General features: G+C 40.0%; 5 protein-coding genes and 1 long non-coding RNA gene across 6 annotated transcripts; all 6 read left to right on the forward strand.

The window, feature by feature from the left end:
* Window positions 1-23,861: 23,861 nt before the first annotated feature.
* On the forward strand, window positions 23,862-40,097 carry LOC311048626 (putative chitinase 10; the record flags this gene model as incomplete). The annotated part of the gene is made up of 23 exons (XM_084061890.1): window positions 23,862-23,886; window positions 24,791-24,820; window positions 24,932-25,133; window positions 25,267-25,323; window positions 26,033-26,183; window positions 27,025-27,149; window positions 27,258-27,384; window positions 28,027-28,212; window positions 28,519-28,638; window positions 28,740-28,878; window positions 29,577-29,772; window positions 32,794-32,823; window positions 32,960-33,127; window positions 34,149-34,205; window positions 34,320-34,470; window positions 35,226-35,350; window positions 35,483-35,609; window positions 36,091-36,273; window positions 36,546-36,665; window positions 36,775-36,916; window positions 37,531-37,728; window positions 39,349-39,400; window positions 40,007-40,097. The coding sequence occupies 23 exons, from the start codon at window positions 23,862-23,864 to the stop codon at window positions 40,095-40,097; spliced, it is 2,802 nt and encodes a 933-aa protein (XP_083918016.1).
* A 7,503-nt stretch (window positions 40,098-47,600) lies between these two features.
* On the forward strand, window positions 47,601-53,116 carry LOC311048627 (acidic mammalian chitinase-like; the record flags this gene model as incomplete). The annotated part of the gene is made up of 11 exons (XM_084061891.1): window positions 47,601-47,622; window positions 48,349-48,378; window positions 48,495-48,696; window positions 48,837-48,893; window positions 49,120-49,270; window positions 50,192-50,316; window positions 50,936-51,062; window positions 51,656-51,838; window positions 51,957-52,076; window positions 52,183-52,324; window positions 52,862-53,116. 11 exons carry the CDS (start codon window positions 47,601-47,603, stop codon window positions 53,074-53,076), a joined length of 1,374 nt encoding a protein of 457 aa, XP_083918017.1. The 3' UTR covers window positions 53,077-53,116.
* Window positions 53,117-61,618: 8,502 nt separating this feature from the next.
* Window positions 61,619-71,457, forward strand: LOC311048628 (uncharacterized protein). The gene is made up of 5 exons (XM_084061892.1): window positions 61,619-61,898; window positions 62,629-64,027; window positions 65,053-65,065; window positions 68,866-69,157; window positions 69,691-71,457. Exons 1-5 carry the CDS (start codon window positions 61,649-61,651, stop codon window positions 71,115-71,117), a joined length of 3,381 nt encoding a protein of 1,126 aa, XP_083918018.1. The 5' UTR covers window positions 61,619-61,648; the 3' UTR covers window positions 71,118-71,457.
* A 2,799-nt stretch (window positions 71,458-74,256) lies between these two features.
* LOC311048629 (tripartite motif-containing protein 16-like) lies at window positions 74,257-75,659 on the forward strand (the record flags this gene model as incomplete). The annotated part of the gene is made up of 3 exons (XM_084061893.1): window positions 74,257-74,301; window positions 74,397-75,262; window positions 75,431-75,659. 3 exons carry the CDS (start codon window positions 74,257-74,259, stop codon window positions 75,657-75,659), a joined length of 1,140 nt encoding a protein of 379 aa, XP_083918019.1.
* A 6,618-nt stretch (window positions 75,660-82,277) lies between these two features.
* On the forward strand, window positions 82,278-84,756 carry LOC311048183. The gene is made up of 4 exons (XR_014601068.1): window positions 82,278-82,419; window positions 83,158-83,255; window positions 83,861-83,996; window positions 84,704-84,756. It is a non-coding gene; the product is annotated as an uncharacterized lncRNA (long non-coding RNA).
* A 51,741-nt stretch (window positions 84,757-136,497) lies between these two features.
* Window positions 136,498-141,309, forward strand: LOC311048169 (acidic mammalian chitinase-like; the record flags this gene model as incomplete). The annotated part of the gene is made up of 9 exons (XM_084061253.1): window positions 136,498-136,573; window positions 136,931-136,987; window positions 137,547-137,712; window positions 138,442-138,560; window positions 138,938-139,061; window positions 139,193-139,378; window positions 140,170-140,289; window positions 140,402-140,543; window positions 141,062-141,309. The coding sequence occupies exons 3-9, from the start codon at window positions 137,557-137,559 to the stop codon at window positions 141,307-141,309; spliced, it is 1,095 nt and encodes a 364-aa protein (XP_083917379.1). The 5' UTR covers window positions 136,498-136,573; window positions 136,931-136,987; window positions 137,547-137,556.
* Between the last annotated feature and the right edge of the window lie 2,795 nt (window positions 141,310-144,104).

The raw sequence follows: 144,104 nt of genomic DNA on the forward strand, positions 1-144,104 counted from the left end.
CAGTTGATTTAGTCGACTAAAATATCTGTTGGCGGTGCCTTGACGGCATCGTAATGGCTGATTTTACACTTGGTTGCACTCTGAAAATAGCCGATCTACAAGCTCACAACGCGTCGCAGCGCGACGCGTTGTGAGCTTGTAGATCTGCTACGTGCAGACCTTACTACTGTAATTCAACTTCTGGAGGAACCCTGTATTCTGCCTGAGCCACCTAGAGAGTTTGAGTATATTTTTTTTACAATAGCAGGTTGCTTTAAGTAGCTGTACTGTAATGATTTATCTGTACCTTCACACCATAAGAGATAAAGTTAAAATACTTAAGAGATAACCAAGGTGCAAGTTCAGAGGTTCTGTGAAATGGGGAGACGTTAAACACCCTTAAATAAAGTGACAGGAGATTTACAATTTGTAAGATCAAATCATTTATTATCCTTAAACTAAGTTTACAATTATTTCTGAGCCTATGAAACTATTAGAATGAATTATCAAACAAACAGTAAAGATACAATACCAATCAAATAACAGCGCGCTGGATACAAAAATCTCTCCCTAATCACAGAGTAATGATGCTCCAGACAGGGCGATATTTCTGCACTGAAGCATCCTTTCCCTAGCCCAGCGTTACATCATAAAAACATTATCAATTAGATCTTGATGTTGGCTTCAGAGGATGAGGCTTCCTGCAGTTAGGTCACGCTGACTCCACACCTTCCCCGTCACAGGCCTCTCGATTCCTTCACCTCCCTGCGATGGTCCTACACTCCCTTTCTTTTGATTGCGATAAGCGTCTATGAACCCATTATAATTTAGCCAAAGTATATGGCATTTTTAATTTTCTATTTCCTGGCTGGGAACTAACACTCTGACTTCTGCTGTGTAATTTTATGTCATTTTGATATCCATATTAAAGCTTTTAGTATATTACCATAAGATTATTACAACAAGAATATACAATTGTTATGACCTAATATTACTTTTGAGGCATCCCTAGTGCCTGTCTTTTCAGTGAAACATTCCTTTCAAAAGGGAGTGAATGAGAGAGAGAGAGAGAGAGGGCCTCTCACCTATCATGCTTTGATAAAGACAGTTTCTTTGAATACTAAGGTTACATTGACACAGTTATACTAAAACTTAACACTTTTAGTCATACTAATGATTACAATATACGGTATATATACAGTACACAGTATAATAGTCTATATACCACTGTGTGGCTTAAGTGATTAGAATAGCTGAACTTAAAGCAGTTATATGTTTAAACAGCAGGATATAAACAACCTTTTTTACTATTCTAACAACACATTCATTATACTTCTAGACTTCAAATCTAATTTTCCTAACAGTCCCCCTTTTACACCTTTTTTTGAAGGTGTAATCTAAAAAGGGAAATTAGAAGGACCTGGTACACCTAGATTTACAGCGTTATGTCACAAGTTGCAAATGGGTCGTCATGTGTGTCTGGGCTAGGATAAATGTCATGCACGTCATTCTGGGTCTGTAAGTACTGTCCGTCATGTGGTATGAGGCTTCTCAAGTCTCTAGGCAACCCTCTAAGGTTGGCTGGATCAAAGTCAGTGTCATAGGTCGATACCTTAGTCAGAGAAAGTTGTCGGGCAGTGGAGTCATGTGAGGGGATGCTAGCAAGTGAGCGGTTTACACAAAGCAGGAGGACAGCCACTGGGATAAGAATTGGGAAGTAGCACACTGGCTACCCAAACCATCCAGGAAGAGCCCCTTGAGGAGAACCAACCCCAGGGGTCGTAGCCTTCTGGTGGTGGGGTCAATGAGTCAAGAATGGCCTTGGAATGAGCTAATAGAGAGGTTACATTAGTAGAAACATCTGGAATTAAAAAGTGGTTAAGCAACACCGTACACATTCCCCCCTGCTTTTACAGTAAGCAGGTCAAAGGTCTGTTGGTACTGCAATGAAAAAAATTGTAATTAAAGCACACATACTCCCATGCCACTGCGAACAGCCAGAACCCCAAAAGACCCAAACTGCCCCAGTGTCCCCCTTAGCTGACTGGCTGGGGAAGAAAAAGATAGACAGACAGACAGACAGACAGACAGACAGACAGACAGACAGTCCGATCGACAGACAAAACCTCCTGTAGGCCGACCTGGTAAATAAATCAAGCATTTCATAAAGCAAATACATCAAACAAAAAGCAATTATCCTCAGCATTCGGGTTATTTACTTTGAAAAATGGCAATTATAATTTGGCAGTAAGCAGTCATACCATCATTATTATTTACTTCTCACAAACTTTTGCTTCCCTTGTGTGAAATGTATGTTTTCGTATGTGTACTGCCACTTAAGCAATTGTGTGTTGTGTGTGTCCATGCGTGCATGCACTCTGACCTCTCTCCTACTCTGTCATACCCTCTTCTAATCACTTTTCTCTGCCTTCTATGCTGGTCCTGCTTAACCCTGTAATCTTCCTCCCCCTGCCTTAACACCCCTATAACTGGTCTGTTCCATTCTGCCTCATCTAAAAATTTTGCTGGCTCTGACCACCGTGTGTTTGCTCCCTTCTGGGTTGTATGCAATCACGGGCAAAGTGCCCCATACCATTGCAGTTAAAACATCTGACTTGGGACATGTCACGGGGACCCCTATAACCTCTTCTATAGTCCCCCTGTTGATAAGTGTTATTCTGCTGTTGTACCCAATTTCGTTGCATTTCCAACATTTGTTGCATTTGCTCAAATGAAAACATGGTTGTGGACTGTGTGCCCTGAGGTTGTACCGGCTGTCCGGAGGTGGGTGTGGGTGCCACCGGCATCACATGCTGTGTAGGCACTACGTTAAGAGCAGGCACATTCTTTTTGGCATTCTTTTTGGTTGTACTACACTTAAGTCCTTCAAACCTCCCCCACGGGGCGCAGTCCTAGGCTAGACCCCTTTCCACTTGAGATCTACACCCAGGAAACCCTGGATGGAGAGTTCAAGCCTCCTGCTTCCCGGCGTCTTCTTTTCAAAGCCCACCGATCACAGGAGCATCACTCGCTTAGTAACTGTTGCACTATGTAATGATAATGCCGAGGCCGCCAGGTGTGAACATAGAAAGCAAATTAATATTGTTTTTAGTTCATAACCAAATGGACCCGGGACTCATCATAAAAGACCCCCCCCTCCTTCCAGAGGGAACACAAACTCCAACAAGCTCACTAATAGAGAACTGCATCTTCAGATAAGACCCTTATTGCCCATTGGAATGTCTTCAGAAGACACACACACAGGCTCTTTGGTTTCCTCTCTACCTCTCTCTCTGTCCGGCATCTTTTAAGAGATAAGGATGGAATTTTTACGACATGCAACGAATGTCTTGCCAAGCACACACAGTATCACACACACAGACTCACTGAGCACAAGACAATGAGCAACAAGAACTTTGAATAAATTGGCTTATGTATTATGTTCTGTGACTTCAAAATATATATTTATTGTCCTGTATTATGACCACAAGACTAATATGAACTTTGGTGATGTAAAATGTAAATGCTTCCATGCTAATTACACTTTGATGCTTACCTGCTTTCTATTTGACATAATGCCGTCATGTTTAATATCTAGAGAATTCTAATTTCATTGTGATTCCCAATATCCAGTCAAATGTGTTAATATGAAGTTCCTAAGATAGTTAGCAGAGAAGTTTTAGTTTTCATATTGTAAGGAAGGAGGTTGCCACCCAGCTGCCTCCAACACCCCCCCAATGGGCCAAGAAGGAGACCCCTCCTTTTGCCTATAAGAAGAACTGCTCAGCCAGTTCTCTCTCTCTCTTCCACTGCACGCTTGATGTCCTGAGGGTCGACAGAGTCCCCTCTCCCACTCTCTAAATAATCCGGGGTGACGAGCCGACACCGTCCCCCGCTGCTCTCTCTTGACCGCTTCTCGACAACCAGGGTTGACCAAGTCCCCTCTTCCTGCTCTACATGCTGGGTGGCTCCCAGTTCAACGCTCTCAAAGGACCCAGGGGCAGACGATAGCCACGTCCCCCCCCCACGACGATCTCTCCGGGGTGAACATTCCCCCGTGCCTCTCTCTCTCCTACAAGGGTGGATCGGAGTCCTCCTTCCCCCCAACGAGAAGAGCCAACAGCCTACGTCCAGCTCTCCAGCCAGCAAAAGCCAGATGCCCTGCTGATCCGGAACAACCGCCCTGCTCCCTCTACTCTACACGTGGGCCCTCGGCCACACATCCTGTCTCTTCAAATCCGAGTTTGAATGGAGACTGAGGACTGCTGAACCGCTACCAGATGCCCACGACCAACTGTTCCCTCTCTACACGTGGGCCAAAAGCCACACATACTGTCTCCTCAATCCAAGTTGAGTGGAGACTGAGAAGAACTGCGTGACGCAGTGAGGTAGCCGGATGCTAGCCAAACCTGCTAGCCAACGCCTCATGGTCTCTTCCCCAGAGACAATGGAATCATCTCCTCTCCTATCCCAATGGACCAGGCGAGCATAATGCATTCACATGTGGTGTGGCAACCTGAGTGTAGTGTAAGGGTAGATTAGCTATTTTTAGTCATTGATCTTTCTCTTTTCTTTTATGACTTTAATCCCTCTTTCTCCTTTAGTAGATCAAAATGTGGCCATTTCCTGATTTGACCTGATTGAACTGTAGATCTGTGATTTTGTATTTTGTTGAGATTTTAACCAGTTTCATCATCTTTTGAGTTATTGATCTATTGTTCTTTTCCCCATTTCATTGGTTGTTTTAATATCTACATAGGATTTATCTTAATAAACACTTTATTTTGGTATAAACGGAAGTCCTTTCCAATTGATTTCAACGCAGTATATTCCCAATCATCTTCTAACCAGAACCCATGCATCATTACTGTGTCCAAGATTCTTGCGTAGCCCTTTTCATGGTTGTGTTGAGGTGCGAATTAATCCCTTAATTTGCGCAATTCCTTAATTTTTGGTGAAAATCAATATTTTGATTTTTCAGAAAATATTTTTAATATTTTCATAATTATCGTTAATATTTCCCATAGTTATTACGCCATGTCCGCTACATAAAGTGGTGCCCCGAGTGAGGCACAGTCCCTGATGTCTGGTTAGAGAATAATTGGAAATATTGGAAATATTGGAAAAATTGCCAGAGAAAATCTTGTTTAAAATAGGTCTCCCTCCCAAACATCTAATTTCCTGTGGTGGTAAGAGAACAAAGGCACTTTAACCGTGCCCCTTCTCTCCAACCCCCCACAGATATTTAGAGAACTCATGCTGGCGTCATCTGGTGGCCAACTCGTAGAATACACAAAGCTTGTGAGTTAGGGTTCGTTGTCAAAGTTTTACCCACTTTTTGCTACTAGTGATGAGAGCCTAGTGATAGCAACAGTGTGACACCTCACTTCATGATAATATAATGTATTGTCATATCATATAGTATAATACTATATTTTTTTTTGACTCTAGCTACGCTGAGTCATCAAGCCTGTTGGAATAGCGATCTGACAAGAGCTAAATTTAAGTCCATGGAGTCTCCCTCTGTGTGTATACACTAGTGGCGTGAACAAATCCGTTACTAGAATAGTAATAGTCAAATATCTTACATTTGATACATTGATTAATATATCTGCATTGAATTTAGTTTGATATGGTAATTACTGGATGACCCTCTCCATTGTCGAGGAAGTTTGAAATACAGCATTCTTCACTTCCTGTAGAGTAAAAACAAAAAAATAAGGTCATCACTAATCCTTAGTGTAACCAATAACTACCAATAATTAAACTGCAACAAGTTGGTAGGTAAAAGTGGAACTGTGGCACATTTATTTTTTGTAACTGGATACAAGCAGACTTGCGCTCCAGTTGTTATTTAGTGACACATAGCAGTAAGCTAAACTAAATTAATAGTTTAAAGCACCTCTCCACCTAGGGTGTAGAGCAAGTTCTGTGGTGTGTGTGGGACAACTAGAAGAAGACATTTTTAGTGCCATAAACGGCCTCCATTTGTCTCTAGCCTCCAACACACACGCACACACACACACATAACTCGCACCCACCCCTTTTGAACACCCCTTAAACGGGCACAGAGGGAGGGGGGGCGAGGAAGCCTGGACCTTATCTTGCATGTCATAAACCACAGGCAGTGACAGAAAGGCCAGTGAACCACTTTTGTCTAGTTCATACTAGTGACTGTCTTGTAGTAACTAATAGTCCATACTGTGGCAGTGTAAGACACTTTTATAGTAAAGGGCCAATGTTATTTAAAGATTAATACACTTTGAGTTTTGGTATAGTTTCTCGTTCTAACTCTATTCTAAGACTAACCTGCAGTATATGTTGTAGCAGCATGAGTGATCCTATCCTTGTCTTTTACTTCCCATAAGTGAGACTTCCCTGTCGAGTCTAACTGATTTAGTCATAGAAAGAGCGAGTAACGCAACAAGATGTCTGAGCCCTCCACTCCCCTCAGCTACTCCGATATAGTCGGTCAGTTAATAACATTGTTAACAGTGATATTGGGGTTAGTTTTAATATACGTAGATCCTTTAAAAGGGCTCCGTCACGTGTTACACTCAGTTGTATACACAATAAAACACGCCATGGAGTTTTTAACAGACAGCTTTGACCCTAAACTGCAAGACACTGTTCAATTTGACTTTGATAGAGATATGAGTCAAACTGTAGCATGTCACCTGGTTGCACCTTTTAAAACAGCTAAAGGTCAAACCAACATAGAACAGACTGGGTGTGCTCTACCAACTTACAAAACGCTGAGAGTCGATTTAGGCCAGCAAAATACTCAGTTAGAAGTGGCACAACACCAAATAAAACAGCAATCTGCCATGTTAGATGCAGCCGTAAAGGCCTCTCAACAGCAGACAGCTATACTGAATGCGGCAACAGGTCACATCACCATGCTACAGAACCTTAACATAGGACTGGAGCAAGCGAAAACGCAACAAAATGGTGAGATAACCTTAGCCAAGCAGCAAATTGGTCAACTGCAAGACACTGTCATTCAACTAAAATTGCTCATTGCAGAAAACTTCACGCAAAACAGTGTCAAGTTACAAATAGCACAAGACAGTGTCACTCAATTGCGGGATAGAACTGAACTCCTAGAGAAAGGTAACTGGATCAGTGAGAATGACTTTGTTAAAAGGTTCCATGACCTCCAAGGCCAATCACAGGCACTCTCTGGTCAGCCTCACCATGATCGTTACCCTGTCACACAGCAGCAACCTCTGGTAGATAGACCACCCACTCAAGCTGAACACTATGTCCAAGGACATGCCTCAGTTGGCTTGCCCGCCATGTTACCGTCTTTTCAATCTGTTCAGAACATACCTCCGGCGGCCGGGCAACCTGCCCTCGAGCCACATGCCTGGGGTTATGCCGCATTGAATGCACCAGTACCCCTACCTCAAACCACGGGGGGGTGCCAGCCGGCGCATCCGCTGAGTAATATCGACTTAGCCAAAGTTGCGAAATTCATCCGACCTTTCGACCCAAAGCCTGGTGAATCTATAGACACCCACATTTACTTGGAGGAGATAGAATATCACTTAACAGAATGTGGTGTAAGAGACACAGATACTAAGGTTAAATTGATTTATCGAACCGCAAACCGCGAGGTAACTGGTTTTATCAGGCGACAGACAGACGAGGTCCGAGCAAATTGGTCCGTTCTGTGTCAAGCTATAATTGATGAATTTGCTGATCACCGAGCCTTAGGAGGTTTGTTGTCCGCCGTGTCCGTCTGTCAACACGAAGGTGAAGCAGTTAATCGATTTTATAACCGTCTGAGGATTGCATTTTTTGGTAACAAAAATGTTCCGAATATGGAGGAAGATGAACATTTCAAGAATTTGTTCTTGAATAATTTACACCCTTCCATTAAAAAGCACATCCCTATTGGAACCAATTCTAAAAAGCCTGCCGCTGAGTTACGCAAACTAGCACGGGAAGCTTTTGATAGAGAATACAATGAACCTCACAGTGCATCTTGTAAAATTGTTGACACCCAAATCGATCGATGGCAGCCCAGGAGACAGGACGACTACGGTCTATACAGGGGGGACGACCACCAAACTCCCTCCTGGAGATGTGCTCGGTCCTCCTCAAACGACCGCGGTCGCCCTCCCTCACGGGATAACTCTGGCACAAAACATGAGAACCCTGAGTGTGTGAAACAGCTCCCCGCTGAGATCCCCAAAGAATCACGACGGCAAAGAAAGGCACGCGAACACGCGGCCACACAAAATTCAAGCCGAGTCCGTGACAATTGGAGGAGGCCTAATCGTGTTTAGCTCACCTTGATGAAAACAAAACACTGTGACTACTTCCAGTGTATGTTTCAAATGACGCCACTTCACAAACTGTTGTTTTCAAAATGTAAAACCTTTTTAGAACGACACAATAAGTTTGGACTGTTGTAAAAGGCTCTCGGCTAATGGAAGGGTTTTTGTTTTTAATTGCCTGCTCTCCAAGAAAATTTTGCAGACTGATACACGCTTATTCTGTGGTTTCATAATTGATTGAAATTAGTTGTAATCCCTATACACCCAAGGTCGTAACACGCACCATTGACGCCAAAACAGTGTTCCCCACCTTCCCTCACAGCGTGAAGGTGGCATTGCTTTTCCAGCCACTTTCTGGCTATCTGTCCCAAAACGCAGCTGTAAGATGTACATTTTGTCTATATTGTTTGCCCCTGGCTGCAGTGCTTTGTCAATGCTGCTAAGCTGACCAGGGTGTTAGTTAAAACACATGCTTCTACCTGTTCCTGACTGACAGGGCGAAGGCCACAGTGTGTTTAATCTGAGTGTCTCCCGAACGGAGGGATTGAAACCGAATCTAACAGACAATCTAGTTTTAAATGGTACCTCTGCTGCTACTATAATTTTGATACTGGACTGTGATGAAGTGGGAACAGTTTTGAACATTACCTATCATTATTATTATAATCCATTGAATGAAAACATTCAATCAGGTAATGCCATGGACTTTCCGCATGTTGTATAATCCAACCAAATTTATCATTGACCAAAGTTAATACAAATTTATGTGTACAAAAATCAATTTTAAGCAGGATGGAAGTATATCCTCCTGTTTATTTGTTGTAACCCTAAATAAACAACATCCTTATTATATACTACATATTATACTTTACCAAATATTTATGGTTGGGCTTCCAATTTGAGAATACAATTATGTCAGTCCTAAACAAATTGTCAAAGAATGATCCGTCCAGGATTAATATACTTGCATTCGATTTGTTAGACTTTACATAATGTGATTACAACATTATAGTCAACTATGGTATCTTGGCTTGAGCCAGAATGAATCCTCTATTGTTAGTCAAGTTGAACAATTTATGGAATCCAATTCATACCTTCCCATATGCATCTGTTAATGCAACTGTTCAGTATCAATATTATTCAGATTAGGCGCTGTACGATGATACTGGCGACCTATGCTAAGGCTAACAGGTTTAATCAAAGCGTTACTATGTCCAATTAAGATTGAACCCACGCATTAGTGCTATTTTTATTATTATTATTATTATTATTTTATTTTTTTTTGTCTCCCTCTTTGTAGCTCCTGTCAATAAAGCTCTTCTCCTTATGGGTCAAAAGCTTAATGAATGGTTGAAGCTCAGAATAGATTAAGCACATTTGACATTTTGCACGTGGCGTCTTAATCCCGTGCCATTTGCTATTCGTAACTTACAATGTGGGCCCTCAGGGGACCCACCACGTCTACGCAGACACCCTGACCACTGGTACTCTGTTTCCCGCCCATGTCTACCTAGTGGCTCGCTATGCTAAGCCACTGCACAGACCCCAACCCTTAGGTGATACAAAACTTGGCAATTTCAGGTGTGACATTATAATGCGGCGCTGATCAATCACTACGTCAGGCCTCCGTGACTCATCAACTCCTCATCAAGGGGGTCAGTCATAAACAATGATATCACCCTAAGATTGCCAACTGTTGATCAAGTCTGTTAGACACAATTCAGGGACAGCAGTGCTGAATGCTGTCACAAGGTGATCATTTCTGCCTATCTAATGATATCTTGAGAGACCCCCAGGGTGACCCCAAGACCATGTGTAAATTCTTTTCTAACTAAACCTATTTGACAATGGACCAAGGCTCAACAGCCATGACAGCATGGGGCCCAAATTGACTTTAGGTAACTAATTAGAGGTCGCCATGTTTGTAGTTCTTTACTGTAGTATGGTTGCAGTTAACACACTGAAACAAAAACTCTGATCTCTCCCTAAACAAGTGACAATGTGCTATATAAGTCACAGCTACTTAGTGCCCGTGCCCAGCTAGGCCATTGGTTAAGACAAACCTGACAAAGGTTGCTGAAACCATAACTTGAGACACCAGTGTCTAAATTAAACCATCGCCACATCACTATTAGTGCTACTCCGGCAGAAATAGCTGAAGGCATGTGTTGATTATATATATCTGTTGTTTTCAAAATTTAAAACTTTTTGTCAAAATTTTTACTTTTTGCGCAGAGGTGTCTCAAACTTTTTGTCAAATTTTAAACTTTTTGTGCATTTGTGTCTCCTTGTGCAAACCCAAAGGTGACCTGCCCTGTGTTTAAAAGGAAACATTTGCGTTAACAGGTTGCAATGTTTATAGACATGCAGCAAAACTGCATTGGCGTACAAACTAATGTATAATGCACCCCATCAAACTAGTAAAATAGTAAAGAGTCAACAGTCAAATGTGTTCATAAAGGGTAGATCAGGTTACTCAAAATAACATGGGCCTCTATCCAAGGCGCTTAACAAGTTCATTTTGTGTCTCACCTAACTAACCTCCTCAGTCATTCTATGATAATGAACGCTGTCTGGTTTGTGTGCTTGAATAGTTTACTAACCCTAGGTGGATTAAAAGCATGCTATTAACAAGGTACACTGTAACTCCACCCACGTTTAGTGAGATTTCCTCTCTTTGCCCTACCAAAAGTGTATTACACTGATAGTGATGTATGATGGTTGCTACAAGAACCCAGTTAACAGGAACTGGACTAACTAAGACTTGTAGTGTTGTTCAGTCAATTCAGCTATATAGAAATTGTTGGCTCTGCACACAGGATATGACTAAGGGGAGGAGCAAGACCCTTGTTACATAGGTTCTCAAATCTACAGCAACTTCTTAACCTTAGTTAAAAACCATACAAACTTTAACCTGTACCTCTTACAAAGAATTGGTTGTCTTAAACAGGAAGTAAGTACTTATTATCCAGGCTAGGACTAATCCATTTCCTTATCATCCAAGTAAATCAGGATTTACCCTAGTGGACAACCAACCAAACTCTTTCAGAGAATTAGCACTCATGTTGGACTTCCGATCTGCTCTTGTGTAACCAAGCCAAAAAGGTCACCCCGTGTATATATATATATTCCAGCAAGCCGTGGTAGAAAAGAAAAACGGATGGAATATTTTGTATTATGAAGCGACACCTTTCATGTCAGCAAATTGAGCTCACTGCTCAAATTGAATTCTGGTACACAAAAGCAGAGATTAGTAAGAGGGCTCATGCAACTACGAGCTCTCACATCTAAAAGTCACAAAAAGTGCTACCACATTACTCCTCAAAATTATACCCCAATATATATTAGGAGTTTGCCCTTGTTGTTCTCTGATTTATAATGTTTTCTTGGTGTGTTTGTGATTATCCTAAAAACCTCTCAGAAAATAGGACACAACAATGCCTAATAGGCAATTTTCTTTCAAGCAGTCGGATCCAGGGTCACTAGATCAGCTTAATGAAAGAGTTGCCATTGACATGTGAATGCAAATGCTATGCTTTCTATATTATTGTCCTCTCACATTTTCTTTTGTGTTATCAAAGGTCGTGACGTCAACGTTCCGTTTCGTCTGACATTGATAACAAGGGGAGGTCTGTAATGATAATGCCGAGGCCGCCAGGTGTGAACATAGAAAGCAAATTAATATTGTTTTTAGTTCATAACCAAATGGACCCGGGACTCATCATAAAAGACCCCCCCCTCCTTCCAGAGGGAACACAAACTCCAACAAGCTCACTAATAGAGAACTGCATCTTCAGATAAGACCCTTATTGCCCATTGGAATGTCTTCAGAAGACACACACACAGGCTCTTTGGTTTCCTCTCTACCTCTCTCTCTGTCCGGCATCTTTTAAGAGATAAGGATGGAATTTTTACGACATGCAACGAATGTCTTGCCAAGCACACACAGTATCACACACACAGACTCACTGAGCACAAGACAATGAGCAACAAGAACTTTGAATAAATTGGCTTATGTATTATGTTCTGTGACTTCAAAATATATATTTATTGTCCTGTATTATGACCACAAGACTAATATGAACTTTGGTGATGTAAAATGTAAATGCTTCCATGCTAATTACACTTTGATGCTTACCTGCTTTCTATTTGACATAATGCCGTCATGTTTAATATCTAGAGAATTCTAATTTCATTGTGATTCCCAATATCCAGTCAAATGTGTTAATATGAAGTTCCTAAGATAGTTAGCAGAGAAGTTTTAGTTTTCATATTGTAAGGAAGGAGGTTGCCACCCAGCTGCCTCCAACACCCCCCCAATGGGCCAAGAAGGAGACCCCTCCTTTTGCCTATAAGAAGAACTGCTCAGCCAGTTCTCTCTCTCTCTTCCACTGCACGCTTGATGTCCTGAGGGTCGACAGAGTCCCCTCTCCCACTCTCTAAATAATCCGGGGTGACGAGCCGACACCGTCCCCCGCTGCTCTCTCTTGACCGCTTCTCGACAACCAGGGTTGACCAAGTCCCCTCTTCCTGCTCTACATGCTGGGTGGCTCCCAGTTCAACGCTCTCAAAGGACCCAGGGGCAGACGATAGCCACGTCCCCCCCCCACGACGATCTCTCCGGGGTGAACATTCCCCCGTGCCTCTCTCTCTCCTACAAGGGTGGATCGGAGTCCTCCTTCCCCCCAACGAGAAGAGCCAACAGCCTACGTCCAGCTCTCCAGCCAGCAAAAGCCAGATGCCCTGCTGATCCGGAACAACCGCCCTGCTCCCTCTACTCTACACGTGGGCCCTCGGCCACACATCCTGTCTCTTCAAATCCGAGTTTGAATGGAGACTGAGGACTGCTGAACCGCTACCAGATGCCCACGACCAACTGTTCCCTCTCTACACGTGGGCCAAAAGCCACACATACTGTCTCCTCAATCCAAGTTGAGTGGAGACTGAGAAGAACTGCGTGACGCAGTGAGGTAGCCGGATGCTAGCCAAACCTGCTAGCCAACGCCTCATGGTCTCTTCCCCAGAGACAATGGAATCATCTCCTCTCCTATCCCAATGGACCAGGCGAGCATAATGCATTCACATGTGGTGTGGCAACCTGAGTGTAGTGTAAGGGTAGATTAGCTATTTTTAGTCATTGATCTTTCTCTTTTCTTTTATGACTTTAATCCCTCTTTCTCCTTTAGTAGATCAAAATGTGGCCATTTCCTGATTTGACCTGATTGAACTGTAGATCTGTGATTTTGTATTTTGTTGAGATTTTAACCAGTTTCATCATCTTTTGAGTTATTGATCTATTGTTCTTTTCCCCATTTCATTGGTTGTTTTAATATCTACATAGGATTTATCTTAATAAACACTTTATTTTGGTATAAACGGAAGTCCTTTCCAATTGATTTCAACGCAGTATATTCCCAATCATCTTCTAACCAGAACCCATGCATCATTACTGTGTCCAAGATTCTTGCGTAGCCCTTTTCATGGTTGTGTTGAGGTGCGAATTAATCCCTTAATTTGCGCAATTCCTTAATTTTTGGTGAAAATCAATATTTTGATTTTTCAGAAAATATTTTTAATATTTTCATAATTATCGTTAATATTTCCCATAGTTATTACGCCATGTCCGCTACAACTACGGCGGTCGCTTTGAGCTTGTGATGGCCTGACTGTACATTGAGCCGAACGCAGCGACCACAGCACGCCATGGCTTTAATGCTATTGCGATCCGACCGGCAGGTGACCCAGTCGATAGCGATCCCTTACCCGTAGGCGTGGTTGGCGCCCCAGGCAGGAAACCGACGGTCTTGTCCTGGCCCCGCTTGGCTACGGGAACCAGAATTTTAACCGTTTTCACCCGCCTTGCCTTTTCACAGAGACCGTCCCTCAAGACCGCACCCTCTGCTAGGTGTGGACTGTCATCCACGTACCACGCAGTTGCCCGACACACAACCATGTGCGACAACCACGCAGGCTAGACGGAAACACAGCTAGGATGTTAATTCATCCTTGACAGAACACGGGGGCCTTCAGTATCTCCCCCGCACTATATAGAGTATTTAACGTGCTCTGGGAGCCTTGCGACCCCGCTGCTGCCTGTTGCAGACAAGGGTTCGGGGAGCCTACCCCCTAACCTCATCTGCTGTTCTACTTGTTGTATTTGTAATCTGAGAAGCCTTTTCTTCAGCTCAGCAATTTCCGCCATGTCACCTTTTTCTTTTAGGAATCTAACACAGCAGGGGACTATGGTACTGCTATTACTTCTGTACAAACAGCGTTTGACCACTCCCTAGTGAATGGCACAGTATTTCTTATACAACTGGTCTTCCGCAGTAATCTGTAACAAAACGGCTGGATGTGGCACTTAATATGATTCTCACTGAAAATGCCAATGTTTATGAACCCCCACGTTACAATCTATATAAGATAAAACATGAGACTATTCAGTTAAACACATTATAGCAGTGATTTATTACTGGGGAGTTTTCTGCCTGTGTGTGTGTGTGGGCGGCACCAGTACTCAAATTCTGTACTCTCTTCTCCCTTTTGTGAACCTCCAAATGGCAGTGCGAGGATTAAAATGATATACTCCTGGGGCTATCTGTGAGTCTTCATGCGTGTGCGCATATGTCAGTAGTGAACAAAAAGTACTCAAGTAAAAGTATAAGTATCACAATGAAGAAGTATACTCCAACCCACCGTCTAGAGCATAAACTTTTGAAGTACCAACAACTGTTCTCAAAATACCACAAGCAGAAATACTGAACTTATGGAAGCCACAGATCAAAGCAGCTCACCCAACACACAGCAGTATGTCGTTAATCTTCAATGACAAGCCAACCAGCCGCACAGAGAAAGCAGCGGCCGTGCACGTTTTAGTGTTTATTCTACCAATCACTATAAGTAGCCAAAATACATAAAAAACACACAGTTCCTAGCGCCCAGAACCGTACTATCTAGGAAAATTATTTAGGGGTTTCAACAAAATCGTCTTCACACTTTTAAAGAATTTTTTGTTTTACAACACACTTTTTTCCTTTTCTCTTTTCTTCCAACTTTCTAAAATGGCACACACTTCCTAGCGCAATGAACTGTAGTATGTTATAAAATGATTGAACAGTGAACTAGAAAGAGATAGACAGAAGAGATGCGACAATTGAGGGATTGTCGCGAGTACACACCACCCAAATGCTTTTTCCCCAATACAAACTCACATAGCGCGGCGCGCTTGCGAGGAACCCACCCACACAATAAATGTCAAGACTATATCTGTTATATTTCGGCAGTTTATCTCGGCAGCTATACTGTAAACTGTTTTATGTCGGCAGTTATAACACTGTAATATGTCGGCAGGTATAATCTGTTTATGTCGGCAGTTATAATACTGTAATATCTCGGCAGGTATACTCTGTATGTGTCGGCAGTTATAACACTGTAATATATCGGCAGGTATACTCTGTATGTGTCGGCAGTTATAACACTGTAATATATCGGCAGGTATACTCTGTATGTGTCTGCAGTTATGTCGGTTTAACCTCACTTTGTGTGACAACAAGATACTGGATCACTGTAAATGCTGCACTCGTGCGTTAAAAAATAACTGAGTTTATCTGGTAATCTCTCTTCCCATAAATAACAGTCTTCCATCAAACTCCCTAAATGCGATTTTGCACAGTTAAAACACACAGCTTAATGACAATTCATTCACACCGCTAAATTTGGTTATACATCAATGTCCTACAATAGCTGAATTTATCTCAAATGCTTTGGGATTACGACAATTGCTTATCTCAGCCAAACAAACTCAGGTTAGAGTGATCAATCACTGAATTCGACGAAGCAGGTTTCAGCAAACCTTATAACTTAAACCTCCGGAGGCAAGTTTGTCCGACCAGAAAGCAACGTCGCGACCGACAGCTGAAATGATGTTCAGGCGGTCAACCTGCCAAGGATCACTGCAAGAAAAGAGGCATTAATGGGCATTTTTGGGCATTTACAGTTGCTCAGTAAACCTGCAGTTTGCTGGTGTTTTTGTACGTAATTGGAAATTTACAGTTGAAAATGTTTACTGTGAAATACGTCTATATACTTTGGAAATCAGTGATTTACCGTTCCTCTGCCAGACAAAGACCCAGCAGGAGACTGGCCATTTCCTTTGACATCCAAATTCACTCTTTGTTTAAAGAGGGGGTCTCTCTCTCCCTCTCCCCATTACCAAAGCAAAAATGGAACAAAACAAAACTATACTTTTCAATGTTTTTGTTAAGGGCTTAAAAAAGGGCTTCATTTGTTAATCTTTTTTTTATATATAATCTAAGTGAATAAGAATATTTCCCATATCTGTTCACCGAATAGGTGACTGACTTGGTGTGTGTGTGTGTGTGTGTGTGTGTGTGTGTGTGTGTGTGTGTGTGTGTGTGTGTGTGTGTGTGTGTGTGTGTGTGTCTGTGTGTGAAATGGCAGATCTACAAGCTATTACCCATAAAACAGTATAGCATTATGTCATGGAACATTTCTCATATATTTCAGTTGATTGGAGGGGTTAACTTTTCATTTACCTATAACACAGTCCAACATCCGGAATCACTCACAGACTGTGTGACACTGGTCATGGCTGAACCCTCTGTATAAATTGGATGTTTATTGTTTCTAGAATGTGGGAGGAATCGAGGATTGATCTGTTTTAATTGTGAAATGTAAAATGTTGTGTTGTTTTTAAGGAAAGGTGCCTGGAGCATTTTTTTCATGTAAAAAACGTCTCTCTCTCTCTCTCTCTCTCTCTCTCTTTCTCTCTCTCTCTCTCTCTCTCTCTCTCTCTCCATATGAGCTTAATCGGCAATAAAACACAGGTTTGGCAGGTTTACGTTACAAAAATGGAACAAAACAATATATACTTTTTTCAATATCTTTGTTAATCTATGTTTTTTAAATCAGTGGTTCTCAAACTTTTTCATGCCAGGGACCCCCAAATTGACACTCATTAGCCCGCGGACCCCCATTTGAAAAGATATGCCAGGGACCCCCATAAGAGAAGATTTTTTATGGCTCTAGCATTGATTCTCAACCATTTTAATTTCAAGGACCCCCAGTTTGACATGCATTAGCCTACGGACCCCCATTTAATGGCATTTATATCTCTGGGACCCCAATTCATATTGTAAAATCAATGTTAATTTAACTCTGAGAGTGTACAAATGGAACCAAATGGACCCATAAGGGTCCATTTGGTTCCTATCCATCATTTAGCTGGGGACCCCCTGGAACCCACTCAAGTACCCCTGGGGGTCCCCGGACCCCACTTTGAGAACCAATGTTTTTTTTTTTTTTTTTAAACAATATATTTATTTGGCATTTTCAGGTATATAACACAACAATATGGCAAATGTAGTAAATGTCTATAATAAAACAACAAACAAAAATAAAGCAAAAAGACAAAACATAGCAATCATACATATACATAGCATCTGGCATCCAAAAACAAAAATTAAACAAAACGTTACAAAGACATAAAAACAAAACAAAACAACAACAACCAACAAACAAACAAAAATAATAAGATATGGTCATGAATTTCCCTCCCACAATACGAAGTAGCAGAATTATTTATTTACACAGGTCCTAAAGGGTTACCTTCCATAAACTGCATGAACTGTCCCCAAATTTCTTGAAAGATGGCAGGTTTCTTTTTAATCGCAAAAGTGAGCTTCTCAAGTGCAAGACAATTTGATAATTCTCTATACCATTGTCTTATGTCTGGTTTGTTTATGGCAATGCCCAGAGATCATGAAGTTTTGGAAAGAGGTAATTGGTATATTATCCCAGATAATCTCAGAAAATATTCCTATTTGCCCACAGCTGTGCATTCTGAGAACCAATGTTTTAAATAATCTAAAAAGTAATTTAACTCATCTAAATCTTAACTATGGTCTTTTGACAAAAATCACATTGCAATGCTTTGTATAATGTAGGGCTTAATTTGTTAATCTATGTTTTTTTTATGTATACTCTAATCTAAATCTAAGTACCTTAACTAAAGTTTTTAATTAATGACATTGTAGTAAAAAGTGCAATAGTTGCCTCTGAGATGTAGAGTATAACAACATTTCCCATTCCAGACAGCTTTGACCAAAGTTGCTAATTATCATGTGAATGCTGCAGTGTCTCTCCACAGCACAGCCATTCACAACCAATGACTTTCCTTCTCAGTTTGGCCAATCAGGTTATCTAATTTTTTAAATCTTAACTGCCATCCACTGCAGCCAGATGAAAATCAGTTGACTTGACTGGCTGACTGACTCAACATACTTGAATTAAGGTAAGCTTCAAGCCTACATGACGTATTTATAAATTGTTAGTAGGATACATTATATTGTATTGCACTAGTATCACAAGAGCATAATATTATATGCCATGGATTACTGTAGCAGGAAACCTGGAACACTTTATGTCGTAATTGTGAAATTTGTTTGTTTTTGCAAACTAACTGAATTTGCATTTATCAATTACATGTCTGCAGAGTTGTCAGAAAGAAATAATCCTCTGTTACATTAAGTTTACAGTTTCCCCTTTGTTATATTTGAGTTAATACATACAAGGAGAGAAGGCCTTTATGCTTTTATAGTCCAACTAACTTTGTGAATCTTTCTGTTTGCAGGAGGCGGTGAGACGTCTACACAACTCTGAAAACAATGCCATGAGACTTGATCCAAAAGAAAGGTACGTTTTTTTTTTTTTTGTATCACTGTGTAATTTACCCCAGCTAAGTAATAACAATATACATAACATTTATATAGCGATTTTCTTAGTACCCAAAGTTGCTTTACAACAAAACAACAACTTTATTAGGAGATAAATACTTCTAAAAAGGAACCAGTAAGCTAAGGCAGAAACAGAGGTTTGAATTAGGGGGGAGGGGAAGGTGGGTTTTGATGCAGGCTTTGAATAGGGTGGGGTGGAGGTGTGAGCTTCGAATGGAGGGGGTTGGAGTCTGGAACTGGCTTAGACTTTTACAGGGGCCAGTTAAAAAATGCAGTCACATGTAGGTTCTCTTTTAGAGCAGTGTAGATGTGGAATTGTGTTGTTTGTGTAGATAAACAACTAAATAGATCCTAATTGTGTTTTCCTTGTATTTCAGCGGCTTGCAGGACACACTTTGAGTCTCTGAGAAGAAGCCATCGCCTGGACCAGCCAGAGAATGCTGACCAGAAAAAGCTGAATGCCTCAATGAAGACCCGACAGAGAAGATTGAGGGTAAGTTATATGGAACTGTTTGTAAGATGTTTTTTTGTTTTACATTCTGTGTTCCTGTAATAATGGTAATGTAATACATAATTTAATTGCTATTCTATGTTTTACAGTTGATGACCACCAGGACTGCATATCTGGAGTCTGATGGAGAAAGGGCCGTGTGGGCATGCAGTTCCTGAACTAATGTCAGATGAAGAGGACGGCATCGTAGATGGACGGGCGGTGTGGATTGTTTCATCTCCACCCGAGAGAGATGAGGAGCTTTCTGCTTTATGCCAGGTGCTTCAGGAGAGGAAAGACAACAGAAGAGACCCGCGTTCCCTTGATCACCACCGCGTGCGGCGAGACACACCGGCACAGAACAGCTCATTTTTATCTCTCTTACACAGTAACTGTTAAGTTGTCCAGTTTGGTGGAGGGACTCCAAAGAGAAGCAGAGGCCGTTCGTTCAGCAAGACACTGCATGAGAGACAGAACTACATTTTTTTTTTATTATTGTCCCCTTTGTGGGAGTTTTTTACAACTTCTGGGGGTCCCTGGAAAAAACATTTGGGGATGGGGAGATGGGGATTTTTTTTTTTTACTGTTTTAGAAGATATTTTTGAATAGCCAAAGTATACTGTATACTGTTTTTTTTTTAATCAATAAACACAATTTACCTGACTGAGATTGTTGCCTATTTGTTGTGTGTGTGTGTGTGTGTGTGTGTGTGTGTGTGTGTGTGTGTGTGTGTGTGTGTATATAACTAAATAAATACATACAAATATACATGAATAAATATATATATATACATAAATAAAAAATAAAAAATAAAAAAATATATATATATATATATATATAAAATAAGGGAATAAGGGGGGGGGGGGACCCCCCCCCCAGATCCCTAGGGGGGGGGGCACCACCCCCCAGGTCCATAGGAGGGGGGTCACCTTGTGAGCCCCCCGCCCCCCCCCCCCCCACACACAATGTGACCCCCAAAATAAGGGAGGGATGCCAACCTACGTCACAGCCAATCATAGGTGGCTTATTGCACATGCTCAGTAGCATTGCTCGAGATAGGGAGGAGGGAGGGGGGATCTCCCCCCTCCCAAATTGTGGAAATCCAGGTTAGGGCTGAAGGTGTGATTTTCTGGCAGCAACCCCAGCAGGGGGTCACGCATACTTAATTTGGTACCATACAGGAGTTTACCGACCTACAAAACTTTGAGTTTTCCGAGTGGAAAACTTTTGTAAATTCTTGTAAATTCTCTGAGTTTACATCTCATATTCATCGGTTTTCATAGCCGGAAACCTTGTTTTTTTTGCAGTGGATGCGGTCCCCCCACAGAACGGGCCGACGGGGTCACCAATTGTAATGATTTTTTCTGTACCTTCACACCATAAGAGATAAAGTTAAAATACTTAACACATTGCCTGCCAGAGTTTTTTCAGATTTTTAGCTGTTGCCTGCCAGGGTTTTGCCATGTTTTTGGTACCTGTTCGCGTAGCCACAGATTTTTTTCCTCCAGTATGATTGATCCCCAGATGGTTTCTAATCACAGATGAGATTCAGGTGTGGTTTCACAAATGTCAACGAGGTCATTTTGACCTCGTTGACATGTTTGGTTGATGTTTCAATATAGCTCAAAAGCAGTAGTTTTAAACCAAAAAACAAAGTGAATTGTTTGTCCGTTTGAATTTTAACATTGAAGTGAATGGAGCAGCAAATCTTCGAACATTTTTAGCTCCTAATCTGTTCATAATTCGACAAGGGTTGAAATTATAAAAAAATGCAAAAAAAAAAAAAAAATTTTTTTTTTGAAAAAAAATTTTTTTTTTTTCCTTTTTTCCAAAGACGTATATATACGTCATTGGCAGGCAACAGCTGATTTCTAAATGACGTATATATACGTCTTAGGCAGGCAATGTGTTAAGAGATAACCAAGGTGCAAGTTCAGAGGTTCTGTGAAATGGGGAGACGTTAAACACCCTTAAATAAAGTGACAGGAGATTTACAATTTGTAAGATCAAATCATTTATTATCCTTAAACTAAGTTTACAATTATTTCTGAGCCTATGAAACTATTAGAATGAATTATCAAACAAACAGTAAAGATACAATACCAATCAAATAACAGCGCGCTGGATACAAAAATCTCTCCCTAATCACAGAGTAATGATGCTCCAGACAGGGCGATATTTCTGCACTGAAGCATCCTTTCCCTAGCCCAGCGTTACATCATAAAAACATTATCAATTAGATCTTGATGTTGGCTTCAGAGGATGAGGCTTCCTGCAGTTAGGTCACGCTGACTCCACACCTTCCCCGTCACAGGCCTCTCGATTCCTTCACCTCCCTGCGATGGTCCTACACTCCCTTTCTTTTGATTGCGATAAGCGTCTATGAACCCATTATAATTTAGCCAAAGTATATGGCATTTTTAATTTTCTATTTCCTGGCTGGGAACTAACACTCTGACTTCTGCTGTGTAATTTTATGTCATTTTGATATCCATATTAAAGCTTTTAGTATATTACCATAAGATTATTACAACAAGAATATACAATTGTTATGACCTAATATTACTTTTGAGGCATCCCTAGTGCCTGTCTTTTCAGTGAAACATTCCTTTCAAAAGGGAGTGAATGAGAGAGAGAGAGAGAGAGGGCCTCTCACCTATCATGCTTTGATAAAGACAGTTTCTTTGAATACTAAGGTTACATTGACACAGTTATACTAAAACTTAACACTTTTAGTCATACTAATGATTAAAATATACGGTATATATACAGTACACAGTATAATAGTCTATATACCACTGTGTGGCTTAAGTGATTAGAATAGCTGAACTTAAAGCAGTTATATGTTTAAACAGCAGGATATAAACAGGAGCCACTATGTGCCCCCTTTTTTACTATTCTAACAACACATTCATTATACTTCTAGACTTCAAATCTAATTTTCCTAACAGTACTTTGTTCTAAAGTGTCAGTGTTGTCTAGTTGTATAGTTGTATTGTATAGTTGGTTTAGCTTAGTAGTTGTTATTTAGCTTGCTTCTATTGCTAGGTCTCAGCTGACAGCCCATTAAAGGCAGTTTCACCTGAAGCCTTCGACAAGTAGGGGAGGGGCATACACCTCTTCAGGAAACACTACCCTTCCTCTTTGTCTGGCTTACTTGTTATTAACTAGTTGTACAAACTCTTGTTTTATTGTTGTACTGTTTTATTGGATCTTGTTTAGTCGATACACTTTTTGTATTAGCTCGTGCTCATTTGATTTTGCTATCTTGTCTCATCTGTTTAAGAAAGTAGGTAGCTGATATATAGCACTTTTACCTTAGCGCTAGGTATACTCTTGGTTGCTTGTTTTTGCAGGAAATGCACTTAAGACTTCTGGTGATTAGTAGTTTCGTTCCCTACCTATGTTGAATGCACTTATTGTCGCTTTGGATAAAAGCGTCTGCTAAATGACTGTAATGTCTTACGTGCAGATGCTTCACGTGCAGATGCTTCACGTAAGGTCATGAACTCCACGACGTCATCACCAATTTAGTACAATTCCTTCCCTGGTAGTATACTGGTTAGGAATCTAGGGGGTGCAGATGGTGTGACCACTGACCACATCCAGGCCTGTGGTCACACCATGTAGGGTAAATAATATTTTCACGACCTTGTTGACCTTGATCTTGATCGTGAACTGAAGTTTTGATCTTTTCAATCCAAAAGTTGTGATTTTGATATCATAGGTGTGATTTGATAGGGGGGAGGGTGGGTAGAACAGATGTTTCAGTGTACAGCACATCTGAGATTCTATCCTGTCCTGTCCTAGTGCTGCCCCCTAGTGTGTTTGTTCTGTAGCAGGCCGTGAACAGACAGGGGAGAAGAAGTGTGAACTCTTCCACAATAAACCCTTGTATGATGTAACTGCCACGACTGGACATGCGTTCTTATACCACCTCACCTGAAGATGTTGGCGATTACTAAGGACCTCGTAAATCAGCAACTACAATAGCTAGATGCCTAGACATGTATCTAGCTTATTGCTGGTTTAGGCCTAACGACCATGTCATTTTTTACACCACTATAGAAATATGAAGCCGATTTTTATTGTTTCTTGCGCCTATATGTTTTTTTTACTTATTTTTGTCAGCAAATTACATCATTATTGAATGACACTTGAAAGTTATCAGTTATCAGCAATTAACACAGCCAGTGCAAAATACAAAGTGCAACTCCTGACCAAGCAAAGTCCTGACCAAGCAAAATGAGGTGACTGCTGTTTTATCAGAATAATCAAACATAGTTTACAGATATGGACAGAAATAGGCCGTATATAACAGCTGTCCGGCCTTCAGAGTTGTACAGAGGCAACATGGGCAAGCTTCTCATCTGCGTTGGTAAGCTGACAAATTGTTATCGAGAACAAATTCCCCCATTTGTTTTTAGTTGAGGAAATTAACTGTAATGTTAGATTAACTTTGAAATGGAAATGTGTTCTTGTTTTCAAATAAATTGTCTAATATTATTATAGGCCTACATATGATGCATAAAGCTAGACTAACTTGTACTTAATAATACAATATATTATTTTGAATTTATCCTATAAATTAGCCTTAAAGCTGCAGTCCAATTGAATAAAACATTATTTTAAACAGTCTGTATGGTAGAGCATGTTAATACAGTATAACTAGTCCATCTGCAGTGGTTGGAGGTGGTCTGGCTACTCTTCCACTGACAAATGTAGACCTTGGTGTCCGGTATACGGTATAACTACTGGCTATTAGGAAGCATGAAGCTCATAACCACAGTATCTCCCCTATAGTCAAGCAATGCAAGGATTCTGTCTTGGTAGAGAAGGTGCACGTTTAAATATAATATATGTAATAATAATTAATAATATAATATTCATAATAATAATAAATATAATATAATATTTTAAAACAATATATACAAAATAAGACCCCCCCAGAAGCAAAGATTTGAGTTACAAATGTTCAAAGATTTGCATACATTTTCACGATAAAAAAAAGATCTACAAGCTCATAGCGCGGGTATGGGCTTGTATATCTGCTATTTTTTAATAGCCAAAGTATATAAAATAATGGCTATAGCTAAAATCTAAAATGACACTGACGCGTTCCCGGTCTTAATGGGTTTGAGGTTCAAATCCCGGTACGAAAAAAAACTTCCGGCTTGCAGCTTTAAGTCTGTGCTCTTACTGAACAAATCAACCCCGTCTCTCTCTCTCTCTCTCTCTCTCTCTCTCTCTCTCTCTCTCTCTCTCTCTCCCTCTTTCTACAGGATTGGCTCTCCTGCTGCACGCGCAGCTAGGTAAGACTTTGTTCACTAGTTACGATACTCACAAACGAGAAACGACAGAATACATGACAACAACAACAACAACAAGGCCAAACTATTGTGTCTCTCGTACCTTCTTTTCAGGATCCTCCTACATCCTCTCCTGTTATTTCACCAGCTGGGGACAGTACCGTCCCGGCCCGGCCAAGTACCTGGTCAAAGACCTTGACCCGTGTCTCTGTGACATCATCATCTATGCCTTCGCTTCCATGAAGGACAACAAGATCACCACCTTCGACTGGGACGATTTGAAGCTCTATGGACAGGTCCAGGCTCTTAAGAACCAGTGAGCAGACGCACACACACACACACACACACACACACACACACACACACACACACACACACACACACACACACACACACACACACACACACATACACACAGGCCTGAGAAATCTATTTTTTTTGCTCTTCAGGAACAGTGACCTGAAGACCATCCTGTCCATTGGTGGATGGAACTTTGGCACCGCAAGGTGAGTATAGAACAAAACTTGGATTGATAACTCCAGCGCAGTGTTGATTTCGTCGACTAAAACTATGACGAAAAATGTTCGTCGCTACCTTTTTTCACTGATGAAAACTAAATAAAAACTAAACCATGATGACTAAAACTAAGACTAAATATATTGACAATTTCGTCAACAAATAAAAACTAGACTAACATGTTAGTGAGACAAGTCATTTTATGTTTGGTTGCGCTCGGGTGTTGCGCTCTGAAAATAGCAGAACTACAAGCTCACAACGCGTCGCAGCGCGACGCGTTGTGAGCTTGTATATCGGCTATTTTCAGGATGCAACCAAGTGTAAAATCAGCCATTACGACGCCATCAAGGATCCATCAAAATACGTTTTAGAAGACTAAAACACCTGTAGATTTAGTCGACTATAATGTTATGATATTTAGTCGACTAAAACTAGACAAAAACAAAAACATTTCAGATGACTAAAATAGATATGACTAAAACTAAATGGAATTTTATTCAAAAGACTATGACTAAAACTAAATCTATATCTAAATTTGCTGTCAAAATCAACACCACTCCAGCGACAGGTACAGTACCTCAGGAACGGGAAAGAGCACTAGACTTGTATGACTCCCTCTCTCTCTCCCTCTCTCTCTCTCTCTCTCTCTCTCTCTCTCTCTCTCTCTCTCTCTCTCTCTCTCTCTCTCTCTCTCTCCAGGTTTACAGCTATGGTGTCCAGTCCCGCTAACCGGCAGACCTTCATCGACAGCGTGATCAAGTTCCTGCGTGGATACGAGTTTGATGGTCTGGACATCGACTGGGAGTACCCTGTGGGACCTACCAAGCAGCTCTTCACCACCTTTGCTCAGGTCAGCCTTCTATCATGTTAAATCCTACAATAACTTCATTATGTGTCCCTGCCCAGCCTAAATGATCTGTGTGTGTGTAGTCTGTATGTCTTTGAATCCTTTGCCTTTAAGCTTATGGTGTATATTAACATTCAATATTTAATTATTCTCTCAGGGATATATAGTACATTATCATGTACTAAATGCAATAAATGTAATAAATGCAGCTCTGCTGTACTGACATTCAGATTCAGATAGAAATGTATTCATCCTGCAGGAAAGTGCTTTCTTGCTACATAGATATCCCTCACAAGTTGCAACAATACATCATCATACTATAAGCTACCAAATCTTTGCCCCAGAAGACATGTCTGCATACAGAATCCCTGTTCGGTGCATGACTCGGCGAGCGATTGACCAAATGGTCCCAGAATTTACCTCATGAGCTTCAAATGAACCCTGTGATGGAACGTGCTAAACGGCAATTGGGAGGGCCTTACGGATCCAGAGAAAAAAAAGAAAAAAACAGGCCTGAGGATTGTATTAATGTCTGTGACAGGCAGGGCTTCTCTAGGTCTGTCATAGGCATACAGTAGGTCAGTGGCTTCGTGAGACGTTGTGCTGGGTTTCGCAAGATGTTCGTTCGTGTTGGGTTTGGTGTGACAAATGCGAAGGAGGATTATTATTGGCTAAGCTAAGCTTATTACTAGGCTTCGTAACTTTGTAACTCGACATACTACGCCGGTGCCGTGCTAGTTACAGATAAGTAGAAGTTAGATAAACAAGATAAAGCCATCCTTGGGGAAAATAGTGCTATACCCTCATCTTTCTCCATCACCACCTCCATCATGTCTCTCTGCAGGAGGCGGTGGCTGCCTTCGAGGCTGAAGGTAAGAAGACCGGACGTCCTCGTCTGTTGCTCACCGCTGCCGTGTCTGCTGGACAGGGAAACATTGATCCTGGATACGAGGTTCCGCAGCTCGGAGCGTCAGTATAGATAACACACACACACAAACACACATTTAACACTAAGCTTACAACACACTTGTTTAAACAAACCTAGCAAAAGCCTGCATGACTCCTTTCACCATGCAGTACCCTGGACTATTTCAATGTGATGACCTACGACTACCACGGCTCCTTCTCCAACGCTCTTGGAGAGAACAGCCCCCTGTACCAGGGCCCAGCCGACACCAAGTTCTGGCAGCAGCAATTCAACGTGGTGAGTGATGAGGTTCCTCTCTTCATTTCTACATTGTGATACTGTCCGTGACTGACCAGTGATGGAAGAAATACTGTGTACTCACATGTTTTACTTAAGTAAAAGTATCAATACTGCAATGAAGATGTTGTTACGTCCTATATTCAAAATGTACTTGAGTAAAAATACAAACCTATCAGCATCAAAATACACTCCTAAAGTACTAAAAGTAAAAGTACGATGTGCAGAATGTCCCATTTCACAAGTTCAAAATGTAAACACAATATTTTGAAAATAGCCGATCTACAAGCTCACGATGCGTCGCATCGTGAGCTTGTAGATCTGCTATTTTCAAATGGCTGAAATATATATAGGTCTGAAGTGGCTAGTGTGTTTTGTAATAATCCAAATCTACAAAGTAACTAGTAACTAAAGTTTTCATATAATTGTAGTGGAGTAAAAAGTACAATATTTGCCTCTGAGATGTAGTGGAGTAGAAGTAAAAGTACTGAAAATTGGAAATACTCCTGTAAAGTAAAGATATCTCAAAATTGTTCTGAAGTACAGTACTTGATTACATGTACAGTACTTAGTTACTCTCCACCACTGTCCGTACTGTAAAGAATGGCTGTTAACACCAGTATATGTTTCCTTTGTCCATAGAACTGGACTATGAACTACTGGAAGAAAATGGGTGCCCCAGCTGAGAAGCTGCTGGTTGGTTTCGGCACCTATGGCCACACCTTCCTTCTCGCTAATCCTTCCGACACGGCCGTCGGTGGGCCAGAGCGTGGACCTGCACCTGCTGGACCCTACACCCGTATGATTGGATTCTTGGCCTACTTTGAGGTACGTAGGGTTGCGGCGTTGTGGAGATTTTCCCACAAATTAATACATCGATTAATGTAGACATGCGCACAGCCTACAACAGCCTGCTATTCCTTCACTTGGTTGTCGTTACATTTAAACTACTTCATTACCGCTCTCAACCAGTAGGCGCTCACTTGACACACAGGTGTTCGGAACTAGACAGACAGTATGACAGACAGTATCGTCTGTAATCCGACTCAGTGTCGATAACACTCCAAATATTTTAGAAGAACGTCGATGCCACACAAAAATGGACCTTTAAAATAAATCTCTACCTTCATTCAGATCTGTGACTTCCTGAAGCAAGGAGGCACTGAGGTGTGGAATGCCCCGCAGCAGGTGCCTTATGCCTACAACGGCACGGTCTGGATCGGATACGACAACATCAAGAGCTTCCAGGCCAAGGTGCAAAATTAGGATTTGATATATTGTTCAGATTCGTAGCTGTTTTCTGCTGTTTACTGTGGTACTTTATATTTTGTTAAACCTCTCGGACCGTCTTACAGACTGATTGGATTAAGAAGAATGGTTTTGGTGGAGCTTTTGTCTGGACTTTGGCCATGGACGACTTCAGTGGCACCTTCTGTGGCCAGGGGAAATACCCACTGATCAGTGTCCTGAAGAATGGCCTGGGAGCCGGATCTGGTAACATGCAGTCTCATGTGCACACACACGCACGCACGCACGCACGCACGCACGCACGCACGCACGCACGCACACACACACACACACACACACACACACACACACACACACACACACACACACACACACACACACACACACACACACACACACACACACACACACAAAATAGTGGTTCTCAACCTCTGGGTCGGGATCCCCAGGGGGGTCCCCACATGATTTTGGGGGGGGGGTTCCCAGATAACAGTAAAGTGATAATTTAAGGACGTTTAATACCTAATAAAATAAATAAAAAAGACCATTACTGCATCAAAAGTAATTAACAACCTATACTATAAAAACTGGTCAGACATTGGCCAAATTGTCAAATAATATTAGAAAGAGGCAAACATTTTTAAAATAGCTGATCTACAAGCTCACAAGGCCTCGTGTTAAGCTTGTAGATCTGCTATTTTCACAATTTATCTGTGGAACCGAGTCAAACTAAATGTAATTCCTCAACTCCTAGAATTCTAAGTGCTTATCAGGGTGGGGGGCGGCGGGGGTCCCCAGTTCAAATATGATTATTTTTGGGGGTTGTGGCCTGAAAAGTTTGAGAACCACTGATATAAAACCACACACGCATGCGTTAATATTTACACACAGACTACATCAGAGTACATCATCTTTTGACACACCTCCTCCTAACTCTCCCACAGGCTGCACACCTCGCACACATCCTCTGCCCCCGGTCACCCAGGCCCCGCCACCCCCGGGATCTGGACCGTGTGCCGTCGCCGGTGACGGGTCCATCTTGCCGGACCCCAAGAGCAAGAGCAGCTACCTCAACTGTAATGGAGGAAAGGCCACCGTGATGCAGTGCCCCTCTGGTCTCGTGTTTGATATCAGCTGCAAGTGCTGCAACTGGCCTTGAACGAGGTCATGGTTCCACTTTGACTTGGTTGTTCTTTAAAGAGATAGTTCACCAAAAAAAGAAAACATTTTTCTATCGATTAGTCACCCCATAGAGACTTTAATTCATGTTTTTTTTTCACATTCCTAAGCCAATAATTTGATGACCAGGTAGGCAGTTGTTTCCGATAGGAGACACAAAGGAGACTCTTTGTGTCACCTATACCGGAACCGGTGCAGGTCATCAAATTATTGGCTTAGGAATGCGACAAAAACTAAAATAATTCCATGAATTAAAGACTCCATGTGGTGACTAAGCAATAGAAAAAAAATCATTTTGGGGTGAACTGTTCCTTTAGCTTTAAGTGCATTGGAGCTGGGTGTAAATAGTCTGTTGAAAACCATGCTTCTATGGCCCATTAGTGAGAACTGCTCCATAACAAATCTGTCCAGCGATCATTGATGCAAAAAAATAAACAATGTAATTCAAAGCAACTGTAAGTTATTTTTCTTATCTGCTTTCCTCACATCCAGTTGTTATTGTCTCCACCTGAGTGTTAATGAATTCTCAAAAGATCCAATCCATCATACAGTATGGACAGACAGCCATCAAGACGGGCTGCGGGGGACTTTGCATTGTATGCAACTAGAAGTTCGGGCCGCTACGCGGCCCGAACGTCTAGCGTGACGCGTCGTTCACTTTGCAGTGCCACCTTACAGGCACCTCACAGTGTGAGAGAGAGTTTTGTGCTCTCCTAAATCCACGGCAGGCTTTGAAAGTACCCACTTCAGAAAGAGGTGACGTGCATCACCTCTCCAATGACCAAAACCCACTATGGAAGCCGTCGAACTGGTGCGATCTGACGGCATCCTAGAATTTATAGGTAGGATGTGATGTCATGCGTGATACATTTATAAATGATGCACCGGTAAGCGCAGTGTCTTACACCCTTTGTCTTCTAAACTAAAGCTTCTGAAGCTATAAAGGTGTTACAGGATACATTATAAGAATAAGAAGTTGATTTATGAAATACTTGTAAAGAAATTAATAAAAAATTACAGTAAGAGACCATCTTAGACAATCTACTCTAAAAATAGATTTTTTTCATCATCATTATCTCCGCTAGGCAGTCAGGCGGAGATAAGTATAATACAGTATGCGTTCACCCCTGTCCGTGTGGTATAGATAATTACTTTTTGTCATGTTGATGGAAAATGTATTTGTCCCATCTGTTACAACCACACGTAAAATGTCTGTTTTCATGAAGCTGGTTCGTAAAGTTAATGTGACCACTGCAGCCTGAGTCCTATCATGTGTGTCACACTCTCGTCAAACACAAGAAATCATTTCGTGATGGCAACATTGATGCCTGGCCAAGGTCCATCAATGAAACATTGCCTTAATAAAAGTTGTCTCTATTGAGCAAGTGAATATGGTGTGCAGGTTATTCTATTCTATTGTATCTATACGTTTGCTCTACAAACGCACACGTAAGTAAGGTGTGCAAAAGACTTTGGTTTACCTGGGATGGTGACATAGCTAGGGAGGCATATAGCTTTTCATTTTATTTTATCCACAAGATATGAACATCTGGATGACATGCAGTGGCTGGGATTTATGATTAATTGAATTTACAGCAGCAAGGTAAATGGACCATTATTTTGTACTGTACAAATAACTAAGGACAACACTATAATATATCATTATGCAAGTGTGTTAATAATGAATAGGCCTAAATATTTACTGTAGGCCTGCACTGGGTGTGGCCTATTTAAAAATAAGAAAATAAAATGCCATTTATCTTGAACCCCAGATTAAATCAACTCCCACATTGTATGTTAAGGGGCCTCTAAGCGCACCTCCAAAAGCACAGGGGTCCACAAATGCAAAAAGCGGAACCATCTGAGATATTAATGCTAACCCCTCCCCCTGAAGATTTCTCATGTTCCGCTGACTGCAACCTACCCAAATGTTTACCATTGAGCTAATAGAGCCTGCCTGCTTGCTATGGGGATAAATTCATGTCAGATCCATGTGTCCTGGTGAGACATGACCTTTGACACGATCTAAAGGTCTCAATAGAAGAGCAGGGAGACAAAATATGACCACCCATTTCTATAAGTTATATTATATTAACATACAGTACTCTACCACACAGATTGGACAAAAAAACATTGTATTCATAAAAAAAAAGTTACATAGTACCACTTTAACTTAGTAGAGAGGTTCAGTCTAATGTCCTATGCAGGGGGAAAAAACATAATGCCCTCATGGTGGTGCTATAATAGCCCACTTTATTTTTTGGCCTATAACTCTTATAGGTCATAGAATAAAAAGTCCCTGTAACATGATGAATTCCCCATTTCCGTCTAACTATTTTCCGTCATTTAGAATGTCTGTTAATCATATCATTACTGAATGACACTTGAAAGTTATCAGCACAATTATCAAATAGGAAAACAGAAAGTGTAACTCCTGACCAAACAAATGAATGAGGTGGCTGCTGATTTGGCAGAATAATGAAGCCAGTTCAAACATGTTTTACAGATATGGAGAGGAATGGAAGGTATATAAGAGGTTTCTGGCCTTGTTAGCTGTACTGAGGCACCATGGGCAAGCTTCTCATCTGCGTTGGTAAGCTGACAAATGTTTTGTTATAAACCAAATGTTCCCTTTGTTTTTATATAGAGGAAATCAACAGTAGGCTAACTTTCAAATGGAATATATTCTTGTGTTCAAATAAATTGTTTAACATTATTATTCACATGATGCATAGAGGCTAAATTAAACTAAAATGTTTTTATATCATATAAAATAGCCTTAAAGCTGCAATCGACCGTTGTGACTTTGTGTCAGGTAGCATACCTACTGGTTAAGTGTTGATAGAGCAGTAGGCTACATGAATTTGGTCTAAGGTTCAAATCGTAGATAGGAAACATATAGATTGCAGCTTTATGTTTAAGTGATTTTCCTTACTGAACAAACCCACCCCCCCCTCTCTCTCTGTGTATCTCTGTCTACAGGACTGGCTCTCCTGCTGCATGTGCAGCTAGGTAAGACTGTCCACTTGATGTGATACTATCTATCTATAGTATCAAACGGCAAAATAAAAAAACAACAACAAGCTCTAACTATGTCTCTCATATCTTGTATAGGATCCTCCTACATCCTCTCCTGTTATTTCACCAGCTGGGGACAGTACCGTCCCGGTGCTGGGAAGTACTTGGTCAGTGATGTTGACCCATGTCTCTGTGACCACATCGTCTATGCCTTCGCCTCAATGAAGGACAACAAGATCACCACCTTTGACTGGGACGATTTGAAGCTCTATGGACAGGTCCAGGCTCTTAAGAACCAGTGAGCAGACACTCTTACACACACACACACACACACACACACACACACACACACACACACACACACACACACACACACACACACACACACACACACACACACACACACACACACACACACACACACACACACACCTTTCTACAAAACTTGACAGAATGCTTGCTGCAGAAGGGTTGTGCAAAACGGCCAAGACACAAATCTTAGTCCTACTGGCCAAAGGGAGGCGCTATAGCAATCAATTGAAAAAGCAAACTTTGAACAGGCAAAATTCATGCCACATTTTAACAACACATATGCCACTCCTCATTAGGAACACATTTGCCACTATGACCCAAGGTTCAAGGTTCAAAATGTTGCTTTATTGTTGCTACAGGTTTTACAAGAGTAAAACTTATTTTTGTTTGGCTTCTTTAGACAATACAGAAGCATAGATAATAACAACAACAATAATAATGATAAAACCGAAGATTTTTTTTTTTTTTTAAAGAATGAGAGAGAGTGCAATAAAGAGCAAAAAAACATCAGCGTACTGTATGCACGTGCATATAATCTTGGTATATTATATACACCAACAGCATTTTTTTCAGTAGCTGCCAACTAACTTTATGTAAACAACTTCACAGTATATTCCATAGAGCAGTATATTCTATATGCACCCATGATCTCTGCGCCACTTAAAACCCTACTCCTCCAGGGATTTTGTTTTAGCTCTGATCTGCACAAAACTTTTAACAGACTTCATGTTTGACCAATAACCATGGACTTCTTTCACTCAAATTACATTTTGGGGATTTGCTCAGGAATTAGAGTGTCCAACTGTAAATCACAAGCCCCCCCGGTTGGAACCTCGGCTTATCCAGGCTTCATTTCAATTGCAACACACAAATCATGATCGTACATCAATGCATGGTGCATTTTTTAAGACAAAATGAAATGGTATTTTGAGAGCATCTAATTTCCGTATTGTTCCGTATGTTATTTCCTAGTGAAAATAACATGCCAATTAATTCATTCATTACAGGAACAGCAACCTGAAGACCATCCTGTCCCTTGGTGGATGGAACTTTGGCACCGCTAAGTGAGTATTAAACATGAGGATCAATAACTCCTCCGAAGGATCCTCAGGAACGGGTGAAAGCACTCGTATGACGCGTGCGTGTGTGTGTGTGTGTGTGTCTCCCTCTCTCTCCAGGTTCGTTGCCATGACGTCCTCTGCCGCTAACCGTCAGATCTTCATCACCAGCGTGATCAGGTTCCTGCGTGGATACGAGTTTGATGGTCTGGACATCGACTGGGAGTACCCAACCGGACCTAGCAAGCAGGCCTTCACCGTCTTTGCTCAGGTGAGCCTTCTATCACGTTGAAGCCTACGATAACATTTAATGTACGGTTCTTCATGTCATTATTTATGTCCATGCCCAGCGTTTATTCTCTGTGTGTATTCTGTATGTACAGTATTTGAATCATTTGCCTTAAGCTTAAATTAAACATTATATGAATGTATGTATGGGATACGCAGTATGTGGGACTGTGTCTTGGTTTAAAGGTATAGTTCACCCCCAAAATGACTTTTTTTACTATCGATTACTCACCCCATGGAGACTTGAATTCATCTTTAGTTTTTGTCGCATTCCTAAGCCAATAATTTGATGACCGGCAGCAGTTCCGATAGGAGACACAAATAGTCTCCTTTGTGTCTCCTACCGGTCCGCTGGTCATCAAATCATTGGCTTAGGAATACGACCAAAACAAAAACATATCCATGAATTCAAGTCTCCATGGGGTGACGAATCGATAGAAAAAATATATATTTTTGGGTGAACTATCCTTTTAATAAATGCAGCTCTACTGTACTGACATTTAGATTCAGATATTCATCATCCTGCAGGAAATGTGCTTTCTTGCTGTTATCATTGTAAATAAAAAAAAGTACGACAAGAATGAAAAATATGTGATACAAGAATATATTGCTTAATAGATATCCATTAAAAGGTTCAAGAATCACATTAAATAGAAGTAGAAGTCAAAGATGTCTTTAGTAGCTAATACTGACACCCTCATCTTTCTCCATCACCACCCCCTGTCTCTCTCTCTACAGGAGGCGGTGGCTGCCTTTGAGGCTGAAAGCCAGAAGACCAACCGCCCTCGCCTGATGCTCACCGCCGCTGTCGGTGCCGGACAGGGGATCATTGACCCCGGATACGAGGTTCCCCAGCTCGGAGCGTCAGTACAGATATAATAACTCACAAACACACTGTCATAATGCACCAACTACATCATTAAGTTTAGGATTAACGTAAAAACATACAAACAGAATAGAAATAAACCAGTAAAACCTTGACTCCCTTTTCCCAGTGTCCTGGACTACTTCCATGTGATGACCTATGACTACCACGGCGGCTTCTCTGCTGAGACGGGAGAGAACAGCCCCCTGTACAAGGGCCCATCTGACAAGAAGTTCTGGCAGCAACAATTCAACGTGGTGAGTGATGAGGTTCCTCTCTACATTTGTACATAGCTTTATTTTATGGATGAATATCTGTAGGCTACTGTAAAGAGTGGTTCTTGATGCCAGTATACAGGGACGTGCACAGATAGACTCTAGGCGGTGCTAGCAGGGGTCTTCAACAGGGGGTCCGGGACCCCTAGGGGGTCCTCAGAGTTACTATAGGGGGTCCGCCAAATCTTTATGTGATATGATTTTTCTTTTTACCACAACCACTCGAAACCTAGCATCCCTTTTCTGAGGAGAACTTTAGCGAAAAATAGCAGATCTACAAGCCCACAACGCCTTGCGCTGCGAGGCGTTGTGGGCTTGTAGATCGTTGGCAAAGAGGTATAGGCGTAGAGGGAAAAAAGAGCAGACCAAGTAAACAAAAAAAAGTATAATTTACTTGAGCACCTGCCCCTGCTCAAAATGTCTGTGCATGCCACTGCCAGTATATGTTTCCTTGTCCTTATAGGATTGGACTATGAACTACTGGAAGAGCAAGGGCGCCCCGGCTGAGAAGCTGCTGGTTGGTTTCGCCACCTACGGCCACAGCTTCAAACTGACTTCTTCCGACAATTCTTGCGGCGCTCCAAGCGGTGGACCTGCAGCTGAAGCACCTTTCACCCGTATGGCTGGATTCATGGCCTATTATGAGGTATCGATGCTGTGGTCTGTCTGGTGTATTATGCAATCAGAGGGCGCTAAGATATGCAGCCATGGTGTCACAAACTGGAATTGTGTGTGTGTGTGTGTGTGTGTGTGTGTGTGTGTGTGTGTGTGTGTGTGTGTGTGTGTGTGTGTGTGTGTGTGTGTGTGTGTGTGTGTGTGTGTGTGTAATTAAGTGAACGCTTCATTCCCTTAATGTTTTGTTTTATTTAATTAATTTACTGTATAACAGCTTGAATCTAAATCTCTACCTTCATTCAGATCTGCACCTTCCTGAAGCAAGGAGGCACTGAGGTGTGGAATGCCCCCCAGGATGTGCCCTATGCCTACAAGGACAGCGTCTGGCTTGGATACGACAATGTCAAGAGCTTCCAAGTCAAGGTGCAACATTTGTATTTAATGTATCGTTCAGATTTGAAGGCAATGTCCACCGTTTCCTGAGGTACTTTTTCCATGTACTGTATTTTAACCACTCGGCCCGGATATACAGGTAGACTGGCTGAAGCAGAGTGGTTTTGGTGGAGCTTTCGTCTGGACTCTGGACATGGATGACTTCAGCGGCACCTTCTGTGGCCAGGGAAAATACCCACTGATCGGGGCCCTCAAGACTGGCCTGCATGGAGCCGGAACTGGTAACATGCAGTCTCTCTCGCTCGCACACACTCCATCAAAGTTCTTTGACCAGTGTTGATTTTGTCAACTAAAACTATGATGAAAATTTGTCGTTGACTACTACCAAAAACTAGATCAAAACTAAATAAAAAACTAAGCTATGATGACTAAAACTAAGACTAAATGTATTGACAATTTCGTCAACAAATAAAAACTAGACTCAAATGTTAAGGAGGGACTGGTGCAGAAGAGATCCAGTAGAACTAAAAGACAAGTCATTTATGTTTGGTTGCGCTCGGGTGCTGCGCTCTGAAAATAGCAGATCTATAGGCTCACAACACGTCGCGCTGCAACACGTTGCGAGCTTGTAGATCGGCTATTTGCAACCAAGTGTAAAATCAGCCATTACGACGCCATCAAGGCACCGCCAAAACACATTTTAGTCGACTAAATCAACTGTAGATTTAGTCGACTATAATCTTATGATATTTAGTCGACTAAAACTAGACAAAAACTAAAACGTTTCAGATGACTAAAATATGACAAAAACGAAATGGTATTTTATTCAAAAATCAAAGTTTGCAGTCAAAATCAAACACTGCTTTTAACACACATCCTCTTATCTCTCCTGCAGCCTGCACACCTCGTGCCGTTCCTCTGCCCCCGGTCACCCCCATCCCACCACCCCCAGGCTCTCCATTCTGCACCGGCAGGGCCGACGGACTCTACCCAGACCCCGCCGCCAAGACCGAGTACTACCAGTGCGACTCTGGAAACACCATTGTGCAGCAATGCCCCGCCGGCACCGTGTTCCAGGCCAGCTGCTCGTGCTGTAACTGGGCTTGAATGAGGTCACTTTGATTTTTGTTGTTCTTCAGGTGTATTGGAGCTGGGTGTAAATAATACCACGCTGCTATGGAACCCATATGAGAACGTTGCTCCAATAACAACATCTGTCTAGCGATCACTGAAGGAAATACAAATAAATGATGTCATTCAAAGCTACTGGGACTGTACGTTTGTTTTTTGGGGCGGTGTAACCGCCCCCTATAAGTGAGTTTTGGACACTGACCAATCCTGCACAGTGATTGGCCAATAGTCTACAACGCATTCTACACCCCTAACCCTTCCACAGTCAATGCAAATCTATACTTTTGCAAAGTCAGCCAATCACATTACAGCTAGTGTCATCACCACTAGCTGTAATGTGATTGGCTGACTTTGCAAATTCAGGACTGTGATTGAATATGATATGAATAGCAGTATGGACTTTAAAAAAAGTAATTTATCTTTTTTTTTAAGTGAGTCATGGTGTGATGACCACACACCGCCCACTTCACACTGGGTGTGTTTTTTTCCTTCTTATCTGCCTTTCTCTCATCCAGTCTCTGTTATGCCTCCATAGTGTTCACTAAGAGACCACACCTCTACTTTTTTTTAAAGTTTAACAATTTATTGAAACGTAATGAGATGAATGAGGAACGGGATGAGGAACCCAGGGTAGGGCGAGACTCGGGTGAAGTCTAGTGAGCTGACAGCTATCGTCGCTGTACTCGGGGAGGGGAGGAGGTTGGTGTGGAGGGTGACGGACTTGAACACAATGAATGGCAGAAAGAGCCGACCTTCAAGAGCAGTACTCATGACAACCCATGTTTGCTCTGTCGTGAAGCAGAACGGTCAAGGCTTTTGTGAGGTCGCAGGTGTATTTATACTCTGGTGATTGCAACACGGATTGGCTGTGGTGAGTGGAGGCAGCTGTAGTGGATACGGATGAATGTGAATGGGGAGTGGGAGGTAGGTGTGGTAGATGGGGAAGCGATTGAGAATGGGGAGTGGCCGTGATAAGCAGAGGGTGGTCTCCACTCCTGAACCTGTGTTGTGTACAACTTCGATTAAAGAACCAAACAAATAAGTTGTTTATTACAGTAGAACATTACAGAGGTTCCTTATCACAGATAAGGAACGGCTGAATTATCATCATGATCATCATCGTCGTCATCATTTTCCATATTCTCCTGTACACATGCATACAGCATGAATAGCTGTCAGGCAGACATTACATTGTACACAATACATAATTTAGATATGATGTACCAAAGTGCAGTGTCTTACACCCTTTAGCTGAACTAAAGTTAATGAGGCTATTGGTGTCACATTTTACAGACAAAAGATCAGATAAAGGTCTGTGATTTTGCAGATTTATCAAAAAACATTAATCAAAATTCAAAACTACATTTATAGCAAACAAAATATTCTTTCATCATTATCTCCACCAGATTATAAGTACTCATTAAGTACATTTTTAATAGGGTTAGGATAACTTTTACTTGCAACAGAGTATTTTTACATTGTGGTATTGATACTTTTGCTTAAGTAAAAACAAACTGTCTAATACAGAAGACACGGTAGCATTCCCTAAACATTGCCCACTGTGTATTAATTCATGTCAAAGACGAGCATAACAAGACTGTTCTCTTCACATTCACATCAGAGGCTATAGCCTGGTAAACCATCCCGGTTGTGGAATTCACATTTTCACCTCTGTCGATACTTTTACTTAAAGTAAAACATGTGAGTACTTCTTCCACCCCTGCTGAGTGCAAGCTGATCTTCTAATCAGCTCACAGAACGTTTCCACCTGACAGCCAATTAAAGAGACACATTACCCATGATGCAATGCTGTGACAGCTAAACATTTGCGTGGAAAAAAAACCCCAAAACATTGATATCAATACATTGGGGGTGTTTCTCAAGTTCAAGATCAACGAGATCTTTTATATAGAAACCAGTGTTTGCTTTGTCGACTATGCACATTATTTTGGGTTGCACCGTGGAAGTCAGGAACAGTGCTACTGTGACCTATATATACACGGCTCGGTGGTACTATTGGATGGGGAAATGATGATGTATCCGGTAACAGTCACCCTGCCAGTTCTACTGCATGCGTGTGTGTGCTCCTGTTGACCCAGTATGACTCCGACAACTCTGATTAACAAGGAAAGTCTGCTCATCAATTCCAACAACCCATTATTCCAATGATTAGCTTAGGGTTAGGGTAGGGAACGTTGGATTAATGTGTAATCGTAATAATGACATGGCACCCCCTTCAGGTGTAAGGTGATCTGCTGGGACCCTGATGGAGAACACGAACTGGTTGTGAAAGTGACTGAGAAGCATGTGGCAACTGATCCCACCCAATAGATCATTTTCACATTATTGTCTCCGCAGGCCACCTTTTTCAAAACGTGCCTCATGGTGGTGCTATAACTAAAGGCCACTTCCCGTTTTGGCCTTCTTGAACCAGTGGTACAATAAATGTTTTTAAATAATGATACATAATAAATAACTATTGTATTATGTTGTTTTTTTTTCAAAATCACTCTACAGTGTATACAGTATTGAAAAAAAGATACTCTATATGTCAGGTCACAGCCTCTGCCCCCTCCAGTTCCTGATATCTCCCCTGCCACTCTCCCCTATGGTCCAAAAATGTAAAGAATTATACCACAATGACATAAATAAAATCCACAATGAAATATAAATAAAAATATATTTTTTAATTTTCTATCCGCTTATATGACGTTTACTGTACATATTTTTATTTTAGATTTCTACCCGTTTATATGATGTTTTTGCATAGTAGTGTATATTTGTCTGTCATTAAATGTTTTGATGAATTGAGTGCGAAGGAGTGCACCCCAATGGAAACAAGCCATAGTGCTTTCTTGGGTTTAAAATCCTCTTAACAGACCTTGTATTGGACTGTGCTTGTCTTTACAAACTGTTAACAAAGTATTCAATCAATCAAAACTCCCTAGGAAGCAGGGAGGGGTAGTAAAAAGAAAATAAATAAGTAACGAATAATTGTCATGTATTGGTTATTCGGGTCACATGACCAGGAACAGGGTGACCGAAATGTATAAGGGCACAGATTGTGATGTAACGTGATGACGTGTCGTGAGTGAGGCCAGGAGGTTGAGTGAGGTGCGGTCGTTAACAAACCAACTGAAACACAAGAAGCTTTGTGTCTGATTCAATTCAGAATCAGGTTTCACTAACTAATAATAATATGTAAGGCACACAACAATAATGTAACGTTACTCCACAACGTACGTTGAGTAAAGTTGTCAGTAGGTGCAGGCTGGTGAAACAAACTGCTAAAACAACAGCAGTGAATTAAAAGTGAATTATCTCCAATGACCAAACGGGTGAGTTTTCTGCAGGTGTGTTCGTTTAGCTCAGTGGTTCTCAAACTTTTTCATGTCAAGGACCCCCAAACTGACACTTATTAGCACGTGGACCCCCAATTGAAAAGATATGCCAGGGACCCCCATAAAAGAAGATTTTTAAGGCTAGCAGTGATTTTCAACCATTTTAATTTCAAGGACCCCATGATTGACATGCATTAGGCTGGACCCACATTTAATGGCATTTATATCTCTGGGACCCCAATTTATATTGTAAAATAAAAGTTAATTTAACTCTTGAGAGTGTGCAAATGGAACCAAATGGACCAGTTGGGGCCCATTTGGTCGCATTTGTACACTCAGAATTAGAACCATAAGGGTCCATTTGGTTCCTAACTTCTTAACTATCTATCATTTAGCTGGGGACCCACTGGAACTCCCTCAAGAACCCCTGGGGGTCCCCGCACCCTTTGAGAACCAATGGCTTGGCTAATGAACTGCATTAAGGAATTGATGAAATTGTGTGTAATTAATTCACTTCTATTTTACTTGGTAAAAAGCAACAACTAGATGAAGCATTGTTGTGTGATGTGAATATAATGTTGTATTGAGCTGTTTGTTTGTGATGCTGACACAGGCCTTGTCAGTGGTGTAAAGTAACTAAGTACATGTATCGTACTTGAGTAATTTTTAGGAGCTTTTACTTTACTGGAGTATTTCCAATTCTCAATACTTTGACTTCTACTCCACTACATCTCAGAGAGACACATTTTACTTCTACTTCACTACAATTATTTGAACACTTTAGTTACTAGTCACCTTTGGATTACAAAGCATACATAAACCACTTCTGCCCTACAGTATACTGTATAGTTTGGCTATTTGAAAATAGCCGATCTACAAGCTCACAATGCGTTGCATCGACGTGTTGTGAGCTTGTAGATCTGCTATTTTCAAAAGATTTGTATACATTTTATACATTTAAAAACGGGTGTGACAGGAAATTCTGCATAACGAGTGCTTTTACTTTTGATACTTTAAGTATATTTTGATGCCAATTCTTTTGTACTTTTACTCAATACGTTTTTAGTAACACACTTTTACTTGTAACAGAGTGTTTCTAAATTGCTGTATTGGAACTTGACTCAAGTAAAGAATTGGAGTATGTTTTGTTTGCACCATTGGGCATAGTAAATCACTTCACATGCACAAGTTAGTGTCTGTCTGTTGTGATTAAATGTGTAGGCTGTGTGTTGTAATGCAGTGGTTCCCAAACTAGGGTTCGGTACCCCCAGGGGGGTCGCCAAATTATTTTGGAGGGGTCCCCAGATGATTAGCCTAATGTGCAACATTGTTTTCTCACTCAATAGTGAACAAACCTACACACACACACACACACACACACACACACACACACACACACACACACACACACACACACACACAGCTGAGTCAACTGACTAATTGACATCACCAGCTGGATTGGAAATGACAGTCCAATTGTGTTTCATGTTTCCTCTGTACATATGACATTTTTAAGTAACGACACATAAGGACTAAAAGGGTTTTAAATATGTTTATTTAGGCTGTTGATACTGTGGGGAAGTTACATTATGTGTGGGTCACCTGTGTCTCCTCTGCAGTGCTGGTAGTGTAATCATGTTGCTTGGGAAGGTGCCAAGCACTGTAGAGGAAGGAGGAGGGGTGTTCATGTTCATATTTGTGTCATGTTTTGTCTTTTCATAATTTGTGAACGAATTGGGCCTGTGAAATATATAGTGAAATCAGTTTGGAAATTCCTTTATGATTAAGAGTTATTGTGTAGATAACTCACAGGCCTTATTTAGCCATGGTTGAGTTAATTGAGTTGCCAATTAGTGATTGGGATATGGTTTGCCTCACCTGCTACAGGTGAATAGCCTGGTAAACCCTCCCTCCGGAAATCTCATTTCCATTTGATTTCAGGAGAGAGTCTGGCCTGAACCGCCTTTCTGCAATAATCGCTGTGGGCTGGAGTTGGGCGGGAGTAATACCGTTGACTGACAACCCCTTCAACCAATGATCGTTTTTCCCCTTCAGCCAATCAGCAGTTCATGTTGACGACCTCCAGACTATGTGACGCAACGGGACTTTTGGGACGGCCATGCCGAAAATAGGTTGCCTTATTGGGATACATGCGTGTCACTCCCCGCCCCTGCCGGTTCTCTAAATTTATATTTTTAAATAGGCTCATGATTAATTGACCACATATATGAAGTTAAACAACTAAATTCTATCCAAACGATATCTTAATAGTAAATTCCGTGCCTCAAAAAAGAAGTTTGAGACCGTTTTAAAAACTAAAGTAAACAGTGAAGGCACTCGGACAACAACAATGGCTGCCGTTCGTCTTTTGTCGGCCCCAGTCAGGCTGCACTCGGCTTCATTCGGGCTCACTCGAACTCGCCACCTGATTGGCCAACTGTCGCTGTCAATCACAGAACGATGTGCGACGACGCTGATAGGCTCGTCAGTTCGGAGAACAGAGCGATTATTGCAGAAAGGCGGTTCAGCCCAGACTCTCTCCTGAAATCAAATGGAAATGAGATTTCCGGAGGGAGGGTTTACCAGGCTAACAGGTGAAGGCAGGTCAGTTTGGCTCGAGGCCAGAGACAACGTCAGGGGAGATACAGCTGCCAGGGCCTTCATGGAATGCATAGCCTGTTAAGCCCGGGGACATGTGTCATTTTAAGATTTCTTTGGCTATTCAAAAATAGCAGATCTACAAGCTCATAGCGTGGCACCGAGTGCCGTGCTACGAGCTTGTAGATCTCCAAAAAAAATCGTGAACATGTGCAAATCTTTGAATATTCTACAAAAACTGTTTTTTGCAAAAACTTATGTTGCTACAGTATATCAGTGGTGCTCCAACTTTTCCAATGTCGAGGACCCGCAAAATTATATGTAATTGGCCGAGGACCCCCATCTCAAAATATATTGTTCCAGGGAACCCCAGAAGCACAGATCGGAGTTAAAAATGTTAGTCTTAAAACAGTATATTATATTCAAAGATTTGCAAAAATGTTCCAAGATTTTTTTTAAATGGCAGATCTACAAGCTCATGAGCTTGTAGATCTGCTATTTTTGAATAGCCAAAACAATCTAAAACGACGCAGTCATTATTATTAATTTATTTTTATTTGTCGTTTTAGAGGTATTAAAAAGGTCTTAAAAGTCCTTAAATTGTTACTTTATAAATGTGCAAATACCCTGTATACACTTATATTGTATGTTGGTTTGTTTACTGTTTGTTTAATGTTGCACTTATCATCTGGGGAATAATAATTTGGGCGGTCCCCCCCTGTTTGGGAAACATTGTTCTACTACTCAATGCTCAATCTATGCATTATCATTGTATTTCGTAATAAAATTGAATCATTTACAGTAATACAAATGTTTAAGACAATTAAAAAATATATCTTATGATGAATCTAAATGCCCCGCCCCCTGCACAATAGCTTAAATGTGCTTTAAAAATAAAGTTTGACTTGATACACTAGGCTGTGTATGTATATCTGGCTCTCGGTCACTTGAATTAATATTTGTTTCTTTGTTTCTATCTTTCTCAGAGTGGAGACACAGATTGTGCTGAGATTGTTCTTGTGCCCTAATGCCCAGAAGACTAAGGTCTTCGGTGGACCTCCACTGTGGCTCGATTGCTGAAGACGACTCAAAGTAGGAACCTCTTTAGGCCTGTCACAATTATGACGTTTAAATTGACGCTTGATTAATTGTCGCTCAAATAATTGCGATTAACAATTTAATTGTGTCACACTAACATTATGAATAAAACTCTTGTCTGGCTTTTTTAGGCTTTGTAAACAAAGCTGCACAGGGCCGATATATTGCATAATTCAATAACTAATTCAATAACAAAAAACATGAATTGCGGAAATAGCCGATCTACAAGCTCAAAACGTTGTGACCCGTTTTGAGCTTGTAGATCGGCCATTTCCAAATGTTTGAAAATATGACAAATTTTCATACATGGAAACGATTATGACGATTTTGACTATTATCCCCCAAAAAGTATTGCGACTATCTCAAATACGCGATTATGTAATAATGTAACAGGCCTAATTTGTTCTATGTTGGCAGTGTTGTGGCTGTTATTTTGTGTGTGTGTGTGTGTGTGTGTCTGAGAGAGAGAATTTGCATTCAATACGTTTTTAGACATAAGCCTCTGTAAATCCAGGCCTGGACCTGGTCATTTCAAAAGGTCCAAAAGACCTGGTCATTTTAAAGGTCACTTTTTGGTAGGTCCCAAAAGGTCACTTTTTTCTAGTTTACTGGATGGGGGGAACTGTGTAAATCCGGGCTTGGACCTGGTTATCTGAAAGGTCACGTTTTGGTATGTACCACTAATCACATGACGCTGCTACATTTTAAACAAGACAATCTACGTTTTTCATTTATAAGTTTAATTTCTTGCCCGAAGAAGATCAAGATCATCATGTCGATGTGTTTCAACATACCTGAACTGAGTCAACGAGATGCACATTTTGAATGATCAATTTCTAACCAATGGAGCAACTATTTTTGATTGCTCGCCCACCTTTGGAGTTACATCATGGCAAGGTAACTATACAATCCAAAATCAAAACGTGGTACTTATGATCATATTATTTTATGAACAATCTAATGAGAATTTTTCTTTTCTTTCTTTCTTCACCCCGATCTTCAACACAAAGGCCAACACCAGAGGGAGGCTCCTGAAACGTCCGAATACTGTTCCAGTGTGGTCGTATGGACCAGGTGCTGAAGACGATGAGAGATTATCGCCTCGACATACTAGGCCAGGGATATTCAACTAGATTAGACAGGGGGCCAACATTGTTTAATTAATTGAGGCCGGGGGCCACAGGCCTATGTAAACAAAACAAAAAAACAAAACAAATGTTCATGGTTAATCGTTTAACCGGTAACTGTTAAGAAATTTGTAACCAGATAATACCAACGGTTAAATGATTAATATTTATTTTTAATTGAATTGTTAGTGCAAATTCATTCCTCCCCTCAACATAAAGTGGTGCCTGGAGGGCAGATGCACAGCCACCACATAAGACTGCAATTCTGCCTTAAGTTAAACACAGGGAAATAAAGTACCATGCGCACTTCAAGAAGTTGACAAGCTGACATAGACCTGAAGGCTGTGGGATTTCCTTCTTGCAGTTTGATAGTTTTGAGGCAATTATGTACTATGCATGATAATGCAGCATGGCAGATCTACAGTAGGAGGAATACATTTCCAACCAGACAGAGTGGAGGATCGTCCCCAAATATTCTGGAATACAACTGCTTCCAATAATTAGTCCAATCAATTAAGCATGTGTCACTCCTCCAGCGCAGTCGGGACTGGGAAATGAATTAATAGTTGATAACAACACAATACTATTGTAATTTTCCCCAAATTATCATCAAATTGACCATCTTCAGTTTAAAAGTACATAAACAAGTGGAGTAAGTTCTCACTATAAACCACATTGTTTCAGAGGACATCTTGATTCTGATTGGCCAATCCCTGAATTCAGTGGTGTGTTATTTCTGCATAATGGCCGGTCATCTCAATAGCAGACGGCTGTCTGATCAAAGGCTCAGAGCACCTGTCTGCACTGCTTGGTTTTGTGCCATATCCAACATGACAGCCATGTTAACGAACACGCAACGTCATTTACAGCTAAACATTGCTCTCAAGAATGTCTTTGAAAACATTTGATGCGAGAAATAGACGATGCAGTAACCGAAAATGTATTCTGCTTTATCAACACTTCCTTGTTGTCCGAGGCGACCGTGTCTGTCCGCCCAGCGCAACACCTATGGAATACTTTCATTAGCATAAGCAACGAAATACTCCTCCTGAACAGGATATAAGATCTCTCTGTTAACCCACCAATGCATCATAAATTTAAGACTTAAGTCATAACCCATTAAGACCTGAGGCGATTCTTAAAAATGTTTTCTAAATCCAGCTTTTTGGAAAAAAAAAAAAAAAAAAATCACGATTTTTCAAAAATAGCAGATCTACAAGCTCGTAGCGCGGCACTGCCGCGCTATGAGCTTGTATATCTGCTATTTTTGAATAGCCAAAGAAATCTAAAGTGACACAGATGCTTCTCCAGGTCGGTCTTAACAGTGAAATGAAATGTTTCACAAATTTTGTTTGGTTTATGTGGTGGACTGTTTAAAAATCGTTAAAAGGATAACCTTTATTTGACTTCTGATTGTCAGCATATTTGACTTCTGATTGTCAGCAAATCATATCATTACTGAATGGCACTTGAAAGTTATCAGCACAAGTAGCAAAGCCAGCGGAAAATAAGAAAGTGCAACTCCTGACCAAGCAAATGAATGAGGTGACTGCTGGTTTATCAGAACAATAAAGCCAGATCAAACATTGCTTTACAGATATGGAGAAGAATGGACCGTATATAAGAGGCCTCTGGAAGTTCTGGCCTTCAGTTAGCTTTACTCAGGCATCATGGGCAAGCTTCTCTTCGTTGGTAAGCTAAGGAATTGTTGTTGAAATCAAGTACAATAACTGCAATAACTTTAGATTAAGTGTGAAATTAATTCTACTCTTGTGTTCAAATGAATTGTCTAGCATTCTGATACATATGATGCATAAATATTGTTTTTTGTATGTCATATAAATTAGCCTATCGGGTAGCACAGCTACTGATTGAGTCTTGGAGCTGTACATGAATTTGTAAGAGTAAAATCGGGTAGGAAATTAAACTTATGGATCGCAGCTTTAAGTAAGTCTGGGGCTGTCTTAACAATTTCATTGTGTTTTTGGCTTTAGACATTGGAACATAATGAATAACAAATGAATTTCCGTTTGCCTTTTAGGCGTCATAGTCAAACATTGCACAGGGCAGATATAATGCCCTGATAAATAACTTAAATTTACAAATAAATTACTGACATAATTAATACTTTAATACTGTGGAATTATATGATCTACAAGCTTACAATACGTGACGTGTTGTAAGCTTGTACTGTAGATCTGCTAATGAAAAACATTTATGAACATTTTTCAACATGGAAACGATTATGCAAAATATTTCCGATTATCTCAAATAATTACGATTAGACTATTATGTAATAATTGTGACAGACTTTCGAAAGTGCTGAGTTTACCTTGAACCAACCTATGCCTTTTCTTCTCTCTCTCTCCCTCTCTTTCTCTCTCTCTTTCTCTCTGCTTGTAATCTCTCTGTCTACAGGATTGGCTCTCCTGCTGCACGCGCAGCTAGGTAAGACTTTGTCCACTTATTGGTGTGATACACTGGGCAATCAGCAAAATGAAAAATAACGACAACGACAAGCTCTTAACTGTGTGTCTCACTGTCTCTCATATCTTGTATTCTAGGATCCTCCTACATCCTCTCATGTTATTTCACCAGCTGGGCACAGTACCGTCCCGGTGCCGGGAAGTACTTGGTCACCGACATGGACCCGTGTCTCTGTGACATGATCGTCTATGCCTTCGCTTCAATGAAGGACAACCAGATCACCACCTTCGACTGGGACGATTTGAAGATGTATGGACAGGTCCAGGCTCTCAAGAACCAGTAAGTAGACACACACACGCACGCACGCACGCACGCACGCACGCACGCACACACGCACACACGCACACACACACACATAAAGGTGTGAGAACTAAATGTATGTATAAATAATAATATTTGTTAACTTTTTTTCCCTTCAGGAACAGCAACCTGAGGACCATCCTGTCCCTTGGTGGATGGAACTTTGGCACCGCAAAGTGAGTATTAAACAAGAGTGTCATTAACTCCAGTGTCAGGCACCTCAGGAACAGATCAAAGCACTTGTAGAAGCACTGGAGCAAACTCCGACAACTACAGCCTTTTCTATTTACAGGGTGCAGGCAAATATAGTGCAGGCAATGCAATGTCAATACCTCTTCATCAGGTCAGATAAAAGCACTTGTATGTGTTGTATCATCTCTCTCTTTCTCTCCCTCTCTCCAGGTTCGTAACCATGACGTCCTCTGCCGCTAACCGTAAGATCTTCATCGACAGCGTGATCAGGTTCCTGCGTGGATACGAGTTCGATGGTCTGGACATCGACTGGGAGTACCCAACCGGACCTAGCAAGCAGGCCTTCACCGTCTTTGCTCAGGTCAGCCTTCTATCACGTTAAAGCCTATACAATAACTTATTATATTCTTCATGTTGTTATGTCCCTGTTCAGCCTTAATTGTGTGTGTGTGTGTGTGTGTGTGTGTGTGTGTGTGTGTGTGTGTGTGTGTGTGTGTGTGTGTGTGTGTGTGTGTGTGTGTGTGTGTGTGTGTGTGTGTGTGTGTGTGTGAGTATACCTTGGAACCATTTGCCTTTAGCTTATGGTGTATTTTGATACGAAATAGAAACATTTTCTCTCAGGGATACACAGTACATTATCTCTTACTGTGGGACTGTGTCTTGGTCTAATAAGTACAGGCTCTACTGAACTGACATTCAGATAGAACTGAACACAAACAAGCCCCCAGGACTTTTTTGTGTTATCCTTTTAGCCTTCATGTCTGACTGTACAGTACCTTGTGCTGCTGTATACATTATTGAATAATAAAGTATTCAATCAATCAATCAAACTTAATTCAGGACATGGCTCTCTTGCTTTTTCAAAAGAAAAGAAAAAAAGATACAGAATTCTGAAATAAAAAGTACAAGTACGATAATATTAAATAGATATCGCTAAAAGGTTGCAACAATATAAAGTCATCCTTTAGTATAATACTGGCGGGGCGACAGTCAGTGGCTCAGGGGTAGAGTGGCTGGTAGAGCGGCCGGATGTTCGATCCCGGGCTCCCCCAAAGACAGTGTCGAAGTGTCCTTGAGCAAGACGCTAAACCCCTAATTGCTCCTGATGAGCAGGTTGGTGCCTTGCATGGTTCCCTCCGCCATCGGTGTATGAATGTGTGTGTGAATTGGTGAATGTAATGTATATGTAAAAGCGCTTTGGATAATAGCGCTATATAAATGCACCATTTACCAATACTGACACCCTCATCTTTCTCCATCACCTCCATGTCTCTCTCTGCAGGAGGCGGTGGCTGCCTTCGAGGCTGAAAGCAAGAAGACCGGACGTCCTCGTCTGTTACTCACCGCTGCCGTGTCTGCCGGACAGGGAAACATTGATCCTGGATACGAGGTTCCCCAGCTCGGAGCGTCAGTATAGATATTATATTAACACACAAACACACATTAACCCATTAAGACCGGGAAAGCATCTGTCATTTTAGATTTTAACCACTTTAACCATTGTTTTATACTTTGGCTATTCAAAAATAGCAGATCTACAGGCTCATAGCGTGGCGCGCTATGAGCCTGTACATTTAAAAAAAGCGGACATTTGTAACTCATATCTTTGCTTCTGGAGGATTCTACAAATGTCTTCAGTGTTTTGAAAAAAATGTTGCTATAATCAGTGGTTCAGTGTCAAGGGCCCCTAAAATGATATGTATTTGGCCATGGACCCCCATCTCAAATATGTTATTCCAGGGAGCCCCAGAAGAAAAGATCTGAGTCAAATTTTCATGATTTTTCAAAAAACAGCAGATCTACAAGCTCATAGCGCGACACTCTGTGCCGTGCTATGAGCTTGTATATCTGCTAGCCTATTTTTGAATAGCCAAAGAATGAAATTATGGTTTAAGTGGTTACACAGATGTGTTCCAAATTTTAATGGGTTAAGCACCAACCACACTTTTGGATAAACCTATACAAACATACACACAGGGAAACATCCTATGAATAAACCAGTAAAACCTTGACTCCCTTTTACCAGTACCCTGGACTTCTTCCATGTGATGACCTATGACTACCACGGCGGCTTCTCCGCTGAGACGGGAGAGAACAGCCCCCTGTACAAGGGTCCATCTGACAAGAAGTTCTGGCAGCAACAATTCAACGTGGTGAGTGATGAGGTTCCTTTTTACATTTGTGCATTTTGATCAGTGTTGATTTTGACAGCATATTTTGATGTAGTTTTAGTCATAGTCTTTTGAATAAAGTTCTGTTTAGTTTTAGTCATATTTTAGTCACCTGAAATGTTTTACTTTTAGTCTAAATCTACAGTTGATTTAGTCGACAATTATTATTTTGTGGAGGTGCCGTGATGCCATCGAAATGGCTGCTTTTCACTTAGCTGCATGCCGGAAATAGCCGATCGGCTATTTTCGGTCTGTGACACCCACGCGCACCCATGATGACTTTGTCTTAGTTCTACTGGATCTCTTCTCCACTCGTCCCTCACTAGCATTTTAGTCTAGTTTATTTTTGTTGACGAAATTGTCGGTATATTTAGTCACAGTTTTAGTCATCATAGCTTAGTTTTTATTTTGTTTTCGTTAGTGAAAAAAGGTATTCAACTAACATTTTTTGTCATAGTTTTTAGTCGACAAAATCAACACTGATTTTGATTCTGTATGTACTGTATGGATGAATGAATATCTGTACTGTAAAATATTGACTGCTGATGCCGGTATAAATGTATCCTTGTCCATAGAACTGGACCATGAACTACTGGAGGACCATGGGCGCTCCAGGGGAGAAGCTGCTGGTTGGTTTCGCCACCTACGGCCACAGCTTCAAACTGACTACTGCCGACCATTCTTGCGGCGCTCCCAGCGGTGGACCTGCAGCTGAAGCACCTTTCACCCGTATGGCTGGATTCATGGCCTACTATGAGGTATCGATGCTGTACATGCTACGTAGCCTACTTTACTTTGTGTGCCATCTGATTGATTGATTGATTGATTGGTTGATTGGTTGATATACCTTGAATCTAAATCTCTACCTTCTTTCAGATCTGCACCTTCCTGAAGGAGGGAGGCATTGAGGTGTGGAATGCCCCCCAGCAGGTGCCTTATGCCTACAAGGACAGCGTGTGGCTTGGATATGACAATGTCAAGAGTTTCCAGATCAAGGTGCAATATATATATATATATATATATATGTAATGTTCATATTTGTAGACACTGTCTGTCTCCTGTGGTATACTCTGTTTTTAAACCTCTTGGCCCTCGTCCACAGACTGACTGGTTGAAGAAGAGTGGTTTTGGTGGAGCTTTCGTCTGGACCGTGGCCATGGATGACTTCAGCGGCACCTTCTGTGGGCAGGGGAAATACCCCCTGCTCAACACCCTGAAGACTGGCCTGCATGGAGCCGGAGCTGGTAAACATTCACTCTCATGCCCACACGTACAAAACACCATGCAGGCTTAAATATTTCCACACAGACTCCATCAAAGTTACATCTTTCTTTTTTACTTTATTTATAGGATTTTCAAGTATGAAGACATACAACCCCACATATACCCCACCCTCCCCGGTTCCCTCACAATAAAACAACAATAAAACAATAATTATAAATGGGGAGAAAGGAAAAAAAGAGTAATAAATAATTTAACATGAGGTTGGAATTAGAAATAAAATGAATAGAATATAAAATGGTAAAATGAACCTTAGTAAGATTAAGTAGGTTTAGTGTATTGAAACCCAGACGTTAACCAGACAATAGTACAATTGATTTGATAAATATAGTTTACCACACATCCAGGTATCTCTGTAAACATGATGAATTACAGTCAGATCAAGAGTGTCCATCTTTTCTAGAAACCACAGTAAATAGGAAAAAAAAGAAAGAAAGAAATAGACATGTGAAGTTACATCTTTTGACACATTCCTCTTTGTCTTCTTATCTGTCCTGCAGCCTGCACACCTCGTGCCGTTCCTCTGCCCCCGGTCACCCCCATCCCACCACCCCCAGGCTCTCCATTCTGCATGGGCAGGGCTGACGGACTCTACCCAGACCCCCAGGCCAAGAACAAGTACTGGCAGTGTGACTCTGGAAACACCATCACACAGACATGCCCTGGTGGCACCGTGTTCGACAGCTCCTGCACCTGTTGTAACTGGGCTCACTGAGAGAGGTCACATGGTTCCACTTTGAGTTTAGTCGTTGTTTAGGTGTGTGTTGGAGCTGGGTGTAAATAGTCTGTTAATGCAACACCATGCTGCTATAATGGCCCATATGAGAGAACTGCTCCACAACGTTTCTGTCTATAGCGATCACTGATGGAAATAAAAATAAATGATGACTTTCAAAGCAACTGGGACTGTTATTTTCTCATCTGCCTTTCTCTCATCCAGTCGTTATGTCTCCACTTAAGTTGATCAATTCTCAAAATATCCAAACAGTACAAAGACAAAGAAGAAGAGATTATCTTACAACATACAGTATTGACAGCCATCATGGCCTTCAAGTTCATTTTCCCCCATAATGTAATAATAAAATATGTGAAATAATAATTTCACATATTCTAGATTCAATACACAGTCAAATATTTCAAGCCTTTTTTTTTTAAATCTCGACGAATATGTCATATAGCTCATGAAAATCCAAAATCCAATTTCTCAAAATAATAGAATATAAGACTAACATCTTAATAAAAGATGTATAATACAGAATGCCAACCCTCTGAAAAAGAGGCGGAAGGGGGAGGGGGGTGTAGTGTAGTGAAAGTTCTTACTATATGGTGTGTGGTATATGAAATGTGAGCTTACCATAATCACAGTAATTCTTAAACTACATGCTATATCAGTAAAACATATATTCGGCCGGGTGGAGTGCTTTGTTTGAGCAGCAGAGAGCACTCTGAGTTCAGACTAGTAGTTGAATGGCAGCAGGCGTGTATGCTTGTGTGATCTTGCTGCTGGTGTCTGCAGGTACAGGCGTGCACTTTCAGCAACGGCAACAATTGAAGAACCAGATGAAAACCAAAACATGGAAAACAATATTATAGACATTGAAGACGCCCCCTTGTCTTATAAATCAGCTGCCTGGCAGCATTCTGGATAAGATAGCTTAAACTTGAATATCATTTTTCTGTCTCTTTTTGCACTTTTAAGTTTAAGTATCAGGACAGGATTGTTGTGATTATTAGTTCATGTTAACTTAAGTTTGCACTTTGAATAAGAAAGCTTTTTATTCTATTTTGTGGTCTGAAAAGACAAGTGATTGTGAAGTCATACTGAGTTGATGTTCAGTAAAACAATTTAACTTGTTAATACATTTCATACTGCAATTCTTGCCAGTTGAATCTTGTCAGTTGACTTGTTGCCCTTTTGTATTGAAGTTATGATTTTTTTTGTCAGGAAGAAGTGACACAATGCAGAATGCACTCTATTACAATAGTACTGTGACTACTGTATGTTACTATAACATTTGTGTTGCAGTAAAACAAAATGCAACTATAATGCAAAAACAGAAAACAGTTTACATTTGCTCCCCCCTCCCCCCCCATATATTTTTATGATAAAAAGTGCCATTTATCATATCGTATCGATATTGTGAGCCCAATATCGTGTATCTCTGTATTAGGGGGCACACCCCTAATACAGAGATAAACTTCATGTTGATTTTACAATTTAAAGATCCGGATCCAGGTCTGCAGATCCAGTCCGGGTTTTGATTTTGACCGAGCTTTGTTTACAGGCCGAAGGAGAGCCTCAGCGTCTTATTTCACACATGGGCAACATACGGCCCGGCGGCCGGACCCGGCCCTTTGACCATCTCAATCCGGCCCGCCAAGTCCTCAAAGAAAAACAAAATACCCCCCCAAAAAAATCTACATTCTAAAAGGCTGCCATATATTAATGGTTTTGGGACAAATTAATTTGTCCCAAAACCTTGACTTACCTTGACTTATCATTTACCATTTGAGTACATACCTGCATTCTTCCATCCATATGTACTCAAATGTTTGATGTTTATAATGTAACAGTGAAACAGTCTGCCTTAAGTCCATATTTAAAACATAATGCAATGTGTTTAATCAGTGACCTTTGTAGTGGTGCATATCAGTTAAGATAAGATACTGTCTAAATGTATAGGCTCATTTAAAAGTTGAAGCGGCATTGAGGTGGATTGTTTTATGTTCTTTATGCACCAGAGTGATACAGGACAGTGCTGCTGTAAAAAAAAACAATAGAAACAAAGAGAACATTTTGTAACTGAAACTTCTCGTTGTGAAAGCAATTCTAGAGATAGTCCGCCATGTCTACCAAATTCATGCAGTTTTAACATAATTCAGCACTATGCGTTTCAAGTTTCAATTCAATTGTACAATGTGTGGCCCCTCGCTCACTTTATCGAAGTCAGTATGTCCCTCTGGAAATAAATGCTGCCCACCCCGGTGTTATATCAAATGTCAAATTGTTATATCCTTACATCATTCCCCAAAACACATGCACATCACATAGCCATTAACACTATTCACCTGTTTCCACATCACACGTATATTCAATATTCAAATATCTTTCTGCAAAACCTTACACAAAAGTGAGGTTAAAGTCCTGTAAACTAATTAACTACACTATATGTTCATTCAGCAAACATTATGCTCTCAATTAACTCAAGTCATCTCAACATATTCTCATAGACCACAGTCAATAAACAGGGCCTAGATGTCCCATGTGCTTTGGAACAATGTATCCTAACCAGGGTTCCATTTGTAAAAGAAAGAGAAGTACGGTAGTAGAATAAGGTGCAATGTGTTGATGAATATTCATCTTAGTGTGTATATCCCTATGCATTGTAGGTTTGTGTGTGTGTGTGTGTGTGTGTGTGTGTGTGTGTGTGTGTGTGTGTGTATGTTCACATAATGTCTCTCTGCAGTTATGAGAAAAACACTCTCACAGATTAATGAGTCATACCTACATATATATATCTTATTATATAGCCTAATTTGTATAAGGTTGTGTAATGTAATGGTTTAAATAAAAGCTTCATTTTAATAGGAGCGTACTCGAGTTCCCTTAGCCCTATGCTCCCTCAGCCCTATGTTCGCTCAGCCTTATGTTCCCTCAGCCTTATGTCCCCCCATCCCAAATTAGACCCTATGTTCCCTCCAGCCCTACTGTATGTTCCCTCAGCCCTATGTGAGCAATTAGGGGTTAAGAGTCTTGCTCAGGGACAAATTTCATTTCATCGACACATATGCTGGCCTGGCCTGGAATCGAACCTGGGGCAATAGACATGGCATGTCACAAAATGTTACATTTTTGATATCTCAAAAATGTATGGACAGGTTTATACATAAAGGTGCTCTAAGTTATATTTTTTCACTAAAACAAAATGTTTGTTAAAGGTTAAAGCACTATTTTCTGTTCTCCCCCCGTCTCTCCAGCTCTTTAATAAACAGAAAATACATTTTCAGGTGGGCTACTAATTTCACCCTACCAGGAGAGAGAACCCATTTATCAGCTTCAATTTTAAAGTGTTCTTATTCCAATCCTTTATTAAAATATACATTTCCTGCCGTTGCAGAATTGCATATACATACTGTAGCATTACAAATAATCTCAAACTTGTTTGAACATTCATGCAGTCATGTAATTATGAGAAAAGTAAACAGGCTATCTTTTCTGCAAAAGGAAACCTGGCCTTGGATCAAGACTGTCATACATTTATTTTTATTGATAATGACAATTGAGTATCTATGACAGCCTTCCTTGGACACTTCCCCAAATAGTGTTTGGAGTTCCATGTTTAAGGCCCGTACATCTCCATAAATAATATAAAGTGCTCACCCGGTAAGACCTTTATATTATTATTATTATTATTATTATTATTATTATTATATTACCCCTACAGTAACAGAAGGGATGTACAATTCACCAGTGAACTAGAAAGGAGAACTAAAGTCTATTGACTTTGCTTTATTGGCTGTTAGATTAGGTCAATCATATCAACACTGTTTAATAAATGACTATAAATAAAGTCACTCCTACACAGAAAGTTTGACGAGTTTCCACTGTCAAAAATCTATGCCCAACGAGGACGCAAACTAACCGGCGCAGTGCTACCTACGGTATACTCATTGTCCCATGATCTATTGAATACAAATATATATATATATATTTTATTGTCCCCTCAATATTCCTTGTCTCTTTTATAAATAAGAACCGAAAATGAATTGGGAAAAAAGCTCTGTGTCTGTGCAAAACGTGAAGGAAAATAAAAGCCTGGAGATCGAGGCTAATGCAGCACAGTCAATTCACAGTGTCTATTGAAATAACAACAAACACAGCCATAAAGGAAACGATAAGGAAGCTATAAAGGTATCCTTTAGCCTTAGATACACACAAACTTTCTGTGTAGGAGTGTCTTTATTTATAGTCATTTATTAAACAGCCAATAAAGCAAAGTCAATAGACTTTAGTTCTCCTTTCTAGTTAACTGGTCAATTGTATGTGAAAATCCCTTCTGTTACCGTAGGGTTTGAAGGTATACAATACAGTTAGTTAAAATTGAAATGACAAAATCTCAATAACATTGCTCTGGTTTAGCATTGCCTGGGTTTAGTGTTAACCACTTTCAGTGTGGCGTCCCTCTTTTGGTCCCTTTTGGAACATAGGCGAACATTTAAAAAAAATCAACTTAGTTCTAATAAAGCAGTGCTTAATTAAATTGTATGAGCCTACCTAGCTACAATCTTGTAATTCTTTGGCAACATAATAGTAGGCTATACATGGTCATGCTAACATACAGTACAGTTGGATTTTAAAACTATTTTGTTACATAATAAGCATCTATATGTAGCTATAATACTGAAGAATCAATAGAGAATTCTGGAATTTGAATCTGGAAAGTATGGAATTTTGAAATGGAAAATTTGTAGAAACCCTGATTATAAGTGTCACTGACGGCCGGGATTCTGACTAATAATATTAATAGTTGATGAGAGTGGGACACTTTTTAAACATTTAAATATTTGGGCTTGCTGTAAGGTATTAACACATTCATTGCCAGGTATTCATTAATTCGGTTTTACCTTATTTTGAGTCTTTTTGACGATCCACACCCGATGGGTTGGGTTGGCCAATCAGGGAAGCCAGTACCCACACTATGCTAAAACACACAGTCAGACCCGCTGACAGACATTTACAGCACCTGAGGAAGCGGAAGCGAAACGTGTTGTGCAAACAATAAAAAAGCAAAATCAGTCCTGAGGAGTGTGCGGTCCCTTCTTTTGAAGGTTTTCACCTTTTAGCTTTAGACATTTACAGACATTCACATATTTTCAGTTCTCGGACACCGTTGATCCGACCAACTTGCCACTTGCACTATACACACCGGATCATATGGGACACAAACGAGGTATGCCCGGGACACACAGACAGACTGACCTTTGGGGTGACACCCCGAGTGGAACTAGAGCAGCCCCCCCTCCTTCAGGGGACCCCAACAGGTGACACCAACAGCTCAATATGGCAGAGCCATCTGTGATGCTGAGGGAACATACAGGGCTGAGGAAATATAGGGTTGAGGGAACATAGGGCTGAGGGGATAGGGTTGAGGGGAAATGAGCCTGATGGAACATAGGGTCTAAATTGATATGGGGGAACATAGGGCTGAGGGAACATAGGCATGATCCCCATTTGGATAACACACACTCGTCGTATGGAGCATAAATGGAGGCGTATTTTACTATGAAAAATGGAAAATGATGTACGATGTAAGTTTTAAAGACATGGATTCATACAAACATGTATTAAAAGCACTAAACTATTCCAAATTGACCTGCAACTTATGGTATTGAGGTCTGATGACACTCATACAAACATATACATTTTTATAGCAAATAAGATCTCTAAAAATGGAACACTGTGTGTGTGTGTGTGTGTGTGTGTGTGTGTGTGTGTGTGTGTGTGTGTGTGTGTGTGTGTGTGTGTGTGTGTGTGTGTGTGTGTGTGTGTGTGTGTGTGTGTGTGTGTGTGTGTGTGTCCCATCTGAGTACATTACTTGATATGCAAAGAGAGCAGCAAATGTCAGCACATCTCTGTTAGATATTATTATTTTATTATGAGTGAACTTCAACCTGCTGCTTGACCTTTTATTGGTGTCATTGTAAAGTGGACCGTACCTTATAGTGGCAGCGGTGGCCTAGTGGTTAGAGGGGCGGCCTTGATACCGGAAGGTCCCTAGTTCGATTCCCCAATTCATCACATCGATCATGAATCACCGCTGAATAGCCCTTGAGCAAGGCTTCCATGCAGGGTCCGGCTGGAAACAAGTTTCGTACTTAGTCCGACACCCTGGGTAAACAACAAACTTTGCTTTGCTTTGCTTTACCTCAGTCCTTGTCTTTCTTACATGCCAACAACCCAGGACAAAGAGTTTAACACAGAGAGAACAGTTTATTTTTGACACATTAACCCATTTAGACCCGAGGCCGGTTCAGGGCATTAGAGGGAGCGACCGTGATCTGGTATCACCCACCTTTAGAACAAACATGGAGACATTCTAATGATTCTACTACTCTATGCCACCATAATGTGGAATGCCCTGGCATCATCCATTAAAGCAGTGGTTTTCAACCATATCCATGTTAAGGTCCATTATTTATTCAGTATTTGAGCCACGGATTCATCACCATTTGATGGGATTTAAGCCTCTCAGACCCAAAACGTTGAATATTTTGTTATCGCTGGATAAGATTTTGTCCACAATTCCATCCATGCTTTATTGAGAGACAACGGGTGGAACACTGTGTGTGTGTGTGTGTGTGTGTGTGTGTGTGTGTGTGTGTGTGTGTCTGTGTGTGTGTGTGTGTGTGTGTGTGTGTGTGTGTGTGTGTGTGTGTGTGTGTCCTTCCATCTGAGTAAAATTGCTTGATATGCAAAGAGAGCAATAAATGTCAGCACATATATAGATATTATTATTTTATGAGTGAACTTCAAACTGCTGCCTTACTTTCTATTGCTGTCATTGTAAAGTGGACCGTACCTCAGTCCTTGTCTGACAAAGGACAAAGATTTTAACGCAGACAGACCGGTTCTAAAAACGCCTTCTATATCCTGACCTACGTTTTCTGAAAAACGTCTAGATAAGATTTTGTCCACAATTCCATCCATGCTGTGTTGAGAGACAACTGGCAAACGTTGATCAAAATAACAATTCTTCTACATTCTCTAATTGTGTAGACTTCTTGTACATTAAGTAATGCAGATGTTTAACAATAATTTAACTCCTGAGAGTGTAAAATGACACCAAACGCTCTCAAGAGTTAAAGATCTACCTAATAAGGGTCCATTTGGTTAACAACTCTCCATCATTTAGCTGGGGACCACCTAGAACCCCCTCAAGGACCACTGGTGGTCTCCGGACCACTGGTTGAGAACCACTGCATTAAAGCATGTGAATCACTGGTTTCATTCAAAATTGTCCTGAAAAAGCGTCTGTCAGAAAACTACAAGGTAATAAATAGATAATAATTCCCATTGAAAGGAGGTGTTATTCACTGCTGTAGTTTTTTCTTTTCCCCTTTTCCCCTCTGTAAATATAGCTGTTTGTATTTGTTGATGACATGTATTAATGTGTTTGTATTCTATGCTCTGCTGACGAATTGAATACATAGGACCACAATGGAAACAAGTACCCAGGACTTTTTTGTGTTATCCTTTTAGCCTTAATATCTCTCTAATAAATTATGCAATCAATCAACCAATATACGTTGATTCAACTTATTGTGTGTGTGTGTGTGTGTGTGTGTGTGTGTGTGTGTGTGTGTGTGTGTGTGTGTGTGTGTGTGTGTGTGTGTGTGTGTGTGTGTGTGTGTGTGTGTGTGTGTGTGTGTGTGTGTGTGTGTGTGTGTGTGTGTGTGTGTGTGTGGAGAGTGACAATAAAGTGTAAAGGGGGGTTGCAGAAGTTAAAGGATAATGAATTACCTCCTCCTTGTAACAGCAATAGACTTAGCTTGTTGGTGAATACTGTATTGATTGATTGATTGCTTTATTTAGAAAAGACATGGAAACAGTACATGGAAGTACGATTCACAATACAAGATCCTCTAAACTGGATCGCTCATAAAAGCACAATGGCTTATTTCACTTTGGTGTGTGTGTGTGTGTGTGTGTGTGTGTGTGTGTGTGTGTGTGTGTGTGTGTGTGTGTGTGTGTGTGTGTGTGTGTGTGTGTGTGTGTGTGTGTGTGTGTGTGTGTGTGTGTTTCCAAGGAGGCGGGCTGTAGAGTATAGTGTGCAGGTTGTGGATGGTCATGCTGGTCTGGACCTCCAAGTAATAATGTTTTGTAGCCGTCCAGTCACGGCTGCTGCAATGTCTGAAGCAATAGAAACAAGTTTTAATCGAATTTATCTGTACTCAAGATCATAATAATCACGTTTTAATCTCATGTACCTGTACACAAGATGATAGAATAACCTTGAACTTTGAACCTCGCCTGAGTGTCGGCAGATTCCTGTCAAGCCTTTTCTTATCAGCCCAATACAAGGGACAAGGTTCAGTGTGGCTTCGTCTGTACGAACCAACCAGAAAGGATCTATCATCTCATGTGACCTCTGAGGAACCAACCAGAAAGGAGCTCTCGCTCTCATGTGATCTCTTAGGAAATTAAACCAAACTAAACTCAATCTGTTAGTCAGTCAGTCAGTCAGTCAGTCAGACAGACAGACAGACAGTCAGTCAGTTGTACTAAAATGGCGCAGCAGGGAGTTCAACTGGATCAGGAACAGTTCTGCTGTTCTATCTGTCTGGATCTACTGAAGGATCCAGTGACTGTTCCCTGTGGACACAGCTACTGCAGCGGGTGTATCGAGGGTTACTGGAACCAGGATGATCAGAGAGGGAGGTTCAGCTGTCCACAGTGCAGACACACCTTCATCCCAAGACCTGTTCTGAAGAAAAGCACCATGTTGGCTGAGGTGGTGGAGAGCCTGAAGAAGACAGGTGATACCTTTAAATTCTCTTCTAAATACAGCTCACTGTCTGTTTAATTGATTGATTGAATATTTTATCCGACAGAAATGTAAACAGCACGAGCGAGTACAGTCATACACTTCGTCTAAAAGGATAATCCATTGAGGTCCTATATATTCAATTCATCAACATAGCAAAAAAAAAAACACCAAAATACAATATCACCAAAAATATAAACGATTATATGAACAGAGTAAAACAAAAGTTTACCCAACTAATAAAGAGATGAAACGTCTTATAACAAAATTATTAAAGTTTATCCTGAGTAAATATCTTACAAGCGTCGGAAATGATTAATGATAGATTCCAGATAGTTTTCTGAAGTTTAAACAGCGAGTACAGAAATATAAACACATTTTGTGATAAACGGTGGTTCATCCTTCTAATGACGTCATTACCATCCCAGCTGTCAGCCTACCTTGTGGCTCCTAGGCAACCAGAGTCGTTGCGACCTCATTTATGCACAATATTTATAACAACAAGACCGTGTAGCAGGCTATCTTGAGGGGAAAACATATTTTAGACACACAGTCTGACACAGAGTGGTGTTAAGGCAGATAGACAGTAACAAAAACAATAGTTATCAGGCTGCGCAGACATGCTGACTCCTATAGGCTACCAAATATGACGGTACAGGCACATAAAAATGAAATACATTTTTATAAGATTGATAAATACATATGTATCAATCTATCACCAGGACTCCAAGCTGTTCCTCCTGATCACTGCTACGCTGGACCTGGAGATGTGGCCTGTGATGTCTGCACTGGGAGGAGACTGAAAGCTGTGAAGACTTGTCTTCAGTGTCTGGTCTCTTACTGTGACACTCACCTCCAGCCTCACCATCAGTCTCCTGCCTTTAAGAAACACAAGCTGGTCAAAGCCTCCAGCGAGCTTCAGGAGAACATCTGCTCTCGTCACAACGAGGTGAAGAAGCTTTTCTGTCGTACCGATCGACAGTGTATCTGTTCTCTGTGCTCTGTGGAAGAACACAAAGGTCACGATACGATCTCAGCTGCAGCAGAACGTACTGAGAGACAGAAGGAGCTCGATACGAGTCAGCGGAACATCCAGCAGAGAATCCAGGAGAGAGAGAAAGACCTGAAGGTGCTTCACCAGGAGGTGGAGTCCATCAACCACTGTGCTGACAGAGCAGTGGAGGACAGTGACACCGTCTTTACTGAGTTCATCTCTTCCACTGAGAGAAGACGATCTGAGGTGAGGGAGCTGATCAGAGAGCAGCAGGAACGTGAAGTCAGTTGTGCTGAAGAACTGAGGAGGCGTGTGGAGCAGGAGGTCACTGAACTGAGTTGGAGACATGCTGAGCTGGAGCAGCTCTCGCTCACAGAGGATCACATCCATTTTCTACAGCGTTACACCTCCTCCCTCTCAACGATCAGTGAATCTACACACCCAGTCAGCAGCAATGTCCGTCCTCTGAGATACTTTGAAGATGTGACTGTGGCCGTGTCCAAGATGAGAGACAAACTAGAGGACATTCTTAAAGAACTAGGGACACATGTCTCAGAGACACCAGCAGAACACAAGACCAGAGCTGACTTCTTACAATATTCACATCCAATAACACTGGATCCAAACACAGCTCATCAATCCCTGTCTCTGTCTAAAGGGAACAGAAAAGTAACATGGATGAACAAACCCCAATCATATCCTGTTCACCCAGAGAGATTCACTGCAGGGTGTCAAGTTCTGAGTAGAGAGGGTCTGACTGGACGCTGTTACTGGGAGGTCGAGTGGAGTGGAGGCAATGTTATTATAGCAGTCTCATATAAAGATATCAGCAGAACAGGGTCTTTTAATGAATCTATATTTGGATTCAATGATAAATCATGGTCTTTACTGTGTAGGAAACAAGATTATGTTTTCAGACACAGAGGCATTGACACTGACATCCCAGGTCCTGTGTCCTCCAGAGTAGGAGTGTACCTGGACCACAGTGCAGGTACTCTGTCCTTTGTGTCTTTTGTGTCTGACACCATGACTCTCCTCCACACAGTCCACACCACGTTCACACACAACCTCCATGTTGGATTTTTTCCTCTATCAATTGGAGCCTCTGCTGAGTTGTGTGACCTCAAGTAGATCACACTTCTGTTTTGTCTCTCATGTCACGAGTCCAGAATCGTTGTTTTTCCCTCAGCCTGCCTTGTGAGCTTGTAGATCAGCTATTTTTGCTTTGCGGCGTATGATGAAGTATAGTAGGGGTTTAAAGTGGTTAATAATCTATTTTAATATTTTGTTCTCCTCTTGTATTCATACACCTTCTTGCTACCATTTGTCTTTTTATGATGTAATCATTACTTTATGGATTTTATATTCCTGGTGAAATATTATATTTTTGTTATTTTTTAGACTTGGTTCTCAAAATGTTCAGGCCACGACCCCCCAAAATAATCAGATTTGAACTGGGGACCCCCCAAAATAATATTTGAACTGTGGACCCCCCAAAATAATCATATTTGAACTGGGGACCCTCCACCCTGATAAACACTTGAAATTGTAGGTGTTACAGAAAAAACGGCATTTCGTTTATCATCCAAGTATGGATGCTTAGGAGATGCCGGTATAGAGGACACCTCTGTAACAGTAGGAGTTGAGTTATTACATTTAGTTTGACTCGGTTTCACAGATAAATATTGTGAAAATAGCAGATCTACAAGCTCACAACCCTTCACAAATGTGATGTGTTGTGTGCATGTATCTGTTATTTAAGGTTTGCCTCTTTCTTAGGTCATATTTGACAACTTGGCAAATGTTTGACCATGTTTTTATAGTATAGTTTGTTGATTACTTTTGACTCTGTAATGGTCTTATTTTTATTTTATCTGTATTAAAAAGGTCTTAAAAGTCCTTAAATGGTCTCTTCATAAATGTGCAGATACCCTGTATACACTTATACTGTATGTTGGTCTGTTTACTGTTGAGTGAGAAAACAATGTTGTACATTAAGATAATCATGTGGGGACCCCCCTGGGGATCCCGGCCCACAGTTTGAGCAGCACTGCTCTAAGACACAGTATAAAGAGTCTTTGTGAATAAAGTGACATTAAAGATGAACAAACCAAACATCTCTGATCTCTGCTTTGTTCTTCTATTCTAACAGTCTGTGTAGAAAGGTTGACACAGCAACTTTTGATCTAGTTAAATGAACGTTACCACTTAAAGGTTAAGATAGATAACGTTTTATTTACTAGTCTACATAGCTGCTTTGACACCCATTGTTATGGGTCATAAGATATGACATTTTTGGCTTCTACAACAAAAAAAAACATATTTTTCTAAAACAATCTAAAAAGCCTATCTACACGCTCATGTGTTGTGAGCTTGTAGTGAGCTTTAACTAGAAAAAACTAGAAAATGTGCTCCTCGGAGCACATTTTTTTGTTCACTTCAAAAGATATAAATGATCTTTTGAAGTGACACTTATTTTACTTTTACTTAAAGGGATAGTTCACCCCATAAATTACTTTTTATTACTCCTATCGATTAGTCAAAAATATCCATGAATTCAAGTCTCCATGGGATGACTAATCAATAGGGGAAAAAAAGGCATTTTGGGGGTGAACTATCCCTTTAAGTAAAATATCTGAGTACTTTTTCCACCACTGCATATAGGCTACTATAATACACGCATAATATGGATGCTGGGGTTGAAGTGGTTAATATAACTGTACATAATCAGGGCTCATCAATGTGTCCGTGTGGAACATTTTACATGTAGTTTTTACACACCATTATAATGTTCTTTTTTTGATCATAAGACCCAATTTACTGAATGTCAGTCTCCAGGTTTTCTTCACAATATGTATGACACTGATTTACTATGACACTATAAATGACACATTAGGAGTCAGTCAACTGCTATTTTCAAGGACCCCCATAACTCTGAGAGTTACACACCCGTAAGGGTCCATTTAGAACACCCCCACAAGGAACCATGAGGGTCCCTGGACCACACTTTGAGACCCACTGGTGTAGCAGAGTGTTTCCAGTGAACACCCTGACTCTGTTTGACCAGAATGGAACAGAGCCTTCATTAGTATCATTGGTAAGACCTGTGAAGGAAGAGGCCCAATTTGTTTACAACATGGCTGCTGTGCATAGAGCCTATAGAAGGTTCATTTGGCAAAGGGTCCGTGTAAGAAGATTAGGAAAGGAGACATGTGTACCTCTATGCTGCCCAGTGGATTCAACATACATTCTAAAGGAGTTACGTCGCCCTCTGGTGGTGGTTTCTGTTTGATGCACCAGTGAGAAAAATGCAGTTTAATCTATGCCTGGTGTTGTGTTGTGTTGTGTTGTGTTGTGTTGTGCTGTGCTGTGCTGTGCTGTGTGTTGTGTTGTTGTTTTTCTGCTAATATCTCAACACAGATTCTGCTAGCTTTCGTTTTATTTTGTATTCTTTTTTACTGAATGGGATCCCAGAATGTTTTTCTGCTGACCCAATCTCGGAGCCCAGAGACAACTGAAAAGGAGAAACAGCGACCTCTGCTGTTCGTTCTTGAGAGATTACTGCTGACCTGACATGTCTGTAATTACTAGGAGAGAGAGAGAGAGAGAGAGAGAGAGAGAGAGAGAGAGAGAGAGAGAGAGAGAGAGAGAGAGAGAGAGAGAGAGAGAGAGAGAGAGAGAGAGAGAGAGAGAGAGAGAGAGAGAGAGAGAGAGAGAGAGAGAGAGAGAGAGAGAGAGAGAGAGAGAGAGAGAGAGAGAGAGAGAGAGAGAGCTCTATTTTAACGTCTGTATGAAGGCATGTTTAATACAAATGTGTGTTTGGTGATTTAATGCCATGCAAGGATTATTAGATGTTAGTCAATCTTAGCCAATCAGGATGGAATATGAAAAATCGAAAAAAAATCTTGATCATATGACGGATCATGTGTACCAACTTGCGTGAAAATCTGAAGGAGTAATTATATATATATATTCTTTTACATTAGTCGGTCTACTGGTGGCGCTTTAAAAGGCAGATGTGCAAAGGTTTTTCCTTGGCCTCTAGGGAGTGTGCATACAAAGTTTTGCAGAGATCGGTGCAGTTATAGGTAAAAATACAAATCGGCCTGTTATAGCGCCACCATGAGGCTGATTTTCAAATTTTCAAGTGGCTTTTCTTCCTCAGCCTAGTGGGAATGAGCGTGTAGAATTTCACGGAAATCGCACACTGTGTTCATGATTTGAGGCATTTTGTTCAAAACGGAGCAGTCCTGCAAACTTTGGAAGCCAATCTTAGCCAATCAGGATGGAAAAACTAAAAGACGCGTTTGGTTTAATGACTATAGAGATACTGTGTACCGATTTGTGTGATGTTTGGACAAAATCTGTCACAAAATGTGTTTTGCCAAAAAACGGCCTCCTGGTGGCTCTATAACAGGCCCATGTGAAAACTTTAGTGCAGAGGTTCTGCTCTGACATCCAGGGAGTGTGTGTGTGTACAGTTTGGCTGCGGTCCAGCCAACGGCGCCGGAGATTAGCTGTCCACAGACGGAACCACACACACACACACACACACACTCACGGACACACTCACGGACACACACACACACACACGGACGGAAGGACGGACGGACGGACGGGCAGACGGGCGGACGGACACGGTGCAAAACATAGTCTCGGCCATGCCTTTCGGCCTGGTGGAGACAACTACTAGTAACTGGTGTACTGACCATGGTATTACTGAGCTTGACTGACCAGCCAACTGGCCTGACCTGAACCCCATAGAGAATCTATGTTGTATTAAGAGGAAGATGTGAGACACTAGACTCAACCATACAGATGAGCTTAAGGCTGCTATCAAAGCAAACCTGGGCTTCCTCCATAACACCTCAACAGTGTCACAGGCTGATCAACTCCATGCCACGCCCTATTGATGAAGTACTTTGTTCAAAAGTAGCCCAGACCAAGTATTGAGTGCATAAATTAAAACAACTTTTTTATGATCTTATGTAATATTCTAATATTTTGAGATATGGATTTTTGATTTTCATGAGCTGTATGACATAATCATCAAGACATTTTTCTTCTTCAAATATTTCACTTTATGCATTATGAAAATGGACTTTTCCACGATGTTCTAATGTTTTTAGATGGATCTGTATATTGTTTGAATAGACCTACGTATATGTACTATGTAACTAGTAACTATGTTAATTATGGTGAGACTTTACTTATGATATGCCTTTATTAACTATATGTTACTTATGTATTGTGTAGTGTGTGTAATGTATTTGTTGTGAGTTGTGCTGCTGTGCCTCTTCTCTCTCCGAGTCTTTCTCTCTTTCTTTCTTTCTTTCTTTCTTTGCTGGTGTTGTGAGCTCTGCTCTCTCTCAGCTTTTCTCTCAAACTGACTGTGGATCACAGCTACAGTGTGGGTCTATCGAGGGGCGGAGCTTATTGGTGTGTGCTGTCATTGGTTTGTTTAGATTATGGGCCTCACACACTGTGTGTGTGTGTGTGTGTGTGTGTGTGTGTGTGTGTGTGTGTGTGTGTGTGTGTGTGTGTGTGTGTGTGTGCGTGCGTGCGTGCTTTCAGATCAGTGTGTCCTCTTTTTCTTTTTTGGTTGTATTGTGTTTCTATTATACATAATGTCGAGAAAGAGAAACAGGGAAAGTTTCAGTGTGTTTTGTCTTTAAAAGTTCATCAAAGTTTTATTCTATAGAGAGAACAATAGAAGAAAACTACTGACTCCTATTTCAACAGGGTGGAAACATTGTCTACCAGTGAATCACTGTGAATCAACACACACACACACACACACACACACACACACACACACACACACACACACACACACACACACACACACACACACACACACACACACACACACACACACACACACACACACTCACACACACAAGGAACCTCCCATGTCATGTGATTTCTGAGGAAATGAAACCAAACTGAACACGTCGTCTGATAGTCAGTCAGACAGACAGACAGTCATACAGTCAGTTGTACTAAAATGGCGCAGCAGGGAGTTCAACTGGATCAGGAACAGTTGTGCTGTTCTATCTGTCTGGATCTACTGAAGGATCCAGTGACTGTTCCCTGTGGACACAACTACTGCAGCAGGTGTATCGAGGGTTACTGGAACCAGGATGATCAGAGAGGGAGGTTCAGCTGTCCACAGTGCAGACACACCTTCATCCCTAGACCTGTTCTGAAGAAAAACACCATGTTGGCTGAGGTGGTGGAGAGCCTGAAGAAGACAGGTGATACCTTTAAATTCTCTTGTAAATACAGCTCACTGACTCTGTTTAATTGATTGATTGAATATTTTTTTAGACAGAAATGCAAACACCAAAAATACAATATCATCAAAAATATAAATATAACTTTACTAAACCAATAAAGAGATGAAATGTCGTATTATAAAAATATTAAAGGGTTTATCCCGAGAAAATATCTTACAAGTGTCGGAAATTTCTGAAATTTTCTAAGTTTAAACAGCGAGTACAGAAACATTTTGTTATAAACGGTGGTTCATCCGACATCATTGCCATCCCAGCTCTCAGTCTACCTTGTGAGTCCTAGGCAACCAGAGTCGTTGCGGGAAAAAATATGTTAGACACACAGTCTGACACAGAGTGGTGTTAAGACAGATAGAGAGTAACAAAAACAATAGTTATCAGGCTGTGGAGACATGCTGGCTCCTATAGGCTACCAAATATGAGGGTACAGGCACATACCAATGACATATATTTTTATCAGATCGATAAATACATATGTATCAATCTATCAACAGGACTCCAAGATTTTCCTCCTGATCACTGCTACGCTGGACCTGAAGATGTGGCCTGTGATGTCTGCACTGGGAGGAGACTGAAAGCTCTGAAGACTTGTCTTCAGTGTCTGGTCTCTTACTGTGACACTCACCTCCAGCCTCACCATCAGTTTCCTGCCTTTAAGAAACACAAGCTGGTCAAAGCCTCCAGCGAGCTTCAGGAGAGCATCTGCTCTCGTCACGGCGAGGTGAAGAAGGTTTTCTGTCGTACCGATCAACAGTGTATCTGCTCTCTGTGCTCCATGGACGAACACAAAGGTCACGATAAGATCTCAGCTGCAGCAGAACGTACTGAGAGACAGAAGGAGCTCGATACGAGTCAGCAGAACATCCAGCAGAGAATCCAGGAGAGAGAGAAAGACCTGAAGGTGCTTCACCAGGAGGTGGAGTCCATCAACCACTGTGCTGACAGAGCAGTGGAGGACAGTGACACCATCTTTACTGAGTTCATCTCCTCCGCTGAGAGAAGACGATCTGAGGTGAGGGAGCTGATAAAAGAGCAGCAGGAACGTGAAGTGAGTCGTGCTGAAGAACTGAGGAGGCATGTGGAGCAGGAGGTCACTGAACTGAGGAGGAGACATGCTGAGCTGGAGCAGCTCTCGCTCATAGAGGATCACATCCATTTTCTACAGCGTTACACCTCCTCCCTCTCAACGATCAGTGAATCTACACACCCAGTCAGCAGCAATGTCCGTCCTCTGAGATACTTTGAAGATGTGACTGTGGCCGTGTCCAAGATGAGAGACAGACTAGAGGACATTCTTACAGAAGGAGGGACAAACGTCTCAGAGACAGTGAACAGAGTGGATGTTTTACTGTCAACACCAGCAGAACCCAAGACCAGAGCTGACTTCTTACAATATTCACGTCCAATCACACTGGATCCAAACACAGCTCATGAATACCTGTCTCTATCTAAAGGGAACAGAAAAGTAACATGGATGAACGAACCACAATCATATCCTGTTCACCCAGAGAGATTCACTTCAGTGTGTCAGGTTCTGAGTAGAGAGGGTCTGACTGGACGCTGTTACTGGGAGGTAGAGTGGAGTGGAGGCAATGTTATTATAGCAGTCTCATATAAAGATATCAGCAGAACAGGGTCTGTTAATGAATGTTTATTTGGACACAAAGATACATCATGGTCTTTAATGTGTAGGAAACAAGATTATCATTTCATACACAGAGGCATTTATACTGCCATCCCAGGTCGTGTGTCCTCCAGAGTAGGAGTGTACCTGGACCACAGTGCAGGTACTCTGTCCTTCTTTGTGTCTGACACCATGACTCTCCTCCACACAGTCCACACCACGTTCACACACAACCTCCATGTTGGACTTTGGTTTCAATCATCTGGAGTCTCTGTTGAGTTGTGTGACCTCAAGTAGATCACACTTCTGTTTTGTCTCTCATGTCACAAGTCCGGAATCTTTTCTTCATTCTTTTTTTGTTTTTCTCTCAGCCTGCCTTGTGAGCTTGTAGATCAGCTATTTTTGTTTTGTGTCATATGATGAACTATAATAGTGGTTAATAATCTATTTTAATATTTTGTTCTCCTCTTGTATTCATACACCTTCTTGCTACCATTTGTCTTGTTATGATGTAATCATTACTTTATGGATTTTATATTCCTTTTGAAATATTATATTTTTGTTATGTTTTAGACTTGGTTCTCAAAATGTTCAGGCTACGACCCCCCAAAATAATCATATTTGAACTGGAGACCCCCTAAAATAATATTTGAACTGTGGACCCCCCAAAATAATCATTTGAAATATCCCTGATAAGCACTTGAAATTGTAAGAGTTGAGGTATTACATTTAGCTTGACTCGGTTTCACAGATAAATATTGTGAAAATAGTAGATCTACAAGCTCACAACCCATCACAAATGCCATGTTTTGTGTGCATGTATCTGTTATTTAAGGTTTGCCTCTTTCTTAGGTCATATTTGACAACTTGGCAAATGTTTGACCATGTTTTTATAGTATAGTTTGTTGATTACTTTAGACGCTGTAATGGTCTTATTTGTATTTTATCTGTATTAAAAAGGTCTTAAAAGTCCTTAAATGGTTTCTTTATAAATGTGCAGATACCCTGTATACACTTATACTGTATGTTGGTCTGTTTACTGTTGAGTGAGAAAACAATGTTGTACATTAAGATGATCATGTGGGGACCCCCCTGGGGGTCCCGGCCCACAGTTTGAGCAGCACTGCTCTAAGACACAGTATAAATAGTCTTTGTGAATAAAGTGACATTAAAGATGAACAAACCAAACATCTCTGATCTCTGCTTTGTTCTTCTATTCTAACAGTCTGTGTAGAAAGGTTGACACAGCAACTTTTAATCTAGTTAAATGAACGTAACCGCTTAAAGGTTAAGATAGGTAACGTTTTATTTACTAGTCTACATAGCTGCTTTGACACCCATTGTTATGGGTTACAAGATATGAAATTTTTGGCTTCTTCTACAACAAAAAAAAAACATATTTTTCAAAAACAATCTAAAAAGCCTATCTACACGCTCATGTGTTGTGAGCTTGTAGTGAGCTTTAACTAGAAAAAAAGAAAAAACTAGAAAATGTGCTCCTCGGAGCACATTTTTTTTGTTCACTTCAAAAGATATAAATGATCTTTTGAAGTGACACACCTATTTTACTTTTACTTAAAGGGATAGTTCACCCCATAAATTACTTTTTACTCCTATCGATTAGTCAAAAAATATCCATGAATTCAAGTCTCCATGGGATGACTAATCAATAGGGGGAAAAAGGCATTTTGGGGGTGAACTATCCCTTTAAGTAAAATATCTGAGTACTTTTTCCACCACTGCATATAGGCTTCTATAATAGCAGCAGAATATGGATGCTGGGGTTGAAGTGGTTAATATAACTGTACATAATCAGGGCTCATCAATGTGTCTGTGTGGAACATTTTACATGTAGTTTTTACACACCATTATAATGTTCTTATTTTGATCATAAGACCCAATTTACTGAACGTCAGTCTCCAGGTTTTCTTCACAATATGTATGACACTGATTTACTATGCCACTATAAATGACACATTAGGAGTCAGTGAACTGCTATTTTCAAGGACCCCCATAACTCAGAGGGTTACGGGTCCATTTGGTTCCATTTGCAAACCTGGGCTTCCTCCATAACACCTCAACAGTGTCACAGGCTGATCACCTCAATGCCACGCCCTATTGATGAAGTACTTTGTTCAAAAGTAGCCCAGACAAAGTATTGAGTGCATAAATTAAAACAAAAAAATCAGATGGTCGATATTTATGTATTATAAATCCTTTCTTTTTTATGATCTTATGTAATATTCTAATATTTTGAGATATGGATTTTTGATTTTCATGACCTGTATGCCATAATCATCAAGACATTTTTTCCTCTTCAAATATTTCACTATGCATTATGAAAATGGACTTTTCCACAATGTTCTAATGATTTTAGATGGATCTGTATATTGTTTGAATAGACCTACGTATATGTACTATGTAACTAGTAACTATGTTACTTATGGTGAGACTTTACTTACGTATTGTTTAGTGTGTGTAATGTAATGTGTAGTGTGTGTAATGTATTGTGTAGGCCTAGTGTGTGTAATGTATTTGTTGTGAGCTGTGCTGCTGTGCCTCTTCTCTCTCTGAGTCTTTCTTTCTTTCTTTCTTTCTTTCTTTCTTTGCTGGTGTTGTGAGCTCTGCTCTCTCTCATTTTTTCTTTCAGACTGACTGTGGATCTCGATGTAGATCAAAGATAGTGCCCATGGTTTAAAAGGATAACACAAAATCCATTGGTGTCCTACTGTATATATTCAATTCATCAACATAGCATAAAAAATCACACCCAGTGTGAAGTGGGTGGTGTGATCACAGTGATGGAAGTGATTCACTTAAAAAAAACATAAAGGTGTTTTTTTTTAAGTGCATAGTCATATTTATAGGGCTATGCACAGGTGTCATATGTTTCTAGCCAATCACAGTCCTGAATAGAGTCATGGTGGCCAATCACGGTGCAGGGTTAGGGGGGTACACTGGTGGCCAATCACAGCGCAGGGTTGGGGGGGTGCAATTTGGATCGATGTCCAAACCTCACATATAGGGGCGGTTGCACCGCCCAAAAATAACACAAAAAAGAATATCATCAAAAATATAAACGACTATATGTACAGAGTTAAAAGAAAGCGGGGGGGGAGGGGGGGGGTGGTAGGTAAAAGGGGGGGGGGGGGTGTCGTCTAAGGAGAGGCAGTATTTACCTCCCCCTTTGGCCTCCTGAAAGGTGGATTTTCAGGCCTGTTAAAGGAGAACGAAGGAAAAACCTTTGCCCTGTATGTTAGACACTGACACAGAGTGGTGTTAAGGCAGATAGACAGTAACAAAAACAATAGTTATCAGGCTGCGGAGACATGCTGGCTCCTATAGGCTACCAAATATGAGGGTACAGGCACATATCAATGAAATACATTTTTATCAGATTGATAAATACGTATCAATCTATCAACAGGACTCCAAGATGTTCTTCCTGATCACTGCTACGCTGGACCTGGAGATGTGGCCTGTGATGTCTGCACTGGGAGGAGACTGAAAGCTGTGAAGACTTGTCTTAAGTGTCAGGTCTCTTACTGTGACACTCACCTCCAACCTCACCATCAGTCTCCTGCTTTTAAGAAACACAAGCTGGTCAAAGCCTCCAGCGAGCTTCAGGAGAACATCTGCTCTCGTCACGACGAGGTGAAGAAGGTTTTCTGTCGTACCGATCGGCAGTTTATCTGCTGTCTGTGCTCCATAGACGAACACAAAGGTCATGATATGATCTCAGCTGAGAGACAGAAGGAGCTCGATACGAGTCAGCGGAACATCCAGCAGAGAATCCAGGAGAGAGAGAATGATGTGAAGGTACTTCACCAGGAGGTGGAGTCCATCAACCACTGTGCTGACAGAGCAGTGGAGGACAGTGACGCCATCTTTACTGAGTTCATCTCTTCCACTGAGAGAAGACGATCTGAGGTGAGGGAGCTGATCAGAGAGCAGCAGGAACGTGAAGTGAGTCGTGCTGAAGAACTGAGGAGGCGTGTAGAGCAGGAGATCACTGAACTGAGGAGGAGACATGCTGAGCTGGAGCAGCTCTCGCTCACAGAGGATCACATCCATTTTCTACAGCGTTACACCTCCTCCCTCTCAACGATCAGTGAATCTACACACCCAGTCAGCAGCAATGTCCGTCCTCTGAGATACTTTGAAGATGTGACTGTGGCCGTGTCCAAGATGAGAGACAGACTAGAGGACATTCTTACAGAAGGAGGGACAAACGTCTCAGAGACAGTGAACAGAGTGGATGTTTTACTGTCAACACCAGCAGAACCCAAGACCAGAGCTGACTTCTTACAATATTCACGTCCAATCACACTGGATCCAAACACAGCTAATACATGCCTGTCTCTGTCTAAAGGGAACAGAAAAGTAACATGGATGGACAAACCTCAATCATATCCTGTTCACCCAGAGAGATTTACTACAAGGTGTCAAGTTCTGAGTAGAGAGGGTCTGACTGGACGCTGTTACTGGGAGGTAGAGTGGAGTGGAGACGGTGTTATTATAGGAGTCTCATATAAAGATGTCAGCAAAACAAGCCCTCATGATGACTGTGTATTTGGACATAATGATAAATCATGGTCTTTACTGTGTAGGAATGAAGGTTATTATTTCAGACACAGAGGCATTGGTACTGACATCCCAGGCTGTACGTCCTCCAGAGTAGGAGTGTACCTGGACCACAGTGCAGGTACTCTGTCCTTCTTTGTGTCTGACACCATGACTCTCCTCCACACAGTCCACACCACGTTCACACACAACCTCCATGTTGGATTGTATCCTATATCACTTGGAAACACTGCTGAGTTGTGTGACCTCAAGTAGATCACACTTCTGTTTTGTCTCTCATGTCACGAGTCCAGAATCGTTTCTTCATTATTTTATAGTTTTTCTCTCAGCCTGCCTTGTGAGCTTGTAGATCAGCTATTTTTGCTTTGCGTCGTATGATGAAGTATAATAGTGGTTTAAAGTGGTTAATAATCTATTTTAATATTTTATATTTGTTCTCCTCTTCTTTCTACCATTTGTCTTGTTATGATGTAATCATTACTTTATGGATTTTATATTCCTGGTGAAATATTATTTTTTTGTTATTTTTGACTTGGTTCTCAAAATGTTCAGGCCACGACCCCCCAAAATAATCACATTTGAACTGGGGACCCCCCACCCTGATAAACACTTGAAATTGTAGGAGTTGAGGCATTACATTTAGTTTGACTCGGTTCCACAGATAAATATTGTGAAAATAGCAGATCTACATGCTCACAACCCATCACAAATGCCATGTGTTGTGTGCATGTACAGTATCTGTTATTCAAGGTTTGCCTCTTTCTTAGGTCATATTTGACAACTTGGCAAATGTTTGACCATGTTTTTATAGTATAGTTTGTTGATTACTTTTGACGCTGTAAAGGTGTTATTTTTATTGTATCTGTATTAAAAAGGTCTTAAAAGTCCTTAAATGGTCTCTTTATAAATGTGCAGATACCCTTTATACACTTATACTGTATGTTGGTCTGTTTACTGTTGAGTGAGAAAACAATGTTGTACATTAAGATAATCATGTGGGGACCCCCCTGGGGGGCCCACAGTTTGAGCAGCACTGCTCTAAGACACAGTAGAAATAGTCTTTGTGAATAAAGTGACATTAAAGATGAACAAACCAAACATCTCTGATCTCTGCTTTGTTCTTCTGTTCTAACAGTCTGTGTAGAAAGGTTGACACAGCAACTTTTAATCTAGTTAAATGAATGTAACCGCCTAAAGGTTAAGATAGATAACGTTTTATTTACTAGTCTACATAGCTGCTTTGACACCCATTGTTATGGGTCACAAGATATGATATTTTTGGGTTCTTCTACAACAACAAAAACGTATTTTTCAAAAACAATGTAAAAAGCCTATCTACACGCTCATGTGTTGTGAGCTTGTAGTGAGCTTTAACCCTTTAAGACCGGGGACGCATCTGTGTCATTTTAGATTTTAACTATAACCATCATTTTACACTTTGGTCTATTCAAAAATAGCAGATATACAAGCTCATAGCGCGGCACTGAGTGCCGTGCTATGAGCTTGTAGATCTGCTATTTTTTATTTTATCGTGAAAATGTGTGCAAATCTTTGAATATATATATATTCTTTTAAAGCGAACATTTTTAAAAGTCTTTGCTTCTGGGGGGTCCCTGGAACAACATATTTTGAGATGGGGGTCGGCGGCCCCAAATACATATCATTTTGGGGGTCCTTGACATGAAAAGGTTTGAGCACCACTGATATAGAAACATACGTTTTTCAGAATACTGTTGGGATTTAGAAGACATTTGTAGAATCGGCTACAACTAAAAAAGAAAGAAAGAAGGGGTTTAAAATGATTCATTCATGATATATGTTTGTATTGGGAGACACCAAATGTCTCTTTAGGATCTGGTGGTCCAGGCACCCTAGGCTGCAATACCAACCTGACAGCGTGTTGCAGGTTTGACTCTCGTTCCCGACGACATTTGCTGTCGCTGACGCTGGGTCACTACCAGTCTACAGACCCATCCAACAGGGTACACTACTATATAGCTTGTACAGTGGCACATCCAAATAATTACATCAACAATGTTAAAAGCCAACTGCAAAAACAAACTTTCAAATGTATAAAATGTATAATAATTTGAAAATAATTCAGAAAATAATCTGGGCTGTCAGACAAGCACGGTATGCATCGTCTCTTTGTTACGTCGGGAGACCTGGCTGGCTTCCATTGGAATGCGGTGAAAAGTTAGTCTGTTGTCCATTTTAGACCCTTTATTCTCAACTCGTCGATGGTGAGAAGCCGTGGAACAGTTTTCATACAACAATTCATTCCCATTTGGCGAAACACTGCTGAAAGAGTACCAACTAGCAGGCTACTAGTGAACCTCCGAGTGAAGGGAGATGTTGACCCCACCGACCGGGGGCGGGGCTAGCCGCAGCCGCTGAGTGATGTCAGCCTTGCCTGCCCTATGGAGTACAAATATAGGACCACAATGGAAACAAGTCCCCAGGACTTATTTTGTGTTATCCTTTTAGCCTTAATGTCTTACCACCTTTATTAGAAATGTCTGTCTAATAAAGTAGTAGTTGATCAATCAATTGGGACAAAAAATTGGGTTTCTCTATAGAAATAAATCATGCTTTCCTGCATCCAGTAGGAAAACAATTATTGAAGCCACTTTTCTCTCGGTTTTAGACTATGGAGACATTATTTATAGAATTGCTGCTCCATCAATTTTAAAGCGCCTTGACACTGTGTACCATTCTGCCCTAAGATGGGTCTCTGGTGACACCTATGGTACCCATCACTGTACACTATACGGGAATGCAGGCTTATCCTCTTTAACTGAGAGGCGTGATAAGCACTGGTATCTATTTATTTTTAAAGCCATATCAGGAATGCTTCCCCCTTATATTTGTTCTACACTTCAAAACTTCACATGTCCTGCCATCGCCAAGACAGTACATTTTCAGGGGATTCCCAGGGCAATAAGAGGGACAAAGAAGGGCATTTCAAATTATGAATTATTTTGATGATCACTGCTTTTATGATGCTAATTCATTTGAGCAACTGGTCAAATCACCTTTCGCCTCATAATGAGTCTGACACCTCCTTCAACACACATTCTTTTGTTCTCATGTATATGGATGTCTGTTGAAGGGAAAAACGGGGGTGTGTAGTGACAACTTCTTTTCAGGGGCAAAACAGTGCATTTTAAGGGCAGAAAAGGGAGGGAAAAAATGCATTTTCAGGGGACTTTCAGGGAAAGAACCACCTGATTCGGATGCTATCAATGCATATGTAGCCAGTCAGCCTTGAGCCTCAGGGGCCACCGTAGGACTACTGCATTGGCACTTCCTCATTGCCAATCAGGTTGAGTATTTAAAGGCCCTGCAGTCCACCAAACACCAGTCTGCTTGGTGGTTGAGGGCTGCAGGTCTTGCGACCGGGGTCTTATTTGTTTGTTTTCCTTGCCTCGGTGAGTAACACGCAGCATGTGTGTTTTTGATCTTTAAACTAATGTTCAGAGGCCGTGTTTAATCATTTGTTTTGTTGCTGCCCAGGTTGAAGTGATGGTACTCTAGTCCCGATGTGACAAGTACATGTGCTGAGGGGATAACGGGAAAGAACAATGACAATCTAAGGTATACAATAACTTTAAACAAACTTTATGTTTATTTATTTATCTGATGTTTGTATAGTGTACTAACTGTTGTTGTTGTTTCCACTTTAGTTATCACCACTGCTGTTTTGTTTTGTTTAGTTTAATCTGAGTTTTATCGTTTGTTTTTATTTGTTCATTAAGCTATTTTTTTCTGTCTTCTGTTATAGTAATATATGTTTTTGTCTGTTTTCCCCTAAACATTGCCGAGCGCTGCTACCATCTGGAGCCAAACGGGAGCCGGGGGGTAAAGCCGACCAGCTACAGGGGGTCACTAGGTGCACGATAGTCCACGACCATCCCCAGGTTTGATGTGAATGCGAGCACCCTTTCTACACGGTGTCGCTCTCTTTTCTTGCTTGTAGTGTGATTTAGTTGCTGTGTGTTTTTCATTTCTTGTTTTGGTCGGTTCTTTAACCTGTTTAGCCTAGCTCCCTAGCTTTTAGCTCCTTGTGTTGGTCGACCATTGCCCACCTGCCCTTTGGCACCGGATGTAGCTCGTTTATCTTTGTTGTCAGTAATATTGTTGTGATTACTTGGGATTTTAACATCATATATAGTGGTATATCGTGACTGCGTATTTTATGCTTGATTTTATAGCACTGCATTTGATATTTTAAGCATTAATGAATATTTTGTTGCCATGTTCTGTGCTAAAAGTAAATAAAATCTCCTTTATGTTTGGGGGGAAACCAAAGCTCTTGTCTCAAGCCTCATTAACGAACCTTGCATTGTGGGGAGCCCGATTTAAAGGTCTCATTTTCCCTGGTTAACCATCACCAGGGTGGCGTAGTCATACACTTATATTAAATTCCTTGCTTGACACTCTGTTACACATAGAATGGGAGATTATCACGTTCTATCAGACCATTGAATGGGCGAAGTAGGCGACCTACCGTCTACCCCGCGATTTATCAGACCATTCAGTGGGCGTAATCAGGAGCTACTGACCTACCGACGGAGATGACTTAAATACTTTAGTTTCGGTTTTGGTTTTGGTTGTTTCGGTTTCGGACCATGACGGAGGCGCGCAGTCTCAGGCGAGGTGGAGCCCCGCGACGGGCCACCGAAGGAGCTAACCCTCATGAAAAACTGCTACTGAATTACTACACAAAAGCTACTTGTGTAGTAGTGGCTGTATAGTCACCTGTAGCAATTGTGTAGTAAATCTGTAATTTATTCACTATTCACAATACATCAGTAGAGTTTCTTAGTGAAACAGTGGTGTTCCCAGTAGTAATCAAGCCGAGTAGTGAGAAAGCTGTTAGAACATTACTGCTTTACTACAAGGGCATTTAAATAGAGATTGTGTAGAGATTTTACTACTGGCTTGTGTAGTGAATATGCAGTAACTACTATACAGAATCACTACAAATATTTGAAAAAGTGATCAAGTAGAGTTTTTACTACCTGCTAGTGTAGTGCATGTGTAGTAACAACACTACAGAATCCACTACAGTAGCCGAGTAGTGAAAAAGCTGTTAAAACATTACTGCTTTACTACAAGGGCATTCAAATAGTGATTATGTAGAGTTTTTACTACTAGGTTGTGTAGTGAATGTGTAGTAAAAACACTATATAATACTCTACAGAAGCTGAGTAGTGAAAAAGCTGTTAAACATTACTGCTTTACTACAAGGGCATTCAAATAGTGATTATGTAGAGTTTTTACTACTTGATTGTGTAGTGAAGATATAGTAAAAACACGACAATCCTCTACAGAAGTCGAGTAGTGAAAAAGCTATTAAAACATTACTGCTTTACTGCGAAGCCATGTAATTGATCAAGTAGAGTTCTTACTCTACTTGATCTGGTCTTTGCTGGTCAAATGCATGGGTGGACTGCCCAGCAAAGACCAGCTTACCAGCTAGACTTAGCTGGTCAGATGGCTGGACACTGGACAGACCAGCAAAGACCAGCTCAGCAGCTGGTCAGGTTTGGTTAGATCAGTGGTTCTCAACATGTGGATCGGGACTCCCAGGGGGGTCCCCACATGATTTGGGGGTGGTCCCCAGATGACAGTGAAGTGACAATTTAAGGACCTTTAAGACCTTTTTAATACCTAAAAAAACAAAACACCATTACTCCATCAAAAGTAACAAACTATAATATAAAAATGGTCAAACATTGGCCAAATTGTCTAACAATAATAATAATATAAGAAAACATTTTGAAAATAGCATCTACAAGCTCACAACACCTTCCTTGCGAGGCGTTGTGAGCTTGAAGATCTGCTATTTTCACAATAGAGTCAAACTAAACGTAAATGCATCAACTCCTACATTCCAAGTGCTTATCAGGGTGGGGGGTCCCCAGCTCAAATATGATTATTTTGGGACGTCGCGGCCTGAAAGGGTTGAGAACCACAGGGTTAGATCACTGTTTCCCAAACAGTGGGTCGGGGCCCATTTGTGGGTCATGGACACATCACAAGGAAAGATCCCTTTGTTTGTTTCTTACAAAAATATATTACTATATTATTTCAAAACATTTCCCACCCAAAAATCGAAAATCTTCATCAATAAAAAAATAAATAAATACAAAATCTAAGAATCATACATCATACCTGCCATTAGACTGTGAAGTTTTTCTTCTGTTACAATACCCCCCCCCCCCCAGTATATACAGTATACAGTAGGCCTATACAGTATATTTTATTTTATTTTATTTTATTTTATTTTATTTTATTTTATTTTATTTTATTTTATTTTATTTTATTTTATTTTATTTTATTTTATTTTATTTTACATTTCTTGTCCTTTTCTTGTGATGTGACATAGATAATATATTTATTTTATCGCAATTGGCAAATAATATGCTAGTTTGATTCTAAATAACACTTTTTATTGCTATGGTTACCAAAATGAACAGATCTACAGATCTACATCTTGTCGCAATTCGATGCGTTGTGAGCTTGTACATCTATTCTTTTTTTTTTTTTTACAGAGAAGTGCATTATGGGCCCTGAGCAGTGTTGCCATATCTGCTTATTATAAGCGACTTTGGGCTTGTTTTTCTGTAAAGTTGCTTCAATTGCTTGTAAATATTAGTGAAAGATTTCACTTCTTTTTGATAGTAGAAATAGCAGATCTACAAGCTCACAAAATGCATTGCAAATGCGACGCACTGTGAGCTTGTAGATTGGCTATTTTCAAATCTGCAAATGTCGCTTCTTTTGGGCTTAATTGTTTTCACAGACCTGGCTGCTTATTTCTCTCACAAAATCTGGCAACAATGTCTCAGCATGCTCGCGACTGCGCGGGGAGAATGAATGTTGTCTCGAGCCTGCAGCACTTCAATAGAAAGTTAGATAAATTGCGTTGCTTTGGATTCATCAAAAAGAATTATAAACCGGCTTCAGAGAAGATAAAAGGATGAAGAAGAAGCGGCGGACATTTTAGGTGAGTGTTGACACACAGAAATACTGTTTGTGTAGGCTTTTTAGCCTACTATTACTGTATTGATAATAAGTGCGTAGGCTGATGTTTTTGAAGTCAATGACCCAACTCTACACATTGTTTAGTTATTTAAATTGTCTTGATAACGGGATTATGACTAATTTATGAATTTAAAGAGAACTCTCAGCTGAGAAGCAGTATGCTGCTCTTTGACAGTAAGTTCAAGTTATTTTAGCAATGCAGATTTTCAACAATAGTTCAACTCTTGAGAGCGTAAAATGAAACGTATCATTTTAGCATCTTAAGAGTTAAAAGGTATATAAGGGTCCATTAGTTTACCATAACCTTTCATTCACGGTACCCCTGAATTACACTGTTACATTTTTAGGATCTTGTATCATTTTACACTACGTAAATATCCCCATCTTTCCACAGCATGAAATGTCCATCAGTTTGCATCAGTACTGACTGCAAATAAATGTATACTTGACGTTCAACCACTTGAACCTTAGCATCCCTATTCTGGGGGAACATTCCCCAAAAAAGCCAATTTACAAGCTCACAATGTGACGCGTTGTGAGCTTGTAGATCTCGTGATCTGGTGTAGATGTCATCAGGTATTTTACTGAGCATTTAGGATCTAAGGTTAAACTTACAGAAGTGATATATATTGTTGAATTCCAAATATTCAGAAATGATTCTGATTTAAATTACATGATTTGTTTTTGTACATCTTTACAGATCTCCCAGAACTTCTGAGCCGAGTTGAAGCTCTCTCGGGGGCTTTAGACACAGGGGTCACCCTGAGGCCCTGTCAAAATCAAGCTGCACAAAAAGAGGTAGTTGTTACCCAATATTATATTTACTTATTTATTTCAAGAGCCCCCAATTTGATAGAAAATGTCCTAATCTACGTGGTCTAAAGCCAGTATTAATTTGACTGTTTTTGTCACGTGCCACTTCTCAGCTATCCAGCTCTAACCTTAGACATTTGTCAGTGTTGTCGATAACTACTATAACTTCTACCACTTTTTTTGGTCACATGATTGGATACTGGATTCTGATTGACTTAAAAAAAAAGTTGTGGGCTAACAACCCTCTGTTTTTTTCCCCGCCCACTTTTGTGTTGCAAGGAGACATTCTGATTGGCTTATAGCAGTCACATGGGCAAGCCTACCCTACCATGCTGAGTGTATTCTGAAACAATTAAGGATTGTAACTCAATAGCCTTGCATGTTTTCTTTCATTTATATGGTCGAAGTGGTAGAAAAGCAATTTACCACTCGAGGGTCGTGTGTTATGGTCTGATAAAGCCACTGTTTCTGGGTTGTTTTGCACTCGCATAACCCACTCTCTCTCGTGGTAAATAGCTTACTACTACTAGTAATATTCAATGATTTCTGTTTCTGAAGTTATTCTGTACACTGTTCTGTTTCTTTTTCAGACTGACATTGGAGGAGGGGTTCTTGTGCCAGAGCACTCCCTCCGGTACATCGACCACTCCAAGCACTCAGCCTTAACAAACGGTCTCCTGACCCTCCTGTTCAGCAGAACTGAACTAGCACAATGCAGCATCACAGGTAGGGGTGTGCTCAATGGTCTCAATGGTTCATTTATATAGCGCCTTTAATCCAAGGCGCTTTACAAATATTGCATTACATTTACCCATTCACACACGCATCCATACACCAATGGCGGAGGAAACCATGCAAGGCACCAACCTGCTCACTGGGAGCAACCAGGGGTTCAGAGTCTTGCTCAAGGACTCTTCGACACTAACTCTGGGGGAGCGCGGGATTGGTTTAATGCCTTTATTGATACGACAGCATACTGACAGGAAACTGGTAGAGAGAGAGACAAAGGTCGCCCGGATCGGGAGTCGAACCGGCGACATCAGAGACATTTGTGATATGCGCAGTAGGCCAGCGGGAGCCCACAAAATGACCTTTTCTATTGATTATTCATGCCACAGAGAATTGAGTTCAATAATATGTTCTTGTATTTGTCACATGTCTAAAACAATAATTTGACTTCAATTCTGGATGGGGACTATGTAATTAATACACTTTAGTGGAAATTATCTATTAGCAGCATATATCTCATTCCTATACTGAGTCGGCCTGTGTGTATAATTAGTAATCATAATACAATTAATCATTGTATGCCAATCATAATGATGATCATCCTAAAATAATAGCAAAAGTGATTGTGATAATTATGGTTATCCTGATAATTAGCTGAAAATGGTGATACAATGTTTGTCCATATTGCCCACCCCTAATTACAGGAAAGAAGTGCAACATCCAGAAAGACGTTGCCACCCCGAAGCCCATGCTTGACCCGCGGAAGCTTCAAGCTGTTGTTGGTGAGATTTTAAATTATTGTTTCTTGCTTCATGACCTGAAATGTTAACATTTGAGACAACTTTAGGTCGACAGACAAGGGTCTGTCGTGATGTCCCTCCCACCCGGAAGGATATAGAGACACAGGGCGAGAGCACACAGTAGGATGTTTTTAAAAATCTTTGGGATCATAATGACTCTACATTAGAGGCATATCTATTGGGGCTGTCGCATTAATCGCATACCGCAATATTTCTGTTTCAAACCGCAATGGGGAGATATACCACACAAACCACGGCTCACACTAAATGGTCACAAAGCATTACAAAAGCATACACAGCAATGAAGACTAAGTGAACATTAAAATACAGTAAAAACTCATCTCTGCTGTGCTATTTAAAAAGCAACACTGTAAAGCTTATTCATTGTAGGTTATTTATATATAGTAATTCAAGTGTAAAATTGCTGTTAACCACCTGAACTCCATATGGTTGAGCGAAGTCCCTCAGAGCTCTATACTAGTGTATGTTCTGTCTTATATTATTGTGGGGAAAGCTTTTTGCTGAAAATAGCCGCTTGGCAAGCTTACAGCGCTTGTACAAGCTTACAACGCTTTAAACACATTTGCCTTCCCCACAAAAAGGATGAGGTTAAAAAAGGGTGGGGTGGGCCATTGCAATTTTTGTCGCATACCATACTTCTGAGACACTTAATCACACCACGGTTAAAATTGTGTCATCGGGACAGCCCTAATATCTATGTCTTATGGATCATACCCTCGGAGCCCAAACAATCCTAACCTGACAAAGGTGGGTGTGTTCCAGCGGTTGTTATCTCTCCCATTGGTCATTGAATGACAGTACTGGGCGATGATGGTTCAGCATTGCTCTAGTCTGTTACCCAGAATTCAATTTTAATCATTAATCTGTTTTCTCTCCCTCATACAGCCTACGTGATGGAGAAATGCGACGTTCCCAAAAAGAAAGTTCTTAAGGTGGTGACAGCAAAGCTTAACTACGAGGACAAGGTAGGGAAGCCAAAACGTCCCAAGAAGACCGGTGGACATCACAGAAGACTGACCCTTCACCTCCAAATATACGTAATGAAGTCTAGACCTTAGCTGAAAAAAAAAAAAAGATAATCAGATCTGGGCCACATCCAGATTGGAATCCAAACGGTATTAACATCACGTGACCATTAAAACCAATCGGATTCCAATCTGGATGTGGCCCAGATCTGATTCAGACTGAGCTTGGCTGCCACTGTAAATGGGGTCCCCGTTTTTTTTAATTTTATATATGTATATGTATTGTTTTTATTTATATTGTTGTTCAAGGGCATGCATCTTGTGTTTTTTTTTGTGTGTATTTTTGAGAAGCGGTCTTGCAACAGCTTCGGCAGTACAAATAAGGTTGAAAACTTTGGAAATCAGTTTTTTATCCGTGATGGGATTTGTCCACTCAAAACCATCTTTAGCCAGTTTAGTACATTCAGCAATGTATGGAGCTAAGAAAGTTTCCATTTTTGGCTTACTCGGTCCAAACCAAAGGGCTGTCACCATTATATGTTGTTTCCGCAGTTTGGGCGGCAGCTCAATTAGTTGTGTTTGTAAAGGCCAAATAGAGTATTTGGACGAACGAAAAACTGGGACACCATCACAAGTCCAAATGACAGACAAAGAATCGTTATCAAGTTTCCCCTCAGAACAATTCTTTGTGTTAATTGTATTGATATTGTTTTTATTTATATTGTTGTTGTTCAAGGGCATGCCTTAGGCCCCATTTACACCGGTAATCAGATCTTGGCCACATCCAGATTGGAATCCGAACGGTATTAACATCACGTGACCATTAAAACCAATCGGATTCCAATCTGGATGTGGCCCAGATCTGATTCAGACTGAATTTGGCCGCCACTGTAAATGGGGTCGCTGTCCTAGTGAAAGTGAGTGCCTGTCTGTGCTCAGGTTGAGTCAGACCTATTATTCACTCCAAACCTGATAAGAAATTAATGCACACTGGCTACAGTGCACCTTTTATTCCTCTTTTGTTAAACATACAGCCTGGATAATCTGATCAGATCTGGACCACATCCAGATTGGAATCCGAACGGTCTGAACATCACGTGACCATTAAAACCAATCGGATTCCAATCTGGATGTGGCCCAGATCTGATTCAAACTGAACTTGGCTGCCACTGTAAATGGAGTCCAACTACAGCAATGAATGTACTGCCAGACAGATAATATATTTTGTATTAATATTTGTATTGTTATTGTTGTTATTGTTATATAAATGTTATATAATTGTTATAATTGATTGATTTCATGTCCCCTCGAATAACTGAACCTGAGCATGATTCTGAATTGATAAATGGTAATGTAACCAGTTTCATCATCAGAAATTGCTGATATGCAGTGGTCAAGTAATGAGTAGATGTTGTCATTACTTAATAGTAAGGCAGAAGTAATTGAATGACAATTGTGTAGAGCTTTAAAAGTGACCCAAAAGGGTTTAAGTAGTAACAAAAAGTAATTTGTTAGTGATCAGTAGTGATAAAACACTACATGAACACTACACACAAGGATGGAGTGACTCAATAGGGATTGTGAAGAGATACAGCGGTAAATGTGTAAGCATTCTGTAGACTTTCAGAAGTAATTCAAAAGGGTTTGTTTAATAGTAAGACAGAAGTAATTGAATGATAATTCTGTAATGTTTTAAAAGGGATTCAAAAGGGTTTGTGTAGAAACAAAGTAATTCATTAGTGATCAGTAGTGATAGAACACTACATAACACTACACACAAAGATGGAGTGATTCAGTAGGGATTTTGAAGAGAAACAGGGGTAAATGTGTAAGCATTCTATAGAGTTTTAGAAGTAATTCAAAAGGGCTTGTTTAATAGTAAGACAGAAGTAATTGAATGATAATTCTGTAATGTTTTAAAAGTGATTCAAAAGGGTTTGTGTAGAAACAAAAAGTAATTCATTAGTGATCAGTAGTGATAGAACACTACATAACACTACACACAAATATGGAGTGATTCAGTAGGGATTGTGAAGAGAAACAGGGGTAAATGTGTAAGCATTCTATAGAGTTTTAGAAGTAATTCAAAAGGGCTTGTTTAATAGTAAGACAGAAGTAATTGAATGATGATTCTGTAATGTTTTAAAAGTGATTCAAAAGGGTTTGTGTAGAAACAAAAAGTAATTCATTAGTGATCAGTAGTGATAGAACACTACATAACACTACACACAAACATGGAGTGATTCAGTAGGGATTGTTAAGAGAAACAGCGGTAAATGTGTAAGCATTCTGTAGAATTTCAGAGGTAATTCAAAAGGGTTTGTTTAATAGTAAGACAGTAGTAACTGAATGATAATTGTGTAATGTTTAAAAAGTGAATCAAAAGGGTTTGTGTAGGAACACAAAGTAATTCATTAGTGATCAGTAGTGATAAAACACTACATGAATATTATCCATAGGGATTGTGTAGAGCTGCAGCAGTAGATCTGTAAGCATTGTGTAGTAATTCAACAATGAATGTGTAGTGATTGTATAGTTCTTTCCAAAAAGCCTATAGTGAGGCTGAAGTAATTAAGTAGCAGCCAGGCAGTGATTTGAATAGTAATTATGTAGTAATTATCAGTAGTGATTAAGTACTGAAACGGGACATTTCTCCACATTTTACTATTGAAATCACTACATAAATCACTACTAATCGCAATAGCAATTGAGTAATGAAATGGTAGTTTTTGTGTAGACATTTTGTAGTAGTTATGAGTAGTGATTCAATAGTGTTTTTTCACGAGGGAAGGCGACTTAGTTGCCGTCCGGAGCGGTGCGACCCTCAGCGCCGTTCGAGTTATGTACCGATATGGACAGAATCGTAAATATTGTTGTGGGGACTGCTCCGCCTCCGTCGGTAGGTCAGTAGCTCCTGATTACGCCCAATGAATGGTCTGACAAATCGCGGGGTAGACGGTAGCTCGCCTACTTCGCCCATTCAATGGTCTGATAAAACGTGATAATCTCCCATTCAATGCATTGATAGCATTCGAAGCCGGTGAAAGAACAGTAACGTGTGAAGTTTTGAAGTGGCACATCTGTATGTTGGTTCAGAACCCTATTACATAACAGACCCGCTCGAGTGATCTCCTGACGCTCAAGGTTCCTTTTGCGCAGACGGAGTTAGGCAAGACAGAATTTTCTGTCAGTGCTCCATCTGCCTGGAATGAGCTCCAGAGGTCCTTGAAAATCAAATCACTTCCATCTTTAGGTATAGTTTCAGGGAAATGATTTCCAACATTTTTGTTCAGGATTGTAACTGCTTTATTTAATTAATTGATTATCATATATATGTTCTAGTTCTTTGACTATTTTAGTTTTTGAGTTCTCTCTGTATTCTGATTCATGTATTTATTGCTGTATGTGAATGTAATTTCCTGTTGAATTACTGTGTTCTGTATCTCGGCTACATTGAAAATGAGGGCCTGCCCCTCAACTGTACTCCGAGCTGAAATAAAGGTTATGATGATGATGATCAATCAATCAACCAATATACATTTATTCAACTTATTTTATTCTCTTATTAGTATTAACCTTTTTATTTTTCTTTAATACTACTTATCATGCTGCCATGGGTGATGGATTTGGAGCAAGGAGACAATTCCTGGTGAGCTGATCAGTGTACTGTATGGGCTGGCAGCCGGGCCGTTACTATATTGTGTGTGTGTGTGTGTGTGTGTGTGTGTGTGTGTGTGTGTGTGTGTGTGTGTGTGTGTGTGTGTGCGCGCCCGTGCGTGTGTCCTGGGCATGACGTTACACTGCCCCGTTGTAACTACCACCGTTAATGTAGTAGGTGGACATTTAAGAATACACCATTGTGTCAAAAAAAAAAAAATTCCCCCAAAAACCTGTTAGGAGTACTTTTCAGGCAATTTAAAGTTGATTGGTAGTGACTTTTTTTTTGGTCCCTAACATTCATCGAGCTCTGGACTTAGTCTTTTTTTTTTCGTTTCGGTAGTGACACCATTGTGTCAAAAAAAAATTGTTCCCCCAAAAACCTGTTAGGAGTACGTTTCAGGCAATTTAAAGTTGATTGGTAGTGACTCTTTTTTTGGTCCCTAACATTCATCGAGCTCTGGACTTAGTCTTTTTTTTTTCGTTTCGGTAGTGACACCATTGTGTCAAAAAAAAATTGTTCCCCCAAAAACCTGTTAGGAGTACGTTTCAGGCAATTTAAAGTTGATTGGTAGTGACTCTTTTTTTGGTCCCTAACATTCATCGAGCTCTGGACTTAGTCTTTTTTTTTTCGTTTCGGTAGTGACACCATTGTGTAAAAAAAAAAAATTGTTCCCCCAAAAACCTGTTAGGAGTACGTTTCAGGCAATTTAAAGTTGATTGGTAGTGACTTTTTTTTTGGTCCCTAACGTTCATCGAGCTCTGGACTTAGTAATTTTTTTTTCGTTTCGGTAGTGACACCATTGTGTCAAAAAAAAAATGGTTCCCCCAAAAACCTGTTAGGAGTACGTTTCAGGCAATTTAAAGTTGATTGGTAGTGACTTTTTTTTTGGTCCCTAACATTCATCGATCTCTGGACTTAGTCATTTTTTTTTCGTTTCGGTAGTGACACAATTGTGTCAAAAAAAAAAGTTCACCCAAAAACCTGTTAGGAGTACGTTTCAGGCCATTTAAAGTTGATTGGTAGTGACTTTTTTTTTTTCCCTAACATTCATCGAGCTTTGGACTTAGTAATTTTTTTTCCGTTTCGGTAGTGACACCATTGTGTAAAAAAAGAAAATGTTCCCCCAAAAACCTGTTAGGAGTACGTTTCAGGCAATTTAAAGTTGATTGGTAGTGACTTTTTTTTTGGTCCCTAACGTTCATCGAGCTCTGGACTTAGTAATTTTTTTTTCGTTTCGGTAGTGACACCATTGTGTAAAAAAAAAAATGGTTCCCCCAAAAACCTGTTAGGAGTACGTTTCAGGCAATTTAAAGTTGATTGGTAGTGACTTTGTTTTTGGTCCCTAACATTCATCGATCTCTGGACTTAGTCTTTTTTTTTTCGTTTCGGTAGTGACACCATTGTGTCAAAAAAAAAAGTTCACCCAAAAACCTGTTAGGAGTACGTTTCAAGCAATTTAAAGTTGATTGGTAGTGACTTTTTTTTTGGTCCCTAACATTCATCGAGCTCTGGACTTAGTAATTTTTTTTTCGTTTCGGTAGTGACACCATTGTGTCAAAAAAAAAATGTTCCCCCAAAAACCTGTTAGGAGTACGTTTCAGGCAATTTAAAGTTGATTGGTAGTGACTTTTTTTTTGGTCCCTAACATTCATCGAGCTCTGGACTTAGTAATTTTTTTTTCGTTTCGGTAGTGACACCATTGTGTCAAAAAAAAAATGTTCCCCCAAAAACCTGTTAGGAGTACTACCGAAATGGGAAATAAATTACTAAGTCCAGAGCTCGATGAATGTTAGGGACCAAAAAAAAAGTCACTACCAATCAACTTTAAATTAACTGAAACGTACTCCTAACAGGTTTTTGGGGCAACAATTTTTTTTTCGTTTCGGTAGTGACACCATTGTGTCACTACCGAAACGGAAAAAAAATTACTAAGTCCAGAGCTCGATGAATGTTAGGGACCAAAAAAAAAGTCACTACCAATCAACTTTAAATTGCCTGAAACGTACTCCTAACAGGTTTTTGGGGGAACCATTTTTTTTTCTCGTTTCGGTAGTGTCACTACCGAAACGGAAAACTCACTACCGAAACGGAAAAACAATTACTAAGTCCAGAGCTCGATGAATGTTAGGGACCAAAAAAAAAGTCACTACCAATCAACTTTAAATTGCCTGAAACGTACTCCTAACAGGTTTTTGGGGGAACATTTTTTTTTCTTCGTTTCGGTAGTGACACCATTGTGTCACTACCGAAACGGAAAAAAAATGACTAAGTCCAGAGCTCGATGAATGTTAGGGACCAAAAAAAAAGTCACTACCAATCAACTTTAAATTGCCTGAAACGTACTCCTAACAGGTTTTTGGGGGATTTTTTTTTTCCTTTCGGTAGTGTCACTACCGAAACGGAAAAAAAATTACTAAGTCCAGAGCTCGATGAATGTTAGGGACCAAAAAAAAAGTCACTACCAATCAACTTTAATTTGCCTGAAACGTACTCCTAACAGGTTTTTGGGGGAACATTTTTTTTCTTCGTTTCGGTAGTGACACCATTGTGTCACTACCGAAACGGAAAAAAAATGACTAAGTCCAGAGCTCGATGAATGTTAGGGACAAAAAAAAATCACTACAAAGTACTACCAATCAACTTTAAATTACCTGAAACGTACTCCTAACAGGTTTTTGGGGGAACAATTTTTGTTTCGTTTCGGTAGTGACACCATTGTGTCACTACCGAAACGGAAAAAAAATTACTAAGTCCAGAGCTCGATGAATGTTAGGGACCAAAAAAAAAGTCACTACCAATCAACTTTAAATTGCCTGAAACGTACTCCTAACAGGTTTTTGGGAGAACATTTTTTTTTTCGTTTCGGTAGTGTCACTACCGAAACGGAAAAAAAATGACTAAGTCCAGAGCTCGATGAATGTTAGGGACCAAAAAAAAAGTCACTACCAATCAACTTTAAATTGCCTGAAACGTACTCCTAACAGGTTTTTGGGGGAACAATTCTTTTTTCGTTTCGGTAGTGACACCATTGTGTCACTACCGAAACGGAAAAAAAATTACTAAGTCCAGAGCTCGATGAATGTTAGGGACCAAAAAAAAAGTCACTACCAATCAACTTTAAATTGCCTGAAACGTACTCCTAACAGGTTTTTGGGGGAACCATTTTTTTTTTCGTTTCGGTAGTGTCACTACCGAAACGGGAAAAAAATTACTAAGTCCAGAGCTCGATGAATGTTACGGACCAAAAAAAAAGTCACTACCAATCAACTTTAAATTGCCTGAAACGTACTCCTAACAGGTTTTTGGGGGAACCATTTTTTTTCCGTTTCGGTAGTGACACCATTGTGTCACTACCGAAACGGAAAAAAAAATGACTAAGTCCAGAGCTCGATGAATGTTAGGGACCAAAAAAAAAGTCACTACCAATCAACTTTAAATTGCCTGAAACGTACTCCTAACAGGTTTTTGGGGGAACCATTTTTTTTTGACACAATGGTGTCACTACCGAAAAGAAAAAAAAATGACTAAGTCCAGAGCTCGATGAATGTTAGGGATAAAAAAAAAAGTCACTACCAATCAACTTTAAATTGCCTGAAACGTACTGTACTCCTAACAGGTTTTTGGGGGAACAATTTTTTTTTTGACACAATGGTGTCACTACCGAAACGAAAAAAAAATTACTAAGTCCAGAGCTCGATGAATGTTAGGGACCAAAAAAAAAGTCACTACCAATCAACTTTAAATTGCCTGAAACGTACTCCTAACAGGTTTTTGGGGGAACAATTTTGGCCTCCACACTTAGTGATTTTTTCGGATTTAACTTTCGTTTCGGTAGTGACAAACTTTCGTTTCGGTACAATGGTGAAAAAAAAAAGTACTAAGTCCAGAGCTCGATGAATGTTAGGGACCAAAAACAAAGTCACTACAAAGTACTACCAATCAATTCTAAATTGCCTGAAACGTACTCCTAAGAGGTATTTGGGGGGACGATTTTGGCCTCCACACTTAGTGATTTTTTCGGATTTAACTTTCGTTTCGGTAGTGACAAACTTTTGTTTCGGTAGTGACACAATGGTGATTTTTTTTTTTTACTAAGTCCAGAGCTCGATGAATGTTAGGGACCAAAATAAAAAGTCACTACAAAGTACTACCAATCAACTCTAAATTGCCTGAAACGTACTCCTAAGAGGTTTTTGGGGGGACGATTTTGGCCTCCACACTTAGTGATTTTTTCGGATTTAACTTTCGTTTCGGTAGTGACAAACTTTCGTTTCGGTAAAATGGTGAAAAAAAAAATGTACTAAGTCCAGAGCTCGATGAATGTTAGTGACCAAAAAAAAAGAGTCACTACAAAGTACTACCAATCAATACTAAATTGCCTGAAACGTACTCCTAAGAGGTTTTTGGGGGGACGACTTTGGCCTCCACACTTAGTGATTTTTTCGGATTTAACTTTCGTTTCGGTAGTGACAAACTTTCGTTTCGGTAGTGACACAATGGTGAATTTTTTTTTACTAAGTCCTAAGTCCAGAGCTCGATGAATTTTAGGGACCAAAAAAAAAGTCACTACAAAGTACTACCAATCAACTCTAAATTTTCTGAAACGTACTTCTAAGAGGTTTTTGGGGGACGATTTTGGCCTCCACACTTAGTGATTTTTTCGGATTTAACTTTCGTTTCGGTAGTGACAAACTTTAATTTCGGTACAATGGTGAAACATTTTTTTACTAAGTCCAGAGCTCGATGAATGTTAGGGACCAAAAGAAAAGTCACTACAAAGTACTACCAATCAACTCTAGATTGCTTGAAATGTACTCCTAACAGGTTTTTGGGGGGACGATTTTGGCCTCCACACTTAGTGATTTTTTCGGATTTAACTTTCGTTTCGGTAGTGACACAAAAACGTTTCGGTAGTGACACAATGGTGAAAAAAAAAATGACTCCACTACAAAGTACTACCAATCGACTCTAAATTGCCTGAAACGTACTCCTAACAGGTTTTTGGGGGGAAGATTTTGGCCTCCATACTTAGTGATTTTTTCGGATTTAACTTTAGTTTCGGTAGTGACACAAAAACGTTTAGGTAGTGATACAATGGTGAAAAAAAAAATTACTAAGTCCAGAGCTCGTTGAATATTAGGGACCCAAAAAAGTCACTACAAAGTACTACCAATCAACTCTAAATTGCTTGAAACGTACTCCTATCACGTTTTTGGGGGGAAGATTTTGGCCTCCACACTTAGTGATTTTTTCGGATTTAACTTTCGTTTCGGTAGTGACACAAAAAGGTTTCGGTAGTGACACAATTGTGAAAAAAAAAATGACTCCACTACAACCTACTACCAATCAACTCTAAATTGCCTGAAACGTACTCCTAACAGGTTTTTGGGGGGACGATTTTGGCCTCCACACTTAGTGATTTTTTCGGATTTAACTTTAGTTTCGGTAGTGACAAAAAAACGTTTCGGTAGTGACACAAGGGTGGAAAAAAAATACTCCACTACAAAGTACTACCAATCAACTCTAAATTGCCTGAAACGTACTCCTGACAGGTTTTTGGGGGGACGATTTTGGCCTCCACACTTAGTGATTTTTTCGGATTTAACTTACGTTTCCGTAGTGACACAAAAACGTTTCGGTAGTGACACAGTGGTGGAAAAAAAAATTACTCCACTACAAAGTACTACCAATCAACTCTACATTGCCTAAAACGTACTCCTAACAGATTTTTGGGGGACGATTTTGGCCTCCACACTTAGAGATTTTTTAGGATTTAACTTTCGTTTTGGTAGTGACACAAAAACGTTTCGGTAGTGACACAATGGTGAAAAAAAAATGACTCCACTACAACCTACTACCAATCAACTCTAAATTGCCTGAAACGTACTCCTAACAGGTTTTTGGAGGGACGATTTTGGCCTCCACACTTAGTGATTTTGTCGGATTTAACTTTCGTTTCAGTAGTGACCAACTTTCGTTTCGGTAGTGACACAATGGTGAAAAAATAAATGTACTAAGTCCAGAGCTCGATGAATGTTAGGGACCAAAAAAATTCACTACAAAGTACTACCAATCAACTCTAAATTGCCTGAAACGTACTCCTAAGAGGTTTTTGGGGGGACGATTTTGGCCTCCACACTTAGTGATTTTTTCGGATTTAACTTTCGTTTCGGTAGTGACCAACTTTCGTTTCGGTAGTGACACAATGGTGAAAAAATAAATGTACTCAGTCCAGAGCTCGATGAATGTTAGGGACCAAAAAAAGTCACTACAAAGTACTACTGTACCAATCAACTCTAAATTGCCTGAAACGTACTCCTAACAGGTTTTTGGGGGGATGATTTTGGCCTCCACACTTGGTGATTTTTTCGGATTTAACTTTCGTTTCGGTAGTGACCAACTTTCGTTTTGGTAGTGACACAATGGTGAAAAAATAAATGTACTAAGTCCAGAGCTCGATGAATGTTAGGGACCAAAAAAAGTCACTACAAAGTACTACCAATCAACTCTAAATTGCCTGAAACGTACTCCTAACAGGTTTTTGGGGGGACGATTTTGGCCTCCACACTTAGTGATTTTTTTCGGATTTAACTTTCGTTTCGGTAGTGACCAACTTTCGTTTCGGTAGTGACACAATGGTGAAAAAATAAATGTACTCAGTCCAGAGCTCGATGAATGTTAGGGACCAAAAAAAGTCACTACAAAGTACTACTGTACCAATCAACTCTAAATTGCCTGAAACGTACTCCTAACAGGTTTTTGGGGGGATGATTTTGGCCTCCACACTTGGTGATTTTTTCGGATTTAACTTTCGTTTCGGTAGTGACCAACTTTCGTTTTGGTAGTGACACAATGGTGAAAAAATAAATGTACTAAGTCCAGAGCTCGATGAATGTTAGGGACCAAAAAAAGTCACTACAAAGTACTACCAATCAACTCTAAATTGCCTGAAACGTACTCCTAACAGGTTTTTGGGGGGACGATTTTGGCCTCCACACTTAGTGATTTTTTCGGATTTAACTTTCGTTTCGGTAGTGACCAACTTTCGTTTCGGTAGTGACACAATGGTGAAAAAATACATTTACTAAGTCCAGAGCTCGATGAATGTTAGGGACCAAAAAAAGTCACTACAAAGTACTACAGATCACAGGTTTCTGTTGTGGCTGTTCTTCAGAATTTACTACAGACTAATACTACAATTACTTCAACAACAATAATAGGTAGCACTTTACAATAATGACCCGTTATAAAGCATTTATAAACGTTTATAAGTAGTTTGTAAACTATTAACAAATCATTAACAACCTGTTTGTTGACATTCGTAAATGATTACTAAAACCTTTATAACTACAGTTACAAATCATTTGTAAAGTATTAGTAAGTAGTGAACTATTCATGAATAAGCCATTTATATACATCTGTAAAAGATTATTAAATCATTTGTAACGACCCATTCTAAAGCATTTATAAACGTTTATAAGCAGTTTGTAGACTATTAACAAATCATTAACAACCTGTTTATTGACATTCGTAAATGATTACTAAAACCTTTATAACTACGGTTACAAATCATCTATAAAGGTATTAGTAACTATTCATGAATAAGCCATGTGTAAATTATTATTAAATCATTTGTAACTGATGTTACATAATATATACAAGCTATTGGTAGCTTGTTCATGTTTAACATATGCTTTGTTAAACATTCCTAAAGTATCTATAAATCCTTAGTACATGTTATTATGTGCCCTATAGTAAAGTGAAGACAGTTCATCATTTACAACTGTCTGTTAATGTGTTTGTTCATGTTTAACATGCTTTGTAAAACATTCCTAAAATATCTATAAATCCTTTGTACATGTTATTATGTGCCCTACAGTAAAGTGAAGACAGTTCATCATTTATGACTGTCTGTTAATGTGGACTTTCTCCTTACCTGTTGCAAACTACCTGGCTTTCATGAATGCAGACACCAAACAATTACTAGAATTATCATTCATGTTAAGCAAATGATGCGTAAGACATTCGTAAAGAGTATGTAAACCATTTGTGGTGTTAGGGACCAAAAAAGTCACTACAAAGTACTACCAATCAACTCTAAATTGCCTGAAACGTACTCCTAACAGGTTTTTGGAGGGACGATTTTGGCCTCCACACTTAGTGATTTTGTCGGATTTAACTTTCGTTTCAGTAGTGACCAACTTTCGTTTCGGTAGTGACACAATGGTGAAAAAATAAATGTACTAAGTCCAGAGCTCGATGAATGTTAGGGACCAAAAAAATTCACTACAAAGTACTACCAATCAACTCTAAATTGCCTGAAACGTACTCCTAAGAGGTTTTTGGGGGGACGATTTTGGCCTCCACACTTAGTGATTTTTTCGGATTTAACTTTCGTTTCGGTAGTGACCAACTTTCGTTTCGGTAGTGACACAATGGTGAAAAAATAAATGTACTCAGTCCAGAGCTCGATGAATGTTAGGGACCAAAAAAAGTCACTACAAAGTACTACTGTACCAATCAACTCTAAATTGCCTGAAACGTACTCCTAACAGGTTTTTGGGGGGATGATTTTGGCCTCCACACTTGGTGATTTTTTCGGATTTAACTTTCGTTTCGGTAGTGACCAACTTTCGTTTTGGTAGTGACACAATGGTGAAAAAATAAATGTACTAAGTCCAGAGCTCGATGAATGTTAGGGACCAAAAAAAGTCACTACAAAGTACTACCAATCAACTCTAAATTGCCTGAAACGTACTCCTAACAGGTTTTTGGGGGGACGATTTTGGCCTCCACACTTAGTGATTTTTTCGGATTTAACTTTCGTTTCGGTAGTGACCAACTTTCGTTTCGGTAGTGACACAATGGTGAAAAAATACATTTACTAAGTCCAGAGCTCGATGAATGTTAGGGACCAAAAAAAGTCACTACAAAGTACTACAGATCACAGGTTTCTGTTGTGGCTGTTCTTCAGAATTTACTACAGACTAATACTACAATTACTTCAACAACAATAATAGGTAGCACTTTACAATAATGACCCGTTATAAAGCATTTATAAACGTTTATAAGTAGTTTGTAAACTATTAACAAATCATTAACAACCTGTTTGTTGACATTCGTAAATGATTACTAAAACCTTTATAACTACAGTTACAAATCATTTGTAAAGTATTAGTAAGTAGTGAACTATTCATGAATAAGCCATTTATATACATCTGTAAAAGATTATTAAATCATTTGTAACGACCCATTCTAAAGCATTTATAAACGTTTATAAGCAGTTTGTAGACTATTAACAAATCATTAACAACCTGTTTATTGACATTCGTAAATGATTACTAAAACCTTTATAACTACGGTTACAAATCATCTATAAAGGTATTAGTAACTATTCATGAATAAGCCATGTGTAAATTATTATTAAATCATTTGTAACTGATGTTACATAATATATACAAGCTATTGGTAGCTTGTTCATGTTTAACATATGCTTTGTTAAACATTCCTAAAGTATCTATAAATCCTTAGTACATGTTATTATGTGCCCTATAGTAAAGTGAAGACAGTTCATCATTTACAACTGTCTGTTAATGTGTTTGTTCATGTTTAACATGCTTTGTAAAACATTCCTAAAATATCTATAAATCCTTTGTACATGTTATTATGTGCCCTACAGTAAAGTGAAGACAGTTCATCATTTATGACTGTCTGTTAATGTGGACTTTCTCCTTACCTGTTGCAAACTACCTGGCTTTCATGAATGCAGACACCAAACAATTACTAGAATTATCATTCATGTTAAGCAAATGATGCGTAAGACATTCGTAAAGAGTATGTAAACCATTTGTGGTGTTAGGGACCAAAAAAGTCACTACAAAGTACTACCAATCAACTCTAAATTGCCTGAAACGTACTCCTAACAGGTTTTTGGGGGAACGATTTTGGCCTCCACACTTAGTGATTATTTCGGATTTAACTTTCGTTTCGGTAGTTTGATTACAAAATGTAAGTTGTGTAAAAAATAATCTGACTATACTAAGTCAGGCTATACTCTACTCAGAGTCATAAGTTTACAAAATGTACTAAAGTACAGTGAACGTCTGTGCGGTTTGTCTTCATCACTGAAAATAACGTACATGTAAACTGATGTCATGTGCAGTTGGGGTGAAGAAACACAACCATTTCACTCCTAATAATACCTATTTGATTTGACATCCTGACTTGCTGCTGTAGCTGAGGCTTGAACCTGTTACCTGCGGCTCACTAGTCAGTGACTCTATCTATTCACCTACAGCTGTTTCCTTGGAATCTGTGGTTCTGAAACGTTTTGTTGTCAACCCCCCAAATTGACATGTATTTGGGCAGTGGACCCCAATGTGAAAAGATGTAGTGTCAGGGCCCCCCATGAAAAAGATTTATATTTATGCTGTAACACATTTTTTTAAAAGTTATTTGTCTTGTTTGTTGTTCAAGTCAAAGCACCAGGAAGGCTGTATTTGTCAGCCATCTGTTAGCTCAATGGGTTGAGACGCAGTATTCATGATCCAGAGGCCATGAGTTCAAATCCCATTGATGTCTTTCCTATGATTCTTTCCTTTGCAGACTGGCTTCCAGAAGATCAAGTGAAAACTAGACGCGTCGCAATTCCGGGGAAATTGCAGAGTGTGGTTGCGCCGACGCGGTCGGGACTCCAGTAATACGCCGGGAGGAATACCGTCGGAGACTGCGCCAATTACATCGTCACGTCACTCCTGAGATCGCCTGCGTTTCATTTTGAGAGGATTGATCCCCCAAAAATCATGTTTTTGCATCAAACGGTTACATTTCGAGCATTCGTGGCGCCCCCTATGGATCAAAGTAGAAATGCTTTTGGGGATTGGTTTAGTATACCACCCTCGACATGTGATTCAAATTTGGGATTGACCGGACGTTTTGTTCGTGATTTATGGCATTTTTGGTCAAACAGGCCCCTCCCGCTAACTTTGGAAGCCATTTACGGACGGACGGTACGGACTATCAAAATTCCGCTTGGATACGTTTATCGCATGGGTCCATAGATCACGTGTACCGATTTGTGTGAGATTTGGAAAAAAATTGAAGGAAAAGGAGCAAAAAGTGTGTTTTGAAGAAAATTCAAAATGGCGGAAAATCTATCCTGACGCAAATGGGCGTGGCCTATATGGGAAGATGCGTCGTGACCCAAGGAATCCAGGGAAAAAGAAATTTTGATTTTATGACCTACGGTTCAAGAGTTATAGGCCAAAAGGTAAAGGGGGCTGTTATAGCGCCACCATGTGGCCGACTGGTGTGATTATTTTCTTAATAATTTTTCAAAAAACTATTAACCTCCCCTCCAAGTTTTGTAACTGTAGCCCTTACGGTTTCCGAGAAAAAAATACTTGAATGGGAGTTTTTGCAATTCCCATTAAAGTGGATGGGGAAATTTAATGCACTAATAAATCAATATCAAAAAATCTATCCTGACGCAAATGGGCGTGGCCTATATGGGGAGATGCGTCGTGACCCAAGGAATCCCGGTGAAAAGAAATTTTGATTTTAGGACCTACGGTTCAAGAGTTACGGGCCAAAACGTAAAGGGGGCTGTTATAGCGCCACCATGAGGCCGAATGGTGTGATATTTTTTTAAATAATTTGGGACTTAATTATGAATTTTCCCTCCAAATGTGGTAACTCTAGCTCTTACAGTTTCTGAGAAAAAAATACTTGAATTTGAGTTTTTTCACTTTTACATTAAAGCGGATGGGGAAATTTAATGCACTAATAAATTAATATCAATTAAACTATTCAACCAATCCCTTAGCAAAATACAAGCACACGATTCCCGTTCAAGACGGTCATTTTGATATATGGCACAACATTAGGGGATAAAAACTGTGGGAGGAGATACGGTTTGAAATATTGTTTATCTTGAAGAAGTGGAAGAAAGCTATAGAGTACTATAGTCTAACCACACTAATTACCAGGAAGGCTATATTTGTCATCCAACTGTTAGCTCAATGGGTTGAGACGCAGTATACATGATCCAGAGGCCATGAGTTCAAATCCCATTGACGTCTTTCCTATGATTCTTTCCTTTGCAGACTGGCTTCCAGAAGATCAACTGAAAACTAGAAAGTACTGTTCCTGAAGAAACAGTGTGGGATCGCTAAGAATGTTGCAGGTATTGAGTATTGATAGTGTTAGCAGTGTTATAGGTTTGAAAGGTTTGAAAGGTTTGAAAGGTTTAAAGGGTTTGAAGGGTTTGAAAAGTTTGAAAGGTTTGAAAGGTTTGAAAGGTTCTAAAGGTTTGAAAGGTTTGAAAGGTTTGAAAGGTTCTAAAGGTTTGAAAGGTTCTAAAGGTTTGAATGGTTTGAAAGGTTCTAAAGGTTCTAAAGGTTTGAAAGGTTCTAAAGGTTCTAAAAGTTCTAAAGGTTTGAAAGGTTCTAAAGGTTTGAAAGGTGTGAAAGGTTTGAAAGGTGTTAAAGTATTAGTGTTAAACGTTTTTATAGTGTTAGCAGTGTTGAATAGTGTAAAATGTATTTTTTTAGGGTAAAACAGTGATAGCTAGGTTCTAATAGGCGGTTGCTAGGGTCTAATAGGCGGTTGCTAGGGTCTAATAGGTGGTTGCTAGGGTAAAACAGGTGGTTGCTAGGGTAAAACAGGTGGTTGCTAGGGCCTAATAAGCGGTTGCTAGGGTCTAATAGGTGGTTGCTAGGGTCTAATTGGTGGTTGCTAGGGTAAAACAGGTGGTTGCTGGGGTAAAACGGGTGGTTGCTAGGGTAAACAGGTGGTTGCTAGGGTGTAATACGTGGTTGCTAGGGTCTAATAGGGGGTTGCTAAGGTTTAATATGCAGTTTATATGGTCTAATATGCGGTTGCTAGGGTACAAAAGCTGGTTGCTAGGGTAAAACGGTGGTTGCTAGGGTGTAATAGGTGGTTGCTAGGGTATAATAGGTGGTTGCTAGGCTCTAATATGGTGTTGTTAGGGTATAATAAGCAGTTGCTAGGCTCCACTGTGGCTAAATAGCATTTCTCCATTGAAATGAATGGGATTGTTTTAGCAGTAAAAAGTGAAATATCTCTAAAAGTACAAATTATTTCAAAAATTCAAATGGTAGCCAATATGTCCTAAGTAGGCTGAACGTTATAGAGTTGGAACGGAGTTTCTAGCTAAAAGTATGAATTTCCCCATTGAAATGAATGGGCTTTTTTTAGAAGTAAAAAGTGCAATATCTCTAAAAGTACAAATTATTTCAAAAATAAAAATAATAGCCGACATGTCCTGAGTAGGCCGAACGTTGAAGAGTTGGAACGGAGTTTGTAGCTAAAAGTATGAAGGACTAGTTAGGTGCCAAAAAACGGGCGGAATAATAATAATAATAAATATGCAAGATAACATTAGTGTGATCGCTTTAGCGATCCCACAACTACCAGGAAGGCTGTACTTGTCAGCCATCTGTTAGCTCAATGGGTTGAGACGCAGTATTCATGATCCAGAGGCCATGAGTTCAAATCCCATTGATGTCTTTCCTATGATTCTTTCCTTTGCAGACTGGCTTCCAGAAGATCAACTGAAAACTACCAGGAAGGTTATATTTGTCATCCAACTGTTAGCTCAATGGGTTGAGACGCAGTATACATGATCCAGAGGCCATGAGTTCAAATCCCATTGATGTCTTTCCTATGATTCTTTCCTTTGCAGACTGGCTTCCAGAAGATCAACTGAAAATTACCAGGAAGGCTGTACTTGTCAGCCATCTGTTAGCTCAATGGGTTGAAACGCAGTATACATGATCCAGAGGCCATGAGTTCAAATCCCACTGGTGTCTTTACTGTGATGCTTTCCTTTGCAGACTAACTTCTAGAAAAACAAGTTAAAACCACCAGGAAACCTGTAACTCTCAGCCAACAGCTTAGCTCAACTGGTAGAGCGTCTGTCCAATAACATGACTTGACTTGACTTGAGTGGGTTCGATTCCCACTCGAGTCAAGTGTCCCCGGTAACTTGAGGCAACGGATAAATTGACTGATATCCTTAGTGATGCTTCCCTTTGCAGACTAACTTCTAGAAAAACAAGTTAAAACCACCAGGAAACCTGTAACTCTCAGCCAACAGCTTAGCTCAACTGGTAGAGCGTCTGTCCAATAACATGACTTGACCTGACTTGACTTGAGTGGTTTATCCGTTGCCCCAAGTTACCGGGGACACTTGACTCGAGTGGGAATTGAACCCACTCAAGTCAAGTCAAGTCATGTTATTGGACAGACGCTCTACCAGTTGAGCTATGCTGTTGGCTGAGAGTTACAGGTTTCCTGGTGGTTTTAACTTGTTTTTCTAGAAGTTAGTCTGCAAAGGGAAGCATCACTAAGGATATCAGTCAATTTATCCGTTGCCCCAAGTTACCGGGGACACTTGACTCGAGTGGGAATCGAACCCACTCAAGTCAAGTCAAGTCATGTTATTGGACAGACGCTCTACCAGTTGAGCTATGCTGTTGGCTGAGAGTTACAGGTTTTCTGGTGGTTTTAACTTGTTTTTCTAGAAGTTAGTCTGCAAAGGGAAGCATCACAGTAAAGACACCAGTGGGATTTGAACTCATGGCCTCTGGATCATGTATACTGCGTCTCAACCCATTGAGTTAACAGATGGCTGACAAGTACAGCCTTCCTGGTAATTTTCAGTTGATCTTCTGGAAGCCAGTCTGCAAAGGAAAGAATCTTAGGAAAGACATCAATGGGATTTGAGCTCATGGCCTCTGGATCATGAATACTGCGTCTCAACCCATTGAGCTAACAGATGGCTGACAAATACAGCCTTCCTGGTGCTTTGACTTGAACAACAAACAAGACAAATAACTTTAAAAAAAATGTGTTACAGCATAAATATAAATCTTTTTCATGGGGGGCCCTGACACTACATCTTTTCACATTGGGGTCCACTGCCCAAATACATGTCAATTTGGGGGGTTGACAACAAAACGTTTCAGAACCGCAGATTCCAAGGAAACAGCTGTAGGTGAATGGATAGAGTCACTGACTAGTGAGCCGCAGGTAACAGGTTCAAGTCTCAGCTACAGCAGCAAGTCAGGATGTCAAATCAAATAGGTATTATTAGGAGTGAAATGGTTGTGTTTCTTCACCCCAACTGCACATGACATCAGTTTACATGTAAGTTATTTTCAGTGATGAAGACAAACCGCACAGACGTTCACTGTACTTTAGTACATTTTGTAAACTTATGACTCTGAGTAGAGTATAGCCTGACTTAAACAAACAAATAACAACTTAGTATAGTCAGATTATTTTTTACACAACTTACATTTTGTAATCAAACTACCGAAACGAAAGTTGGTCACCACCGAAACGAAAGTTAAATCCGAAATAATCACTAAGTGTGGAGGCCAAAATCGTCCCCCCAAAAACCTGTTAGGAGTACGTTTCAGGCAATTTAGAGTTGATTGGTAGTACTTTGTAGTGACTTTTTTGGTCCCTAACACCACAAATGGTTTACATACTCTTTACGAATGTCTTACGCATCATTTGCTTAACATGAATGATAATTCTAGTAATTGTTTGGTGTCTGCATTCATGAAAGCCAGGTAGTTTGCAACAGGTAAGGAGAAAGTCCACATTAACAGACAGTCATAAATGATGAACTGTCTTCACTTTACTGTAGGGCACATAATAACATGTACAAAGGATTTATAGATATTTTAGGAATGTTTTACAAAGCATGTTAAACATGAACAAACACATTAACAGACAGTTGTAAATGATGAACTGTCTTCACTTTACTATAGGGCACATAATAACATGTACTAAGGATTTATAGATACTTTAGGAATGTTTAACAAAGCATATGTTAAACATGAACAAGCTACCAATAGCTTGTATATATTATGTAACATCAGTTACAAATGATTTAATAATAATTTACACATGGCTTATTCATGAGGATGCACCTGGTCGCAGATAGAAAAGAACGCCAGTGACCGCGAACTCTGGAGGTCCCTTGTCGACGGCCTATACCCCAATAGGGGTGTAAGGCGTAAGTAAGTAAGTAAGTTATTCATGAATAGTTACTAATACCTTTATAGATGATTTGTAACCGTAGTTATAAAGGTTTTAGTAATCATTTACGAATGTCAATAAACAGGTTGTTAATGATTAGTCTACAAACTGCTTATAAACGTTTATAAATGCTTTAGAATGGGTCGTTACAAATGATTTAATAATCTTTTACAGATGTATATAAATGGCTTATTCATGAATAGTTCACTACTTACTAATACTTTAAAAATGATTTGTAACTGTAGTTATAAAGGTTTTAGTAATCATTTACGAATGTCAACAAACAGGTTGTTAATGATTTGTTAATAGTTTACAAACTACTTATAAACGTTTATAAATGCTTTATAACGGGTCATTATTGTAAAGTGCTACCCAATAAGGAACCAGAAACAACAAATGAAGATATACAAGCTTCTAGCCTTGTAGATCTGCTATTTTTGACGAATGTTTCCACCCAGAATAAAAAGCTAAGTATAAAGTTATTTTCAACTTGTGTTTTTCAGTAACAGGAGTCTCCCAGTCTCTCCAGTCATATCCCGGCGGACACAGTAGTCTTCAAGGCAAGATTCAAAGTCAGAATGCAACATATACCTTATAGACGCCGGTAGGGAAGGGGCAACTATTATTCGCTTATAGATTCCAAGGACTTGGAATCAATACTCGATTAATGTTAGAACATAAGCCTAACAACACACTTCCCTAAAGGCAAGGCTTCTTTCGGTCATCTCTGTGCTTTCAGAGCTCGCTCTATCGGGACGGACATGGGTCCTTCAAGACATAGGAGCTCTGACTGGAAGGGTATAACTATTCTTTACGCAGCGAGGCTCTGTCTTCTGATATGACATTCTATAAAAAGTACACATGTGACATCATTATATGGGAGCGCCAATGGAGGGGGAAGGCTGCTTCCATACACACTCCTCAGCGTGGCAGCACCACGCTTAGTATTTTTAAGCCTTTTCTTTTTTTCCTACACCGTCGGGTGTCTAAGGAGTTATGACAGACAAGCACTTCTGGACATCAGCACAGCGATCGCACACAGAATTCTGGACTTTTTCGAGGGAAAATCTCCCTCCACCCAGCTGGGTGATGGGAGATCTTCCCTTTGTCTCGGCAGGGATCATAGCGTGGAAACGGCGAAAGAGGCGAGCGCGTCCTGGCCGTCTGGGGACAAGAGCGGGCCTTCGAAAATGTTCAAAAAATAGCAGATGTCCAAGCTCACAGCGCGGCACGATAAACATATAAATGGATAAAGTGGTTAAAATGTTTATAATGCTATCCCTGAAATCCCCCCAAGGACCCCTGGGGGTCCCCGGACCCCACTTTGAGACAGGCTAAGAGCTTGTAGCTGCGTTAGCATTTGGAACCGTATCCATCACACTGTCAGAGCTGGTGTGTGGACTTCACGTCTGATAAACCATTACAATACCAGTGGTCCTCAAACTTTTACATTTCAAGGACCACCATAACGGGTCCATTTGGTTCCATTTGTACACTAAAGAGTTACAGACCTGTAATGGTCCATTTGGTCAACAATTATAATGATAATGAAGGATCCCAACCCTACACAATGAACATAAAGAATAAAACAAACCATGTAAGGGGAAATACAACATTATGAACATAAAGATAAAATAAACCACATAAGGGGAAATACAACACTATGAACAAAGAATTAAACAAACCATGTAAGGGTAAATACAACACAATGAACATAAAGAATAAAACATAAAACCATAAAGGGTAAATACAACACTACTGTATGAACATAAATAAAACAGACAATATAAAATGGTAAATACAACACTATGAGTAGGGCACTGCAGGGAATTGAACCCCATCCCGGTAAACCAGGAGAACCACACCAGAGCCTTTTTTTTTATGTTGTTATTTACAAATCACATGGTAACATTCACTCATTTACATTTCAACAGTAAAGTCACTTCACAATTTTCAATGTAGATATTCATCTATACTCTTTGTCCAGAGTGACTCACAATAAACAAGGTAAACACATATATAGAATACCATCACATTCAAATACAGTAAACGGAAGTTAAAACAAAACATACATTACAACTGAAATATTTTTTGTGCAAATATTACATAATTTCCAATGATATTATCCATCAAGACTAATGCTATTATGTAATTTTGACAAGCCTATGAAGTCATGACGACCAAGAAGAAAACAGGAAAACAATAACCCAAAATACATGTCAATAATTAACATTACAACAATAAAAAAGGAGAAAAACTAAAACAAAATACAGATAAGATACAATAAACTAACAGATATTCAAATTAATATTTGCACAAAAAAAACTCTTGCTGACCTCCCTCATCTATCCCGTCACAGTTCATCCATTTACCAATTTAGTTTATCCACTTAACAAGGCTGCCATGTTAAAGGACAAGTCCGGACTAGAATAACAGCCTTTTTTCCTACTTTTATTGATCCCAAATGTCTGGCCATGGAAAATTCATGAACAGGCCATAAATAGGTAGCCATGTTTTCACTCCACACAAACTTTAAGGAAAACTCCTTAGACAGAGATTAAGAAAATATATTTGCATTTTATTTGTTCATGCTCATAAAGTGCTCCAAGAGCTAAGTGAAAAGTGCAGCAGTAAACTTTTGGGTCAAAGGACCATCGTCAGTAATGAAGCTTTACCCGCAAATGACAACACATAAATCCACATCACATACAGTGCCTATGGTCATATGTGATGTGGGCTGACGTGATGAAGACTTACCTGCACATGACTGAAGTGACGTGAAATGATAAGACGAGACGCAAATCAAATTACGCAAAATGAAACGAGACATAAATCCACATCACATACTACACTACACTACACTACACCAGACATACACTATGGTCATATGTGATGTGGACTGACGTAATGAAACTTTAACCGCAAATGATTAGATCTGATGATATAGCACTGACGATGGTCCTATGACCTAAATGTTTGCTGCTGCACTTTTCACTTTGATCCCTTGGAGCACTTTATGATCATGAAACGAATAAAATAAAAATAGCTTTTCTTTGTCTCCGTCTAAGAAGTTTGTGGAGGGAGTCTTTTTTTTCTGCCAGTTTTGCTTTGTTTTTGAGACCAGCTACAGTCAGTAAATATTCCTCTTTTTCCTTTTAGTTTCCTACAATAAAAAAAAAGAAAGAAATGTACAGAAAAAAAACGTTATTTTTCAAAGGAACCTCATATATTTAAGGAAACATGGAACAAAATGGACCCTTGTCCACTGTTTCCCAAGTTATGGGTCGGGACTCAATAATGGGTCGTGGACACATTTTCTTGGGTCATGAGTAAACCCCCCCCCCCCCCACCCCCGCCCCCAACCTGTTAATTAAGTATTCAATCAAAGCTTCCAGCAGGTTATTGGCCTGTGGATTACGGTTCATTGAACATTGTAATGTATTAAATACATTTGAAATGACATTGGTTTGTTCTGAATGGATTAGATATGACATATTGGAATATTGTTGATGTCCAAAAAACATTATAAAAAGTGAAAATAGCCGATCTACAAGATCAATGTCACAAAAATAAAGAAAAACATTCAAAATAATGTAATTTAAGAAAATGCTAAATAAGAAATTCCATAAAGAAAAGAAAAGAAAGAAAATCTACAAGAGTGAAGATCTACAAGCTCAAACTAATTTCATAAAGTAAATTAAAAAAATAAAAGCAATTCCATAAAGTAGGGGAATCATTTGTTTAACATACAACTTACATTTAGTTGAAATTTAAACCAGTGGTTCTCCTCCTAAATATTTGGCAAAAACATTAAGATTTAATATAAAAAAGTTATACTAAATAAATAATTTATACTAAGTTAGTACCAATGGATTGATTGGTCTTTAAAGCATGCTCTGAAAAGGCCCACCCATCTGTCCACTTAACACGGCTGCCATGTTAAGTGGTCAGATCCAGAATAAGGTTGAGAACCACTGATTTACACATTTCAAAGATCTACAACTACAGCAGAAATGAACATTTAATTAAAGATCTACAACTATGGCAGATGAAAACCTAACCCTATGGATTAAGTACATGAGCAACATGTAATTAAGTTTCACAATTAAGATTGACATTTTTAGAGGAACTTCATTTTATTTAACACTTTTTTAAAGCTCTGTGGACATTGTTTTAATAAAAACCTGATAATGCTTTTAATCGGGTAAACGACATATAGATCATATTTGTTATCAAAAAACAAAAATGTCCACAAAACTTACAAGTGTGAAATAAAATCTTGACTCCTCCAACCAATTTTATATTTTTGAAATTTTGAATAATGTAATCATTTACAGACCATAAATGGGTAGCTATGTTAACATCTTTATAAAAAATAAAAAACGGTTGAAGAAAAGACTCACTCCACAAAAACCTTATGGAAAACTCCTTAGACAAAGACTAAGTAAATATATTAGTGTTTTATTTTGTTATGCTCATAAAGAGCTCTAAGTGCTAAAAGTGAAAAGTGCAGCAGCAAACGTTTGGGTCAAAGGACCATTATCAGTGCATCGCCCACTGACCGCTGTGAATAATGAAGCTTTACCCGCAAATGACAACACATAAATCCACATCACATACAGCGCCTATGGTCATATGTGATGTGGACTGACGTGATGAAGACTTACCTGCAAATGACTTATAAGTGACGTGAAATGATAAGACGAGACGCAAATCAAATTACGCAAAATGATACGAGACATAAATCCACATCACATACTACACTACACCAGACATACACTATGGTCATTATGTGATGTGGACTGACGTAATGAAGCTTTAACCGCAAATGATTAGATCTGATGATATAGCACTGACGATGGTCCTATGACCTAAATGTGTGTTGCTGCACTTTTCACTTTGAGCACTTGGATCACTTTATGATCATGAAACAAATAAAACAAAAATAGATTTTCTTAATCTCCGTCTATCAATCTTTCTCTTTTTCCTTTTAGTTTCCTACATTTTTTAAAAATAAAACACTTACAGAAATAAAAAGTTCTCATATTTCAAAAGAACCTCATACATTTAAGGCAACAAATGGACCCTGGTCCGCTGTTTCCCAAGTTATGGGTCGGGACTCAATGGTGGGTCGTGGACACATTTTCTTGGGTCTTGAGTAAATACCCCCCCCCCCCCCCCCAAACCTGTTAATAAAGTATTCAATCAAATCAAAGATCTACAACATCAAAACATAACCCTATCGATTAACGCTCTGTACATGAGCAAAATGTAGTTCACAATTAAGATTGTTTTTAAAGGAAAAACTATTTTATTCAACACTTTTTGAAGATCTGTGGATTTTTTGTTTTACTTTTTTCTTTAAATGACAACCTGATAATGCATTTAATCATCAGGTAAACAATACATCATATTTTTATCAAAAAAACAAAGCAAAAATATCCACAGAACTTACAAGTGTGAAATACAATCTTGACTCTTCCAAACAAAAACATTTAGAAATTTGTAATAATTTAATCATTACAGACCATAAATGTGAAGCCATGTTAACATCTTTATACAAAAGGAAAACCGGTTGAAGAAAAGACTCACTCCACAAAAACCTTAAGAAAAACAACTTAGACCGAGACTAAAAAAATATATTAGTGTTTTATTTGTTCATGCTCATAAAGAGCTCCAAGTGCTAAAAGTGAAAAGTGCAGCAGCAAACGTTTGGGTCAAAGGACCATCGTCAGTGCCTCGCCTATTGACCAGCATGAATAATGAAGCTTTACCCACAAATGACAACACAGAAATCCACATCACATACTACACTACACTACACTACATTACGGTCATTATGTGATGTGGACTGACGTGATGAAGCTTTAATTGCACTGACGATGGTCCTACGACCTAAATGTGTGTTGCTGCACTTTTCACTTTGAGCACTTGGAGCACTTGATGAACATAGAAAAAATAAAATAAAAATATATGTTCTTAGTCTCTGTCTAAGGAGTTTTCCTTAAGGTTTTTATGGAGTGAGTCTTTATTTCTGCCAGTTTTCATTTGTTTTTGAGATCAGTCAGTAAATATTCCTCTTTCCTTTTAGTATCCTACAGTTGTTTTACATGAATAAAATAACATATTTAGAGTAGTAAAACGTTCTTATGTTTCAAAAGAACCCGATACATTTAAAAACAAAAATCAAAGAAATTCCATTTAAAATATTAAAATAAGAGTAATGAAAATAGCAGATCTACAAGCCGAGCTTGCAGCAGATCTGCTATTCTCACTAGGTCCCAGGGAGACATCACATTTCTCTTTTGGGTCTCGAGCTAAAACGTTATGAAAATCTTTACACTGAAATGTTTACATTCTTTACTTGGTCATACCGTGTGTTTTTGCCATTGCTTGTTTATTGATAATTTCAGATCCAGATTCAAACAGTGACTTTTTTTTCTGGGGTCAAATAGTAAAATTAAAATGAATTAAAAGCACATATAAGAAGCAAGCAAAATAGAACATGTGCTATTTCGTGAAAACAACAAATCTAAGCAATACATTAGAAACAAAACAACAAAAAAAGAGGTTGTGAAAATAGATTTACATGCTCGTTGTGAGCTTGCAAATCTATTATCTTCACTAGTTTGGGTCCTGAGCTAAAAGGTTTGGGAACCTCTGCAGTGGCACAATGCCTGGTAGCTGTTAAATATAGAGCTTACAAATTTTGAATGACATCAGTTATGACTGTAATGTTTAGAATGCAATCACATAGTTATGACTAAGGTTTATTTTATTTTCCAGGAGTAATACAGTCTACAGTGACTGAACTGCCTCTTACACAGTGTCACAGTGGCTGCTAGCTGATGCCTATGAGTTCAATTCAAAGTTTACAATTTAAATGGTGAATTTATCTATAGTACCTTTAACCAAAGCACTTTGTAATGTGCATTACATTCACCAACATACTTAGCAGGGGGAGAGATAGAGATATGAGGGATAGAGATAGAGAGATGAGGGATAAAGACAGAGAGAGGGATAGATAGAGAGACTCGTATAATTTACATCATTTGTGAACGATTGACATAAATCATACGAGGCGCATATGACGCAATGGCAGCAGCATTCTTTGTTTCATGTTCTCTGCATCAGTCTCAGTCCAGCATCAGTCCATTTTCTTCATTATTCTCCTGCCAAATGACGAGCATTGTACGCAAACAACGTGAAACGAAGTCCACATCACATACTGGTCATATGGTTGTATGTATCGTTTATATTATATTATTATTATTATTATTATGTGATGTGGATTGACGTGATGAAGCTTTACTCGCAAATGACGGCACAAATAACGAGCAACTATACGTGATGCACATGCCGACATCCGTCAAACACCTTCACATCACATACTGGTCATATGCGATGTGGATTGGCGTGATTAAGCTTTACCGCAAATGACGCAACGCAAAATCAATTGTGCCAATATTTGTCAGCAATACAGCAACAGCATGAATGACATTAGTACACAACACTATGAATGACATTAGTACACAATATACAACACTATGAATGACATTAATACACAACATACAACACAAGCAACAGGAATAACCAAAGTCATTAAATGTATATGATATGAATGATGGCCCTACATCTCTCCCTGTTCTGACCTACTGTAAACAACGGCGTGTACCTCGCCTAAAAGAAAAAATTGCCGACCGATGTGAATGACGAGCTATCCGCAAATGTCGTGAAATAATCACAAAATCACATAAATCCACATCACATATAACCCTAACCCTACGACCAGTAATGTGATGTTATTATTATTATTATTATTATTATTATTATTATTATTATTATTATGTGATGTGGATTGACGTGATGAAGCTTTACTCGCAAATAGCCTGAAACGGTACAACGGCAATAAAATTACGCGAAACGACACACGACGTAAAGGACGACATGCATCACATACCTCCACATATGTTCATATGTGACGTGGACTAACGTGATGATGTTTTACCCGCATATGTTGTGAAATGACACAACACAAGACATACATCACATCAATGCACATCACATACGGCCCCCGTGTACGGTCATATGTGATGTGGGCTGACGTGATGAAGACTTACCTGCATATAACGGAAGCGACGTGAAATCAAATGTAATTTTTACCCGCATGTGTTGTGAAATGACAACACATACATCACATCAATCCACATCACATACTACACTACACTACACCATGGACTTATGTGATGTGGGCTGACGTGATGAAGACTTACCTGCACGGATATGACGTGAAATCCTGAGACGCGACGCAAATCAAATCAAAACACAAATGACGCGAAATGCTACGAGACATAAATCACACAAACGCTGGCTGTGACCCAATAAAAAAAACTGGTCCAGTCCTTACATATTATTCACGAATGACGGGCATTGAACACAAACGACGCAAACCGCTGGCCCGCCACCCGTTAAATGACGCAACGCAAGCGGCGGTGATAGTGCAAATTTTACAGTTAAAGCTAAAAAAATGTTTAGTTGATACTATGACAGGGCAAAAAAAAGCTATATTTTTAACTATCAAAAATAGATAAAGCACAAATAGGTTTAACTATGTGAGTTTGCTATGTGACCAAGAGCCACATATACTATATTATACAACCTAGTATACATATACTGTACCCTGTCACTATATTATACAGCTTAGCGTAAGCCTACATATACTGTACCCTGTCATTACATAAACAGCCTGGATACGTATACTGTCAGTACTACAAATAGAACCAAATGGACCAGAGACGGGTCCATTTGGTTCCATTTGTAAAAAACTCAAAGACACACTAGAAGGAAAAAAAGTTATAACTTTATTCAAGCAAATAATGAAGAGAAAAGAGGGGAAGTTAAAGTATGGAGGTCAGGCAGAAACCTTGTATGTCCAAAATTGTTACTTTTTAAAATAGACACAAAATAACCTGTGTGCCAATGGATCCAATGTAATTATCATGATCTTTGCGTTGTGAGCTTGTAGATCGGCTGTTTGTACTGCTTTAGTGTGTGACACCGTCACACGGTATGACCAAGTAAAGAAATGTATTTACGACAAAAAAATAAATTATATAGATAGATAGATAGATAGATAGATAGATAGATAGATAGATAGATAGATAGATAGATAGATAGATAGATAGATAGATAGATAGATAGATAGATAGATACAAGGTTTCTGCCCGACAACCAATGATAGACCGTGTCACTACTATCACTTACCTTGAACAGCAGCCACGACTCAGACAACAGCAAATTAAATTGAAAAACACTAAGAAAGAAGCAAATGACACTACGCACATCATTTGCTTTCTCTTTTAGTTTGCACAGACCTACAGCATAGATGACTGTTAACACAGTGTTAATGGGGCTACATGCTACCATAATGATACCAGACATAAATCACATAGCTCCACATCACATACATTTGTACACACAAACCACTAGTGAAGAACTAGTGCAATAGACAGGCAAGAAGAAAGAAATGTGTTTGTGAAAAGAAAGATAGACAAAAATAAAAAATCGATCAAACAACTCAGACACAAAAGTAAATAAAAACAAATAATCTTGTTATTGCTTTATTAAAGCAAAGAATAGAGAAAAAGAGGAGAAGTTACGACCACATATGGTCGTATGTGATGTGGACCGATGTGATCAAAGCTTTGGGCGCAAATTACGTGAAACAATAAATAAAATCACATAAATCCACATCACAGAAAGGCACATGGTCCTATGTGATGTGGACCGACGTGATGAAGCTTTACCCACAAATGACGCGATGCAAATGACGTGAAACGATAGACGCCGCAAATGACCACATACATGGTATATGGTAGCATGTAGCCCCCTTAACAAGCAGCACCTGCAATCAAAAGGTTCCTACCTTCCTGCCATCTTCACTTACGGACGTCTTCTTCTTGTCATCTTTGTGTTCTGTAAAGACACAAAAAAGAAAACAAAAACGTTGAGTTGAGCAGGCCTTACAGGGTGACATTTTGGAAGCCAAGATGGTCTGTAGAGCCATAAGCTGGTCACTGACAGGGCTGTGTCACCATTATGGCATTTTACTTGAGTAATTGTCACAAATAATTGTGATTATTTAATTGTATTGTACATGAACATTGAACATGTTTGAAAATAAATCAACATTTTGTAACCAGAAGAGTGGCCACCCGGGAAAAGTGGGCACTTCAATGTGTAATTGGCCATTTCTATTCCTCAAAGTAAGTAATTAAGTAACTTAAAGGAGTAGTTCACCCACAAAATGACTTATTTTCTATCAATTGCACACGCCATGAAGCCTTGAATTCATGGATTTGTTTTTGTCGCATTCCTATGCCAATAATTAGATTCCCGTCTCCTACCGGCTAATGTATCCGGTAGGAGACACAAAGTCAATTATTTGTGTCTCCTACCGGAAATACACCCGGTCATCAAATTATTGGCTTAGTAATGAGACAAAAACTAAATCATGAATTCAAGGCTTCATGGGGTGTGCAATTTATAGAAAATAAGTATTTTTTTGGGTGAACTACTCCTTTAAGTACATGCTTTGAAGATGCTTGACTGGCCTACAGCCACTGTGGGCATAAAACCATAGGTTTTAGGTCTGATAATGATGTACCCACCCGTACATGTTCACATCATGTATACTTTACATTACTTAAAAAGGGATAGTTCACCCAAAAACATACTTTTTTTCGATTAGTCACCCCACAGAGCCTTGAATTATGGACCGGTAGGCACAAACGAGACTCTTTGTGTCTCCTACCGGAACCGCTGCCGGTCATCAAATTATTGGTTTAGGAATGAGACAAAAACAAAAACATATTCATGAATTCATGTCTCCATGGGGTGACTAATCCATAGGAAAAAGTGTTTTAAACCGTTGGTTCTCAAAGTGGGGTCCGGGGACCCCCAGGGGTACTTGAGGGGGTTCCAGGGGGTCCCCAGCTAAATGATGGACAGGAACCAAATGGACCCTAACGGGTCCATTTGGTTCCATTTGTACACTCTCAGAGTTAAATTGACATTGGTTTTATAATGTGAATTGGGGTCCCAGAGGTATAAATGCCACTAGATGGGGGTCCGTAGTCTAATGCATGTCAAACTGGGGGGTCCTTGAAATGAAAATGGTTGAGAATCACTGCTAGAGCCGTAAAAACCTTCTTCAGGCCAAGGTCCCCCTAGCTGAGAGAGAGATGAAGCAGGGACCCCCTCTATATTGTATAAAATTGTGTTTGGGATAAACTTTTGCTGCTCTTTTTTCCCTCTACACCTATAACTCTTTGCTAAAAAATAGCCGATCTACAAGCTCACTACGCCTTGCAGCGCGAGGCGTTGTGAGCTTGTAGATCTGCTATTTTTGGCTTAAGTTCTCCTCAGCAAAGGGATGCTAGGGTTCAAGTGGTTAATGTAAAAAAAGATTTGGCGGACCCCCTGTAGTAACTCTGGGTCCCGGACCCCCTGTTGAAGACCCCTGCTTTAAGAACATTTTGCAAATTCTTCATTTGCTTTACATTTTGGGAGAAACATTGCCAATTTAGCAAAGAGGTGCCGTCTATTCCTGTATCAAACACCATGTTCAAGTAAAGTCTACAATGCTTATCATTTCATCAAGTTTCAGAAACAACTAAAGACAGTGGCTCTCAAATGTTTTCATATCAAGGACCCCCACATGAATATTCATTTGGCCAAGGATTGGGCCTCTTCCTTACTTCCTTCACATTACCACGTTACCAATGATACAAATGAAGGCTCTGTTCTATTTAGTGTAGCACAGTGGTTCTCAAAGGACACCCATAACTCTGAGTGTACAAATGGAACCAAATGGACTGTAATTTGTTTCCATCTGTACACTCAAGAGTTACACACCCGTAAGGGTCCATTTGGAACAGAGCCTTCATTAGCATCATTGGTAACACCTGTGAAGGGAAATGAGGAAGAGGCCCGATTTATTTCCAATATGGCCGCTGATTCCAAAACTCCAGTTTGTGCCTCCTACCTCCAGCATGGTTGTGTTACAGTGAAATTGGTGACCTTCAGAAAACATGCGACCATCTCGTGGACTTCACAAAAACATCACCACGTCCAAATGTAAATAACAACCGTTTGTTTATGAACAGAGCAACTCTGTTCATGAACTAACAGCAGTGATTTACTTTGGATGTTTGACATGTGATGGACACATCTTTTGCCAGGTCACCAATTTCTCCATAACACTGGAGGAGGCAGAATGTTGAGGGTTGGGATTCGGCTTGAAAATAAAACCACAGACGTCTTGGTTCAGCTCTCAGCCGCTAGACCAGTGGCTCTCAAAGTGATGTCTGATATCAGCCATCAGTTACCATGAGTATAAACCCTAGGGTTTATACTAGACCGGTCACAATTATTATGTAATAGCCTAATTGCAATTATTTGAATTTGCAATTATGTTTTGCATAATCGTCATAATCATTACCATGTTAAAAATGTTCATATATTTTCAAACATTTTGTGGAAATAGCAGATCTACCAGCTCAAAACGTGTTGCGATGCGACACGTTTTGAGCTTGTAGATTGGCTATTTCCACTCTGCTAATCCCACTATGAATGTATTTGTTGTAATTAAATGATGTATATTATGTGTCATATCTACCTTGTGCAACTTTTGTTTACGAAGCCCTAAAAGCCAAAAATAAATTACATTTGTATTCATAATGTTCCAATGCTCAACGTCAAACACAATTAAATCTTTGATCACAATCAATCATGTGACAATGAATCGTCAACTTCCATTTTGTAATGGTGACACAGCCCTAGTTTATAATGGCCAGCAGTGGTGGAAGAAAATACTGATTTGTTTTTACTTACGTAAAAGTATCACTACTGCAATGTAGAAATACTCTGTTACAAGTTAAAGTCCAGAATTCAAAATTCACTTGAGTAAAAGTACAAAGGTACAGGTATCAAAATGTACTTGTATTAGCAAAAATAAAAAAGTACACATTATGTAGAATATCCTGTTTCACAAGTTTTCAAAATATATTAACATCTTTTGAAAATAGCCGATCTACAAGCTCACAATGAGTCGCATCGCATTGTGAGCTTGTAGATCGGCTAATTTCAAATGGCCAAAATGTATGGCTGAAGTGGTTAATACATTTTTTGTAATTATAGTCAAAATCTACAAAGTAACTAAAATAAAGTTTTCAAATAAATGTAGTGGAGTAAAAGTAAAAGTATTGAAATTTGGAAATACTCAAGGAAAGTACAAATCCCTTGAAATTGCACTTAATACAGTACTCAAGTAAATGCACCTAGTTACTTTCCACCACTGCTGGCCAGGTGTGATCCAGGTACGTACCGTGTGGGGTCTCCCGCCGCTCGGTTGAAGATAGCTGGTATTAATAGAGCCGCGTAGGTTGTATGGCACCACGTCCCGAGCACCGTACGCCTTGTATCTCAAACGGAGAACGTTCGTTGGCACCGTTATACGTTTCAGCTCTCAGGGCCTCGTTGCTGTGTCGACTCCATCGAGGTTCCATCTTCAAGCCCCTTGTCCTGAGTTACAGACACTCTATTACCAGCTATCTCCTGATGACTCCATCCATCCTTTGAACCTTCCCTGAAGCATTCATACAGTGAGTCAAACGCTGAGTCATAGCTAGGAGCCATGACTCAGCGTTTTTAACTCACTGTATGAAGTAGATTTAGTCCACTCTGCAGAAGGTCACATGATTAACCTGCAAGACACAGATATATACCAACATTAAATTGAATATATTGTATAATAATAACAATAATAGAAAATACAGTTTTTAAGTAGGCTATAGTGCAGGGGTGATGCAACTTTGATGGTGTAGAGCAGTGGTTCTCTAACTTTTTCATGTCAAGGACCCCTAAATTGACACTTAATACCCCACGGACCCCCATTTGAAAGGATAAGCCAGGGACCCCCCATAAGAGAAGATTTTTACAGCTCTCTAGCAGTGATTCTCAACCATTTTAATTTCAAGGACCCCCAGTTTGACATGCATTAGGCTACGGACCCCCATTTAATGGCATTTCTATCTCTGGGACCCCAATTCATATTGTAAAATCAATGTTAATTTAACTCTGAGAGTTAGACCCATAAGGGTCCATTTGGTTCCTGTCCATCATTTAGCTGGGTACCCCCTGGAACCCCCTCAAGTACCCCTGGAGGTCCCCGGACCCCACTTTGAGAACCATGGGTGTAGAGGGCCACTATATTTCCACACTCACTCCAGAGGGACACATTGCATATTATTGTTACTGTTGGGCAGACACCTCTTTTCTCCATATTTTTTACTTTTTTTGTAAATTAAATTCGTCATTCTAGTATGTCACACAAAACTAGCAAAAATAGCTGATCTACAAGCTCAAAGCGCGTTGCATCGCGACGCGTTTTGACCTTGTAGATCTGCTATTTTGGAATTGGAATCCTGACAGTTTTTTTTTTATTTAATTTCAAATGGATTTACTTCTAATTAAGTTAACTTTATGAACTTAAATACAAATACATTGGATATAAAGTCATTGAACTAATAATATAGACTGAAGTAATTAAAGCGGGTCATGATTGCATGTTTGGAATTGGAACAGCTGAAATCAATAATATATCACTGTTAACCTGCGGGCCGCATTAAGTTAAGGTGAGGGCCGCGTGTGGCCCCCGGGCCGCCAGTTGCCCATGTATGCTATAGCGTTAACCCTTTAAGACCGGGAACGCGTCAGTGTAAACACTTTAACCATTATCTTATACTTTGGCTATTCAAAAATAGCAGATCTACAAGCTCACCGAGAGCGCGGCACCAAGTGCGGCGCTATGAGCCTGCATATCTGCTATTTTTTTGAAAAATTGTGAAAATTTCTGAATTTCTTTTACTCAAATTTTTGCTTCTGGGGGGTCCCTGGAACAAATATACATATCATTTTAGGTGGTCCTTGTCCTTGACATGAAAAAGTTTGATTATAGCAACATCAGTTTTTTTCAAAAAACGTATGATTTAGAACATTGGTTCTCAAAGTGGGGTCCGGGGACCCCCAGGGGTACTTGAGGGGGTTCCAGGGGGTCCCCAGCTAAATGATGGACAGGGACCAAATGGACCCTTATGGGTCTGTAACTCTGAGAGTGTACAAATGGAACCAAATGGACCCTAACGGGTCCATTTGGTTCCATTTGTACACTCTCAGAGTTAAATTAACATTGATTTTACAATATGAATTGGGGTCCCAGAGACATACATGCCATTAAATGGGGGGTCTGTAGCCCTAATGCATGTCAAACTGGGGGTCTTTGAAATTAAAATGGTTGAAAATCACTGCTAGAGAGCCGTAAAAATCTTCTATTATGGGGGTCCCTGGCTTATCTTTTCAAATGGGGGTCCGCGGGCTAATAAATGTCTATTTGGGGGTCCTTGGCAAGAAAAAGTTTGAGAACCACTGATTTAGAAGACATTTGTAGAATCCCCCCAGAAGCAAATATTAGTGTTAAAAATGTTCGCTTTAAAAAACATATTGAAAAATGTGGACACATTTTCAAGTAGTACCATCAACAGTAGCAGATCTACAAGCTTGAAACGTGGCACAAAGCAACACGTTTTGAGCTTGTAGATCTGCTACTGTTGCCATTTTTTAATCCTGAAAAGTAACAGTTTGGGACATTCTATGGTTTCCTCCCGATAGAGACGATACTATAGTTTCATCTTAGCCTTAGATCAAGACTCAGATTTCTTATCGATTTTGATATCGATATTTAGTTTAGATTACTTATTATCCTGCCTGAGTGTTATTTATCTTATGTTACAATTTAGCTCAGTTTAATCTCTATCCTTAGGCTTTTACATTTGTTTTGTTCTAGATATTTCATGAAAAGTATGAAATGTGAAAAGTGCTGTACAAATAAAATGACATTATTATTATTATCCTATCTTTGACATTCTTAACACTCTCCAAAAATAGTGTTTGTAGTTAGTTCCATGTTAAAGTCTCAAACATCTTGATAAATGTATGTTACTCTAAATATGACGTGTTTATCCCAAAGCCACAGATGTTATCCCACCATACAGACCCTTTATGTTCAGTAATATTCCGTATTATTCAATAAATAAATGTCTCAATCTGGTCTGTCTGAACATCACTGTATATATCATTCAATGGGTGTAAGTGGCGCTGTTGCAGGTGAACACCGGTATTACACCCCATGTAATCCAGGAAATACAATGACGTTCATCCACAGAGGGGATTAAAACACTTCTTTATTAATCTTTACTGAACATTAACTGAACACTAACACCCCGTATGTACGGATAACATCTGTGGCTTTAAGATAAGATCACTTTATATTTACAATGCATACATAAGTATAGACGCACGAGCCTTAAACACAGAACCACAAACTATTTGGTGAAGTGGCGCTGTTGCAGCAGGTAAATGTCCATGTAAATGTGGAATTAGAACGGCGTTCAGACACACACGGGACTAAAACGCGTCTTTATTAAACTCTACGTAATATTACGGAACACAACAGCCCCGTATGGACGGGTAACATCCGTGTGTTTGTGTTTAAACACTTTATGTGTTGTGTTGGATTGGGTTCATTTATGGGAATTTATGATCCGTTCAAAACTACCAACAAACATCAGACTCGATCACCATAAATAATACAATCCCTGACGGGCCGTCTTGATCCAAGGCTAAAGTAGATTTATAAACACACATGAACATATGGCAGGGTTAGATCTACAAACCCCCACACAGTGAGTGTTTAAACTTTAAATATAAATCAAACATTACCTTCAGCAGAACGGCGCGACGTGTTGCAAGACAAAATGTTTGAAAGCACTGCCAAGCAGACGTAGTGCGCCTGCGTATTTTTTAAATCCATATTCACATCCGGTTTAAAGCCCCGCCTACTGGATCCGGTGGGTTGAACACGTTCAACCGAACGTCACATGGACAAACCATTTCCGTTTTCTGACCAGATCTTCATCCTGCAGAGTGAATAGATCCCCACAGACTGCTTTTTACTCATCAACACTAAATCATCTTCACCTGTGCAGAGCAGTGGTGTAAAGTAACTAATTACATGTACTCAAGTACTGTACTTAAGTACAATTTTGAGTTATTTGTACTTTACTTGAGTATTTCCAATTTCCAATACTTTTACTTCTACTCCACTACACCTCAGAGGCAAATATTGTACTTTTACTTCACTACAATTACTTGAAAACTTTAGTTACTTTATAGATTTTTAATATTATTACAAAACATACATTAACCACTACAGTCCTATGTATACTTAGGCTATTTGAAATCTACAAGCTCACAACGCGTTGTGAGCTTGTAGATCTGCTGTTTTTTTTTCTTTTCAAAGCATTTTTACACATTTGGAAACGTGTGAAATGGGATATTCTGAAAAATGAGTACTTTTACTTTCAAGGTTCAACTTTATTAATGTCCCAAAAGGGCAAATAGGTTTACAGCAAGAGTTAGCAAAACATATTAGGCCTACATTAAACATATCTCTCACTGCCAGTCGCATGCGCCCTGTTCCCTCATTGCAAGCAGAGGGAATCCTTTTATTTTTACTTTCAGCACTTAAGTATATTTCAATGTGAATACTTTTGTACTTTGCATATGTGAATCGTGTATATTTAATGAGATCATTTACATATTTGAATAAATTGTTTATTTAAAACCAATATGTTTTTAAAAAAATCGATTCAATTTAAAATACAGCATCACAATCATTTAACCACTTTATCCATATTTTATACTTTGGCTATTCAAAAATATCAGATCTACAAGCTCACAGCGCGTCACTTTGAGGCGGCGCAGCGAGCTTGTACATCTGATATTTTTTTTAAATGTTTTGAAACATCTTGAAAATGTTTGGAACATTTTGAATGATGTTGAATTTCTTAACATAACTTTTCTCTTCTGGGGGTCCCTGGCACTAAGTATTTTCAGATGGGGGTCCCTGGGCCAGGTGGTCCCTAGGGGTCCGTGGCCATAAAGCATACGTTAAAGTGGGGGTCTCTGCTGATTTATAGCATCCATAATAATCTTCAGACACATGACATGTAGTGTCTGCTAATGGACACTAGATGGCGTCCAGAGTTCTCCAGTCGGTTCATGACATTGATTGATTGATTGATTGATTGATTGATTGATTGATTGATTGATTGAATACTTTATTCAGAAGGTTGCAGAGATAAAGTACATGAAGTACAGTTTAAATACAAGGTCAACTAAAATGGATTAAAAAGCTCATGAAAGCCTAATGGCTTGTTTTCAAATGTACTCAATTCATGACATTAAAAAACAGACAGATAAACACTACTATGCAGAACATCAGTGGTGGAAAAAGTACTCAAGTGTTTTACTTCAGTAAAAGTATCAATACTGCAATTTAGAAGTACTCTGTTACAAGTAAAAGTCCGGAATTAAACATGTACTTGAGTAAAAGTACAAAAGTATTGGTATCAAAATGTACTTAAAGTACCAAAAGTAAAAGTGTTATGAATTATTATATTATATATTATATTAAAATGTTTGAAAATAGCAGATCTACAAGCTCACAGTGCGTCGCATAGATCGTCTATTTTCAAACAGCCTAGGTATAAAAAGGGCTAAAGTGGTTAATGTATGTTTTATAATGTAATCATTTATATCTAGAAAGTAACTAGTAACTCAAGTTTTTAAATAATTGTAGTGGAGTAAAAGTACAATATTTGCCTCTGAGATGTAGTGGAGTAGCAGTAAAAGTATAGACAATTAGAAATACTCCAGTAAAGTAAAAAGTACCTCAAAATTGTACTTGTACTGTACTTGGGTCTGTAACTCTGAGAGTTAAATTAACATAGATTTTACGTTAGAAATTGGGGTCCCAGAGATTAAATGGGGGTCCGTAGCCTAAATGCATGTCAAACTGGGGGTCCTTGAAATTATAATGGTTGAGAATCCATGCTAGAGTGGTAAAAATCTTCTTTTATTATGGGGTCCCTGGCATATCTTTTTCAAATAGGGGTCCGCGGGCCAATAAGTGTCACGTTTAACTAATGAACTAATTTTCACTTTACTGGAGTATTTCCAGTGTTCAGTACTTTTACTTCTACTCCACTACATCTCAGAGGCAAATATTGTACTTTTACTCCACTACAATTGTTTGAAAACTTTAGTTACTAGTTACTTTGCAGATATAAATGATTATATTATAAAACATACATTAACCACTTTAGCCCTATTTTAAACCTAGGCTATTTGAAAATAGCAGATCTACAAGCTCGTGACGCGAGCTTGTAGATCTGCAATTTTCAAACATTTTAGCTCTTCATTAGAACCATTGGACAGCCTGTCTGTCTCTCCTAGCTCTTTATCAGAACCATTGGACAGCCTGTCTGTCTCTCCTATAGTTCCTCCTCCTCCAGATCGTTCTCCACAGGATGGAATCACCAGCATCAAACTGCTGGTCTGGGCTGGCAGCACTCTGAACCATATTTCCTGAGGGTCCTTGGAGAGAAAAAAGGCTTTTAAAGGCTTTGAAAAGCCTGGTTTGATGATGCAGGTACATCAGTCAAGTTCTCCCTCTCTGTAGGCCTACACCGTTAGAGATTTATAGGCGTGGGTTGATTTAGCCGGCTCTGCCTCTGTGCTTTTTCTGCCGCCTTCTGAAAATTGCAAAAACAAAAATGGGAAAATTGCCTCATTAGTTTGTCCCGGGAAAGCAGCGGCGGTCGTGTGTGAGTGTCGGGCGCAGTGGTGGAAAGTAACTAGTACATTTACTTAAGTACTGTACTTAAGTACAATTTTGAGGTATTTGTACTTTACTTGAGTATTTCCAATTTCCAATACTTTTACTTCTACTCCACTACATCTCAGAGGCAAATATTGTACTTTTACTAAACTACAATAATTTGAAAATTTTAGTTACTAGTTGCTTTTCAGATATAAACTATGATATGATGAAACATACATTAACCACTTTAGCCCTATTTTATACATAGGCTATTTTCAAATATGCCAATACTTTTGTACTTTTACTCAAGTACATTTTTAATTTTGGACTTTTACTTGTAACAGAGTATTTTTATATTGCAGTATTGGTACTTTTACTTAAGTAAAGAATTTGAGTACTTTTTCCACCACTGGGCGTGTGGCGGTGTTTAATGATATGCGACCATGCCAGCGGGCGTTTGGTCAAACCTTTGGACTGAACAATGACATGGAAACAATGGGCCTCATGCAGCAATAAGTTCCTAATGTTTCCTCTTACATTTCTTCCTAAGTGAATTCCTAAGAGAAGTCGAGTCAGATTCATGAAGCGTTCTTAAATGGCAGAATTGTTCGTAACTTATGTTCTTATGATGATGAATCCCAGTCCTCGTAACTTGAAGAGGTGTGCCAGTTAATCCAAATTACCATAGGTAGCCGCCCCACCAATACCCATATAAGGCATGACTGCATGGCCCTGCCTGCAGTCACACCTGTGTGTGATTGCTGCTCACAGACATCACAGGAAATCACACAGAAATAAAGTTGAGAGAATGAAGTAAAGAATACCTAAACTAAAGTCTAAAGATGGTTGAACACCAGACTCCAAACATAAAAATAAATAAATCAATAGTTCTTTGGAGGTACTTCTGAAGTGAACAGCAAATTATTTTATTTAATTAATGAATGTATTTTATTATTTCTCTCACATTAATCAACATATCACCACTAGACATCTATGTAAATTTGCTGAAATTACCATGTTATCCATATTTCATGTTCAGTAGTAGCGTTAGTAGTGGATATAAAACATTTTATTACTGAAAGCTGGTGGGTGGATATGGAGGGTCTTTAAGGTAGCAGCTGCTTGGTATGTAATGGGGAGGAAATAGGGGTGTGGTGGGTGATATGGTGGTGCAAGGAGGGGTGTAGGGGGCTGTGTGGGGGGTATGGGGATGGGGGTGACGGGTAGGTATAGGGGGGCTTTTGGGTAAGAAGGGGACGGGAAAATGAGGGTGTGGCGAATGTCGGGGATATGGTGGTGGGGGTATGGGGGGCGGCGATGAGGGCGGGGGGGGGGGGGGGGGGCGATGAGGGTCGGGTTGGGTGGGGGGTTATGGGGTGGGTATGGGGCTTGGGCTTCAACTCAACCGGGTTCCTCGTTTGCTGTGGACCCCCTGGGACTCCCTCAAGGACCCCTGGGACCACACTTTTGAGAACCTTTTTTGCTCTAAAGATATGATAAAAATATTATTGTAATTTAAATCCCATATTATACAACTGTAGAATTGAAGAAACTTCGAGAATTAATTATTTTTGCACAAACATGTCACACTTAAGAACTCAAAGGCCAGCCTAAGAGTGCTCTCTAGTATGCGTAGATTTCTTCTTAACTTAAGAACAAATCACAGCTAAGAAAACATTTGTGAATGCCAAAATCTCTTAAAAAACTTCTTAAGTGGGTCTAAGAACAAATTTGTTCGTAAGTACGGTTCATGAATCGGGCCCATGTCTTTGTTACAACATAAAAACCTCATGTCATATTGTGCTATGTTCAATATAACCATCAATATAGTAAAAGAAATACCTCACTACATAGTATCCCATGACAACATACTGTAATACAGTACTGTCAAAAAACATGAAAAGATGGGTTTTGATTTCAAGACATCTTTATTGACACAAATGCATATGAACATCTGTCAAAAAGATTTCTATTGTGGTCCTTTTTTGTAGTGTGTGTGTGTGTGTGTGTGTGTGTGTGTGTGTGTGTGTGTGTGTGTGTGTGTGTGTGTGTGTGTGTGTGTGTGTGTGTGTGTGTGTGTGTGTGTGTGTGTGTGTGTGTGTGTGTGTTGGGAGGAGAGCAGATATAATTATTACAGAAAAACAAAATCAATAATAAATTAATTCATACAATTTCCAATTAACCATACAACTAAAATAACATTAAAGGTAGGCTAAGTGATGTGTTTTGGGCATTGTCTTAGTTTTTGTTAAAAAGGTTAAAGTACTATATTCTGATAGTAATCATTACAGAGCGTTTGTTCGGTCACATGGGTCTCTCCAGCTCTTTAGTAAACAATACATTTTCAGGTAGGTGACAAAACTTGAGGAGAGAGCACTGAAAATGCATTTTCTGTTTAATAAAGAGCTGGAGAGACATGGGAGACTCCTTTTTCAGAACAAACACTCTATAGCAAGGAGTACTATCAGAATATAGAGCTATTTAACACTTATTTTAACCAAAGTAAATCACTTACCCTACCTTTAACCTGTTTTGATAACTCAGGCAGGTTCCTCCCCGGTATCAGTCTGAACTTCGGCCCATAGGGAGCGAGTAAGATAAATCAGAAAATGATTTTGATGCTTTTCACTGTTGTACGGACAGCAGAAACGCAGTCACTGATTGGCCCGATCATTTTCTGATTTCTCATACTCGCTCCCGAAGTCCAGACTGATGCAGGGAGGAACGTGAGAGTGAATCCACATTATCAGCTGTTAGGGTGGTGTCAGGGTATTTTTTTGTGGTGTTAGGGTGGTGTCAGGGTATATATTCTTGTGGTGCTAGGGTTAAATTCTTACCCTCTGGTAAAATTCAACCAGGGTGTGCATGGTCTATAGAAGGTGGAGTTCCCTGCATCAGGATCCTGATCCACTCCCTCAACAATGGATCCACACTGAGGTCAAACACAAGGGACATAGGTCACAAACCGATGCACACAGTGATACATGTATTTATAATCCATTCATTTCACTGTTGCTCTTTGAACAGTAGAATAATGATCAGATCCTACAGCCATAGACAGAGCAGCCAGAGCGGTCACACTGGGGCTTGTGGGGAAGGTTATTGTAGTTTAACGCCCACCTGTGGTATGTTGGGTCAACTACGGCCCTTTGTGAGTGATTCAGATTGCACCTCTAATGTACAACTGTGTTCAAAGAAGTTAACAGTGGTGGAAAGTAACTAAGTACTTCAGTACTGTACTTAAGTAACACTTTTAGGTATTTATTCTATTCTATTCTGGTGGAAACATTTGCCGTAAAACAGCCGATCTACAAGCTCACAACGCATCACAGAGATTTGGTGTAAAGGGAAAAATGAACAGAACCAAGTACAGAGCCAATGGTCAAGTTTTCTAAGTATTGAGGGTTTAAGTGGTTAAATGTCTGAAAATACACATTAACATGAATGCAACACATTACATTACATTACATTACAGTCATTTAGCAGACGCTTTTATCCAAAGCGACTTACAATAAGTGTATTCAACATAGGTAGGGAACGAAAACTACTAATCACCAGAAGTCTTAAGTGCATTTCCTGCAAAAAACAAGCAACCAAGAGTATACCTAGCGCTAAGGTAAAAGTGCAATATATCAGCTACCTACTTTACTAAACAGATGAGACAAAATAGCAAAATCAAATGAGCACGAGCTCAGACAAATAAGTGAATCGACTAAACAAGATCCAATAAAACAATACAAAACTAAAACAAGAGTTCGTACAACTAGTTAACAACAAGTAGGCCAGGCAAAGAGGAAGGGTAGTGTTTCCTGAAGAGGTGGGTTTTCAGCCTGCGGCGAAAGATGGGCAGTGACTCTGCTGTCCTGACTTCAGTGGGAAGTTCATTCCACCACTGTGGGGCCAGAACAGAAAAAAGTCGTGACCGTGTCGATCGACCAGAAGGACCCCTGAGTGACGAGGCAATCAGTCGCCCCGAGGTGGCAGACCGAAGTGGTCGGGCAGGGGTGTAGGCATCAACCATAGCCCGGAGGTAGGAAGGAGCTGTTCCTTTCACTGCCCTATAACACAACACTGATGACAGTGCTGATGACAGTGCTGTCAAACAAGTGTATGAAGCTATCTGTGAAATCTATGAGAAAGTTGCCACACGATGTTATCTGTACATTGAAACTATAGGATACCAGGTAAACACTGAATCTAGTATCTGTCTAAATAACATGCTATCTAAATTACATGTTTAACATTGTCGTCAAGAAAAAACAGCCTACGTAACAAACACATGAGAACAAATTACCAGGGTACTGTATGTCTGCATGGTCGTCATATCTATTCTGCATCTAGGTCAGTCACTATACTGTAGCATCAATGGAGCAGAATGTGAAGGGTCTCACGCTCTCTTCTCCTCCAGGCTAGTGTGTTAGTCTGGTGGTTCTCAACCTTTTCAGGCCATGACAGCTTGACTTTGGTTGCTTTGTAGGCCAGCATCAGTGTTTTGTACTCGGTGCAGGCAGCAACTGGTAGCCAATGGAGGGAGCTGAAAAGGGGGGAGACCTGAAAACGAGTTAGCTAGTTGAAGACCAGGCACGCTTTATTTGATGGGGCTTAAGTGCACATGCCGGGAGGCCAGTAAGGAGCGAGTTACAGTAGTCAAGTTTTGATATGACTAAAGCCAGGATAAGGAGCTGGGCTGACTCCTGGGTGAGGAAGGGTCTGATCCTTCCAATGTTATAGAGTGTAAACCTACAGGATGGAGTGGCCGCTGCATGTGTGCCTTGAATGAGAGCTGACTGTCAACAGGACAACACCAAGGTTTGAATGAGAGCTGACTGTCAACAGGACAACACCAAGGTTTGAATGAGAGCTGACTGTCCAGGACAACACCCCCCATCTGAAAATGTGTTGTGCCAGGGACCCCCAGAAGCAAAGATTTGAATTATTATTTGTGCTTAAAAATATATATTAAAAAATATGCACACATTTTCAAGATTTTTCAAAAATAGCAGATCTACAAGCTCATAGCGCGGCACAGAGTGCCCCGCTATGAGCTTGTATATCTGCTATTTTTGACTAGCCAAAGCTAAGTATTTAAAATGATTGTGACTTTATGTTAACACATTTTGCTGGGGACAACCTGGTACCCCCCCCCCCCCCCCCCCCAAGGACCACTTGTGGACCCCGGACCACTGGTTGAGAACCACTGGTCTATGGAAATAGTGAGATCCAGCATGGGGCAGGACTTGGGAAGAAGAGAAGCTCGGTCTTGTCTGGGTTCAGCTTAAGGTGGCGAGAAGAGAAGACATCCACTGTGAGATGTCAGCCAGACATGCAGCGAGGCTCTTCAACCTGAGCGGCAGAGGGTGGAGAGAGAAACAGAGTGTTTACAACTGTTACAATCAACCAATAGTAAGGAGTATAAGGAGCAGATCCTAGATCAGTGACTATCCTGATCAGGAAATTCCACTTGACCATTAATTGTCTTACACATAATTGAGATAAACAATTGTATTGTCTTTTTTATGTGAACATTGGAATATATAAATTACATTTATGTTTAGCTTTTAGTTTTTGTAAACAAAAACTGCATGACAAATAACTTAAATATACAAAGAAATTAATGATACCAATACTCCCCAAAAAACAATATACTATGGCCAAACTAGGCCATATTTAATATATATTTTTTAACTTAATCTTTATTTTAAATGTTTTAAATAGTTGAAATAGACGATCTACAAGCCGTGTCACATTGCGATGTGTTGAGCTTATAGATCAGCTATTTCCACTACTTTGGAAAAACGTTATAGGAAAATATAGGAACATTTGGCAAAATGGAAACGATTATGACGGCGATTATATCATAATTGTGACAGGCCTGTCAGTGACACTTCAATCACATGAGAACGAGAAAGAAGCAGTGGATCTCTCTACTTTCATTACTAAATGATTCTAACATGAACATCCAGTCCAAAGGAAACATTTTAAACGTTAGAGAGGCAGGGGCTGAAATTACCTAAAAGTGCACTGTTGGCAAAAAAAACGTGAAAATAGCGGATCTACAAGCGCGACGCGTTGAGAGCTTGTAGATCAGCTATTTTCGTGGCACAGCCCCGCACTCTTTAGCCACTGAAGATGCGGTGTGCGATATGGATTTTGGTTGCCTCGTCGCTCAGTGGTCCTTCTGGACGATTTACACGGTCACAGCTTTTTTCTGTTCTGGCCCCACAGTGGTGGAATGAACTCCCCACTGATCAGTCAGGACAGCAGAGTCACTGATGTCAGGACAGCAGAGTCACTGATGTCAGGACAGCAGAGTCACTGCCCATCTTTCACTGCAGGCTGAAAACCCACCTCTTCAGGAAACACTACCCTTCCTCTTAGCCTTGCCTACATGTTGTTAACTACTGTAGTTGTACAAACGCTTGTTTTATTGTTTTATTGGATCTTGTTTATTCGATACAGTTTGTTTTAGCTCTTGCTCATTTCATTTTCCTATTGTGCTTCACAAACCACATTTGTTTTTGTCCTGAAGGCTTGTTGGAGTTTATTTGAAATCATCATATTGTCTGTACTCACAGTCAGAGGTGTAAAGTAACTAAGTACATTTACTCAAGTACTGTACTTACTTACAATTTTGAGGTACTTTTACTGGAGTATTTCCAATTGTCTATACTTTTACTTCTACTCCACTACATCTCAGAGACAAATATTGTACTTTTACTCCACTACAATTATTTGAAAACTCTAGTTGCTAGTTACTTTGCATATATAAATGATTACATTATAAAACATACATTAACCACTTTAGCCCATTTTAAACCTAGGCTACTTGAAAATAGCAGATCTACAAGCTCACAACGCGTCCTGAGCTTGTAGATCTGCTATTTTCAAACATTTTAGTACTTTTACTTTTGGTACTGTATTGTACATTTTGATACCAATACTTCCGTACTTTTACTGTCTGTCTGTCTGTCTGTCTGTCTGTCTGTCTGTGTGCTGGAGAACCCAGTACCCCACATGTCTGTCTGTCACAGCCTTCTAGGGCTTTAAAGGTCCTATACTTTAACTAAATGTCATTACAGTTCTCAGATAGCGTCCATACTCACTCAGAAACGTGTTGAAATGTCTCAGACACTGATCTTCTCCTCCAGGCTAGTGTGTTTGTTGACCAGCAACAAGTCCATCTTGTAGTTATTAATGTCAGCTGGTTATGGTAGAAATACTGAGTGAAAATCCAGGTCCAAACACATAAACATGCTGATCACTGATATTAATCCCTAGCACTTAATCTACCAGATTATTGAATGTATAAACATCTCTGTTTTCACCTGTTTCTCTCTCTCTATCTCAGACTGTCTTTCTTCCTGCTTTTTTTTAGTCCCATCCCCTGTCAGAACCTGCTATGTTGACTAGAGTTGATTGACACCTGGATGACCAATGACATTGCTTCCATGAGCTTGGCATAAATGACCAATAGCTGCATGTCTGCTCCCTAGTGCTGCTTTTTAGCCAACTAGTTAGTGCAACTGCCAGTGAAACTTCAAACCTATAGGTTCAAAACCCCATTGGGACACTTGTCTTTGATGTTAGAAGACAAGTTATCAAGCAGCTTGTCGAATAAATCTGGAATCATTTTTCACTTATGGGGTCGTGGCACAAAATATAATAATGTATTTCTATAAAAAGTCAGCTGGACAGAGAGTTCAACATAACCGCCCACTTCGGTACCTTGATGGAATTGGACTTAAACCTGCGACCTGTCTGTAGCAGAGGCAACCGATCAAGCACACCACACCATTGCACCAAGGCATCGTTGGGCCCTCAGCAGGTGTCTTCTAATGCTTTTGAGTTGATATTTAGTATTTTAGCCTTGAAAATTCCAAAGTATTCGTTGATAAATGTGACTTCGACGTTGGCGTACGGCCGAATATATGGAAAAATATACGCCGGTTTATAAGCTGCGTTGATAAATGAGGGCCAGTGTCTTGCTCAAGGACACTTTGACACTAACTCTGGGGGAGACGGGGATCGAACAGGGAACCTCACAGTTGCCTTCCTGCCGCTCTACCCCGGAGCCACTGCCACTCATAAAATCAGACCATTAGACCGCTACACCAACACTCAAAACTCACACTGAAATACTATATTATTTAAAAATGAATTACATAACTTTCCTGCTCGACCCCAGATTTTTGGGTAAAGTGATGATATTATAAGGACGCATTCAAGTATCTGACAATGTATAAAGTCACCATACCAACTTTGATGAGGCAGTATTGTGTTGTAAGAAACATGTTCTTTTCCTGAAAGGTTTATATTTTGGACATGGATGGTCTGTGCCCGACAGCTTTAAGTACATTTTGATACCAATACGTTTACTGAAATACATTTTTAATTCTGGACCTTTTACTTGTAACGGAGTATTTCTAACATTGCAGTATTGATACTTTTAGTTAAGTAAAAGATGTGAGTACTTTTTCCACCACTGAGATAAGACGCGGAGTGAGCTTTGCATCGGCTGTTTTCCTCACTCTATATTCAGTGATCTTGTCATGTTGGTTTGAGGCCGGCTCATGAACAATGTAACATATTTTCCTACTCTCTCTCTCTTTCTCTTTCTCTTTCTCTTTCTCTTTCTCTCTCTCTCTCTCTCTCTCTCTCTCTCTCTCTCTCTCTCTCTCTCTGGTTGCGTATTATCCCGTAAAGCAGTATAATGCATAGTAACAATGATATTCTTAAAGGAGTCACACCATGAATTTAAAAAATATATTTGATATTTAATATCATATGGTGTATGTCCCTCAAACCATTTTCAGAAGGTTTGAGCCTAAATCAAGCCTTAGATATACTCATTCCAACTAACTTCTCTCTGGCTTATAAAGCACTTTCAGCTGAAATACCAAAACGTCCTGTTGGGCAGAGGGGTGCTACTGAGCAATTCTGTCTGTCAAAATACATGGGCAGAATGGTTCGTGATGTAAGCAAACATTGCCATTCTGAGATGGCCTGTTCAGACACGCCCATTCTGAAAATCTCTGAAATGAGAATGAATGACTGAATGTTAAAAAAAAATAAAAAAATTGGGGTACAAGAGACACTGGGGAGCCCAAAAAATACCCCCCCCCCCCCCCCCCCAAAAAAAAAGAAATGCATGGTGTATCTCCTTTAAAGAAAAAAAAAAAGATTTCCCATCAAAAGATGAGACGAGGAGTGAATAATAACAATGATACAAAAAGAGATAGAGCACAATGCAACGAGTCCCACAATATGGACATAATGTGTAAATAGAAATGTTTACATGCTATGAAGCCTTGCAAAGGTGCCATACATGTGGAGTGTAAAAAAAAAAACCTTTATAACCTTTATTTGACTTCTAATTGTCAGCAATTGTTGAATAACACTTGAAAGTTATCAGCACAATTAGCAAAGCCATGTGGAAAACATAAAGGGCGACTCCTGACCAAACAAATGAACGCGGTGACTGCTGATTTAGCAGAATAATGAAGCCAGATCAAACATGTTTTACAGATATGGAGAGGAGTAGAAGGTATATAAGAGGTTTCTGGCCTTCTGTTAGTTGTACAGAGGCACCATGGGCAAGCTTCTCATCTGCGTTGGTAAGCTGAGAAATTGTCGTCGGGATTTATTTTTCCCCCCGTTTTATTTGCAAAGGAAATTAACTGTATCTTTAGATTTACTTTGAAATGGATCTACTTTTCTGTTCAAAATAGTTGTTTAACATTATTATGATTCATATAACTCATGATTATAATAAGTTAGGATAACTTATTATACTTATAATAAGTAGGATATCGTCTCTGTCGGGTGGAAACCTCATAATGTCCAAAACTCTTACTTTTCAGGATTCAAATTAAAAAATGGCAAAAGTACCAGATCTACAAGCTCGAAACGCGGCGCGAAACTTTTGATACTTTTGTGTGATGCTGTGTAGTGTGATCAAATAGGGCGATAATTTACGAAAAAAGAAAAAGAAAAAAATGGAAATAAGAGGTTTCTGCTCGACAGCAACGATATATACAATATATTATGTGTCATATATTTTAGCTGGAGCATAAGTCTGAGTGCTTTTCCTTACTGATCCAACCACCACTCCTTTTCCCCTCTCTTTCTCTCTCTCTCTCTCTCTCTCTCTCTGTCTCTCTCTCTCTCTCTCTCTTTCTTGTCTGTATAGGACTGGCTCTCCTGCTGCACGTGCAGCTAGGTAAGATGCGCTCTTTGTGAGTAGTAGTGAAAAAAGTACTCACATGTTTTACTTAAGTAAAAGTATTGGTATCAAGATCTACTTAAAGTACAAAAGTAAAAAAATACTCATACATTATGAAGAATGTCCCATTTCACAAGTTTTCAAATGTATAAAAATCTTTTGAAAATGGCAGCTTGTAGCAGCTTGTAGATCGGCTATTTTCAAATGGCCGAAAAGTATAGAGCTGAAGTGGGCAATGTGTGTTTTGTAGTAATAATCTAAATCTACAAAGTAACTTGTAACTAAAGTTTTCAAATCATTGTAGTGGAGTAAAAGTATAATATCTGCCTCTGGCTACTACTACTTAAGTACAGTAGTACTTAAGTCAGTGGTTCTCAAACTTTTTCATGTCAAGGACCCCCAAAATGATATGAATCTGGCTGCGGACCCCCATCTCAAATATTTTGTTCCAGGGAGAAGCAAAGATTTGAGCAAATGTTCGCTTAAAAAAAAATATATATATATATTAAAAGGTTTGCACAGATTTTCCCGATTTTTCAAAAATAGCAGATCTACAAGCTCATAGTGCGGCACTCGGTGCCGCGCTATGAGCTTGTATATCTGCTATTTTTGAATAGCCAAAGTATAAAAGGTCATAATTATTCTGATGCTATATTAACACATTTTGCTGGGTACCCCCTGGGACCCCCTCAAGTACCCCTGGGGGTCCCCGGACCCCACTTTGAGAACCAATGACTTAAGTTAATGTACTTAGTTAATTTTAAACCACTGCTCTTTGTCCAGTTGTTGTGAACAACAACATCAACAACAACAATCCCTATAATGTTGTCTCTCGTACCTTTATAGGATCCTCCTACATCCTCTCATGTTATTTCACCAACTGGGGACAGTACCGTCCCGGTGCCGGGAAGTACTTCCCCACCAACGTGGACCCATGTCTCTGTGACCACCTCATCTACGCCTTCGCTGGAATGAGCGGAAACGAGATCAAGACCTACGAGTGGGATGATGTGAAGCTCTACGGAGAGTTCCAGGCTCTCAAGCAACAGTGAGCAGACACGCGCACACACACACACATGCACGCACACTCACACGCACGCACGCACACGCACAGTGAACAGTTAACTCTTGTTTCAGCACAGGATTAAGTCATACAGTTACGATTCAAACAATTATTTTTCCAAAAACAAACAGATACATACGCACAATACGCACTTGAATGTTCATTTAACCATTAAAGTGAATAGAGAAAAAAACTGACATTTTAACACACTTTTACCGTGCATAATCTATTATAAATTATATTATATCTATTATATAAATTAAACATTTCACACATCAACATGCACCAATGCATATCGTCCATACCAACTGAAATAACATTTTTTTATGTTTTGTTTTTCAGGAACAGCGAACTGAAGACCCTGCTGGCCATCGGTGGATGGAACTTTGGCACCGCCAAGTGAGTATTAAACAAGAACCATAGACCGCAAAAAAATATGGACAGCGTCACGCCACTATTTTCTACAGACCATAAATGAAGCCTATTTTGCAGCGATTTCAAATCCGCCATCTTTCTATATCCGGTTGATATCCGGTCCGAAATGCAAACGGGAATGAATGCTATTGGCTGAAACCACAGTGAGGGCGGGTCTTCACTCGGTAGAGCCAGTAGAAACCCTAGAAACATACCCTACTTTATCATTCATTTTAAAATAAATGGGACCATCATTTACCAAAACGCATATCATGGTGATTGAAAGAAGACTTCAAACTGTAGTGACTGGATGCATATAGTATTTATGACAATGTTTATTAAGGTAAGTGCAAAGTTCACCCAAAAACCCATCCGCTTGAATAGAGTCTAATTGTTTCTGCAACCAGCAGGGGTGAAACAACGTGACTACAGGCCATTCATATGAACTGTCACACTTCCTATATAGCCTCAATTTACATGCGGGATGCTAGCCCCTTGGTAAAAAAACACTTGCATGACCCTTCTCTAATCTCTCTCTCTTCAGGTTCACAGCCATGGTGTCCAGTCCTTCTAGCCGTCAGACCTTCATCCAGAGTGTGATCAAGTTCCTGCGTCAGTACGGGTTCGATGGTCTGGATCTGGACTGGGAGTACCCAGGCTCTCGTGGCTCCCCAGCTGAGGACAAGGCTCGCTACACCGTCTTGTGTCAGGTCAGCTTTCTGTCATGTGTTACAGCCTATAACTCACATTCATGTAGTTATGTCTCTCCAGAGCCTTAATCCTCTGTGTGTATTGGACTATTGGTATTGTCGTGGAATTCTGGATCAATCAGCAATCGATGAGGCACACAGGAGTCGAGATAATATTCTAGGTGGAGGTGGTTATGCTTTATGTTACATGATATCATGGTCAGAAGTACATTAACACTCATGTCAGTGGTACAGTAGTTCTGCCTCGAGCGCAGGTCAGAGATCATAGTTATACTGTAGCTGCCTGAAGGACAAGCTGAACCATAACAAGATAGGCTGTACCAAACCAATGGCCATTAGGCCTAGTGGAGACATTTAGGCTCTTACAAGCTGTCAAATATCATACTGGATTGTAGAAGTATTATAAGTGATGGTAAAATATAAAGGTTAGATATAGCCAGCCATATAAATTCCTCAGTATTAAATTATTAGTTTAGGAATGCGACAAAAACAAAAAAAATGGGGTGTGTAATTGATAGAAAATAACTAATTTTTTGGGCGACCTAGTCCTTTAAGCTCATTGTGTATGTTAATATGAAATATGTAATGATTCTCTCAGGGATATACAGTAGGACAGAATCACTTACTGGGACTGTGTCTCAGTTTAATAAAGGCATCTCTGCAGTGTCTTTGATATTATACTGACTGTCTTTCTCCATCACCTCCTCCTCCTCCCGTGTCTCTCTGCAGGAGCTGATGGCTGCCTTCAAGGCTGAGGGTGGTAGCCAGCCTCGTCTGATGCTCACCGCTGCCGTCTCCGCTGGAAAGGGAACCATCGACTCCGGATACCAGATTTCCGAGATCGGAGCGTCAGTAGAGATAACGCACAAACACACATTAAGCACCAAGCACACACACTGATGGATTGATGTACAAACATATGTGACCAAATTTGACTGGGAGACAGTCATCTAGCATTTTTTCATTTTCATTTTGTCATGTCATATGAAAGCAGGGAATCATCGAAGAAATAATGATATATTGGTTAATAAGATTGAGTGAATAGTTTTGAAACTACAGCTTATAGAACTGAAGTCAAGTTAAAACTCTTGAGTAGAGAAAACACCACTTTCAAAACGATCGGGTAGAAATAGCGGATTTTACCGCGATTTTGCCATGTTAGCAATGCTTACAATACACACTGTCTGGGGCCAACACTGACTCCCCAATGTCCTTTTTCCACCAGTATCCTGGACTACTTCCACGTGATGACCTACGACTTCCACGGCTCCTGGGAGCACATCGTCGGAGAGAACAGCCCCCTGTACAGGGGCCCATCTGACCAGGGTAGCTTGATCTACTTCAACATGGTGAGTATTAGGAGATTCATCTCTATACATGTGTGTACACTGTGTTTACTGCAGTATAACGGATGAAGGTCCTGTACTGTAAAGAATAGCTGTTGATACCAGTTATGTTATAACCTTGTGTCCATATATAGGATTACGCTATGAACTACTGGAAGAGCAACGGCGCCCCAGTTGAGAAGCTGCTGGTTGGATTCCCCACCTACGGCCACACCTTCCGTCTGGCTTCTTCTTCCAACACCGCCGTCGGCGCTCCAAACAGTGGAGCCGGACCTGCCGGTCCCTTCACCCGTCAGGCTGGATTCTGGGCCTACTATGAGGTATGAGAGAGAGAGAGAGAGAGAGAGAGAGAGAGAGAGAGAGAGAGAGAGAGAGAGAGAGAGAGAGAGAGAGTCAGAGTGTGTGCGCGCGCACAACAAGCTTCATGCTATACCTCTTGTCAACCACTAGAAGTCCTACTGAACCACAGGATCTAAACCAGTGATTCTCAGACTTCTCAGACTTTTCAAGTCACAGACCCCCAAATGAATGTGTTTGGCCCGCAGACCCCCATCTGAAAAGAGTTTGTGCCAGGGACCCCCCAGAAGAGAAGATTTGTGTTAAAAATGTTAAATACTCAAAGATTTGCACAAATCTTCTAGATTTATCAAAAATAGCAGATCTACAAGCTCATAGTGCGGCACGAAGTGACACGCTATGAGCTTGTAGATCTGCTATTTTGGAATGGCCAAATAATTGAATGGATAATAATTTTGATGCAATATTAACTAATTTTGCTGGGGACCCCTGGTACCAATAGGGAGTATAGGGAGAGAGAATAGGGAGACCAGCTCCAAGCACTGCATTTGTATTAGATATTTTGTATCATATACCCTTTGCTATTGCTTATGGCAATTTGACTTCATTTAATTTTTCTTCCACATTGTTGCGGATGCTCAGAGTACAAGAATTTCGAGGGACAGCGAGTGCATTCTCAGGCATTCAGCGGCACCAGGCGTGGCGTGTGCGTCTGATGCCGCTGCCAGAGAATATACTCACCTCTTATTGTACATGCATGTGAAGATAAAGCACCTTGAACCTTGAACCTATATAAATCTCTACCTTCATTCAGATCTGCACCTTCCTGAAGACCGGAGCCACTCAGGCCTGGGACGCCCCACAGATGGTGCCTTATGCCTTCAACACCCAGACCTGGGTTGGATACGACAACATCAAGAGCTTCAACATCAAGGTGCAAAATTAGTATTCAACATTATTGTTCAGATTTGATGCCACAGGTCTCCTACTATATTTCCTGTGGTAGGCCTACCTTTTTTTTAAACCACTCTCCTGTCCGTCTACAGATTGACTGGCTGAAGAAGAGCGGTTTCGGTGGAGCCATGGTCTGGAGTCTGGACCTGGATGACTTCAGCGGCACCTTCTGTGGCCAGGGACCCTACCCCCTGATCAACACCATCAAGACTGGCCTGGGAACCGGCGTTGCTGGTAAACATGCACTCTCCCATTGCACTCGCTCACTTACAACAGTGGTTCTCAACCTTTTCAGGACATGACCCCCAAATTATTTGAACTGGGGACCCCCCAAAATAATAATATTTGAACTGGCGACCCGCCAAAATAATAACATTTGAACTGGGGACCCCCCACCCTGATAAGTACTTATATACATTATATTTTGACTCGGTTCCACAGATAAATAGCGTGAGAACGTATATTATTTGACGATTTGGCGAATATTTGACCAGTATTTATTTATTACTTTTGATGCAGTAATGGTCTTTTTTTGGGGAGGGTTGGGGGTATGAACAATTTTATTGTCACTTAACTGTCATCTGGGGACCCCCCAAATCATGTAGGGACCCTCCTGGGGGCCCCAACCCACAGGTTGAGAACCACTGACTCTGACAAAAGCACACTCATACTTTAATATTTTTCCACACAGAATCAGAGTTCCATCTCTTGACACATTATCCATCTTCTTCCTCTGTCTCTCTCTCGTGCAGGCTGCAAATCTCCCCCAGCTCCCGTGCCCCCAAAGCCCCAGCCTAGCGGCGGCGGTGGCGGAAGCAGCGGTGGCGGCGGAAGCAGCACCGGAGGAACTGGATGGTGCGCCGGCCATACCGACGGACTCTACCCAGACCCCACCAACAAGAACCACTACTACAACTGCGCCCAGGGACGCACCTACCAGGAGAGCTGTTCTGCTGGCCTCGTGTTCGACAAGAGCTGCAGCTGCTGCAACTGGGCTTAGAACGAGGTTGTGATTCCACTTGGTTCAAGATGTTCTTTAGGTGTTATTGGAGCTGGGTGTAAATAAGTCTGTTAATCCAAGACCATGTTATGCAATGGCCCCGTGTGTGAGAACTGCTCCATAACCTTTCTTGTGTCTAGTGATCACTGATGGAAATAAAATAAATGATGACATTCAAAGCAGCTGGGACTGTCTAAGTGATTTTTTTATAATGTGCCTTTTCTCTCTCATCCAGTCGTCATGTCTCCACTTGAGTGTTAATCAAATCTAAAAAGAATGCAAAGAATATGTTTATTGCAGTAGAAAACTGAGTATCACAGATAGAGAACAGAGGAATCATTATCATCAACATCATCATCATCATCCTATATGAAAACCCAGTGTAAAAAGGATGAGGCGAAATCAAAGACAGACACAGGCCGGTTGTCAAATTAAAAAGGTTGACATTGTATTAAGAGAAAGAATCAATCCACGAGGCACCGTACAGCAAAAATATCTCTCTGCCTTAACAGTCAATGATCACAACAGTTATACACAAATTAACTTGTTATCAGCTCTGACGATGACATCTGGCCATGAGGAGCCTGCTCGTAGGTTGAGAGAGAAGATGGCAAGCGGATGGTGTGACAGTTTATCTTGGACAAACAGCGTCCAAATGTCTCAAACAACACGTTGACCTCAACTCTGACTGGCGTCACTGGAGGTGTTGTTGCTTTGTCATAGATGGTCAAGTTAACTCCAATGAGCTGTTATTGTATTCCTCCAGAGATAATTGGTGACCTTGGAGGGCCTGCGCTCTGTACAGCTCAAAACACATGCAGTCTCTAGAGGAAAGGAGAGACCTGATACTAGGATTAGTTTTGTCCAACCTCGAACTTAATAAAATCATAAGATTGGTAGGCAAACTTGAGTTATGCCACGATGGCACACTAAAATAGGATATGATGGCATATATATCAATATTGTCGACAAAATACATAGTTTTAACTCTAACAGCTTGTTTCCAAGTGGTGCTATGTATTCAATTCATTGAGAAGGTTATATGTTTACAGATAAGACAAAGTGCTCTGATTCCATTTTGATTCATCAATTATTGCTTGTAAGAATTACATAACATTTTTTAAATCTGCACTTAAATCTTAGCTTATTGTTCTAACTGACCTACACCTGACATCCAAAGCATACAGTGGTTTGTTTGATCTTTGAGAAAGCTAATATTTTCCACTCAGAGTACAGTACAGTATGAAACAGGACAAAATACCAAAGTCTTGTTGGCAAGAGAACACAAGGAACTTTCTTTTACCAAGCGATAAGACTTTTGAATAAATAACGTTCTGTCTTAAACAAATGTGATGTTTTAGTGAATAATATGAAGATAGGCTTTTTCTTTTTAAATTAAAGCACCTTTTATTTTAACACTTTATCTTTTTATTATGTGCTGATGTTTTTATATATAGTTGTATTCTGTTTTTTATTATTGAACTGCAAGTCTGAGAGGAGCCCTGGCAAATGAATTTCACCCTTCTTTTACGGTAAAGTAGGCTATATACAACCTGCAGAACCTGCTCTCTCTCTCTTAACAGCGTGTGTGTGTTTCTGGGACTTGGAATACCACGATAACGCAATGGTGACTATGAACCATGTAGCCTACCCAAAAGCGTTGGAGGCTGATTTTCCCAAGCTGAAATCTGCACTTAGACTGCAAGGCTTCATGGCTGTGTTGTTGAACACACTTAACGTCGGGAAAGTTACACGACTCACTCGCCCAGGTGATGTCAATAATAGGCTACTAATCACCGTAATCGTAACAAAATTCAGAATCACAGCGCTGCCTGTTTCGGATTCCGCACGTTAAAGTATATTAATTAATTTGTTTGTCTATTTATTAACTGCTACTGCAGTCCCTGCGGTACATGAAAACTCCTGTTACAGTCAAGGATCACCTTCAACCTGGTGTTTGCACTTTCTTAATTTACGGTCCGTATATCTATATAAACGTTCAGATTTCAAATATAAAGTGCTTACCCCATGGCCACGGATGTTACAATTATGCACGGGACTCTCAAAATTACCCGTATATTCTGTATTGTTCAATGAAAAGCATTTTAATCCGATCAGTGGCCATTTTCTCATAATGTATTTAGGTGCAATACACCTACCAACCGATAGGGTCACTCAGTTGAAAGGATATGGAGAAAATGGCCACCGATCAGATTAAAATGCTTTTTATTGAACAATACGGATGATACAGGTACTTCTGAGAGCCCGTAAATGCATGTAACATCCGTGGCCATGGGATAAGCACTTTATATTTGAAATATGAACGTTTATGTAGATGTACGGGCCATAAATGGAGAAAGTGCAAACATCAGGTTGAAGTTCATCAGTGACGGTCGTGACAGTCGACCGTTGTGTATCCATGGCTATTACTCCCTCTAACATTGCCCATGTTTTTAGTTTATTGAAATAATGTCATGCACATTTGTCCAGTGCATAGCCTACTGCAGGCCTTGCTGACTATATTTAGAAGAGATTTTGAAGCTCTTGCTCCTGAAATGATCGATTATTTTTAAGGGGAAAAGCCATCATATAACATGCAAGTCAATAGGTGAGAAGCAGAGATTGCCAGGCGCAAATGGTAGTGTAGGTAATTAATGTATTTGTGCAAGATGACCCTGCTACTGTATATAAAATGTGTATATTACTCGTTCATGATGGTTCATGTTCAAATAGCTCAATCCAAAATATAATGCTGTAGGCCTAAGTGTTAGCTGTATTTACGCACCTGCTTGTAA

The sequence above is a fragment of the Gymnoscopelus microlampas genome (genome assembly GCF_963454915.1).
Source record: "Gymnoscopelus microlampas genome assembly, chromosome: 7".
In the NCBI taxonomy this organism is placed as follows: Eukaryota; Metazoa; Chordata; class Actinopteri; order Myctophiformes; family Myctophidae; genus Gymnoscopelus; species Gymnoscopelus microlampas.

What these genes read in the sequence shown, in the direction of transcription:
- LOC311048628 (XM_084061892.1), top strand. Translation starts at nt 61,649, where the DNA reads ATGGCGCAGCAGGGAGTTCAACTGGATCAGGAACAGTTCTGCTGTTCT. An exon ending in GGAGAGCCTGAAGAAGACAG is followed by an intron (nt 61,899 to 62,628) that starts GTGATACCTTTA and finishes ATCTATCACCAG; the next exon opens with GACTCCAAGCTGTTCCTCCT. An exon ending in GGAGAGCCTGAAGAAGACAG is followed by an intron (nt 69,158 to 69,690) that starts GTGATACCTTTA and finishes ATCTATCAACAG; the next exon opens with GACTCCAAGATTTTCCTCCT.